The 144,179-nt window shown below is 40.1% G+C and overlaps 11 protein-coding genes and 1 non-coding gene across 13 annotated transcripts in view; 6 read left to right on the top strand and 6 right to left on the bottom strand.

The window, feature by feature from the left end:
• Positions 1 to 11,308, bottom strand: part of SORD (sorbitol dehydrogenase) — a 12,576-nt gene extending 1,268 nt beyond the window's left edge. Inside the window, exons 1-9 of the mRNA XM_053461836.1 lie at positions 11,226 to 11,308; positions 9,066 to 9,274; positions 7,314 to 7,347; positions 6,929 to 7,093; positions 6,007 to 6,166; positions 5,208 to 5,326; positions 5,036 to 5,101; positions 1,433 to 1,608; positions 997 to 1,118 (exon numbers count right to left, since the gene is read on the bottom strand). Coding sequence (XP_053317811.1) covers positions 997 to 1,118; positions 1,433 to 1,608; positions 5,036 to 5,101; positions 5,208 to 5,326; positions 6,007 to 6,166; positions 6,929 to 7,093; positions 7,314 to 7,347; positions 9,066 to 9,140 — 917 coding nt within the window. The 5' untranslated portion in view covers positions 9,141 to 9,274; positions 11,226 to 11,308. The remainder of the gene's footprint in view (positions 1 to 996; positions 1,119 to 1,432; positions 1,609 to 5,035; positions 5,102 to 5,207; positions 5,327 to 6,006; positions 6,167 to 6,928; positions 7,094 to 7,313; positions 7,348 to 9,065; positions 9,275 to 11,225) is intronic.
• Positions 11,309 to 40,580: 29,272 nt separating this feature from the next.
• LOC128491426 (olfactory receptor 1019-like) lies at positions 40,581 to 43,049 on the top strand. The gene is made up of 2 exons (XM_053463750.1): positions 40,581 to 40,623; positions 41,864 to 43,049. The coding sequence occupies exons 1-2, from the start codon at positions 40,581 to 40,583 to the stop codon at positions 42,826 to 42,828; spliced, it is 1,008 nt and encodes a 335-aa protein (XP_053319725.1). The 3' UTR covers positions 42,829 to 43,049.
• Positions 43,050 to 51,894: 8,845 nt separating this feature from the next.
• On the top strand, positions 51,895 to 53,757 carry LOC128491425 (olfactory receptor 1019-like). The gene has a single exon (XM_053463749.1). The coding sequence runs from the start codon at positions 51,895 to 51,897 to the stop codon at positions 52,843 to 52,845; it is 951 nt and encodes a 316-aa protein (XP_053319724.1). The 3' UTR covers positions 52,846 to 53,757.
• Positions 53,758 to 59,677: 5,920 nt separating this feature from the next.
• On the top strand, positions 59,678 to 60,634 carry LOC128491424 (olfactory receptor 5I1-like). The gene has a single exon (XM_053463748.1). The coding sequence runs from the start codon at positions 59,678 to 59,680 to the stop codon at positions 60,632 to 60,634; it is 957 nt and encodes a 318-aa protein (XP_053319723.1).
• Positions 60,635 to 64,969: 4,335 nt separating this feature from the next.
• LOC128491423 (olfactory receptor 1086-like) lies at positions 64,970 to 69,606 on the bottom strand. Its single transcript, XM_053463746.1, has 3 exons — positions 69,570 to 69,606; positions 68,477 to 69,425; positions 64,970 to 65,012 (listed from the first exon to the last, which is right to left on the bottom strand). Exons 1-3 carry the CDS (start codon positions 69,604 to 69,606, stop codon positions 64,970 to 64,972), a joined length of 1,029 nt encoding a protein of 342 aa, XP_053319721.1.
• A 6,986-nt stretch (positions 69,607 to 76,592) lies between these two features.
• Positions 76,593 to 77,234, bottom strand: LOC128491422 (olfactory receptor 1019-like). Its single transcript, XM_053463745.1, has one exon. It carries the CDS (start codon positions 77,232 to 77,234, stop codon positions 76,593 to 76,595), a length of 642 nt encoding a protein of 213 aa, XP_053319720.1.
• A 5,993-nt stretch (positions 77,235 to 83,227) lies between these two features.
• Positions 83,228 to 83,301, top strand: TRNAI-AAU (transfer RNA isoleucine (anticodon AAU)). The gene has a single exon. It is a non-coding gene; the product is annotated as a tRNA-Ile (tRNA).
• A 4,257-nt stretch (positions 83,302 to 87,558) lies between these two features.
• LOC128492258 (neuronal acetylcholine receptor subunit alpha-5-like) lies at positions 87,559 to 101,542 on the top strand. Of its 2 annotated transcripts, XM_053464751.1 has the most exons (7): positions 87,559 to 87,931; positions 93,864 to 94,021; positions 94,202 to 94,246; positions 94,573 to 94,682; positions 98,615 to 98,654; positions 98,748 to 99,446; positions 100,746 to 101,542. In XM_053464751.1, the coding sequence occupies exons 1-7, from the start codon at positions 87,865 to 87,867 to the stop codon at positions 100,917 to 100,919; spliced, it is 1,293 nt and encodes a 430-aa protein (XP_053320726.1). In that variant the 5' UTR covers positions 87,559 to 87,864; the 3' UTR covers positions 100,920 to 101,542. The 2 variants fall into 2 exon arrangements, with proteins under 2 accessions (XP_053320726.1, XP_053320725.1); XM_053464750.1 differs by having other exon boundaries at positions 98,615 to 99,446.
• Positions 101,543 to 104,143: 2,601 nt separating this feature from the next.
• Positions 104,144 to 106,627, top strand: LOC128492267 (olfactory receptor 1019-like). The gene is made up of 2 exons (XM_053464762.1): positions 104,144 to 104,463; positions 105,642 to 106,627. The coding sequence occupies exon 2, from the start codon at positions 105,661 to 105,663 to the stop codon at positions 106,591 to 106,593; it is 933 nt and encodes a 310-aa protein (XP_053320737.1). The 5' UTR covers positions 104,144 to 104,463; positions 105,642 to 105,660; the 3' UTR covers positions 106,594 to 106,627.
• A 10,794-nt stretch (positions 106,628 to 117,421) lies between these two features.
• On the bottom strand, positions 117,422 to 118,374 carry LOC128491421 (olfactory receptor 5F1-like). Its single transcript, XM_053463744.1, has one exon. It carries the CDS (start codon positions 118,355 to 118,357, stop codon positions 117,422 to 117,424), a length of 936 nt encoding a protein of 311 aa, XP_053319719.1. The 5' UTR covers positions 118,358 to 118,374.
• Positions 118,375 to 130,200: 11,826 nt separating this feature from the next.
• LOC128491420 (olfactory receptor 5F1-like) lies at positions 130,201 to 131,133 on the bottom strand. The gene has a single exon (XM_053463743.1). It carries the CDS (start codon positions 131,131 to 131,133, stop codon positions 130,201 to 130,203), a length of 933 nt encoding a protein of 310 aa, XP_053319718.1.
• A 7,943-nt stretch (positions 131,134 to 139,076) lies between these two features.
• Positions 139,077 to 140,009, bottom strand: LOC128491419 (olfactory receptor 5F1-like). Its single transcript, XM_053463742.1, has one exon. It carries the CDS (start codon positions 140,007 to 140,009, stop codon positions 139,077 to 139,079), a length of 933 nt encoding a protein of 310 aa, XP_053319717.1.
• Between the last annotated feature and the right edge of the window lie 4,170 nt (positions 140,010 to 144,179).

The following is a 144,179-nucleotide window of genomic DNA, read 5'->3' as shown; positions in this document are numbered from 1 at the left end:
CATGGCTTCTCCATTGTGGCTTAATTTTTTTTTATAAGTCATGACACAGTGTAATATGTCATGTGTTGTTGTTCATCTGAGGTTGTATTTACCTTATTTTTAGACCTCCTAAGGAACAGATGATTGTTATGTCCTGATATGTAAAACCATAGATTTCAAAAAGGGTGATTTGTTTTTCACATAATTGTACATTTCTCAAATGTGTACTTTCTTCACAGAAGACAGAACTAAAATATTGTTTCCTGTCTGTATTATAGCAACGTTCTACTAACTGGCCTCTCCTTTTTCTACACTTTTTTCATCACTCCAATCCATTCTGAAAACTTCTACCAAACTAATCACAAAGCTAAAAACAAAGCTGACACCTACTTACCACACCTAATATCTTTGCTTTAATCTCCAAATAATCTCCTAGCCTAGCCCTTTTCACTGTGTTCATGACTTGCTACTCTCCTTAAATGTTGTCACTTTTTCACACTTGCTTTTCCAGGATTTCAGCCACATTGTACCTATTCTTTAAAATGTTCTACCTAGTTCAGTTCAATTCTCCCCTACCTATACTAATTTGAAATGCTCATGAAAACCCCACCTGTTCAGATATTATACAATCAACCCTCAATACATACAACCTACACTCAGGAAGAAACCATCTGTTTTCCTCATGCCACTGACAATCGCCATAATGATATCATTCTTACTCTGGCAGTCCTTACCTTCTGCTTTACCCCCCCAACCTCCTAATAGATTGTAACCTCTCAAGGGCAGGGCCCTCTTCTCCTTCTGAACCAGTAAGCCAATGCAAGCTTTTGTATTTTGCCGTTTTGCAAAATGGAGTATGTTATAGCAGCAAAAAGGGAACCACCATGTTAATGTCCATGCATTTAAAATGACTTTCGACAACCACATAGTTGGTCCACAAACATATTTTGTTTATTTGAAACTTAAAACATCATTATTTTGTCACATTATGAACCAAATGTCATTGGAAGTACTCACGTATTGCAGTATCTAAAAATGCCTCTGATATCCACTTCCCGCACGGCTGCATTTACAATAGGAATATTGACCATTGCAGGTCCAAGTCCAACCAGTATTAAAGTGCCACCGGAACGTGTTGCCTGCAAGTCATGGGTGCAAGGATGGTGGTTAGAACAGTATTTGGAGATAAGAGCTACAGGGGGTGCAGTGTTGTTAAGGGCTCATAAATTATATTCTAGAGCGTCTGGGGAGGCAACACATGAAGAGCAAATGGATATGACAATTAGTCTGGCATGGGCATTCAGAATGAATTGGAGCAGTGAAAGATGGGAGAAGGGGAGGCATTACACTCTTCCATCCTTAACTGATAGGCTGGTCTGCTAAGCATGTTGTTTTTATATTCTAACCAGATACAAAACTTGTAGTAGTATGTAGTATGAGAGTGTATACTTACATAAATTCCCGTTTGGATACATGACTCAGCACCTGTGCATTCAATTGTAATCTCAGGCATGCAACCTAACAAGCCTTCAACTTTCTGTGCAATCTGCTCTGGGTTCTCACTGGTCACTTGTAGAATAAAGTCAGCCCCTACTTCTTTAGCCTTCTCAAGTCGAACAGAAGACAAGTCTGCAGAGCAGAAACAAAATAAAATAAAAAGGGACATATATGGACTGTGTGGTTATATATAATCAAAGTGAGCAGGAAGATAAATAATATATCATGTTCTTAATACTAGTGGCAATGAAAAAAATATGGTTAACCTCAAAATACAACACACGAGCTAAGAGCAAACTACCTGGTGTCATTTAGTAAGTCTGTAGCATCAGCCGTGAATGTAACAGAATTGTGAAATATGAAATGGGTGTAAGTTGGTAAGTTGCAGTCACTCCTTCTAACTGACTTCACTATGCGTTCAGAAGGGCTAAGGTCAGTAAGCCAACCATACAATATCTGCATTGTCCTCCTCCTGCCCTTGCCCTCCCTCTGATGCCACATCCTCCTACGCACTGAACTCTTTTTCCTTCTTCTACATGAAAAACAATTCTCTCTTATTACTAAAAATAAGGCTCATGCTTTTCTTCTTTCCCTTTGTCCAACCACATGTCCCCATAATCCGATCCCTTCTTACCTTACACATTCTCTCTCATCTACTCTTGTCCCTACACTAGCTCATATCTTCATCCCCTCCCTCTTTACCTGATCTGTCCTATCCTCCTTAAGCATACTACCATCACTCTTATCATGAAAAAGCTGCCTGGACCAGACTGATCTGTCCAACTACAGCCTCATCTCTATACTTCCTCTCGCCTCCAAGCGTCTTGAAAGAATTGTTTACATCCAACTAAGTTTCTTAACCCTTACTTGACCCCATTCCATCAGGATTCCGGTCTTAACATTCTACTTAGACCGCCCTTACTAAGATTACCTTCTAATTGCTAAACTCAACGGCCACTACTTCATGCTAATCCTACTGGACCTTTTGGCTGCTTCTGACACTGTGGACCACCCTCTTCTCCTTCAAACTATTGGTCTCTGTGACCTTTCTGATCCCAACTTCAGAGTCTCCCTCTCCAGTAACACTTCCCTATCCCCTCTTAGTCAGGGTAGCCCAATGTATGTCATCCCTAGGGTATAAAATACTTATTGATAGATGGACAGATATCTAACTCGGACAGGTAATGAGTCACGCACTCTCTCAACATAACAAATGATTAAGCAGGATAGTCTTTCCTAGGAAACCACGTACTTAATAGTCAGACAGCAAATATTTGAATTGTGAGATCCTAAAATCTAAATCAGAAAACATTACCGCACACCTATCGTCACTAAAGGCATAGCTTACAGAAAACCTCACTGGCCAGGTCCGAATATGATTTTTGGACAACAGATAGCAAAAATGCAAATTCCATGTTTCTATAGAGTGATTTTATATTAATACTTGTACAGGTACTTCCTGAGTTTGTTGCAGCAGCAGGGACATCTTTCCGTTACACGGGAGATCAGGCTGTCTTTTGACAGGCCGGACTCCCCTCCGTCAGCAGAAGCCATTGCGGGTAAGCCGTTACTTAAAGAATGCTGATCGTGCAATCAGCCATTCCCTTCCGCAAGAAGTCATTGAGGATATCACCATTACTTATTGTAATCATTTATTTATTGAAAAACCACTAAAAATAATAAAATTAATTAAAAAATATATATATATACCGTATTGGCTCAGATATAGGCCGCACCCGAATATAGGCCGCACCCTAAAAGTTTGGTGCTTTTTTAAAGAAAAAGTTTTGTAATAGATATGCTGCCACTCTGTCCCTCCCACCCCTGAGATATGCTGCCACTCTGTCCCCCCCCCTCGAGATATGCTGCCACTCTGTCCTCTATAATATATATATTCTACTCATAACATTGAATATATACATACCGTATTTGCTCGATTATAAGACGAGGTTTTTTCAGAGCAAATGCTCTAAAAAATACCCCTCGTCTTATAATCAGGGACGTCTTATAATCAGACCTCAAATAGGTCTGACTATGAGACGACTAAGATCCAGATCCCCCGCAGCTGCAGGGGACCTGGATCCTCCTGTCTCCCCCCTCCCCGTCCCACTTACCGGTGCTTCTGAGTCCCCGGTGTGTAGCCGTCTAGGCTGTCAGAGATCAGAGTTCCCCGCACCGGTACCGGTGCCACACCGGCGCCGGTTCCCGGGAACTCTGATCTCTGACAGCCTGGGAAGGTCTGTGCGATGGACGCAGACAACCCCCGCTACTAGCCACACCTCCTTCCGGCTGCAGCGCAATGGCATGTACACGTGATTACAACAATTACCCCATGTAAATATACTGGTACGGTTAAGGCAGATCGAAGATATTTTAGACCTGTTAAATGCATTAAAGTTCATAGACGCAATGTCAAATCTTTAAGAACATTTCGGCAGTGCAAGAAATACACAAGGCCATTAGCAACATCCCACTCCCTCTGTCATCTTTGACCCAGAAAAAACTATTTTTTATCCCATTGTTTATTTGAATAGTTGGGTTTATGAGTTATATACTAACGGAAGCAACTTCCATAAACGAAATAGGGGAATTTTTTTATTCCTTAAGATGTATGCAAAATGTTTACACAAAGTGTACTTACAAGTCTATAAAAGCAATACAGTGCAAATAACACTACGTACATTATATTTCCTCATTCCAACACAAAAAATGAATTTTATTTTGACAGGGTGACGGCAAACAGGTGTTCCTCTCTCCCAGGGGCAACTAAGCCTAGGTTCAACCCTTACACCAAATGGTCAGACACATTAACACCATACACTTATACATACACACAGGCCCACTGACCATTTGCTCATTTTCATTCTCTTTCACCCCTCCTCCTTTTCCCACCTCTCTCCCCCTCTCGCCTGGGTGCCATGCACCTGTCTTTGCACTCCCTGTGTACAAAATAAAAAGTGTTGTGCGTTTAAGTGCATATGATAGCTGGAGTGTCCCAAATTACTTAATAGAATTCTCAGTACATATTTTAGGCAATTGCAAAAGGGAGTGAAAACATGGTTTTCCCTGTAGTACATGGAAATTTAAACATAGCACTACCTACTAGAGGACTGCATTGGGATGCGGGTCCCGTGGACGTTTTTTTTGGGTGTTGCGCGCAGCCAGACAATGTACCTGCGGGTCCCGATAATCCCGCGCACTCCCGCAAGGCTGCCTTCCCTCACAGCGTCTGGACTCTTGTTCCGCCCAGGAACCCAGCGGAGCCACGTGAATTTACGTGAATTGCTGGGTTCCTGCGCAGAAAATCTGCAATTGAGGTAAGGGGGTGGGCGAGATTAACCACATATGTGGTGGAAGTGGGCGGGATTGACTACATATGTGGAAGGAGCGGGCGGTAACGGTCACAAAATCAGTGGGGGCGAGATTAATAAAAACAGTCCCGCGCAGGGATCTACTACCTACTACTACTAAGGTACTGAAATGTACGCGTTTTTTTGTGGTTATATTTATGTTCTCAATTACACACAAACAACGTTAACCTTAGCTTTTCAGTTCTTACCACTTATTACTACTTGTGAAGCCCCCATCATCTTTGCTACAAGAAGAGAAACCAACCCAATAGGTCCTGGAATAAACAAGAAATGTGCAAATTAAAAATATACATATCTAAAACAACATTTACTGCGGTATCTTTTTGAGACATAGGAGTTAAAAATGTGATCTGACCATACCTGCCCCACAGATAAACACTCTGCTTCCAAGGGTCACCCCCGCTCTTCTGCAGGCATGGATTCCAACCGAAAGAGGTTCAATAAGAGCCCCTTCCTCAAATGTTACATTATCTGGAAGCCTACAGTGACAGATAACCACAGACTTTTTTATTAAGCAATAACACTTAACAGCATGACAAAACATGTAAATCAATAGGCAAAATATCCCCCCACAACACATTGCCAGTGGATTTAAATTTATTTAAGCAAATCTAAATATCATCTACAGAATGTATGCCGTTTGGTTCAGCAGAAGCAGGCAAGTGAAGAGGAAATGAGACAGAAGTCTTATGTTATTACTCTCATAAAACAGGAATGTATGCTTCATTTTGCAAAATGAACAACATGCATTAAAATAAATAAAAATAAAACTGACTGGATTGTCCCTTTAAGTTCAATGTATACGTAAACCATAAACCTTTATAACAATATATATAAAGATAAAAGACATCAAGAAAAATGGTCTGGAAGAACATGGCAGGGTTAAATGGCTCTGAAGGTTATTTCCTTCTGTGAAGTTGAAGCTATGTTTGGGACAACATTCTTCAGTTTATTTTATTGGATGATGCACTTGATAACATAAAAGCAAATTATATGCAAAAATGATATTCTCTCTTCATTTCATGAGGAGAGAGAGAGAGCTTTTATGAGTAAGAATTCCTTTGAAAAAAAAAATTGTCATCTCCATCTCTAGCTGTTGTCCAAAATGTGTTCTAAAATGTGGAATTGTCACACTAACTTAAATCTTCAAATAACTTACTTGTAGCAGAAATTTGAATTGTGTGTGTAATATCTGCATAGATTTCCATCATCTGGTGGTGTGGCACAAAAAAATATGGTAGGAGACAAATTATACCGACCGGTTTTACAGAACTCATCAGTTTCTCTAGGGACTCCAGGCTCAATGGCTACTCTATCACCTGGAAGGAAGGATATGATAATTTAAGTAATTCTCACAATAATATATATATATAGTTTATAAGACTGGTGGCAGAAATAACAGCTGGCTATGCAAAATTATGTACCTTTACAGCAAGAAGAGGCTCTGGAATTGCCATATTAATTAAGTGAACAAATTATATTAGTAAAGGTGGTCAAGTCAATTAATACATGTCCACAAAATACCCTTTTATCAAAAATATCATAATTATTAAATAGCCAAAGAAAAAATAGGAGCACTCATAGGACTTCATATCAAAGTGCAAAAATATTTATTAGTTTAGGTCATAGTATCGGGGCAAGTAAACTTATGGATAAGAGTGTGCCTTCCATTCTTGGGACATTAAAATATTAAATATATACCATATTAAAATAACAGAGATTTTAGTAATGTGATAACTGGAGTGTGTAGTCAAAGTTGATGCTGTTTATTGGCTCAACATAGAGAAAAAAGTCACATAAGCTTTCAGAGACTCACATGTCTCTTCTTCAGATGGAAACGAGTAAAATATTTGAATGGAGTTTATTTTATTAAGCCAATCTACAAAAAGTTGAGACAAGACCTATGAGGTTCCTAAGGCTTGTGTGACTTTACATCTTTTTTTCTATGTTGACCAAATAAAATGGTATTAATTTTGATCAAAGAATCAATTTTCTTTTGGACCAATAAGGTTATATCAATTCTTCTTATTAACATCATAAGTACAGCCTGTCTGCTAACACAGTGTAGTGTATGTGTTTACCTGGTTTCAGGTGAGTTACTGAGGCACCAATTTTGACAACTGTTCCAGAAGCTTCATGGCCTAGAACCATTGGTTTTTTCACAATAAAATCCCCAATGCGGCCATGTTGCCAGTAATGAACATCAGACCCACATATTCCAACGGAATGCATTTTCAACAACACCTCTGTAACAAAATAAAAGCGAATAATTAAAATTGTTTTTCACAAACTTCACCCACTTTTCATCAGATACCGAAACTCTGCATATTTATGACCCACCACTGTCATAACAAATTTCCACTTTATTGGATAACGTGCTAGTAAACTTACTTGCTCCTTTGATAAACCAACACTCATTACAAACTGACAGGCCACTGGAAGATCATAAACAAGTTTGAAACTCACCATTTGGACCTGGCTCAGGTATTGGGCGGTTTTCCTGAAAGAAAAACACAGACTTGCACTACCAAACAAGCAAATAAACCTTTTGCACATAAATATTCTCAGACCATATAGGAAGGGCTTGTAGCACAGAAGCTTATTCTAGCATGTTACCAAAAGAAACAAATAATGTATTTTTTATATACAGTACATGAAACATTCAAAGAAAGAGTAGGGTAATGCAGGGTTGTAACTGAAAATAACAAGAAACACCTGAAATGAGTTACACTCCACCACCTCGAATTACTACAAAGGAGATTAAAGTATTTTATCTGCTGCATCACACGCAATGCCAAACAGGGTGCAAGAGAATACACATAGGTTTTTAGCCCAACTCAAAAGCTAAACTCTCCAAGGCCCTTTGCAAACTTGAAGGTTACGCAAGCTCACCCCAAAACAAAGGGCTCAGCCAATAGTGTATTCATCTAAGGCTCTAACTGGCACGTTTGCCAAGTTTGATCTTAGTTATAGCTAATCCACCTCTTTGATCCGTACATTTGCTCTAAATTAATAAACCTGTTTAATATGGCATATTTCATTCAAATATTTGCATTCACTGAAAAGCAGAGCGTTAAAAAGATCAGTGATCTTAGATGTTGCTAGACAGGATAACATAGATGTCCATAAAACACTCATATTTAGGCTTTAATTATATACTTTCCAGAAAAAAAGCACATGTTCAAGCAATGAGAATACTGAGTGGAGAGTAAAGAGACAGTTTAGTGTCCCATACAGACCCACCAAGTACGTTAATATGCATTGTTCAACATGTAGGGAAAATAAAACAACGTATTTACCATTAAAAAACTGCAGCATACCTTCCCCTCTGTGGTCCCATGTTTGAAGTAGTCAATAGGTGGCAGGAAAGAGCTCCAATTGAAATTAATTTCAGTTCTGTGCATTAACAGGGGAGTCTCAGAGATGCAAGGCAGCATTGGAGGTGCTGGTGCTGGTGGTGACTATATCGTGCAAGTACTTTGGGTAGCAAATAAGTTCACCCAAACACATAACTGGGGGTTAAGGAAAGAGGCAAACACATTGGGGGGATTCCACTCTCCCTGCATTTGCAAGGCGGAAGACACAGAAATTTAAAGAGGACAGCTATAATATGCATGAATGTGAATATGATGACTTTAGTGTCCCTTTAAGGACTTTTATATGGGGCTTAGCCAGTCTGGGAAACCTGCTAACATTGGAACATTCACTATTATGAAATATATCTATCGGGATCAACACAGGATCTTTTAATTACATTTTTCAGATGCTTTCAGAAAACAGGTATAATCTGAGTCAATTTGTAGTTCGTTGGTCAACATTTGCGCAAACCTGGCTAGTCAATGATTACACGAGAAACATTAATCACACTGGATCCAAGTCTATGTTTTTACAGATTTTGTGTCTATGTACTGGCAACAGAAGACTAAAAAATTCAACAACTAAACTCTTATTTAACAATTACAATATATAGAAATAATATGGCAACAAGAAATAAGTAAATATATGCGGACGTTCAAATCATTGGATTAAGAGACAATATTATACAATCTCAAAATGAGCATTTTGCAGTAAAAAAATATCAGTTAGACATAAAACTAGATTTATAGTTTTATACATTTATTGATTGTAATGGTTTATATATTGCACCAAAAATATGTAAGACAGATTGTTATAATAATTATGCAAGATGTTTAACCAAATTGAGATTAACTGTTTTACCAGACGTAGATCTCCAATCCCATGGACGACCACTGACAAATTCTCCACATCTTTCCCCGGATTTGTTGCTGCCATTGTTGTCTCTGCTCTCTCACTGAATGTCTCTTCACTGGACGGTTGTGTACTTTTTAATTCTACTTCGGACTTTCAGGTTAAAGTTTCATCAGTCTTCTGTTTGCTTGATTTAATTTGACCTTCTGACCCTGGGACTGTAAGAGACAGGGTACTAACTAATATTTGGCATGCTTCTTTTGCTGACACATACAAAACCTCCTCATTAAATTAGCTACATATTAATATTTTCTACAATTACAGGCTAAGATTGTTTTACCAGCAGTTTATTAATTTTCTGATAAATAATAAACAATGTCTGACAGTACTATCTTTAACCTCAATGTAATCAGGTATGGCATATTTTGTTTCCTCTCCCTAGTTTAACAGTTCTCAAAAACATTTAAACCCCTCTGCATGTTTTTGACATACTTTTCTTTTCATAGCTACCATTAAGTATTGACACTTCCCATCAAAAAATTGTTGGTACTTTAAAGGTGGTATCTTGGAAAAGGTACAAAATATAGAGGCCTATCTAGTCTTCCCTGCTTTACAAACTGTTGTACAAGCTAAAACCGTGTTGCTTGCCCTTGTATTTTCTTCAAGGCTTTATAAGTACCTTCTGCAAGAATTCAAACAGTATTTTTCCCGTGGCCACATTATGCTCTGAGCAGATTTATTCTTACCCCATGCATGGTAAATTTCCTCATAGAACTAACTTCCACTATAAGGCTATTCCACTCATCTGCCAAAATGTCAAATACATTTTTTGGGAAAACAGATGTATATTTTACAGACTTATCCATCCTTAATCCACACAGACACATTTTTAGTGATATTTAGCAGCAAAAAAAAAAAAAGAGAAAAATTCAAAGTTTTAACACAATATTAAAAATATTTTTGTATATTTTAACCATGGCACAGTGTCCTATAATGTACATTCCCTTCGAATTTCAGTAGGAGATAGAATGATGCATGTCTATTCCTTCTTTTGTAGAATTATATTGTACTTCTGCTTATAGAGCATGTTAGGAAGTTTATTATAATACCAGATATATCAGATGACAACACTCATCTCTCACTCATCATACCTAACCCTTTTTTCATGACTCAAGATGAGTCTTGACGGTAATTCTGTGTTGATTACATATGCATACAATTGCATTTATTGTTCCAACTCAAATGTTTAACTAATTACTTATTGCATACATCATCACCCACTATTATTTATTTTATGTATCAATAAAAGTTATGTTTTGTCTACCTTTTTGCATAGAAACATGATGATCATCTAGTGTGTTTACCCCTCTTTTTCCTTGCCCTGCCAGTTTATTTCCACTTAATTCGTGCATTCTTATGCTTTTTTCATTCCTGTCTAGCAGTGATATGTGGGTACTACCCTTCAAGGTGGTTCCTCTAAGATTGCAGCACTTTTACTCCCTTGATTTTCAGCTGCCACAGTTCCTCTCTTTAATGATACAAGCTGAGCATTATGGGTGTTGTGGTATCACAGCTGCAGTGTTACCTAAATTCTGGATCAAGCACACTGACGTTCCACCAGGTTTAAAACCTAGCACTAGGACACATACAGAGCCGTACCTCGGATGACTGGAAGGATAGGTCATTGCCACACAAATTACACATTTATACAGTGACGGAGAATCATATTTTTCAACACTGACCATGATTTTACATATATAATGCAACATAACATATAGTTACAATGCTGGTTTCATAGAGTAATATATCTCAAGTGATGTGCCTTCAGGAAACTGGCTCTCAGATATAACATTATTGAACATTATTGAATTTAATGGGGCCCAGATACAATCACAGTGTCTAAATCAAAAAAAATATTTTGAATAATGATAGGCATTTGTAAATCTACATTATGTGTTTTTGAAAATATTAATGAAAAACCTGGCAAGGCAACTATTACTGGGATACCAGTAATACTGGTTATGTGAATGCTAAATATACTGCATAACCAGGGCTGCAAGATCAATGCATATCTCCAAAGCCCTCTTTGCATTATCCATCAACCCGTGAAGTCTAGGGGGTTCTATATTTTTATCTTCATGCTTTGCAATAACAGGATTATTCACTTACTGCGTTTCCCACCTTCACCTATCTTCTTTCCCAACACTGTCTGCAATAATACCAAACCGGCACCGGATTTTTTTGTTTCAACAAACTTTATTGAAAACTTTCAAACGAGCAAAAGCAGCAACCAGTCAGGCAGGGCGATCAAATGTGCAGGTAAAATTACAATATAAACGTTTTGGAGACACTTTTAGTTATAAAGCCCAGAAGTGCATACATCTGGTGAAATTTTCTTGATTTCATTTATTATGGATTAATGTTCTGCATGTTGTGCTGGATAAAGCTAGTGTTCCTAGATAGGGTGACCCAGGGGCGTACCTAGAGTATTTGACACCCGGGGCAACACACACACACACACATTAATGTTGGCAAGAATATTTATTTCACAAATTTGTAAACTGTATGTCAACTGGAAAAAAACAGAAATCTGGAAAAATAAATTAACTTATAAATAAAGTTTAAATAAATAACATTTACTGAACAGATATGGTACAGCATAACTCTCATCACTGTACACTGAGCTAGACACTGACATGGTAGGCCTCTGTCCCTAAAACAGCCTGCCTGTGCCACAGCTGCCGCTTTAGCAGGCTGCCTGTGCCACCTCCGCCCCTGAAACAGCCTGCCTGTCCCATTTCTGTCCCTAGACACTCATCCATTCATTCATTCATCCATTCATTCATCCATTCATCCCCCCCCTTTAGATACGCTACTGTGTGATTCATACTTGCAATAAGGGGAATATGTATGTATCCTAGGAAAATGGCTGAATGTGGTCACTCAATACCATATTTGGGTGTCACATTGGCACCGTCGCACATACCTTCCCCTCCCAACCAGAAACCCTCACCTTACTCTCTCTGGACCCTCCGGTGTCCAGGACAGCAGACTTCAGGGACTCCAACAGGAGTCCCCCACACGCAGCTCCAGCCGCGCGTCCCATCTGCATTTCTCCAGCGCAACGGAGCGTGCATAGCTTGTTCACTGCACACTATCGTTTATGGCTTCTTGTCCTTACAAGATCTTAAAGGGCCATACTTAAAACCTTCATTTCTCCTCCCTACCCTGCTATTGGCTCACCAATTACTGGAGGGATATTTAAAACCTCAGTACTCGTTGTACCTTGCCTGTAATAGTGCCTTTAAGCTGTGGCTAGCGTTCCTGTGTTACCTACCTGTATTTCCTGGTTCCTGACTTGTGCCTGATCTTGCCTGATTTGCCTGTATGACTATTCTCCTGCCTGCTCTGGTGTATTTCTGTCTCCAATGGTTCCCTCACTATATCCTGCTGTGACGCTGGCAACTTGTGGGCTCCGGCTATCCCTACCCGTGCAGGACGCGGCCAGGACTGCCCACCAGCATCAGCGGGACTGCCCATCAACGGGAACACCCACCGGCATCAGTGGGCAGTCCTGGCCGCATCCTACATGGGTAGGGGTAGCCGGAGTCCACAAGTTTCCAAGTAGGGTATTGAATTATTATTATTATTAATATAAACATTATATTGTGTGGCGCCATGCATACTTTGTTAACCCTGTTACTTTGTGTTTACTTCCTTTTATAATTGCAGGCAATCAAATAGTTAGAGGTGGTTCCACAATTAACATATATTCACCTTATTGCATAGTTACTAACATTTGAAAAAAAATTCCAGGGACACTTTACAGCATAGCCTGAAAATTTACCACACTCACTTGCCCCAAAGCTCCGCCCACTCTGACAACCCACATAATTAGTATAATTTAGCTCTGCCTAGTTATTATTGTACAAATTATATCACCAACACTATCATACATCCTTAGTATGCAGTAGATATATTTGCAGCACAGCATCTAAATCAGGCATATGTATTTTATCACCTTTACAGTGCATAACCACATAGTAAGCCTGACATTTGTTATACAACATAAATCCCATTGCTATATAGTGATCGAGACATTAATGATTGTACTGCATAACTCCTAACATTATATAGCAAGCCAGACACTGACACTGTTACAGCATAAGCCCCATCATTACCAATATAAGCAAGTCACTGAGGGTCGTACAGCATAACCCCTGAAGATAGTACAGTATAACCCCTGTCAGTATATACTGAGCTTGACAGTGGTACACAACAACTCACATCATTACATAGTGAGCCAGACACAGACGATGGTACAGCATGACTCCTATTTATTAATATATATCCAAATACAAATGGTGAAACAGCATAACTCCTATCATTATATAGCAAGCCAGACAGACAGTGGTAAAGCGTAACTATCATCACTATATTCTGAGCCTAGCCATGATCGTGGTATATCACAAATCCCATCACTTTATGCTAAGCCAGGCATTGATGGCGGTACACCATAACTCCCATCATTATATACTGAGCCAGACGGCTCAGACATTATATAGCAAGCCAGATACAAATGGTTGTACAGCATAACTCCCATCTCCCATCATTATCTTAGTTTGCATTTTGTTTCTATTTCACTCACTCTTATTCAAATTATCTCAAATTCTCACTTCCTCTCTCACTTACACTCTCTTACATGCACACTCTTATTCATGCTCTTTCACACTCTCACTCTTATTCATGCTCTCTCACACCTCACACTCTCAATCATGCTGTCTCACACTCTCTTACTTTCTTTCTCTCATGGGCTCTCACACTGTCACTCATTCTTATTCATGCTCTCTCATACTCATTGTCACTCACACTCTCACTCACATGCACTCACTCTCATGCTGTCTCACACTCTTATTAATTCTCTCTCATACTCTCACACTATCACACTGTCTCACTCACAAACTCTCACTCATGCTCTCACACTCTCTCACTCCTGCTCTCGTTCACTCTCGTTCAGTCTCTCGCATCCTCTCTCTCATTGTCTCCCTGCCTTCTCTGCTGACCCCTTCCAGGTCCTTGTCTTCTTGTCTTTTTTGATTAGGTGACTAAAGTAATTGATCAAGGTGATGCAGTAGACATTGCGTATCTGGATTTCAGTAAGGCCTTTGACACTGTGCCACATAGAAGACTTATAAATAAACTGCAATCTCTGAGTTTAGATCCCAATTTTGTTGAATGGATTAGGGAGTGGCTGAGTGACAGAGCAAGGTCTTGTGACCAGTGGGGTATCTATACTTGGGATCTATACTTGGACCCATTCTCTTTAATATTTTTATTAGTGATATTGCAGAGCGTCTTGATGGAAAGGTATGTGTTTTGTGATCTGTACAACAGCATAAGCATTTCCCTCTTTCTACTGCTAATCCCTCTCCTTATACAACCCAGTCTATCTACCTTTAAATCCCCTGAAATAATTACCCCTAAACTCCATTTCTTCACACGTTGAGGTTAGGACAGTATCAAATATTCTATGCTCCGCCCTTGGGCTTTTATGCCCTAGATGCATTACTGTGCATTTATCCACATTAAATGCCAGTTGCCACAGATCTGACCATTTTTCCAGTTTACCCAAATCATTTGCCATTTGGCTTATCCCTCCAGGCACATCAATCTTTTTGACTTTTTGTATCAGCAAAAAGACACTACTGTTACAAGTTCATAAATCTTATTCCCTAAACTGCAAGCATTTGTAGACATGAACTTTAGCTTGTCATTTAACACACGTGCTGCAAGTGCTTTCTGTCCCCCAGATCCACCCGCCTGGTTACTAACTAAAACACTTTTTCTTTCTATACTGTCTAGCCAGATATTTACCCCCATTCCTAGTTTAAAATCTCCTCCAACCATATAGCCATTCTCTCCCCAAGCATATTGGACCCTCTTACATTCAGGTGCAATCTATCACGACTATACAGATCATACACCAAAGTAAAATCAGCCCAGTTCTCAAATAACCCAAAGCCCTCTTTCTTTCACCAACACTTAAGCCATGCATTTAGCCTAATCTCCCACTATCTTTCTTTTTGGTTATTATGCTTGATATAATATTTCATTTTCATATACTCTGAAAACATTGTACCTTCAAGATAATCATTTGCATTCTGAAAATATTTTAATGTTTCTAATTTCCTTGTTCCTTCTCAACTACAATGATTATTTTATTACAAATAATAGATGAGCAATAAATGTTGCAAAATAACATTGTTGGCTTCTTGACGACTGAGTGTGTATCGGCGCAATCGCCGGTACGCCATTAAGTAAATGAATGCCTGATCGCACAACGCTTTCTTTAGACTTCACTTCTGACACCCACGGTTACTGGGGGACAGCAGAGACTCAATAAGATGTATGTAGCCCTGCTTGCTGAGGCATCCACCTCAGACATCTTCCTCCGCCGTTGTGCTCCCAGACAGCATAGGGTCACAGGCGTGCTTCCGACCACTAATGCCTTGCCATTGGGAAGCAGAGCACTGTCAGGTTCTGTACAGTTCCTCTTAAAGGGACACACACCATATTCCCCTCCAAGCCTTGTTTCCACTCTAGATACATGGATCTTGAATTGGAGGGGCATTTAAACGCTATGTATGTATCTTTCTCTAGCCCTTGACTTCAGCTTCCACCCGACAGCTACTAGTTTTACCCATCTGCCTGCCCGCTGGGTTACCAGACCTCATTACTTCTTTCATAAATACTAGGAGAACCACACTATTTAATTAATTTCTTTTTGAAAAAATACTTATACTCAGTGCTGTAAGGAATCCAACTTCCTTTTATCCTCAAAAGAAAAACAAAGGACAGGATATCATAATATAACACTGTAAAAAAATGGATGTTTTTCCCAGCTCCCTGAAGAGAGGTCAGTCTGTCCACCATTAATTACACAGGGAGACTCACTTCTAGGATTCAACGTACAACATGGAAATTAGAATATAACTACATTTAATATAATCAATAGCCTACCTAGCGGGGGCAGTCCGCCCCGGGTGCAGCTCATCAGGGGGGTGCCACGGGCTCGGGTGACCACATGTCCCGGATTGCCCGGATCCCTGGCAGTCTCGTCACTTTTGTTTTTTTTACGCGGAGGAGAGAGAGGGGCGCCTATCAACCGCTCGACGCCCCTCAGTCTCCTTCGCGAGGCCTCCAACTCTGTTGCGGTGCCGGCATGTCATGCTGAGCCCCGGGATATGACGTCATATTCCGGCGCTCAGCAGTGAAGCAGCACAGCGGCAGAGCAGGAAGCAGTGGCAGAGTAGGAAGATGGAGGCGTCGCGCTCCCACCGCAGGACTTCTGGATGGTAGATAATGAGAAACGAGGGAGAGGGGGGGTAGATAGTGAGAAATGAGGGATGTTACATAGTTACATAGTTATATAGGCTGAAAAAAGACATGTGTCAATCAAGTTCAGCCTTTTACTATATCTGTTAATTTGTTGCTCTATCCAATTTTGCACTAACCAGGGAAAAAATTCCTTCTTGACCTCAAAATGGCAGTCAGACTTCTCCTTGGGTCAATAAGCTGTTTCCCCATAATTAAAGATTATATCCTCGAATATTATGTTTTTCCAAGTATCCATCCAGTTGCTGTTTAAACGTCTGTACAGACTCAGATAAAACTACCTCTGCAGGCAGAGAATTCCACATCCTTATTGTCCTTACTGTAAAAAACCCTTTCCTCTGCTTTAGACTAAATCTCCTTTCTTCCAGTCTAAACGCATGACCACGTGTCCTATGCATAGTCCTGTTTATGAACAGATTTCCACACAATGGTTTGTATTGGCTTCGAATATATTTATATAATGCTATCATATCCCCTCTGAGGTGCCGTTTTTCTAAACTAAACAGATTTAAATTTGTTAACCTTTCTTCATAACTATAGTGCTCCATTCCTTTTATTAATTTTGTAGCCTGCCTCTGCACCCTTTCGAGTGTTATGATATCCTTCTTTAGAATAGGTGCCCAAAATTGCACAGCATACAGAGGCAAAATTATATTTTTATCCCGCGAATTGATGACCCTTTTTATACACGACAATACCTTACTGGCCATAGCAACTGCTGACTGACATTGCACATTGTTGCCTAGTTTGTTGTCTATAACAACTCCCAAATCCTTCTCATTTGTCGTGACCCCTAATTCACTACTGTTTAGGGTGTAGGTTGCTTGTGTATTCCCTACCCCGAATTGCATAACTTTACATTTATCTACATCTGCCATTTGTGTGCCCAGTCCCCCAGTCTATCTAGATCCCTCTGCAGCACTGTACTATCCTGCTCACACTGTATTACTTTACCTAGTTTAGTGTCATCCGCAAATACAGAAACATGACTTTCAACCCATATTGCCAGGTCATTTATAAATATGTTGAATAAAATTGGTCCTAGCACAGAACCCTGAGGGACACCACTTACCACTTTTGACCAGCTTGAAACTCTCTGTTCTCTATCTCTAAGCCAATGTTCTACCCACGAACAAGAATTTGCATCTAGACCAATTTCCTTCAGAATACTAACCTATTGCGTGTAGGGCTGCAACTAACGATTATTTTAATAATCGATTAGTTGGCCGATTATTTTTTCGATTAATCGATTAATCGGATAAAAAAAATGAATGTAAATTTTTCATTTATTTAAAATAATTTACTAAACAAATGATGTTAAATACAAACAGCAGAATAAAAAAACTTTGATAATACATTTCTTGTCTTTATTTCCCAACCAGCCCCCCAATATATGCACATTTGAGCCCAGGCTTGCTACGCTGCCTCCCAGACATGCCATGCTGCCCCCCCACATATGCCACGCTGCCTACCACAGCACTCCACGCTGCCTCCCACATATACCACACCACGCTGCCTCCCACATCTGCCACGCCACGCTGCCTCCCACATCTGCCACGCCACGCTGCCTCCCACATATGCCACTCCACGCTGCCTCCCACATATGCCACTCCACGCTGCCTCCCACATATGCCACTCCACGCTGCCTCCCACATATGCCACTCCACGCTGCCTCCCACATCTGCCACGCCACGCTGCCTCCCACATCTGCCACTCCACTCTACCCCCCACATGCCACTGTGCCTGATACGCCTTATACCCCCTGAAACACCACTCCATCCTCCCCAGACATGCCACCCTGTCCTCCCCACATATGCCACGCCATGGTGCCTCCCACATCTGCCACTCCACAATGCCTCCCACATCTGCCACTCCACGCTGCCTCCCACATCTGCCACTGTGCCTGATACTCCTTATATCCCCTGATACCCCACTCCATCCTCCCCAGACATGCCACCCTGCCTCCCAGACATGCCACTTCTCTACCCCCAGATATGCCACTCTACCCCCAGATATGCCTTATACACCCTGATACACCACTCCGTCCTCCCCAGACATGCCACACTGCCCTCCCCACATATGCCTTATATACTGTATATGCCTTAAACCCCAGATATGTCACTTCACTGCCCCCAGGATTTAGATTCCCCTAAATTAACCCTAAACTCCCCATTAACCATAACTGCCCCTAAATTAACCCTTAACACCCCCTTAACCACAGCATCCCCTAAATTAACCCTAAAGACCCCATCAACCACAGCATCCCCTAAATTAACCCTAAACACACCATTAACCACAACTGCCTCAAATTAACCCCAAACACCCCATTAACCACAGCTGCTCCTAAATTAACCCTAAACACCCTATTAACATAACTGCCCCTAAATTAACCCTAAACACCCAATTAACCATAACTGCCCCTAAATTAACCCTAAACACCCCACTAACCATAACTGCCCCTAAATTAACCCCCACCTCCCCTAACTTTCAGTAGCCCAAATATATATATATATATATATATATATATATATATATATATATACATATACTTACAGTTAGATGAGTGTCACAGCCATGTGGTTCTGGCCTGGAAAAGGAAGGGGCGGGGCCAGTTGTCACAGTGATTACAGGGAGGGGGAGTAAGTAGGAGCTGCTGCTGTGAGACGGTGAGTCAGACTAAACGGATTATATAATGAGGGGGATTTTTCAGAGCGTTTGCTCTGAAAAAACCCTCATTTTATAATCGATAATAATCGATTCAACTAATCGATAATGAAATTCGTTGCCAACGAATTTCATTATCGATTATTATCGATTTTACCGATTAGTTGTTGCAGCCCTAATTGCGTGGAACCGTGTCAAACGCCTTGGCAAAATCCAAGTAGATTACATCCATTGCAACACCCTGATCTACACTTCTACTTACTTCCTAGTAGAATGCAAGTAAATTAGTTTGACAGGACCTATGTTTCATAAAACCATGCTGATTTTTGCTAATAATACTGTTCTTCCAAATTAATTCTTGAATATTATCCCTAAACAGTCCTTCAAATACTTTGCCAACCACAGAAGTTAAGCTCACAGGTCTATAATTTCCAGGCACAGAGATTGAACCCTTTTTGAATATAGGGACCACATCTACCTTCCTCCAATCCTCTGGTACAATTCCTGAAAGAAAAGAATCCCGAAAGATTAGAAACAGAGGTTCACTTATTTCCTGACTCAGCTCCTTAAGTACTCGTGGGTGAATACCGTCAGGCCTCGGGGCTTTGTTAACATTAACTTTCTTTAGTTGCTGCAGCACCTTGTCCTGAGCCATCCAATCACAGTTTGACTGCAATCCATTGCCATAGGTTCCTCCTTAATAAATACTGAAGAAAAATAGTTATTTAAAGTTTGTGCTTTTTCCTGGTCCTCCTTAACCAACACTCCCATCTATGTTTTTAATGAACCTACGTTTTCATTTTTTGTTTTTTTAGAATTTGTGTACTTAAAGAATTTTTTGGGGTTAGTTTTGCTCTCTTTGGCAATCACTCTCATTTTCTAGTTTAGCCCATCTAATCAGCTTTTTGCATGCTTTATTGGCTTCCTTATATCTTATATAGGATGTCTCTGATTCGTCTGATTTAAATGCTGTAAAAGCCATTTTCTTATTTTTAATTTTCTGCTTAACGTCCCCACTAAGCCACATTGGTTTCAATTTGTTTCTTTTATATTTATTTCCTAGTGGTACATACTGAGAAGTGTACCCTGCTAATATTTGTTTGAAAATACTCAATTTTTCCTCAGTGGTTTTATCCCTGAAGATTTTATGCCAGTCAATAATTTGTAAAGCTGCCCTTATCTTATTGAAATTGGTCTTCTTAAAATTATACGTTTTAGTATTCCCCATGGGCAATTTCTTTTTTGAGTTTATTTCAAAAGAGACCATATTGTTATTATCTCCAATAATTAATGTGTTACCCAGATGTGCAGCTTTTTCAATTTGCTCTAACAGCTGCTCTAGTTCCCCCATTTTGTTATTTAGGCTATTTGCATTAGCAAGCATACATTTAATATTATCCTGAGTCTCTTGAATGTTATGAGAATTTTTGTTAATACATACCTCCTCTGTTCTGATCTTGCCCCTCCCCATCTTTACCCCCATTGTTCTGCTCGGAAGCCCCTCTCCTTCCTGTGCTAGCTCCATTTTCAAGATCTCTACCAGATAGGGTAGATAGTGAGAAACGAGGGAGAGGCGGGTAGATAGTGAGAAACGAGGGAGAGGGGGTAGATAGTGAAAAGGGAGGCAGAGGGGGGTAGATAGTGAGAAACAAGGGATAGAGGTGGTAGTTAGTGAGAAGGGAGGGGGTAGATAGTTAGAGGGGGTAGATAGAGGTGGGTAGATAATGTGAAGGGAGGGAGGGGGGTAGATAGTTAAAGGGGAGGGAGAGGGGGTAGATAGAGGGGAGGGAGAGGGAAAAGATAGTGAGAAGCAAGGGAGAGGAGGGTAGATAGTGATAAGCAAGGGAGAGGGGGTAGATAGTGAGAAGCAAGGGAGGGGGTAGATAGTGAGAAGCGAGGGAGAGTGGGATAGATAGTGAGAAGTGAGGGAGGGGGTAGATAGTGAGAAGGGGTAGAAAAGGGGGAAAGGTGGATAGTGAGAAAGAGGGTAGTAAGTATATTGGAATAAATAACGGATGTGTGAATTAGTGTGTGACTGTTAAAGTGTTTGTGTGTATGATAGATGTATAATTGATGTGTGGAAAGGCAAAGATGGCACAAGCAGGATGTTTATGGGACAGAGATGGCACAGGCTGGGCTGTTTGGGGACAAAATTGACTCATGCTGGGCTGTTTGGGGACAAAGATGGTAAATCCTATGTGTGTAATCTGGGTGCTGGTCAGGTTCTATGTGGGCAGTGTGGACGCCAGGGCTGGCTTTGGGTTGTGCAACCTATCATATATGCCTGTAGTTTTATCTCTTGCTATGTTTCTATACATTATTATTGCACACCTGCAAATACGGGAGTGTATGTCTGATTCTATGCCTCCAGTGCTGAACAATAATAATAACAATATTAATATATATATATATGATTGCTGTTAGCAATCACACTCCTATCATGCCAAGTCAGCTAGTACATGCTGGACTCTGGGGATGCCTGGGCATGATAGGAGTGTGATTGCTTTTAACAATCATATATATATATATATATATATATATGATTATATATATATATATATATATATATATATATATGATTATATATATATATATATATATATATGATTATATATATATATATATATATATATATGATTATATATATATATATATATATGATTATATATATATATATATATATATATATATATATATATATATGATTATATATATATATATATATGGTGGGGGTCATATTCAGTTTCGGACAGTTAAATGCTGCATTTTCGGTTTCAGTCCAGAATTTTCATTTCGGTGCATCCCTCAGCCAGACAATGAAGTTGTAGGCCTACACCACATCAATGTTTGGCTTAGTATATAGTGATAGGAGTTATGTTGCACTATTGTCTGGCTCAATGTATAGTGATAGGGATTACGCTGTACCACCGTCAGTGTCTTCCTCAGTATATAGTGTTAAGTGTTATGCTGTACCACCGTCATTGTCTGCTTCAGTATATAGTGATAGGTGTTATGCTGTACCCCGTCAATGTTTTCCTCAGTATATAGTGATTTGTGTTATGCTGTACCACCATCATTGTCTGCCTCAGTATATAGTGATAGGTGTTATGCTGTCGCTCGCGGTGTCTGATCGCCGCTGCCTGTCCACGGTGGCTGTCACTTTCCTCTCCTGCCTGTGTGCGCTGCCGCGTTGCTCGAGGCGGCAGCACAGGCAGAGAGGGCTTTTGTGGTTAGCCGCCGCGGGCATGTCGGCGGCGATCGTGTGTCCGATCGCCGCTGCATGTCCACGGTGGCTGTCTTCTTTCCTCTCCTGCCTGTGTGGCGCCTCCACGTCATTCGCGGAGGTACCACAGGCAGGAGGGTTTGTTTTTGCTAGTTGCCATCGCGACGACGCATCTCTTGCGTCGGTCGCGATGACGTCATCGTACCTTCTTTCCCGCCATTGGTCCTATTTAAACTTCCTGCTCCTGTGTTTCCTTGCCCGTTCAACGAGTCCATGTTAATGTTCTCTGGGTGCTCTTGTTTATTGATTGATCTCCACGTGTACCAGTCCTCGGCTTTGTTATTTGATCTTGATCCTGTGCTGCCCGTCCCGACCTCGGCTTTGTTATTTGACCTTGATCCTGTGCTGCCTGCCCCGACCTCGGCTATTGTATTGACCACGCTCCTGTGCTGCCTGTCTCGATCCCGGCTTGTTTTTCGGAGATATTTCTGCATCGTGGGTCCACCACCTGTGGTGCCTGATCCGGCGTAACACATTGAACGGGCCATACCATGGACCCCGCGGAAATGGCTAACGTCCTCTCCCGCCAGGACCTGCAGGAACAGCTGCTTACGTCTCACTCCACTCAACTTCAGTCCTTATCCAGCAGAACGGACACTATGACTGACTTGCTTCGGTCTCTGGCTGTTGCTCCCCCTGCCAGACCGTCTTTTGTACCTAGGGATCCCAGCCCAGAGGACGGAGGCGCTACCGCTCGCTTGCCTCTCCCGGACAAATATGCTGGGGATCCCAAAGAATGCAGGGGATTTCTGAATCAATGTTTGCTGCATTTCCGTAACCATCCACGGGCGTTTTGTAACTCTTCCAAACGGGTGTCCTTCATCATTTCGTTGTTGAAGGGTGAGGCACTGCTGTGGGCCTCTCCCCTTATCGAGCAAGGATCCGACCTGATGGAAGACTGTCCAGCTTTCATGGAGGCCTTACGGTCGGTCTTCGATATGCCAGGCCGCAAAGAAACAGCGGAAAACTCCTTGTTGGAGTTACAACAGGGACATAAGACTCTAGCCCAATATACTGTGGAATTCCGTACTCTGGCATGTGAACTCCAGTGGGATCAGGGTGCCCTCCGAGCCGCTTATCGGAAGGGTCTCAATGAGAAGATCAAGGACGTGCTGTTGTTCCACGATCCTCCATCTGACCTAGAGGACTTTATCACCCTATGTTTGCGCGTGGACAAGCGCATTCAGGAGAGAAACGCAGAGAAAGACAAAGGCAGGCGACAGCGACCGCTTCCCTCCCATAGCGGCCCTCATTTTCCACCTACAGCACCCAGCCAATCCTCCGAAGAACCCATGGAGATTGGCACTATTCGTCACCTCACTGAAGCAGAGAAAACTCGAAGGAGGACTCAAGGTCTCTGTTTCTACTGCGGACAAGCAGATCACCTCCTACGTAAATGTCCGTTACGTCCGGGAAACGACAAAGCTTAGGGACCAAAGGAGGAGGACCCCTAAGCATTAAGAACAAGTCTCCTCCCCAACGCATGTTGATACCCGTCTCGCTTAGGTGGCTAGACCACTCTGTGGTCACCCACGCTTTCATAGACTCCGGGGCGGCTGGAGTATTTCTGGACGAACAATGGGCCGTACAACATGGGCTACCACTACGTTCCAAACAGACTCCTTCTGTGGTGGCTGCTGTTGACGGTAGCCTCTTAGGTCGGGGAGTGGTCACCCGAGAGACCAGTCCACTCTCTATGTTCATTGGGGCAACCCACAGAGAAACCATCACGTTCGAACTGATACAATCACCTCATGCCCCCTTGATACTGGGGTTCACCTGGCTACGACTACATAACCCACGCATTGACTGGGACAAAGGCGAAATACTTGCATGGAGTCCTTCTTGTCACCGCCTTTGTTCGTTACCCTGCACAAGGGTGAATCTCGTCCTGGAAATCAAGCCTACAGACCCCAAGCTTCTAGTGCCGAAACATTATTGGGACTTTTTGGATGTATTTTCCAAGAGACAGGCAGAACGCCTACCCCCTCATAGACCCTATGACTGTGCCATAGACTTGTTGCCGGGTACCACGCCACCTCGTGGGCGCACATATCCTCTGTCTGAGCCAGAGAATGAGACTCTGGAATTATACATTAAAGAGAGCCTGGAGAAGGGCTTCATCCGACCCTCCTCCTCACCTGCAGGGGCTGGATTCTTTTTCGTCTCCAAAAAGGAGGGCTCCCTTCGACCATGCATAGACTATAGGGGACTAAATCGTATCACCGTGAAAAACCGGTATCCTCTTCCGTTAATCACGGAGATCTATGACAGACTGAAGGGGGCTACGGTTTTCACCAAGCTCGACCTAAGAGGGGCATACAACCTAGTACGCATTAAGGAAAATGATGAATGGAAGACCGCCTTTAATACAAGATTTGGTCATTATGAGTACCGGGTGATGCCCTTCGGCTTATGTAATGCTCCTGCCGTGTTTCAAGCCTTCATCAATGATGTGTTCCGAAAAGTGCGACTTCGAAAAGAACAGCCTCCCGTTCCTCGGGTACATCATCTCCGCTAACGGCCTCGAAATGGACCCCAGCAAGTTGAAGGCTATCCTCGATTGGCCTATCCCCCATACTGTAAAGGCCGTACAACGCTTTTTGGGATTCGCCAATTATTATCGGCGCTTCATACGCAATTACGCTTCCATCGCAGCGCCTATCATCGCCTTTACTAAAAAAGGGGCTAATCCCAAGTACTGGTCTGTGGAGGCTGTAAAAGCCTTCGAACGCCTAAAACATGCCTTTTGTTCAGCCCCCGTTCTGCAACGACCAGATCCTGCTTTGCAATACCTGCTTGAAGTAGACGCTTCAGAGACCGGTGCGGGGGCTGTACTTTCTCAACGGAATCCGACAACCTCCAAGTACCATGCCTGTGCGTTCTTTTCCAAGGGCTTCTCATCCGCCGAACGTAACTATGACGTGGGAAACAGAGAACTCCTCGCAGTCAAACTGGCCTTCGAGGAGTGGCGTCACCTACTCGAAGGTACCAAACTGCCTGTTGTGGTCATGACTGACCACAAGAATCTACAATATATAGAATCTGCTCGACGTCTGAACCCTCGACAGGCCAGATAGGCCTTGTTCTTCACCCGTTTTAATTACGTCATGACCTATCAGCCCGGAAGTAAAAACATCAAAGCAGATGCTCTCTCCCGTCAATTCGACAGTCATCGGGACTTCACCCAAGATGAACCCATCATTCCTCAAGCACGCATCGTCTCTTCCTTGTCGTCTTCCGTGATGCACCGGATTCGTATGCAACAGGCGCACATCACAGCGTCCCAACGACCTCCTTCTGGACGACTCTATGTCCCCCAGCAGTTTCGTGCTGCTGTTCTCCACTGGGGTCATAACCCACCACTAGCCGGTCATCCTGGAGCCCGCAAGACCGAGTACCACATCCGGAAAACCTTCTGGTGGCCGTCCTTAACACGTGACGTCAGCGCCTTCATCGCCACCTGTCCTCAATGTTCTCGCCACAAATCCTTGCACACCCGGCCTTCTGGTTTATTATTGCCTCTTCCAGTCCCTAGAACTCCATGGACTCACATCGCTATGGACTTCATTGTCGACCTTCCTGTCTCTCAAGGGTTCACTACCATCCTCGTGGTGGTGGACAGGTTCACTAAACAGGCTCACTTCATTGCCCTACGCAAGCTACCCACGGCGTCCCAGTTGGCAGATGTGTTCATCAGAGACGTGGTTCGTCTGCATGGTCTGCCACTTCACGTGGTGTCGGATAGGGATCCCCAGTTTATATCCAGGTACTGGAGAACCCTTTGCTGCAGGTTGGGTATCCGGACACATCTGTCCTCGGCTTATCACCCGCAATCTCACGGCCAGACAGAGCGCACTAACCAGACCTTGAAACAATTCCTGCGCTTACACGTCAATGAACGCCACGACAACTGGTCTTCCCTGTTACCCTTGGCCGAACTGTCCTACAACAACGCTGTCCATGAATCCTTGCGTTGCTCGCCGTTTTTTGCTGCGTTGGGATACCATCCCTTTGTCCTGCCACTTCCTGCCGCCTCTCGCAGTGCCACCATCCCTGCCGTCGAGGAACGGGTCGCTGACATGCGTGCCCATTGGAAAGCTCTCGGTGACCAGCTGGTCAAGGCCCAAGCTCGCAGCAAGGCTGCTGCTGACAAGCATCGTGCTGTACCTCCCCGCTACAGGGTTGGTGACTATGTATGGCTATCCGCACGGCATATCGCGCTTCGTCAACCCAGTAAGACACTGGGTCCCCGATTTCTCGGTCCCTTCCGCATCGTCCGTCGTATCAACGAGGTTGCCGTGTCCCTTGCTCTGCCTCCTTCCATGCGTATTCCCAACTCGTTTCACGTATCTCTCCTTAAACCCTGCATACGTAACCGCTATTCTGTGGCCCTTCGTCCTCCTGCCCCTGTCCTTGTCCGCGGCCACGAGGAGCACGTCGTCCGTCGCGTGCTCGACTCCCGTTGGCACCGCGGCTCCTTACAGTATCTTATCGACTGGCGTGGGTACGGTCCGGAGGAGCAGACCTGGATTCCTGCCCGTGCTGTGCACGCGCCTCTCTGTGTCTCCCGTTACCATGCCCGCTTCCCTCTCCGTCCCGGTCCTTCGCGCCCGGAGCGCGCTCCTGGGAGGGGGGGTTGTGTCATACCTACCTGTCCGGCTGGGGTCCCTCGGCGTTCCTCGCGCACGTCCTCCTCGTGTGTTGCCGTGCGTGCGGCGCGCACACGAGGGGGCGTGCGTGTTGAACAGACACGCCTCCCTGCCACAGACAGTCCTGATCGGGCTGCCGCTGCCTGTCAGCTGCGATCTAAAAGACGATCTGCCGCTGCAGGCTCGCGGTACCCGACCAGTGCCTCTTCTGCCTGTGTGTCGGCAGCGATCGAGTGTCCGATCGCCGCTGCCTGTCCATGGTGGCTGTCACTTTCCTCTCCTGCCTGTGTGCGCTGCCGCGTTGCTCGCGGCAGCAGCACAGGCAGAGAGGGCTTTTGTGGTTAGCCGCCGCGGGCATGTCGGCGGCGATCGTGTGTCCGATCGCCGCTGCATGTCCACGGTGGCTGTCTTCTTTCCTCTCCTGCCTGTGTGGCGCCTCCACGTCATTCGCGGAGGTACCACAGGCAGGAGGGTTTGTTTTTGCTAGTTGCCATCGCGACGACACATCTCTTGCGTCGGTCGCGATGATGTCATCGTACCTTCTTTCCCGCCATTGGTCCTATTTAAACTTCCTGCTCCTGTGTTTCCTTGCCCGTTCAACGAGTCCATGTTAATGTTCTCTGGGTGCTCTTGTTTATTGATTGATCTCCACGTGTACCAGTCCTCGGCTTTGTTATTTGATCTTGATCCTGTGCTGCCCGTCCCGACCTCGGCTTTGTTATTTGACCTTGATCCTGTGCTGCCTGCCCCGACCTCGGCTATTGTATTGACCACGCTCCTGTGCTGCCTGTCTCGATCCCGGCTTGTTTTTCGGAGATATTTCTGCATCGTGGGTCCACCACCTGTGGTGCCTGATCCGGCGTAACAGTACCCCCGTGTAAATATGAAATTTAAATGAACACCATTTTGTATTAAATATACATGTTGTTGTAGACACTTTTGCCTGCGTACACAAGTCTTGTTAATGATTTCTTTCTCATCCTTAAGTAACGAGATAACATATGTTTAGCTGTCTGTATGCTAGGAAGATATTTACTCTTGTGTAAATAAGAACTTTTTACCTTAGTCTATGTTTGATGTGGATTAGTAGTACCAACTATATGCTGAGTGTTACATTTTTATTTGTGAATGGTTTTGTAGCAGTCTCCCTGAAATAGTATTTAAACCCGCTTGCAACAATGGATAAATTGAGAAGTGACTGAGAACGAACACCTTGTGTGTGTCTGAATTATGTACTTCTCCCAGATATCTGCGCTTGCCACTCTGAAGGTTCTGCAGATTTACTCAAGAGCTCCCAGGAGGCTTTCGGCTCAAGAGAGGTGTCCCCCATAAGAGGAGGGGCGAAACATTTTCACCCCGCCAATGTCTTCCTCAGTATATAGTGATAGGTGTTATGCTGTACCAACATCATTGTCTGCCTCAGTATATAGTGATAGCTGTTATGCTGTACCGCTGTCAATGTCTGCCTCAGTATATAGTGATAGGTTTTATGCTGTACAACCATCAATGTCTGCCTCAGTATATAGTGATAGGTGTTATGCTGTACCACCGTCAATGTCTGCCTCAGTATATAATGATAACAGCAATGATGTACCACCTTCAATGTCTGCGCCAGTATATAACGATAGAAGCTATGTAGTTTTAAAGTGGGGGGGTGCCACATACAGGATCTGCCCAAGGTGCCAAATACTCTAGGTATGCCCCTGAATATAATAAAACATAAAAATATCTGCTTATATCAAACTATACTGTAAGGATCCTTCAAAACAGCAGGTAAAATCACCAGCTCCCAGAGACAAGAAAGCCACAGTATCAAATACACAGCAATTGCATGTTTCCTGTATGGGCGCTCTAAAGCGCGATGTTCTCACAAGCACAGCTCATGTCACTTGCCCACAGTTTACATAGTTTATATCTTCCAGGCCACTTGTGTGTACCCAATTAGATCATAGTTGTTGTAATCACTCGATCACTATGTCCTGAGTATCTCTTTCATAGCAGTGATGAAAAGTAAAGTGCATATTACAGTTACTTTTGCAGTGGTAAATATAAATATCAAGCACATATAAAGTTTCTATATACTGTATCACTGTAAACCTTGTTATTGGGTTGTGTCAAGAAGTAGTATCTTCGTGAAGCGGGGCGGTATTATTACTCCGAACATTCCACATTCTCACCACATCCCACTAAAAACCCTATGAGTGTTGTATATAATCTATTTCTATCCATCTGAAACTCATGTAAGTACCAATAAATCAGTAAAACCTGTATAAGTAGACCCTAAAAAACCTATAAACTCAGATTCTGCAGTGCTGCTGAAATGACCAATATATACATACACCAAAGTAAGGAGTGTAAGCACACCTAGAAAATACTATTAAAAGGCACTGAAGCATGAATATTGGGGATTTTGTCACATTATATAGCCATAGCCACTACATCAAAGTGGCCCACTTTTACATTGCTGTACAATGCTTACCGTGGTGCATAATCCTTGATATTGTGGAGGCATAAGCAATATATGGCTGTATAACATGGCAGAATTCCCAATATTTATGCTTTAGATAGGTGCTTTTAAATTGTATTTGCTGACATCTTGCTTTGTTTGAAGTTAAGTTGAACATGATCATCAACTCATATGAACTCTAATCAGATTTTTCCTTGTCAAGTTGTGGCCAGTGGGTTTTGTTACTTGACTCAACCTTCAGCCACTCATCTAACAACTCCACGTCTAGATAATAACCACAGACAGAGACAGCCCAAGCACTGACATGCAGTTTGTAACTATAGTACCATAAGATTTATCTGTCGTACTTTGTAATCTGTAATTTTATATTATTTTCTTATTAGCATAAAGTATTAACATATATATATATATATATATATATTTAAATGCATAAGATTAAGTATAACAATGTGTAGTGCTTACTGATGAAAAACAAAAATTGAAGATAGTAGACTGTACGGTCTCCACTCTAGCAAGCAGGAGTTACTGGAAACCAGAAAGTCTAATTCCTTTTCAGATAATGTTTCAAATAAAGGTTAACTGTTGGAATGGTAATATTCAAAATTTACCAAGATTGACATCTAGCGGCCAAGAATGGCACTGCTAAAAATATCCCAGATGGTTTGCTGGAGCAGTCCACAAGGCAAGCCAGGAACCTGCTTTCCTCACAGAAATCTTGTAGTGCTACCACCACTGCTACCCCTTAAAATTAAGTCCCATCACCTTTACCCCACCACAACGTATATTGTGTGTTTTCATAAAGTTATAATGCACCCAACTCACTTAATGTAATTATTAGACTTGTGCATTCGTCTTCGTGCGAACATGAAAACGAACACGAAGAGTGCGTTTTTAGGTTCGCCCCGAAGAAGCGAAGAACGGCATTAGTCTTCGTCTTCGTCTACTAATCTCCCTGGTCCCTTCCCCATCTAGCCAACCTTACCTCCCTAGCATCCCAGAGGTTGATGGAAGCGGAAATCCGTAGGTCTGCCGCCAGGGGTTAAGGGGCCGTGCAAACTACACTATTGGTCGCCCGCAGGGTCCTCCCCTGGAATCAACGAATTGGTTGATGCCAGCGGAAGACCCTGGAGGCGACCAGTAGGCTCACTCACACAGCCTTTAACTCCTGATGGCTTACCTATGGATTTCTGCTCCCGTTAACCCCTGCGATGCTGCAGAGATAACGGGAGTGGAAATTGGTAGGTTCGCCGTCGGGGGGGGTTAAAAAAAACGAACACGAAGAACGCACACGAATATTCTCCCAAACAGAAGACAGGAACAGGCGAATATTCGCGGAATACGAAGATTTCCCCCACACGAAGACGAACACGAAGAGTTGGCCGCCGCCTAAGTCTTGTAATTATCACATTTTTAAGAAATCAGAAGTTTCTCGGAGCACCTAAATACCTTGACATTCTTATGCAGGTGGTCCAAGCTTTGCACTATCCACCTACCATTCAATGAAGAAAATACAGTGGTAGGCTGGTAGCAGGAACAGGTAAAATGTATGGGGGACAAGGCAGGATATCAGAGGCCAAATATGCAGCAGTACCCAAACAACTGAGCACCTTGAGAAAGACACCAGTTGCTTAAATAGAGCCAAGCCTTAAGAGCCTCTTTTTTATACTTTTAGAAAGTGGAAGCCGTGTCTCCTGCAGGCCGCGTACCCTCCTAAGGCACGGCCTCACAATTTTTGCCGTGCTCATGTTTAGTTGTAATTTTATTACAACTAAAGGCAGAGTGGCATATAGGGGGTTAAAAGGAATATCAGGGTGGCAGAGTGGCATATAGGGGTTAAAAAGAATATCAGGGAGGCAGTGTGGCACATAGGGGGGGGTAAAAGGAATATCAGGGAGGCAGAATATAAGATGGTGGTTATTTTTCAGAGCTTTTGCTCTGAAAAAAACCTAATCTTATAATCAAGCAAATACGATAGTTTTGAAAACTTGACACCCCAGGGTATTTCCACACACGAATTCTACCTCCAGTCTTTGTCAAAGTTTGTGGTTATCATTTTTGTGTGCTTTTTTTAACACGGGTATTTTAGGTATGAATTTATAGCTTCTGCTATGTGACACTGTCAAACAACACCCCAATATGTGTTCAGCAACATCCTCTTAATACACCCATGCATGGGTTTGTCTGACAGGACAGGATTCACAATTCCGGTTGTGTTCTGCCTCAGAAGGTCTAGAGCACCTTGGTTTCAGGCTGAACCTACAGAGCCACCAAACTGCTGGTATAACAACTGTTTAGATGGATGCACCTGGTTGTGTCCATGGGCTTCCTGCTAACTCTACACATGATAATCAGGTAATCAAACAGTCTCCAAAGGCTAGACAGCATCCTGTGCCAATTCTTGTGCTTATGAATTAGTTTATTCACTAATAGTTTATTAGTTGATTCACACACACAAGATTTATGTTACTCACAATGATATTATTACTGATTAATACTGGGACTTATTTTTAAAGAACAATTTTTGTGCAAAAACTTGTCCAAGTGGTTATATTACCATAGCAACCAATTAAATGGTTCTACTGATTGCTTGCCATGGTGAAAAGACCAATTTGCACCAGATGCTCTTTTCAAATAATCCCCATTGTGCTTCAAAATATTGGAATCAAATACTGGCTATTTAATGGCAAAGGTGTGGTAAATAAACCCTTAAAGCAAATCACTGCATGTATTTTATTATGCAGATTGATCATAGCATGCTTTAGGCGGGACAGTCCTGATTTTGGGTCTCTGTCCCGCCTATCCCTTCCTCTGTCCCTCTTTGCAGAGGTGAGGCCATGTTATAAAATCCCCTCTGATTTTGTCAAACTCCTGTCATCTGACAGCCCTTGTCACAGTCTGTGTCTATAGATAGCATCCAAAAAGAAAAGTCAGGCTGTAGCAGATAGCAGTTTTTGCAATTAGGCACTCCTGTGTCTGCCTGCCCATACAGGGTTCTGAGCAAGTACCTGTCCTTACACAGAGACTCCTTTCTGACCCAGCACCTGTAGTTGTGACAAACAGGGGCTGTAACTCATGCTGCAGCCTTCTAAAGTTTTTTTTCTATCACTACCCTGCTGTTTAACCCCTTAAGGACAATGGGTTATCCTTAAACCCATAAATGAAAATGCATTGTGAGCCCGTACATGTACATGGTTTTGTCCTGAATGAGTTAATTTTTACCTGAAGGCAGCTGGGAGTACAGCCACCACTGAGCTTCTGAGCAAGTAGCCCTTCTGATTTATTTGTGTAAACAATGTCCAGTTCTTCCACAATCTTCTGTATCTGCAACAATACAATGTTTTTTTACTTTAGACAAGCACGTGTTAAACATCACCTAAAAAGTGAGCATAGAGTAAGTAAGAGTAAGTATAGCGTTTTTAGTCAAGGGGGGGTTATTTTATTGGGCCAATCTACACAAAGTATTTTAACCCCTTAACGACAATCCCCGTACATGTACGGGGTTGCCGTGCAACGGGTTAACGACAATGCCCGTACATGTACGGGCTGCCGTTAAATAGCTGCATCGCCGCGATCGCGGCGTTTTCGCCGCGATCGGCGGCTTTGCAGCATCCACGGAAGCCTCACAAGTGAGGCTGACCGTGGATCCGGGGAGGGCAGCCCTCGGCAGCCCTCGCCCGGCTAAAACAGCTTAGGAAGCGATCTGAATCGCTTCCTAAGCATAAATGGTGTTACTGACATGCCTCGATATCGAGGCATGTCAGTAACTCTACCCCCCTACCCCGATCACCTTGTGATTGCTCCGAAGAGCAACCACAAGTGCCATCCTGTAAATGACGTTGCCGTCATTCACAGGATGGCATCAACAATAAATATGAGTTCATAGAGGGTCTATCCAGACCCTCTTGTGAACTCTCGAGCTCCTCCTGCAGGTTGAATGCAGGTACTGCATCCAACCATGCAAGGTCAATGGAGCCCAGCTCACTAATGAGTGATTAGTAAAAAAAAATTAAAAAAAAATTTAAAATAAAAAAATGTTTAAAAAAAATAAAAATAATATGGTAACATATAAAAATCCCCACTGTCACCAAAAAAAAAAAAAAAAAATTAATAAGCAAGTCCTAAAATTCTTTATCTTTACAAAAATTCCAGCATGGAAAGAGTTAAAATATTGGCATTACAAATGCCCATAGGGTGTCTCGTATTAAAAAATGCATGAGTGGATGGGATAAATTGAATTGGCCGGGTTCAAAGGTGTCCCAAATATGGGACATGGGGGCAGTAGGATCAGATGTCTAAATGGCCAAAAAATACACACCTCACAAAGGCGGCCTTTTACCTCCCAAATAACCCAACAAACCCATGCATGTGGGGTATCACTGCGCTCAGGAGATGTTACTGAACACATATTGGGGTGTTTGACAGGGACATATACCAGGAGCGATAAATTTATACCTGAAGTACAACGTGTGTGAAAAAAAATACAAAAAAATGTACTACCATAAAGTTTCACAAAGGCTGGTGGTAAAATTAGTGCATGGAAAGGGTTAAATTACCAGCATGTGAAATACCTTGGAGTGTCTAGTTTTTAAAAATATATGACTTGATGGGGTAAATTGCATTGGCCGGCTTCAAAGATACCCGAAATGGCACATGGGGGGAAGAATTACCAGATTTGGAAAAAAAGGTTTTGAAATAGCAAAACGCTACCTGTACTTATTGCCCCATAACGTGCAGAAAAAAGCAAAAAAACATAAAAACATTGGGTATTTCTAAACTCAGGACAAATAGTAGAATCTATTTAGCAGGTTTTTTCATTCATTTTTGCAGATGAGTAAAAGTTTTTTGTTTAAAAAGTGAGAAAAAGTAATTTTTTAACAAAAAATCCCCATATTTTATCATTTTTTTATAGTAAATTAGATGATATGATAAAATTAATGGTATCTAAAGAAAGCCCTGTTTGTCCTGAAAAAAACAATATATAATATGTGTGGGAGCACGAAATGAGAAAGAAGAAAATCACAGCTAAACAGCAACACCAAAAAATGTTAAAATAGCCATTGTCCCACAATATACTACGAGTAAAAACCCCTATTGTCCTTAAGGGGTTAAAAGAAACTATTAAGTCATAAAGGCAGAGTCTCCATACACACCCTCTCCCGATTGGAGGACAGGGGGCTGTTCCCAGTTGTTCCATCCTTTTGTGGAAGTACTCCTAAAGGCCAGAAAGAGGTGCAGATACACTTCTAGTTCTCTCAACGTTTTTAGTCAAGGGGGTTCTTTTATTGAGCCAATCTACACAAAGTTGAGACTGGACCACTGAAGTTCCACAAGGTTATGTAACTTACATATTTTTCTTTGTTAACCCTATAATAGATATCACTAAAGACTTTATACTAAAGACTCACTCAATCATCCTTTGGACCAATATGGTTATATCAATTTCCCCTACATTATATAAAAATATATGACATTTTAATTAACATTTAATTTTGGATGCACGGTGTGTGTTGTTGCATGGTTATCTTTTTTACACTTTGTTTTATTGTTCAGTGCTAATCATTTGACTGAACTGAACATAGTGAAAACTGTACTCCACAGCAGCTAATGTACCAAACATTAGCTAACCTTCTGTTGTTTGTACATCATAAAATCCTAGCATTTAAGTTGTGTTAAGGTTAATAACTAATATCATTTTGTTATATGTGATTCCATTGGGAGGGGTTTTCCCAGTCTGGGAAATTAACTCCAAGAGGTTTTAATTATTGGCGTCAAAATATAAGAAATGCTTTTGAGGTGAAAATGTTTACATAAAACAAATAAGACTCTCCAGTGAGTAAGTAAAGGCCTAAGGTGTGTCTTTAATGATTAATAACTGTAATTAGTAACATTCAATTTTTCTTGTTAGCTTAGTATCGGTTCAGGATTTTATGAATGTTGCCAAAAATGACCACCATATTTCAATTAATAGTTGACAACAGCATCAGGCTAGGTTTCCATTTGTTTTTTTTTTTGCTAAAAACGCCCATAAAAACGCCAATAGCGCCACCTGCCGTTTTTTTGTGGAAAAACGCAGCAGCCAGATGTTAGCTGTTCTTCAATAGGAAATCGCAAAATGCCATTTCCACTTGGCGTTTTTCTGTCAGGCGTTTTTTCAGTCCTCTTTGGCGTTTTTCTGCTTTTTTGGGCTCTGTGGCAGTTTTTCAAAATCGCAGCATGTTGACACTCTGGCGTCTTTTGCAAGGAAATCTTGGCGTTTTTCTCCAATAGAAGTCTATGGGAGAGAAAAAACGCCATGAAGAAGCCATGTGGGTTTTTTGCTTTGGCGTTTTTTATGGCGTTTTTTTCCACAGTTACAATGCAGAGGATGGACCCAGTATCTGTGTGTCCTATGAGAAATAGGCTGAAAACAAACAGTTTCACACAAAACAAAGTCCTGGACTGGTTCATATTGAATTTTACACCATTTGGAACAAACATGCCATTACAAACAAACATACCCGACGCATCAACTGGATCCTGCGTGCCAAAAGCAACAGCAAACAATTTGCACCATCATTTGGGGCCAATCTTCCCAGAGGAGCAGACATTCGAAATAAAGCATGCCTTACAAACCACAGAAAAGAGACAAAAGGGTCTACCAAGTAAATGACATCAGGAGAGGGCAGATACTTGCCATTTATCCTAATCCCTTTTAGCTGGGTGAAACTTCTAACTTGTAAAGGCTGGAAAAACTGCCTAAGGTCAAAAAAAGCAATTTCCACAGAAAGGCTAAAACGCCAGAAAAAACTCCAGAAAAAACGCCAAAACGCAGGTAAATGCATTGGCAGTTTTTTTGGCGTTTTTCATCAAGAAAAAAACGCAGGACAAAAACCCAAGTGGAAACCTAGCCTCATAGTGCCAGGGGTGTACCTAGAGTATTTGGCACCTGGGCCGGATCCTGTCTGTGGCACTCCTCCACACAAAAAAATTAATGATTGCAAGAATATTTATTTCAAAAATTTGTATGTCACCTGAAAAATAAAAAAAACTAGAAATCTGAAAAAATAAATGTATTTAGAAATAACATTTACTGAACAGATATGGTACAGCATAACTCCCATCATTATACACTGAGCCAGACATTGACATAGTAGGTCTCTACCCCTACAACAGCCTGCCTGTGCCACCAGTTCCCCTTTAGCAGGCTGCCTGTGCCACCTCTGCCCTTTTAGCAGCCTGCCTCCAGCACCTCTGCACCAAAACCAGCCTGCCCGTTCCAACTCTGCCCCTGAAACAGCCTGCTTGTGTCAACTCTGCCTGGAAACATCCTGCCTGTGCCAACTCTGCTCAGAAACAGCCGACCTGTACCACCTCTAACCTCTTTGGCAACCTGCCTGTGCCACCTCTGCCCCTTTAGCAGCTCGCCTGTGTCACCTCTGCCCTGTAACACTCATTCATTCACCCATTCATTAACTCTCCCACACTCATGGGAGGGCTGGCAGCCTTAGGCCTGTAGGGCAAGTCTAGTCAAGTGGCCCGTTACACCACCGAATCAGCCCACCATCCATGCCCATCTTTTCCTGATTTTCTAACATATGTTGATGTAATGTGATGGGATTGGGAGTTCAGTACGCTAACAAAAAGTCATCATACATGGGCCTGAACCCACAATTTAGTGCCATTAATCATTTTGAATAAAAAATGCAGATTGAAAGAGAGTAAATAACAGAAAACCTTTACTTTTCCCTCTAACTGATTTCTGGGACTAGAAAGTTTTGTCCTCTGAGGTGACTACAAATTGAAGAGAATTAAGTAAAAATGAAATAGTTCAATTTATCCCTACAGAAAGTAAAATTCCAGGAAACAGATGGGCAAACATACACACCAGAACAGGCTGTGCCACACCAACACGCAAACACATACACCAGGACAGGCTCTGCCACACACCGGTACCCAAACACACACACCAGGACAGGTTCTGCCACACGGACACCCAAACACACACACATTAGAGCATGCTGTGCCACACCAACACCCAAACACACACACCAGGACGGGGCTCTGCCACACCGACCCACACACACCAGAACAGGCTCTGCGACACCGACACACAAACCCACACACACACCAGGACAGACTCTGCCACACCGACACCCAAACACACACACCCCAGGATAGGCTCTGCCACACCGACACACAAAGCCACACGCATACCAGGACAGGATCTGCCACACTAACACCCAAACACACACACACCAGGACAGCCTCTGCCACACCAACACCCAAACACACACACCCCAGGACAGGCTCTGCCACACCGACACCCTAACACACACACCAGGACAGGCTCTGCCACACCGACACCCAAACACACACATACCAGGACAGGCTCTGCCACACCGACAAACATACCCACACACCAGGACAGGCTCTGCCACACCGACAAACATACCCACACACCAGGACAGGCTCTGCCACACAACACCCAAACACACATCCAAAATATAAATAAATATTAGCCCCTGCTGCCAAAACATATATAAATATTTGCCCCTGCTGCCAATATATAGAAATATTACACCCTGCTTCCGATATATATTAATATTAGCCCCTGCTGCGGATATATATTAATAGCCCCTGCTGCGGATATATACCGTTTTGGCCCGAATATAGGCCGCACTTTTTTCACTTTAAGTCTTTAAAGCCGGGCAGGCAGCACGATACAGATCCTCCGCAGTGGTGCAGGAGACCCGTATCCTACTCTCCGATGCGCTCAGACAGCCTCCCCTGCCGGCACTTTCCACAGGGGGAGTGCCGGCATGGGAGATTGTCTAAGCGCATCGCGCAGACGTTCACCGGCTGCAGCGATGCGCGCGTAAACAACCTCCGCTGCCGGCACGTCTGCACGATGTGCTTTAACAATTTCCCTTGCCAGGAATTCCCATGAGGGGAGTCCCGGCAAGGGAGATTGTTAAAGCACATCGTGCAGACATGCCGGCAGCGGAGGTTGTTTACGCGCATCGCCGCAGCCGGTGAACGTCCGCACGATGCATTTTACCTCTGACCCCAAGACTTACCAGAGCAGACTCCCGGGTGTCTTGCGGAGCCGGCGGAGGTCATCTACGCAATACGCGTATACAACTTCTGGTGCCGGCACTTCCGCTGAGTGCTGGCACCGGGAGTTGTATACGTGTGGGGGACGCAGGAATCCAACGGAGTCATGTGACGTACGTACGTCACATGACCCTGCTGTGCGTCTGCTTCCCCTGTGCAGATCCGCGGAAGTCTGCGAGCGGCGCGTACATCATCAGTTCAGGTAAGGGGGTGAGGGAGGCTGTATGGAGGATGTGAGATTGAATGAAAGAGTGAATTAATGAGTATCTGTGAAGGAGTGAGTGAATTAATGTTCGTGAATGAGTATATGTAAATGAGTATCTGAATGAGTGAATGATTATCTGTGAATTAGTGAATAAATATTTGTGAACGAGTGAATGAATATGTGTGTGTGATAGCATGGATGGGTAAGGGGGGGCAAAGATGCCACAGGCAGGCTGTTTGGGTGGCAAAGAGGCCACAGGCAGACTGTTTTGGTGGCAAAGTTGCCACAGGCAAGCTGTTTTGGGGGCAAAGATGCTACAGGCAGGCTGAGTGAAACCATCCGTGGAAACCCTCCGGATGCGGGTGTCAGTTTGGCAAAGCCTGTCCTGGTGTTTGTGATTGGGTGTCAGTGTGGCAGAGCCTGTCCTGTTGTGTGTGTGTTTGGGTGTCGGTGTGGCAGGGCCTGTCCTGGTGTGTGTGTGTTTGGGTGTCGGTGTGACAGAGCCTGTCCTGGTGTGCGTGGGTGGCAGTGTAGCAGAGCCTGTCCTGGTGTGTGTTTGTGTATGGGTGTTTGGGTGTCGGTGTGACAGAGCCTGTCCTGGTATGTGTGTGTTTGGGTGTCGGTGTGCCTGTCCAGAGCCTGTCCTGGTGTGTGTGTCTGGGTGTCAGTGTGGCAGAGCATGTCCTGATGTGTGTGTCTGGGTGTCAGTGTGGCAGAGCCTGTCCTAGTGTGTGTGTGTTCGGGTGTCAGTGTGGCAGAGCCTGTCTTGGGGTGTGTGTTTGGGTGTTGGTGTGGCAGAGCCTGTCCTGGTGTGTGTACGAACACAGAAAAGAACCCCAGCACTCCAATCAGCTTCCAATCCTTAGGTTACTTTATTCAAAGAAAGCAAAACAAAAAAGCAACGTTTCAGCCAAACAGGGCCTTTGTCAAGCTCAAAAGGCCCTGTATGGCCGAAACATTGCTATTTTTGTTATGCTTTCTGTTTTTGTTTTGCCCTATTTTCCTGCTAGCACCCAGCTTCCTGGGAGTTGAGTGCTGAACCATTTCTTCTTTTTTAACTGTCCTGGTGTGTGTGTTTGGATGTCGGTGTGGCAGAGCCTGTCCTGGTGTGTGTTTGGATGTCGGTGTGGCAGAGCCTGTCCTGGTGTGTGTTTGGGTGTCGGTGTGGCAGAGGCTGTCCTGGTGTGTGTGTGTTTGGTTATCTGTTTCCTTAATTTACAGTAGGAACTATTTCATTTTTACTTATCCAGAGATAAAACGCCCTCCTGAATTTGTAGTGACTTCAGGGGACAAAACATTCAAGGCCCTGAAATCATTTAGTGGAAAAGATAAGGTACTGTGTTATTTACTCTATAATATTTATTTCAAGGATTAGTCGCACTAAATTGTGGCTTCAGGCTTCCCATGTTGAATGACCAAGTATTATGTATATGTATGTACATATATGTTTTTTCATAAAAATGGGCTGCTCAGTCTGAAATGCCCCGGCCTATTTTTTGTCCCAGTCCGGGCCTGATGGGTTGTATCACTGTACTTAGGAGATGTTACCGCACACATATTGGAGTGTGGTTTGGCAGTGACATATGCCAAAGTGCTGTAAATAGAATTACAATATGTGTGGAAAAAACACAAAAAATTACTATAACAAACTTTGCAAAGGCTGGTGGTAGAATTAGTGCATAAAAAGAGTTAAAATATCATCATTTGAAATACCTTGGGGTGTCTAGTTTTCAAAAATATATGGTTTGATTGATTTGGTTCAAAGATGTCTCAAATAGGACGGTCAGACAGCACCTTAATTGATACTCGTGTGTGGAAATACAAACTGCACTGATTTCCTCACATTGCTGAGCACCTCATGCTTAGATAGGACATGGGCTCAGACTTACCCGACTTACCCATGCATGGGTTGCATCACTGTAACACTGAGTTGTGTTACTGCACACATATTGGAGTGTTGTTTGTCAGTGACATATATCAGAGGGCTGTGAAATATACTACCACAACTTCTACCACAAACTTTGATAAAGGCTGGTGGTAGAATTAGTGGGTGGAAAGGGTTAAAATGCTAGCATTTGAAATACCCTGGGGTCTGTAGTTTTCAAAAATATATGATATGATAAAGTGAATGAAAGTGAGAAAAAGTGATTTTTTTTCAATTTGTCACCATATTTTATTATTTTTTTTATAGGAAATTAGATAATATTATCAAAATAGTATCTAAAGAAAGCCCTTCTTGTTCTGAAAAAAAAAATATGTAATTTGTGTGGAGCGCCACAAAAATGTTAAAACAGCCTCGATCATGAAGGGTACAAAAAGAAAAAAAAATCCTGGTCCTTAAGGGCTTAAGGAATAGTGGACATGGGATAAATTATTACCAATTGGAAATATATTATTATTCTGTAGAGAACAATTACAGAAATCCCAGATCTCTCCTTCAACAAGCATCAGACTATTTATACGTTGGGAAAAATAGTATCAATACAGTTGCATAGCATTTGTAGTGAACTCTATTACTGGTACGTACATTTTTTAGCTCACCTTTGAAAAACAATACTATTAGTGTGTAAGTTAGGTATATAAGGTAAGATCGCCATAATATTAAGTTAAATCTAGAGGTATTATTTATGCAATTATCAAGGTAAAATCAGATCAGAATGTTAGTAATGAATACTATGTTTAAATATTATTAATACTGTTCATACTGTTTATACTGCATTTATACATATATATAATTTACATGTAGGCTCAATAAGTACATTTGCTGTAATTTTGGGCTCTAAAATTAGATTTGGATATTGAACGGATCGCACTTATCAAAAAAAGCTAAAAATAATTTAAGCAACTAAAAAAGTAGAAAGAAAGTTTGCCTTTGTTTCCACACAGTTATCCAATATAATAGAACCTATCAGGGTTTCAAGAAAAGATAGGAGCTGTAGCACCTAGTTGCAATACATTTTGTAGACAATGTTCACTAGTGATTAAAACAATGCAATTCTAGGTTTATCTCTAAGCATTTGTTTCAATGTTCCTTATTTTTTGCTCTAGATGCCAAAATCAGAATCTGGAAAGGCATGAACATAACCAAAGTAAATGAATTTATATTAATGGGTTTATCTGAAAGACAAGATCTCCAGATTTTCTTATTCATGCTTTTTTTAATGATATATCTGATAACCATTTTAGGAAATGTAGGTATAATTATTATTGTATACCATAACAGCCAACTCCACACACCTATGTACTTTTTCATCAGTAGTCTTTCCTTTTTAGATCTCTGCTATTCTTCAGATATTGCTCCCAAAATGATTGTAGATCTTCTGTCTGCGAAGAGAAATATCTCTTACATTGGCTGTGCTTTACAGCTCTTTTTCTTCACTGGCCTTGGGTGCACAGAAAGCTTTCTTTTTGCAGTAATGGCCTATGACCGATATGTTGCAATCTGCAACCCACTGAACTACAGCTTGGCGATGCAGCCAAAGACTTGCTTGGGACTGGTGTCAGGAGCTTATACAGCAGGTTTCCTGCATTCAGTTATAGAGACTTGTTGCACATTTAGTCTTTCCTTTTGTGCTTCAAATATCCTCAATCATTTTGCTTGTGACTTTCCTCCATTATTTAGTATCTCTTGCACAGATACTGCAGTTAATGAATTAATTCTGTTTGTGTTTGCGTCATCCGTAACCATGTCCTCTATTTTAGTAATCTTTGTGTCATATCTCTCAATCTTCTTGGCCATTTTAAAGATAAAAGCCGTGACGGGAAGGAAAAAAGCATTTTCAACATGTTCATCCCACATCACTGCCATAACACTGTTTTACAGCACTGTCATATATGTGTATTTAAAGCCTACGTCCAAAACCTCTGTGCACAAGGCAAGTGTTGCAACTGTTTTTTACACAGTTGTAATACCTATGCTAAATCCAATGATTTATAGTTTAAGGAATAAAGATATTAAAGTTTCTTTAAAATCAATGTTGCAAAATACCATCTTTATCAAAAGATTAAAATAATTGAAAAATAACATACAGTTGTATATTGTATAAACATATATTTATTGTGGTAGATGGTGACGATGCCTTCACAACCTTTGTAGATGACTTGTATGCTACAGTAAGCACGGCGTCCCAGGCAATATTCTCTTGCGTATATCCCACCCCCTATACTTTTACATAGAAAGCAATATTGTTCAAGGTCTAGCAGGATTGAGCAGTGAAGAATCTGTACAGAGGACAGGACATAGCAATTATTTACGCAGTGTATCACGTCCATGCACAGGGAAAAAAAGCTAAAATAGTAAAGTGGCAATCTCCACTGCACCTCGAATATATAAGAAAAAGGACTCACTGTATAAAAGAGTTATGTCTGGCCAGGCTATGCACCAAATGCAGGACGCGTTTCGTTGTATAACTTCTTCAGCTGTAGGAACGGCGCCTTTCCTGCATCTGAAGAAGTTATACAACGAAACGTGATTGCCGCTTTACTATTTTAGCTTTTTTGTACCTTTTTACATTTATGTGTTGATTTTTTGTACTCTTGTGTTTTATTTTTTATATATTCATAATAAAATAATGATTTAAATATTTACATGTTTTAGCACTGTCTTTCTTTAGCTTAACTTTTGTCATTATAGGCTTCCCCCAAAACAGTTTTTTGCCCTTCAAGACTAGCTGCTTTAATATTCTCCAAAATTGATAACTGGATGCTGCTTCCCTCCATCAACCTTTTATCCTCTTAATATATTAAGATTTTCTAAGATGGTTTTTTTGGATTAATTTTTTCCATAATAGATAGAGATATAGAGAGTCACAATAGCGCTGTATCTTGTAGTTATCTTCATATATATATATTAGATATATATATATACATTAGATATGTGTTAGACATGCATTTTTAACTACATAATCTTTCCAAAAATCAATTATTACATCTATAATAAACACAGATGCTTTTACAGTCACTCACTAATCCATTAATTCTCTCACTCTTTCACACAATTTAGTTACACATTTATTAATGCATTCTCACAAATGTATTAATTCTTTCACTCATTCACACAATTCTTCCACACTAATTCGTTCATTCTCTCACTCTCATTCTGACTCTGACTTTATTTCATTCTATTTCATATACACAGTCTATATATATTGTTCCCTTTGTGAGTTCAGCCCAGCATTGGATGGACACACATACACACTGTTACTTACCAAGCATGAAGCCCTCTATACGCTGCTGTGCTTCTACCGCTGGGTCACGTACCATCACATTATGTGACCCCGGTGAGCCTTATCTCTGCGATTGATGTGGATGCTTAAAGAGGCACCTAGGTGCGGTGCACCTAGAGCCTCGGTACACTGCGGTATCACTCTCATTCAGGGGCCCTGAAAGCACCCTGATGTGTCCTGACAGTAAGTACTTTTTTTAAAATAAAAAAAAAAACACTAAAAACAATGGCAAGAAAGTTTTAGTCTTTAGGGTAACGATGCAATTCTCTTTTCCTATTGAGAACATGTATCAATCTTGACTTCAATCCCCACAGTAAATAATGTGTCAAATCACGTGTTTATTTCACTTACAAGGGTAAGTAGTGTGCGCATACTGACTTAACTTAAACCAATGCTGCAACTATATTAATCAGTATTAAGACTGGTATTGTTTTTGGTAAAATACATTAATTAGTAAGAGTAAGGTTTCCATGGCAACACATTTTATTTTGATATGTTTAAATCTGTAAGACCCAAAGTGCTAGGTGTCTAGCAGAGGCTTGGTATATTTGTATTAAAGTGATTTAAACCTTTATACTGGTTTTTTTTCATTCTGGGTCTCTCTGTTCATATTTCATTATGAAATTTCACGATTCCAGTACTCCTCCCTAGTTTTGATAAAGTGTCTGGTTTTCCGCATTCTCAAGTTACAGCCTTGTTTCTGAGGCGTTATTTGGTGTTTTCATATGTGATATTTTCCTCCTTGCATTGCAGATATCCTGCATGGAATTCTCAAGAAACATCAACAAATCCAGGGTGAATGAATTCATACTGACGGCTTCTCTATGAGATAAAATCTACAGATTTTGTTATTCCTAATATTTGTATTTAATTATCTCTTTACCATTTTTGGTATGTAGGAATAATTGTTCTTGTCATCCATAATACTCAACTTCACAATATTATGTAGCTTGTCTTTTTAGATCTTTGCTATTCTTCTGATATTGTCCCTAAAATAATAGTAATTCTTCTTTCTGACAAAAAGACTGTCTCCTATATTTGCTGTGCTGTCCAGCTCTTCTTTGCTGTTTAGCAGTAATGGCCTATAATCGATATGTTGCAACCTGCAGGCCATTAATCTGTCACTTGGTGATCCAGCCAAAGACTTGCTTGGCACTGGTGTGTATAGTTTATACAGCTGGTTTCCTGGATTCTGTAATTGAGACATGTTGCACATTTACTTTATCATTCTGCACTTCAAATACCCTGCACCACTTTGCTTGTGACTTCCCACCATTATTAAGTATTGCTTGCACTGACACTGTCTATCAATGAAATTCTTCTGTTTGTTTTCTCTTCATCTTTTACACTGCCTTGTATCTTGGTTTTCCTTTTGTCATGTATGTGCCCATATTTTTGGCCATTATAAACATAGAAGTGAGGATCTCAGTCTCTATGTAAGTCTACTTTATGTAACAGTTCTCTATGTATATTATAGCCCAAATGTTGCACAATGAATGGAACTGTGGATGCAGTGGTTTACACTATGGTAATACCTGCGTTAAATCCATTTTGTTATGCTTTGAGAAACAAAAATATTAAAATAAAAAAATGTTAAAATGGTAACTTTTAAAATAATACTGGTAAATACACTATATGCACAAAAGTATTGGAACACCTGACATTACACCAACAGGGACTTTTATGACATTGCATTCTAAATACATAGACATTAATGTGTTGAATGGGCTTGCGTGCCCAGTCAAAGGTTGGACAGGAGCTCATACTCTGCTGGTGAGAAGACTGCATCCCCAGATGACAATGAAGTGCCTTGAAGTTCAAAGACTCTTAGAAACTCTGGTTCAGCTAAGTGCATACTTTTTTCCACATCTGTGTTGTGTGGTATATGTAATATGTAATTATACATTATATTTTTACCAGTTGTCCTGAACTGAACAGGACAGTCTTGATCAGGAATTATGTGCCACTTGCCAATATTACAACAGACTGGCACGTCATTGGCTGCACAAGACAATAACTTTTTTACAGTGAAACAAGATATGCAGTGGCCTTAATGTGATGCCAACGTTTAAAATAAACTCAGTGTGACATCATAAAGGGATGTAGATTAATCTGTAACAAACTGTTTTTAGTTTATTCTATTTTAATTTGTGTTATTAGGTGCAAGAAAACAGGGATCCTTTTAGTATAGGTGTGCCAGGGTCCCAAGATTTAATTTGGCTTTGCTCCCACCATTTTTCTTATTACCAGTATCAGACTCAAAATAATTTTTACATATTGTGCTGTTTTCTTTTTTAAAACAGTTCTAGTTGTTTTATAGTATAATGTTGGCAGGCAGCTGCATATTAGCCATCTGTATGTGTTTATTGAAACCAAATGTGATAAAACAAGGCTTCTGTCAATGCTAACCTACATTTCTGTGTACACCACTGTATTTTATTCTTAAGGAGGAAAATATTTTTTTTTCCATGGGAGTTCTTGTACTTACAGAGCAAATACTTCTGCCTTTTAAATTTTCTGACATGATGTACAGTTCTGGGAGATCAACACCTGGCACATTCATATATTAAACATGCTTGTGTCCTTTTTCTCAATAATGTAAGCACATCGGCTAGACTGCATTTTTATTTATGCTAAACCACTACCTTTTGCACAAGATACTAATGAAGACTTTCCAACAATTCCAATATTTCGGATGATTTATTACATTGTTGATTTTGTGGGAATCTACCTAATAAAGCCCTGTTATTATTATTCTTCATTGTATTTATAACCAGGAATTATATTTAGACTACTAGAAATTGTGAATTATTGCCAGTACAAACTAGGTTGGCAATAATTATAATTAGAATTTTTTTTATGCCAGTGGGGCTATTTAGTTGTTATGGCTACTAGTCCCTCAGCTGGCCTATGGTGCTTATTAAAACACTGAGAATGTTCACCATGTGAAGACTATTCTGGTTGCTTGTGGAAGATGTGCACTGACTTTTACATTGCAAATTTAACTGTGAGTATAGATATCCTTTAAAAAATAATTGTGTGACTCAAAAATAAAGATAAAAAAATTGCAATAGTCAAATCTATCATTTTTAATGTTCACCACTAAGTTTTAACAAATGTAATTAGAATCTTTTGACCTGTAGCTGTGTCATTTTATAAGCTATTAGAGCACAAGTTAATTAATAATCTCTTTCAAAAAGGAGTAGGGTAGGTTCATATGCAAGCGTGTTGTCCGTCTTCTGTCCCATCTAATGCAACTGCAAGAACATCTTCTTCAGTCTTTAAGTAAACTTTTTTGACACAAAAGTGACCGATAGGTACTACTTGCTCTATTTAATGACCAAAACAATGAGACATATATTTCTTTTGAAATGTTGACTTAATAATGGAAAGTAGTATCTAAGGGGAGCCAACATTGTTGTATAGCAAGTTCATAAAAGATATGAAACTGTTAGATCTTTCAGCATGCCAAGTAAACTGTATGATATATTGGTTTGCTTGTACTAACAAGGCCTGGTTCCTCAGTCTGGATTTACACAAATAGAGTAAACCGGATCCAACTTGCCATGCTTTCTTTTGCAGTCCCTTTATTTTTTCGTGTTGCACAGTTGGTGAACTTCAGTCAATTACATTAATTTACTCCAAAAATCTGGGCACATATACATGTAAGTAAATGTTCTGTATTTATCATTTATATTTGCATTAGGCTACTAGTTCAGACAACTGAAATGTATTAACAAACATTAACCCCTAAATATTATGATAACTTACTTATATATACTAACATTTTTTTATTTGTTTGTTCGTCGAGTTCTTTTATTTTGTTTGTGTTGCACTCTTACTCAGTCATAATATTACCTTATTTAGTCGATTATAAAACAACCTTCATTATAAGTTGACGCCCCAAACTTTGGATCTTAATGATAGGAAAAAAGAAAAGGCCCGAATATACAAGAAGAAAAAAATAAATCAAATTAATCAATCACTATTTTTTGCTTTCGTTGCTCTCACACTCTCATTTATTCTCTCACACTCTCATTCATGGTCTCTTACACTCTCTCAAAGCACCCTTACCTTATCTGCCAACCTCTGATCGGAGGAACGCAGAGTGGCTGACCCTGAGGCTCCACCCTTTTGCAGAAGATACAAGAATAATGCAGACAGACATTTCGGAAGAAAGGGAAGGGTGCAAAGAGGTTCCATTTTTCCATTTGAATAAGGAACGTGAACCTCAAGCTTTTGGTTGTAAAACTTCCTCTAAACACCAACAAGCTATAATAACACAACAGAGAAGGCACACCTTACTTTTCTAGGGGGCACAAATTTAATAGCAACAGAATTTCATTGGGATACTTGTGAGAGTAAGCAAAAAAAATAATCTACCACTTCTGAGCACATAGATGTCAGATATATGTGGTATGTCAGCATTACACAAAAGTCTACAATTCATGAGAATGCAAAGAGGATTCTATTTTTTTGTTGTTGAACCAGGAAGGCACACATCAAAATGACCTCAACAAAATATATATTCCCCAAATCAGAAATCCAGAGGACCTCAAAGATACCCTACTTAAATTTCTAATTGGATGGCCACAACTATAACTCCAAAAGGAACAAAGGAGATTGTGATGGTTTTTGGGAAGCTCCTCCCCTGGATTTGAGGCATTTTCTTTATATATATATATTGATCCTACTCTCTGGCAGCTGGTGGACGTCTGCGCGATGTGCGTAGACAACCTCTGCTACTGGCACTTCCGCCGGGGCGTCTATGGTGGAGCACCGGCTTGACATAACCTTCCGCCACTCTATCATAGAAGCCTCGGCGGAAGTGCCGACAATGGAGGTTGTCTAAATGCATCGCCACAGCCGGTGACAAACCGGCCCCGCTAGACACCAGGGAGTCTGGGGGTGCATTGGTAAGTCTGGGGGGGTGGCATATCTAGGGAGCAGAGTGGCATATCAGGGGTGGCAGAGTGGTATTTCTGGGGGGCATACAGCATATCTGGGGGGCAGATTGGCATTTCTAGAGGGCATAAAGCATATCTGGGGCAGAGTGGCATATCTGGGGGCATAAATCATATCTGGGGGCAGAGTGGCATATCTATAAGTGCATTATGGATTAAGGGGGACCTAAAAATGGCTATTGGTTTTCCAAATTTCTGTTTATATATAACATCTGCTGACTAACTGCATAATAGATACCAAAAATGTTAAAATACATGTATTCCTGTGTATTAGGTGAAATACTGTTTTACCATTCCACTAATCTGTATTTTTTCGTTAAAAATAAATTTTTCTTTAAAATAGCACCAAACTTTTAGGGTGCAGCCTGTAATCGGATGTGGCCTATATTCGAGCCAATACGTTATATATATACCTGCAAAAGAGGAATCTGTATTTATTAGAAAAAGACCTAGAGTGCTGGTAACTATCCATAGACTGTGTATATTACTTTGCCTTGTTACCTAGCACCAGGCTACTACAGAATTGGTTTGGAGTGCAATAGCATATTATTGTTTTTTTATATATATATTTTTTTTTTTTTCCAGATCACTTGTAAGTGACAAGTTTAGGCAACTGAGACCGATATATACCGTATTTGCTCAATTATAAGACGACCCTGATTATAAGACGACCCCCCAAAATCTGAATATTAACTTAGGAAAAAAAGAAAAAGCCTGAATATAAGACGACCCCAAAGGAAAAAAGTTTTACCAGTAAATGTTAGTTCATGTAAACTATGTGAACAATTGTTTGTTAATAAAAGCTATGATTGAGAAAAATATTTTGTTTTTATTTCCTTTTTTTTTTTAACCTATCCCCCCAGTAATGCACATCTACCCCCAGGCTTGCCACTCTGCCCCAGAAATGCCTTATACCCCATATATGCCACTGTGCCCCATGATATGCCTTTTAACCCTCTAAATGCCACTGTGCCCCATGATACGCCTTTTAACCCTCTATATGCCACTGTGCCCCATGATATGCCTTTTGACCCCCTATGTGCCACTCTGCCTCCAGAAATGCCTTATACCCCTATATGCCACTGGCATTTAGGGGGTTAAAAGGCATATTATGGGGCAGAGTGGCATATAGGGAGGTAAAAGGCATTTCAGGAGGCAGAGTGGCATTAAAGGGGTTAAAAGGCATTTCACAGAGCACTCTGCCTCCAGAAATGCCTTACACCCCCCATTTAACACTCCCCCTCCCTCCTCCAAACTTACCGGTGCTTCTGAGTTGGGGGGGCGCATAACACAGGAGGATCCAGGTCCCCTGCATCTCAGCCCCCGGTGCTTAGTCCGGGCAGCATGTAGAGCTCCACGCGAATCGCGTAGAGCTCTACACGCTGCCCGGACTAAGCACCGGGGACTCAGAAGCACCGGTAAGTTGGAGGAGGGGGGGCATAACACACCAGGATGCAGGTCCCCTGCATCCTGCTGTGTTATGCCCCCCCCCTCCAACCTACCGGTGCCTCTGAGTCCCCAGTGCTTAGTCCGGGCAGCGTGTAGAGCTCTACGCGATTGTATCGTGTAGAGCTCTACGCGCAGCCCAGACTAAGCACCGGGGACTCAGAAGCACCGGTAAATTGGGGGGGGGTTAACACAGGAGGATCCAGGTCCCCTGCATCGCTGCGGGGGATCTGGATCTTAATCTCATAATCAGACCTATTTGAGGTCTGATTATAAGACGACCCTGATTATAAGACGAGGGGTATTTTTCAGAGCATTTGCTCTGGAAAAAACCTCGTCTTATAATCGAGCAAATACGGTAATCAGTGACTTAAAGTGTCACTAATAAGAGTAATTAAGTAGTAATAAATATGTACCAAAAAATGTTTTATTATTTTGTGGGGTTATTTCTTTTTTCATTTTTTACATTGGATAATCAATCCCTCTGATCATCATTAGCCCACTCCTGACTGCTGCAGAGTGTAACTTACAGCAATTGACCTGGATGCATCCTCAACAGGGCCGGCCCAAGACTTAATGCCGCCTGGGGCGAAGTTTAAAATGCCGCCCCCCCGCGGACGCCGGGGGGGCGGCATTTTAAACCTTGCCGACGCCATTATCTACCCTAACCCCCCCCCCCGGTACTTACCTTTAAACAGTCCTGCGGCGAGTCTCCTTGCTCTGCCACGGTGCCGGCTTGTAATGCTGAGCGCCGTAAATTGACGTCACTTCCGGCGCTCAGCATTACAAGCCGGCACCGTGACAGAGCACGGAGACTCGCCGCAGAGGAGAGAGAGAGGGGCGCCGAGCGGGTAAGCGAAAACCACTCGGCGCCCCTCTCTCTCCTCCGCTTAAAAAAAAAGCGCTTGGGGCGGCAAAGTGCCACCCCTTCAAAAGTGCCGCCTGGGGCAATTGCCCCAGTCGGCTCCATTGTAGGGCCGGCCCTGATCCTCAAGCACCATGCTTTTTTAAGACATGCATCTATGTCATATTGTCATAAATGGGTTAAATATTTTCTGAAAAATCATTCAATATTCCATGCCCAGCCCAATGTTTCAACTCTAAGGATTGCCCCATCACAAGTACCACAATTCATGTGAACCCTTACAAGTCTTTACCTTGGAACGCCTACATCATGATCTAACACCATCTTTTTGGTGCCGAGGTGTACATTTTATCCTGTTCCTTCATATGCTAAAAAACTGAAAGTGTTACAATAATACACTCATTCCCATAAAGCAGTAAAAGAAGAGGAGGAATTTCTCAAATTAACAAACTGCAAAATAAGGGTTTTTTTTGCTTTGACTGAGAAATGTATTATAAATGGCAGTGTTGTACGCAGTAATAATGCAATGTTCAAATCAGTTATATTGACCGTTGTTGTTATGCGTTACAGGATTCACACATGGAATTACCCAAAGTCTTCAACAGTTCATGGGTGAATGAATTCATATTAATGGAGTTTTCTTCAAGATATGATATACAGATAGGTTTATTCATGGTGTTTTTCTTAATTTATTTAATTACTTTCTTGGGTAATGCTAGTATAGTTTTTCTTGTGTATCACAATGTTCAGCTCCACACTCCAATGTATTTCTTCATCAGTACGTTGTCCCTTTTAGATCTATGCTACTCCACAGATATTGCACCTAAAATGATAATAGATGTTTTATCTGAGAAAAAGACTATCTCCTATATTGGCTGTGCAGTCCAACTCTTCTTCTTCTGTGCCTTTGGTAGCACGGAGTGTTGTCTCTTAGCAGTAATGGCCTATGATCGATATGTTGCAATCTGCAGGCCATTAAACTACAGCTTGGTGATGCAGACAAAGACTTGCTTGACACTGGTGTCTGGGGCTTGTACAGCTGGCTTCTTGCATTCTGTAATTGAGACATGTTGCACATTCAGTCTCTCATTCTGCACTTCAAATATCCTCAATCATTTTGCTTGTGATTTTCCACCATTATTAGGTATTTCATGCACAGACACTACTATCAATGAACTTATTCTGTTTATTTGTACCTCTTCTATCATAGTTCCTTCTTTTCTGGTCATCATTGTATCGTATGTCTCCATTTTTTTTGCTATTTTAAGGAAACAATTTGCAGATGGAATGAAGAAAGCTTTCTCAACATGCATCTCCCATATAACTTCAGTAACATTATTTTTTGCGACAGGACTATATGTGTATTTGAGTCCGAAATCCAAATATTCCACAAGAAATGGGATTGTGGCTACATTTGTTTATGCTGTAATGATTCCCATGTCAAATCCAATAATTTATAGTTTCAGAAATAAAGACATAAAAACTGCCTTGCAAACAACATTTCAAAGCAGGTTCCCATACAAGAAATAGAAAAAAAAACAGTTCACTTCTTCTACATTCCACCAAAGATTCTTTATCTTGTAGACCACATCATGGTATGTGACAGAAAAAAACATAATATTTGGTATAATTAATTATTAACTATAATCTGTGGAGTCAAAAGCAAACTATCACAGTAAGTGCTAGTGCAGTTTCAATTTTACAGAGCAGGGAATGCTAATATTTGCATATCTGTTGCTTCTACCAAAATCGTGCAGAATTTAATGCAGGAGATACATCTATCACAGGGGCAGATTCAGCGTCTGATTTTGGGAGGAGCACTTACAATAACACACACTAACACAACCAGACACTAACACACACACTAACACCACCAGATGGAATAACTCACATGCAGACACTGACACAAAAACAACCAGACACTCAACAATAACACGCATGCACACAGACATACACTCTATCATTCGCACACATTCTAAAGTCTGAATATGTGTGTCCAGCTGCCACGTTACTACCGCAAGGTCACGCAATTATGTGACCCTGCTGAACCCTGCCTCCTCCTTGAAATTAGGGGTTTAAAGAGCTAAATTTGGAATAGTAATCCTATTATATTATATAATTGTTTTATAATCTACATTCTCCTATTGCAGTTTATGGGAGGATTGGTATTCAATTATTTGTATTTGTGTAGTGTATACAGTATATCACTGCACCTCCTTGATGCTGTAATTTTATCTATATGTTTTAAAATAATCATATATCAATGCAGAGGCATTGCTAAGATCTGGGGCTACAGCCATTGTCAAAACCTAACTCAATAAATTGTAATGATGAGTATATGGCTGTAAGTGCACATTGATAAAGGGGTGTGTGTACCTCCAAGTGTTTGTGCTTTCAACTTGTCAGTCATCACACTTATTAAACAAGTGGATTCACTTGCAACATCCCAGTGCTGTCTTTTCTTTTCTTGGATTAATTATGCACTCATTGGAGTAGGAGTACTTTGAGGCATAGCTGCACGGTATTTTTTATTTGTTTACTAAGGTATCTTGTGTAAATATCCAATTTTGGTCGTTTTTTAATATATACACAATTAGAGATAGAAAGAAAGCTTTATACACCATTTGCTCATGAAAAATTAAGCAAGAACCAATCTCATTCATTTCCACTATTTCCAAGTTCTACAGAACATTTCACTGAAGGTCAACAGGCTGTGAATGAGATAGAGTTAAGTGCTGTTGCGGTGTTGCTTTACAAACAATTTAAAAATGACCAGCATATTTGCATAAATGTTCCTATTTAAGAAATTAGTAAAAATGTCCACATAAGCAATTATAAAATCAGTAACTTTGAAGACACAATGTGTTTTAATTTGGTCATAATGACAAATTCTGGCCTAGCCCTGCTAGGCCTAGGGCATCAAAGCCAGCCCCCCTGCTCCAAAACCAGGACCCACGGTGTGCTGCTCCTCAAAGGTCCAAAACTCTGATACAATGGAACTTTGACCTACACTATTTACTAGACTTGTGCATTCGTATTCGGGCAAACATGAAAATGACTCGAAGGGTGCGTTTTCGTTGTTCAGTCTGAATACCGAACATACGAACATACGAACATGGCAGTGGCAAAACTTATACGAAGACACACAACACGAAGAATCTTTGTGTTCGTTTTCATCTTTGTTTACTAATCTCCCTGGTCCCTTCCACATCTAGCCTACCTTATCTAGGCAGCATTGCAGGGGTAAACAGGAGCGGAAATCCGTAGGTTTGCCGTCAGGAGTTAAAGGGCCATGCAAGCGACCAATTGGTTGATGCCAGAGGAGGCTCCTGCACGTGACCAATAGACTCACTCGCACGGCTCTTTAACGTCTGTTGGCGGAACTTGGTCATTCGTACGGACCAGTGGTCTCTCCCGGCCAAGTTGCAGCACCAGGATTTTAAAAGTCTGTACAAGCGACTCTATTGGTCGCCAGCAGGGGGCTCGTCTGCCATCAACCAATGAAGTACAGATGCACTTCATTGGTTGATGGCAGAGGAGGCCCCTGCCAGCGACTAATAGAGTTGCTTGTATGGACATTTAAAATCCTGGCGCCAAAGCTGCTGCGTAGTGCATACCGCGTTAACCCTGTATTAACCCCTTCTACAAAAAAAACAGGGAAAAAAACAAACACGAAGAACGTACACGAATATTCGCCTGAACCGAACACAGGAACGGGCGAATATTCGTGGAATACAAAGATTTTTTCCCCCACGAAGATGAACACGAAGAGTTGGCCAGCGCCCAAGTCTACTATTTACTCTATGGAGGCTGTGGAGACCAAGCACAGCCTCCACAGACTGCCCTAAAAAGTGATGTATGCTTTCAAGACACAAAGCGTTGGGATATGACATCACAGGACTGGGGAATGGGTGGCTGTGGGTTTCTATGTCTGAGTTAAATTTGAGGGTCAGTTACAATGCAGCAAATTGTCATAGTATGATATATGTGTAATAAAGTGCTGTGTCCTTTTAATATTCCAAAATGGTGTATCTGTCATTATTTAGGGTATGCATCAAGAGCCAGTAGACAGTTGACAGGTCATGTTTATTTTCCAGATATTATAAAGAGTCATTTTTATCAATACTACAGAGAATTATTAATGTTTGCCATGATAGCTATGATAATTCCCTCAGCTGGTTTAAAGCACTTAAAAGCACATACATTGCTTAGCAATTGCTAATGGACACATCTTGATGCTACATTTTAACTGTAAGTACTATTTGTGTTTATAATATTTCCCTTTTTAATAGACTTTAGTCACTCAGACATGAAATGGCCTAAAATGGCCTTAAAGTTTGCCGTGCTTATTGTTATAAATACTAATTTATTTAAGCAGAATATCTAGTTGTATTTATTTATGTTTAGGAAATATTTGGGTAATACATATAAAAAACGGGAAACAGAGCTTAAGCCCACGTCCACTTAGCTAAGTTTGTCAAATGCGTACATTTCCATAATATAAAAGAAAGGTAAAATTTAATTAGTTTGCAGCTTTCAAAGTTCACACAATATGATATATATATATATATATATATATATATATATATTATTTTTTTATGTTATTATTTGGGGTGCTGAAGGTATGATTTAAAAGCAGGTTTGGAGAATTTGAAAAAAAAAATCTTTGCCAAAAAAGTAAGGTCCAAGGTCTAGATAGTTTCATGTTTTCATCCAAATCCGGTACTGCATGTAGTTTCCATATAATTTTATTCACAGAGAGATCAGAAGAAACCAGACAGCAGTTGGAGAAGGGAAGTTAGCATTGGGGGGGGCAGATACAAGGCAGGGGGAGAGGACAAGGGCACAGACAGGGCAAGGAAGGCAGAGAAGGCTGTGGTGAATGGGTAGAGAGAGGACCAGAAGAATAAGGTCGTGGACACAGAGAGATCTATGGGGAGAGCCTTTTTTTTGGGAAACACATTTTGTTTCCAAATAAAAATTAGCTGTCAGAATTTTTTCAAAACAGGAAACAAACTTCATTGTGCGAAGACAAATGAGCCAGAAACAAAACAAAAATTGGCCCAAAATTAGTTTGGGCCTCGTGCACAAGTGTAGTATACATGAAATCATCATTTAAAAAATGCATTTTGTGTTTACTCTGGTTATCTTCGTCTGTTATTAAAATTAGTTTGATGTGAAACATTTACATGCATTGACTGACATGCAAAAATAAAATAAATTAGGAAGGGGTAAACACTTTTTCACAGCACTGTAGATTGGCATGTGCCAGAGGCTTCTCCGGGTAGGCTACCTGGGTTTAAGCCTCGAGTCAAAAGACTTTAGCTGGGTGTCTCCAATGTTGCACCTTTTATTTTTCCCCTCACACATACAGAGCTTTACCTTCTTCCAGGACAGTGCTTCCTAGGGCAGCTTCTGCATCCATACCTCTGTACTCACAGATTCTATATGCTGTGAAGGACTCTGTTGGTGAAGAAGGCAGACATCTCCCAGAAAGCACTCCCTGTTTACCTCATCGTGAAAAGCTACTCTTCAAGGCTCTTCAAGTCCTCGAACGTGGTAAGTTCTGTTTGGCGCTGGCAAGCTGTTTGGAGGACAAGTGGCACTGGTAAGCTGGTTGGGGCACAAGGATGGCACTGGTTAGCTTGTTTGAGGCAAAAATGGCACAGGCATGCTGTTAGGTTCCCAGGATGGCTTGTTTACGCCATATACAAAGTTTATGCACTTACTGCTCATTGACATTATATACAAAAATGATCTACTCATTTAATTTATGCATTTATTTATTTACTGCTTATTGGCATGATATACAAATTTAATTTATGCATTTACTGCAATTTGGCATCATATACATGATTTAGATGTTTATATTGGTATAAAACCTTGCATAGAAAGTTACTCCTCATTGCTATCATATACCGTATTGGCTCGAATATAGGCCGCACTTTTTTCCCCCACTTTAAGACTTTAAAGTGGGGGTGCGGCCTATATTCGGGGTCTAGTGCCCGACGCCCGGGACATGCAGTCATGCACGGGAGGTTGCCTAAGCGCATCGTCTGGACAGTCACCGGCTGCAGCGATGCGGGTAAACAGCCTATCCGCATCGCCGCAGCCGGTGACCGTCCACACGATGCGTTTTACCTCTGCCCCCAAGACTTACCGGAGCAGACTCCCGGGTGTCTTGCGGGGCGCCGGCGGGGGACATCTACGCAATACGCGTATACAACTTCCGGTTGTATACGCGTATTGCGTAGATGCCCCCCGCCGGCCCCGCAAGACACCCGGGAGTCTGCTCCGGTAAGTCGGGGGGGGGGGAGGAGGACAGTGGCAGCATATCGGGGGGGGCAGTGGCAGCATATCTCGGGGGGAGGAGGGGCAGTGGCAGTATATCTCGGGGAGGGAGGACAGTGGCAGTATATCTCGGGGAGGGAGGACAGTGGCAGCATATCTCGGGGGGGGGAGACAGAGTGGCAGAATGTTTTTTTTTTTTTTTTGGTGCTTTTTAAAGAAAAAAACTTTTTCTTTAAAAAAGCACCAAACTTTTAGGGTGCGGCCTATATACGGGGGCGGCCTATATCCGAGCCAATACGGTAAATCCTTTCTATGTATTTATTGCTCATTGCTCATTTTATATACCTATTGCTCACTGGCATCATCATATAAATCATTTACAGTGCCCTCCGCTAATATTGGCACCCTTGATAAATATGAGCAAAGATGGCTGTAAATATTGGTCTTTAATGTTTAACTTTTCGATCTTTTCTTTCAAAAATACTCTGTTCTCTGGATATCAAACAATTGCAAACACAACACAGATTTATAAGAATTAAACTGTTAAAAATATATGTGGCACAAATATTGGCACTCTTTCAGTCAATACTTTGTCCTACCTCCCTTTGCCAAGATTACAGCTCTGAGTCTACTCCTATAATGTTTGATGAAGTTGAAGAATACTTGACAAGGGATCTGAGACCATTCCTCCTTACAGGATCTCTCCAGATCCTTCAAATTTAGAGGTGGACTCTCGTTTTCCAGTTTACTCCACATGTTTTCTTTGGGGTTCAAGTGAGGGGACTGGGGTAGCCATGGTAGAACCTTGATTTTATGTGTTGATTTTGATGCATGTTTGAAATCATTGTCCCGCTGGAAGATTCAACCACAGCCCATTTTAAGATTTCTGACAAAGAGAGCCAGGTGTTCATTTAATATCTGTTGATATTTTATAGTCAATAATGCCATGAAGGGAAAAGAAAAAATGTTGGTGCGCTAAGCTAGTCTCAGGCTCAAATAATACAAATGTATAATATGAGGCCATATGAGGCTATATGCCATGAATACTTAAAAAAATGTCCCGGTCCTCTGGCTGAAAAACAGCTCAAAAACATTAAAGAGCCACCACCATTTTTAACCGTGGCAATGAGGTACTTTTCCAAATGGCTACCTCTGTGTGCTCCAAACCCACCTCTGGTGCTTATTGCTCAAAAGCTCTATTTTGGTTTCATCTGAGCATAAAATCCGACCGCTTTTGAAGTTTCGGTAGTCTCTAGCAAACTGAATACTCGTATAAGAGTAGAGGCTTTTTTTCTTGAAACTCCTCCAAACAACTTGTAGTGATGTAGGTGACGTCTAATTATAGTTTTGGAGACTTTCTGACCCAAGACGCAAAAAAATTCTGCAATTCTTCAGTTGTGATCCTTGGAGATTTTTTGGCCACTCGATCCATCCTCTTCACAGTGTGTTGAGACAATATAGACATATGTCCTCTTCCAGGTTGATTTATAACATTTTTGAAACAGTTTACTGAAATGACTTAATTATTGTCCTGATAATGGAAATTGGCATTTTCAATTCTCCTGCTATTTTCTTATTGCCACTTCCCATTTTGTGAAGCCCGACAATCTTTTGCTGCACTTTTGCTGCACATTACAGCAATATTCTTTGGTCTTACCCATTGTAATGAACTACTAAGGGAATTTGGTCTATGTGTTACTCTACATTTTTGTGTAGTTTTTAAAGAAAAGATCAAAAGGTTAAACAATAGAAACACAGCCTTATTTGGTCATATTGTTAATATTAGTGGGGGCACTGTAAATGTATGTATTGCTTATATTATACAGTATATACCTATTGCTCATTGGTATCATATATATCATTTATATGCCCACCCAAGCATGTGAGCTTCTTTACTCCACTTCTATAAATCTGCCATGGGCTCTAAACCCCAGATGTTTGTTTTTAATACAACAATAAGAATGCCACTCAGTTGAAATGCCTTTGAGACTGAAAACATTGTTTTCTGTATACATCTGTGATTAAGCTAAACTATAGGCATTTGTTTTGCAGGCATTATTCATTATTGTTAATGGAATTGTCCAACTCGATCAACAGTTCTAGGGTAACGGAGTTTATTCTAATAGACTTCTGTACAAAACCCGAAGATAAAATAGTTTTTTTCCTGCTATTTTCACTAATGTATATGATGACGGTTTTTGGAAATGGGGGAATAATTTTTCTCGTTTATCATAATACTCAACTGCACACGCCCATGTACTGTTTTATTACTAGTCTTTCTTTTTTAGATCTCTGCTATTCTTCAGATATTGTCCCTAAAATGCTAGTAAATTTCCTTTCTGAGAAGAAGTCAATCTCTTATATTGGCTGTGCAGTCCAACTCTTTGTCTTCTGTTTTTTGGGTAGCGCTGAATGTTTCCTCTTTGCAGTAATGGCTTATGATCGATATGTTGCAATCTGCAAACCATTAAACTATGTCTTGGTGATGCAGACACAGACTTGTGTGTCTCTAATATCTGTAGCTTATGCAGCTGGTTTCCTGCATTCAGTTATTGAGATATGTTGCACATTTAGTCTCTCTTTTTGTTCTTCCAATACCCTTCATCATTTTGCTTGTGACTTTCCTCCATTATTAGATGTTTCTTGTACAGATACTTCTCTTAATGAGTGGATTTTGTTTATTCTTTCTTCAGCTATTATAATATCTTCCATCTTCATCATCCTTATGTCTTATGTCACCATCTTCACTGTCATACTGAAGATGAAATCTAATAAGGGGAGAAAAAAAGCATTTTCAACATGTGTATCACATATAATGTCGGTGACTTTACTTTTTGGGACACTCACATATGCATATTTGAGTCCCAAATCCAAATCTTCCAACGGCAACGGAGCTGTGGCTACAGTGTTCTATGCGGTGGTGATGCCCTTACTAAATCCAATGATTTATAGTTTTAGAAATAAGGATATTATAAGTGTATTGAAATCAACACTTCATGTTAGGGACACTTTTGGCTTGAGTGGTTAGTGAAGTTAAGACCAGACTGGATTTTAGTAGCTGGCTCTGGCATCAAAAGAAGTCGCAAATGTACTAATGTTTTGTTTTTGAGGGCATTCAAGTGCCAGACACCATCATTTTGCTTTTATTATAATTACATTTTTAAAAATATATATATATTTATATATATGTATACAGTATGTATATGTAACAAGTTACAGGAAATAATATGATGCAGCAAAAAATAGGAAGGTAAAAGCGCTAAGAGCAATAAAAACAGCAATAAAATAAATAGTCCTATAAATAGCAGCAGCCCACTCGCCAAGGTTTCCTCTTCTTGGCTTGGTAAATAACTTGGAGGTCACAGGAGATAGTGGTTGCGCATAGAGGAGAAGAAAGTCACAATAATATAATATGTGGCTGGCACCGTGTGGTAAGGAGTTAAGGAATGGATACTCACATTTTTTGGGGACTTAAGCAATTAGTCCCACAAAACTTGCATGGGCGATACAATCCTCGCCTGGGGATATCTTTAGCAGCAGTCCTGTGTAGTTCTTTTTTTTGGTTCTCAGGATAAGGTGCACATAAAAAGTTAAACAGAAATAGGCATAGTGCTGAAAATAAATAAGTTTTTTTAAAAACCATTCTTTTCTGCTCCTGGTATCCTTTTATTGTTTTAAACACGCAAGTTTATATCCTTGGGGGGGGATCATTCCACCTACGCCAGAAGGTGTGAGCAATCCATTTATTGCTCACCATATTGTGAGTATATAGTGAACTGTTTTTATTTGTTTTATTCATTTTATTATACAGAAAGCACTATGCCTATTTCTGTTTAACTTTTTATGTGCACCTTATCCTGAGAACCAAAAAAAAGAACTACACAGGACTGCTGCTAAAGATATCCCCAGGCGAGGATTGTATCGCCCATGCAAGTTTTGTGGGACTAATTGCTTAAGTCCCCAAAAAATGGGGAGTATCCATTCCTTAACTCCTTACCACACGGTGCCAGCCACATATTATATTATTGTGACTTTCTTCTCCTCTATGCGCAACCACTATCTTTTGTGACCTCCAGGAAATAATATGAATTGAAGTTCAATTTCAATTTTCCCTAACCTGAAACTCATAAAATGTAACCCTTTTCAACATTAATGTTTAATGGAAAAAAACATAAGGAAAGCACGCATGCCCAGCCATGCTTCTTCCACACCCCTTATCCTGTTCCAATTGGGATGGGGTTAACATAGATTTTTGTCACCTGCTCCCTTCATTCCTTGTCTATTGAGGTGAGGAGGGATAAAATATTTACATTTAAAAAAAAACAGCTCTCTTTTTTGTGAGGTATAAAACAATTTTACTGCTTTTGCATTTTTTCTTGGAAGCATACACAGTTTTGTGAATAGACCCCATTGGCAGAATAAGAGTAGATGTTTAGAGCTATGTTTCACGAATAACCCTTTGAGATTATCATTTTATATGCAATATCCATATCTAGGAACATGCCAGGAGGCTTACTCTTGAGGCTTTGTCTCAATTACTAATTACTGCAACAAGAAAAGGGCAGGGCCAGATCAAGAGAGATGGTGTCAATGTCAAGTAAGCAAAGATAGGATAAAGTCAGTAGCAAAATTAGTTAGGGTATAGGTGTAGATATTGCGCCACCCTTTTAATTTCCATGCAACAGAAAATGTGTTATTGTCAGGAACCACTTTTTCACTGCCTGAACCATCGCTTTTTCATACCTGTTGTATAGAACTCTGCTACCACTAGTGGCCACCGTCCGCCCTCTGGAGCACTCAGAACTCAATTACTAGGATCAGGTGTGCCTTGTTACCTGGGTTGAGCCCTAGTCCATACATTCAGCTGGGCCTTGTTATCTGGATTACCTTGCCTTTATGAACCTGCCCTGCCCCTCAGTCAGGGCCTTTGTATTTAAGTCTATGGACCTTCCTGCTGTGGCTCTGCACCTGTACTGTTCCTGGTTCCCTGCTTTGTGTCCCCTCCAAGTGGACTCCCTGCTTTGTGTCCCCTCCAAGTGGACTCCCTGCTTTGTGTCCCCTCCAAGTGGACTCCCTGCTTTGTGTCCCCTCCAAGTGGACTCCCTGCTTTGTGTCCCTCCAAGTGGACTCCCTGCTTTGTGTCCTTCCAAGCGGGCTGTGTGCCTTTTGTGCCCTTTCAAGCGGGCTCTCTGTCTGTTGTGCCCTTCCAAGCGGGCTCCCTGCCAAAAGACTTATTACCGGTATTTTATTTTGCCATACGTTTCTTGCTTAGACTGTATTACCCTTATTTGCTGGTCCTGTTATATACATAAAATACACTGCATTACCTGGATTTCTGCTTGTGTTGTCTTTGTTTGCATAATCCTGCACTGGGGGTTACAGACTGAACCCCAAGTATCCCCTGCGCATGGGCTCCTACCCGACCTGATCACCCGAGTCCTGACAGTTATTTACACCCCAGTGAACTTGTTACATAGCCCCAGCCTCTGGCTCTGAGCTGGTGGAGTAACTTAACCATGAAATAAATACCACTGCTAATGGAAGGTCTTTTCATATTGAAATGTGAGACAAGCAGATACATTTAAATAATAAATTCATACCAGCTGTATGGAAAAAAAAATCCATAATTCTCAGAGAAACATGTTGATGTGAATTGTAGCCCTTAGTAGAGGAAGTAATTAGTAGACTTGGGCGCCGGCCAACTCTTCGTGTTCGTGGGGGAAAAAATCTTCCTATTCCACGAATTTTAGCCCGTTCCTGTGTTTGGTTCTGGCGAATATTCATTTGCATTCTTCGTGTTTTGTTTTTTTTCTTCATTTTGTGCCATGTTTTGTAGAAGGGGTTAATACGGGATTAACGCGGTACGCACTACGCAGCAGCTTTGGCGCCAGGATTTTAAAGGTTCATACAAGCAACTCTATTGGTGGCTGGCAGGGGCCTCCTCTACCATCAACCAATGAAGTGCACCTGCACTGCATTGGTTGATGGCAGATGAGCCCTCTGCTGGCGACCAATAGAGTCGCTGGTACAGACTTTAAAAATCCTGATGCCGCAACTTGGCCGGGGGAGACCACTGGTCTCCTCACTCCAATAGTTACAGGTCCATACGAATGACCAGTAGAGTCGCTTGTACAGACCTTTAACTCTTGGAGCGGGGAGACCATGGTCTCTCCAGGCCAAGTTCCGCCTTCAGAAGTTAAAGGGCCATGCGAGCGACTCTATTGGTCGCCTGCAGAGGCCTCCTCTCGCATCAACCAACAGAGTCACTTACTCGGTCCTTTAACTCCTGACGGGGAACATGGCCTGTCTCCGCGCTCCAAGAGTTAAAGGTCCTTAACTCCTCACGGCGTACCTATGGATTTCCACTCCCATTATCTACGCAGCATTGCAGGGGTTAACGGGAGCGTAAATCTGTAGGTTCACCATCAGGAGTTAAAGGGCAATAAGAATGACAGATACATAGTGGTAAACAGAAAAAAACATGGGCAGCCCATTTTATAGAGTGGATACAACTAATACACCTGAAGATGTAGAACTTTACTAGGGTAGTGAAGAAAGGTATATCACTGTTCGTATATTTATTTCCATTCATCTGACTATACATATCAGCATTATTAATCATTAATCTTTCTATTTTTAACTGTCAATGCTCATGATTATATTGATTATCCTCCATTTAATCTATATTGCATGGTGAATAGATGATTCCTTAGAATTTCTATTTTGATTGGTTAATGCTTTGATTTATACAAATTTGATTTCATTAAAATTTGTATTGCATTTGTTTAATCCTTTAATTATTCAACTTATTATTGTTCATTTAGAATAATTTTATAGTTTGTGGTTTTGCTTATTAAGAATTTTGTCGCTGTTCTCTTGCTGTCCTGTGTGTTTATATTCTTTTTTTTTTTTTATAAAAGTTTATCTAGAAGTGAACTGTTATTGTTGTACAAGGCTATACCTTCAAATTAATACATGTAAAATCATTTGGTTCATAATTTAAAGATAACATGTCACATAACCGTTGACAACATTTTATCTTTGTACACCTGTAGACATTTAACGATACATAGTTTAAGACTGTGAGGAAACAATTGGTGACAGACTTTGTAAAAGTTATTGTACAATTTATAATGTAAAAAGTGTTACCATCGGAAGCTCTTTAAGGTTTTAAAGAGCAGTCCAGAACCAAAATGTGAGGCAAATTTGCCATTCACAATGGAACCAACAAACCCTGTTTGTTGTGCGTTTTGGCCTGCTGTTCCAGTGGCTTCTGTTAGAACTAAAGAATACATTTTTGTGTCCACATTTATGAGAGAGATTATTCTATAGTTTAGGATTTTAGTCTTATCGTTATCTGGCTTCAGGATTGGATGTATGTTCGCCGATAACATTTCTTTTTACATATAGTTTTCACTTATCTCCATAAATAGATCAAGCACATGAATTTCAATTCAAAGGTCTTGAAAAATAGATTTATGAACCCATCAGTGTCAGGAACCATATTTTTCTTTAAATTGTTTTTTTGTAATATGTTTGTCGGAGTATTTAGTGGGGCCTGTTTTTATTGGTTAGGAATAGATCAATATGTGACTAGGCTGCTTAAACAGTTGTTGGCCTTGCTCCTACAATGTTATTGTGTTTGTATTTTCCTTATAGGTCAGTCGTATATGTTACATAGGCTGAAAAAAAGACATGCGTCCATCAAGTTCAGCCTTTCCTATATCTGTTAATTTGTTGCTGTTGATCCAAAAGAAGGCAAAAAAATAAAAAAAATACCCCAGTTTCGTTCTTTCCAATTTTGCACTAACCAGGGAAAAAAATTCCTTCTTGACCCCAAAATGGCAGTCAGATTTCTCCTTGGATGAATAAGCTGTTTCCCCATAATTAAAGATTATATCCCCGAATATTATGTTTTTCCAGGTATCCATCCAGTTGCTGTTTAAACGTCTGTACAGACTCTGATAAAACTACCTCTGCAGGCAGAGAATTCCACATCCTTATTGTCCTTACTGTAAAAAAAACCCTTTCCTCTGCTTTAGTCTAAATCTCCTTTCTTCCAGTCTAAACGCATGACCACATGTCCTATGCATAGTCCTGTTTATGAACAGATTTCCACACAATGGTTTGTATTGGCCCCGAATATATTTATTTTATTTTATGTGGATGCTTGAGCATGCATGTGTACTTCTGTGTGTGTTATGTCCCGTTTAAGGGGAGGTGTGGCGTGAGAGACCAAATGCAGGAATACAAGGTAGAATACAGTACTCACTGATCACAAATAGTTCCAATGGGATAAACAGAGACAGACCGAAGTTACATAGGCAGGAGACATGCAGAGGTTAAACAGCTGCAATCTGAGGTCACTGAGGCTGGCAGAAAACAGTAGGTTAATCGGTATGATCCGAGGTCACAAAGGCAGGAAGCAGGCAAACTGTTTAACAGGTACAATCCGAGGTCACAAAGGTGGGCAGCAGGCTCTGTCTTGCTGCTCTGCCGCGGGCGTGCTGCTTCACTGCTGAGTGCCGGATATGATGTCATATTCCGGCGATCAGCATGAAATGCCGGCACTGCAACCAAGACAGAGGCCTCTCAGAGTAGAGTGAGTATACTCTGTGTGGAGTGGAAATTCTCGCTGGAAGGGTATTCCCATATATATTATTTTATTTGTGTTTCACATATAATGTTTTTCACTTATTAATTGGGTGCGCAGACACTTGTGAGTTATTTTAGACAAAGACACATGTTCACTCACTAAAATAAACAAACATATCCAGGCACTCATGCTAACATATCCAAAGACACATGTTCACATACACTAACACCTAAACACACCCACTTTAACTAACATACCCAGGCACACACACTAACATACCCAAAGGCACATGTTCACACCCTAAAATACTAAAACACACACTAACATACCCAGTCACACATTCACTAACATACTCACAGACAGATGTTAACATACTAACATTCACAGACACTTTCACTAACAAACCCATATACACATGCTAACATACCCAGGTACCCATTCTAACATAAAACGTACCCAGACACATACACTAACATACCCAGGCAGACACTAATATACATACTCAAACAGACAGTATCATAAATACCCAGACACACACTAACATACAGACACACACACTAAATTCCCTGGCAGACACAAGTTAACATACTCAGGCAGACACACATGCACACCCAGGCAGACGCTAGCATACATACCTAGACCCACACTAACATACATACCCAGACCCACACTAACACACAGACACACACATACAGACACACACTTAAATACCCAGACACACACATACATACACAGACACACATACATACCCAGACAGACACATTAAAATGTCCAGGCAGACACACACTAACATACCCAGGAAGACACTAAATTACATACCATAGATACACATTAGTAGACAGGTTCACACACCCACTAAAATAACCAGCCAGGCACACTCTTATTTACCCAGACAGATACACACTAACATACCCAGACACATACATACCCAGGCAGGCATACACTAACATACTCAGATAGACACTATAAAATACATAGCCAGAAACACACTAACATACAGACACACACATGAAAATTCCCAGTCGGACGCACACTAATATACACAGACACACACACACAAATTAACATACCCAGACAGGCACTAACATACTGTACATACCCAGGCAGGCACACACTAACATACACAGACAGATGCTAACATACATGCAGCTCACTTACCCAGTGAAGCCTGAGCCTCCTTTGATGCAGCTGCCCCTGCTGGGTCATTCAAAACAAAGTTGCGTGACTCCCCTCCTGAACGTTAGGGAGATAAACAGGTAAGTCCATACATCAGGACTTACCTCTTTATCTTACCTACTCCAGCAGCATACCTACATTATGTGAAGTAATTATTTCATGATGCTTTCTAGTACATTTATACCACCTGCTTATTATGCCCAAGATTTCACATTACAAGTATAAAGTACATTTTAACAATTATAAAGAGAGCCCCTAAGACTTTCACTAGTATCTAATGTATACATTAATGCTATAGCAAGCCAAGATAAAAATATCTAGAAAAAAAGATGTGGATTTTTTTCTGTTCCAGCTTGCTCTAACTACTAAAGGAAGTTATTGACCTGCACATCTAAGCTGCTGTAAGATATGGGGCATTCATATGCAGCTACTAGCAAAGGAGTAAATCACTTCCTGAATCTGGTACATGTAGTTTTATCTAAGGTATATTTTTTTATCTACTTCTGTGAGAAAGCACATTTACTTCATTAATATAACTTTACTAAGAGATAATGTGAATTTTCCATGGTTGTATTGAGTATGCAAATATATAAAACAGAAAAAGACACTCAGTCTTTACAGAGTGTGTTATTTTACGTTAACGAATGAAGAAAATGCTGTTGAGAGAGATAACAAGCGAATGCCATGTCATGAATCGAATACAAAAAGTTCTCATTGTAAGAATGATACAGTGAAGACAGACAGAGTGCTTTATACTTAAGAGCTAAAGTGATTTACTAACACGAGGAAACATAAGTATGATATAAGATATTGTATGTTTGGTTTCCATTTTAATACCAATGTTAAATCATAATTGTATATTGTAATGCTAACTGTTTAATCAAACTGAATCCAAAAGTGGGATCACACAAGTTGCCTTTCTTAACTCTGGTCTGTGACCTGATCTCTATAAAGTAACAGACTCTAATGTAGATACCTGGAAAACAAACTGACAGCTATTACCATTGTGCAAAAACAGTCTTTGAGATTTTTTAAATAATGGTGATGTGATGACGGGTTAATTAAAGTCTCTTTACAATCATTAATTTCTGGTTTACTCGCTTGAGAGCTTGTTTCATTTCATGGTTTCGTAGACTGTATATAAGAGGGTTCAGCATGGGAATAACCAGCGTATAAACTATAGAGATAATCCTGTCTTGGTCTAAAGAATAATTTGAGCTGGGTCTCATATACATGAAGAGAACTGTGCTGTAAAAAAGAATGACACAAATAAAATGAGAGCCACATGTTGAGAAAGCTTTGCGTCGTCCCTGAAACAATCTAGTTTTTAGCACGGCATATAAAATGGAAGCATATGATATAACAATAACAATAATGGAACTTACAGTAACAGAAGAGGCGAATAAAGATAAAACCAATTCATTTATTTTAATATCAGAGCAGGATAATTTTAGCAGTGGTGGGATATCACAAAAGAAATGTCTAATTTGATGAGAGCCACAGAATGATAACCGAAAAGTGGTGCATGTCTGAATTAAAGAGTGAGCAAAGCCACCTACATATGCTCCAGTCAACAGCTGAATGCACATCTTCTTTGTCATTTTCATTAAATAAAGCAGAGGATTGCATATGGCAACATAACGATCAAAGGCCATAGCTGCCAGAAGAAAACTTTCTGTACTGCCCAAAGCAATGAAAAAATACATTTGAAAGGCACATCCCAAGTAAGATATGTTTTTCTCTTGGTATAGTAAATCAACTAACATTTTAGGAGTGATTCCTGAAGAATACCAAAAGTCAATAAAGGAAAGATTAGCCAGAAAGAAATACATTGGGTTGTGAAGTTGAGAATCTGTCCATATGAGCAGCATAATCCCCAGGTTTCCAGAAACAGTGATAATGTACATTGACAAAAATAGTGGGAACAGAATGACATGAATATTCAATTGGTCACTAAATCCTAAGAAGTTAAAGGTATCCACAGATGAAGTGTTATGTCCTGTAGATACAAATCCACATAGAAAATTAAAGCAATGATAGAGATTTACTAAAAAGCCAACTTATTGCGTCAAAATGCTAGTGAAAAAGCTAATGTTACTTGCCAAACTGTGGGGCTGAACATAGGAGACCTAGGAGGTAATATTTTAAGCAGTTTCTAATAAAATACCTGGTTAATATATAATACACCTACCTTGGTTGCTTTGCCTAACATAGGTTAGCTGTGGCATTTTCTGGTGGTGTTAATATACAGAATTGTTCATGTGTCCCCACATAGAATGTTACATATGTGTATATGAACATTGAGCAGTGTGTAGATATCTTTGGCTATGAAAGTGTCTGTGAAATTAGAGGAAAATATAATGAGCATAGGTATTGATTAGGTAAAAGAACATGGTATTCTTTAGTGTCCGGTGGATGTTGTGACAGACTGGAGAAGTCTGTCTGAGGAACAGGTCTATCCATAGCCCAAGAACACATTCTGAAAAGAGTCAGCTGTAGAGAATACAGATTTTGCACAGTTTGAACCCTCCTTTGATGATTACAGAGCCACATAACTCTTGCCTCTCATGCAGGGGTTTTGCTACAACATGTGTACTTACTCAATCTATCATTGTGTAGTACAGAATCATAATTCTCAGGGAACGAAGTAGCAGAGGCGACAACAAATTAGAGAGTGCAGAGATCACAACAAATGATTTTCTACTGGCCTTAACAAGAAACAGTAGTTTGATCTTTGATCATTGCCGTTATGTAAAAGTGAAGAACAGTTATGGTTGCATGAATGTAGAAATGAACACAGAATTGTGTGGTATTGGGTATTTTAACATTTGAAAGCTTTGTGTGATGTTTTATCATTAGATATTGTGTGTGAGACTATAACACTGTACTGACTGTGAAGGTAGAGATTTTGAAACTACATGTTATGAGAAAATGTAAGCCTTTTGAAAGAAAAAATGAAAATAGATTTAAACTCCCTCTGTACTTGTACATAGGTATTTCAAACTAGGTGTATATCCATATAAATTAGAAATATGCTTTTTTCCAGTATATCCACATATGTAGTATATACATATACCTTAGCTATAGATACGTGAATACGTATATGTATGCAGGAAAAACTGTCATTTGAACAAGCACAAGATGTTTCGGGGGAAAGTAAGTGGTACAGTTTTCTGGGTTTATCAGAGATTTTTGGGAGTAAGGTAAAAAAGCTCCATGCATCTTTATATTTGTGTATGAATGCAGATGTGTTCTCAAATCCTGCCAGTGTTTACATTTTTTGTTACTCCGCTAGCCGAAGATGCACCACTGATTTTCTGTATATCTGGAGGCAGATGTTTTGGTTCACCCTATTTTAGCTGTTTATTAACTTTGGTTTTTTTTCAGCACACAAAACAAATTGCAATTAGTATAGAAACATGGAAACATAGAATTTGATGGCAGAAAAGAGTTATTCGGCCCATCTAGTCTGCCAATTTTCCATGATGTAAAGATGCAGATATTAATCAGTCTATGATCTTGATAAATTCAGGATAGCGTTACACTAATCCCATGCATGTTTAAATCCACTTACTTTTTATACATATCTCCATCTTCATAGATTTGCTGTTTTATTTCAATAATATTTCTTTTTTTTCCTTTTGCTGTTGTTTCTTCAGGATCATATATTTTGTAAAAGTAACAATTATGAGACTCTTGATATCAAGTCCTTTTTCTGCATGACTTATTATGCACTTGCTGTTGTAGAGGTATAATGCATTTTCAGTCTCCTCATATGTGATTTTATATAATTTATCTGTTCTCAGGGGGATTTAGGATAACTAAATGTATTTCATCAGAGTTAATTTAACAATACACAAATGGCTGCATCCACATCATACATAACAACAATTTCTTACAGCCTATTTTGGATATAAAGTCAAATTTGAATACATTTACATCAATTAAACATTAATCAACATTAAAATTAATGTCTCTTTTGTTTTAATTGAACCGTAAAGTAAGATTCATTACACTAAATTCATTCATCACACTAAATGACCAAACGTATGTGATCACCTGACCATCACAACTATATGAGCTTGGTAATTCCAAAACCATGAGAATTAATATGGATTTGGAACCCTCCTTTATGACTCTAACAGCCTCTGCTACTCAGGGAGGCTTTCCACAAGATCTTGGACTGTGTCTGTTTAAATTTGTGCCCGTACAGACAAAATAACTTTTGTGAGGTTAGGCACTGATGTTGGATATGAGGGTCTGGCATACAATTGACATTCCAATTCATCCCAAAGCTGTTCCATTGTACAGTGCTAAGGAATATGATGGTGCTATATAGAACAATAAATAACAATAATAATAGGGTTAATGTCAGGGCTATGTGCAGGCCACTCCACACCAAACGTATTAAACCATGTCTTTACGGACCTTGCTTTGTGCACAGGGGCACAGTCATGCGGGAACAGGAAATGGTCTTCCTCAAACTGGTGCCACAAAGTTGAAAGCATACACATATCTATAATGTGTTTGTATGCTGTAGAATAAACATTACCCTTCACTGTTTAAGGGGCCTTAGTTCCTAAGGTGCTTAGCCTAAACCCTGAAAAACAATTGGTTGATGCCAGCGGAGGCCCCTGCAGGCGACCAATAGAGTCGCTTGCACGACCCTTTAACTCCTGACGGGGAACTTGGCCTGTCTCCCCGCTCCAAGAGTTATTATTATTAAACTTTATTTATAAAGTGCCGACAGATTCTGCAGCGCTGTACAAGATGAAAATTTTACAGATAACGACAAGTACAATACAGCGATTGACCTACAGATACAAGAGGAATGAAGGGTCCTGCAGGTCATTGTTGGATCTTAGAGGGCAGGCTGGAGTATATTTGCTGATGAGGGAGGACAGGTAGAGGGGAGTGGTGTTAGTGAGAGCTTTGTATGATAAAGTTAGTATTTTGAATTTAATTCTGCTATGGATGGGGAGCCAGTGGAGGGACTCGCAGAGAGGTGCGGCAGATGCAGAGAGTCGGGTGAGATAGATTAGTCTGGCAGAGGCATTGAGGACAGACTGGAGGGGAGATAGTCGGGAGAGAGGGAGACCGGTAAGTAGGTTGTTGCAGTAGTCTAGACAGGAGATTATGAGGGAGTGGTTTAGTTGACTGCGATGCTGGCAGTCAGGAATGGACAAATTTTGGAAATGTTGAGTAGTTAGTTGTGGCAGGATTTAGAAAGTGATTTGATGTGAGGGATACACAAGATAGGTTTGAGTCTAGGGTCACTCCGAGGCAGCGGACTTGTGGTGAAGGAGAGATTGTGGTACCGTCGACAGTGATAGAAAGGCAAAGTCTTAGACATATTTATTTTGAGGTGGTGAGAGGCCTTTAACTCCTGACGGCGAACCTACGGATTATCGCAGGGGTAAACGGGAGCGGAAATCCGTCCTATAAGTCCTATATTCCTCCAACGCTGCCATCTCTTTCCCCCTTGCCTTATATTGCTCCATGCCCACCATCTCTTTCCCCTTTATGTCTTAAATTCCTCTGTGCTTGCCATCTCTTTCTCCTTTATGTTTTGTATTCCTCCATACATGCCTTCTCTTTCTGTAAGACATAATAATAGTGTTTAATAATGCCTCTGCTACAATCTTAATTTTAAATATGTGTACTTGGTCAGATCACACATTTTAGGATGTTCTATTCTTGCTTAATATTTTATACAAAAGATGTGAGATTCCACACATCCATGCTAACACACACTTTCATCTACAAATTATGCTCACATACATATTCATGTTTACACGTTCCCCGTTCCGTCAGACTTTCTGCCTCATACGCGACTTTCAAAACCTCTCTGAAAACTAGACTTGTGCATTCGTCTTCGGGCGAACATGAAAACGAACACGAAGTAAGTTACTCTTACACGGGTGAGTTACGGCGCCAGGAGTTTAACAGTCTGTACGAGTGACCCTATTGGTCGCCAGCAGGGGGCTCGTCTGCCATCGACCAATGGCAGACGAGCCCCCTGCTGACGACCAATAGAGTTGCTCATACGTACATTTAAACTCCTGGCGCCAGAGCTGCGTTAACCCCGTATTAACCCTTTAACTGGGAAAACGAAGAAAAACCGAACATGAAGAATGTCCACGAATACTCACCCGAAGAGAAGACAGGAACAGGCGAATATTCGCGGAATACGAAGATTTTTTTTTCCCCCCGAAGACGAGCACGAAGACTAACACGAAGAGCCCCCTGGTGCCCAAGTCTCTATTGTATGTGTTAATGTATGTGTTTATAAATTGTTCTAATGAGTGTAACAGCGCTGCGGAATCGGACGGCGCTTTATATATAAATGTAATGTAACACACACTTATATATACATTCTGATTCTAAAGTAGATATATTCATATTTAGCCGCTCCCTCTCGCAATCTCTCTTGTCTCACCTGAACACTGTGAGCAGCCTAGCGTTACGTGACCCCGCTGTGTTTCTGCCTCCCTGAAATTGAGAAAGGGACTGTTCTTTTTGAAGAATTATGAACTGGCCCATTCATTATGAACTGGCCCCAGGTCAGCCCAACCCCTGACACCAACCCTCAATTGTATGTGTCACTCCTGCTGTAATACCACATTGTTTTTGTGTGCTTGGTACGACATACTTTGTTTGATAATGCGCTTCTTTATAATATGTTACAGACTATGATTTAACTGTTTGTTGGTGCTGTAACACAAAAGAGTACTTACAAATGTATAAGTGTTTATGATGTTGATTGTACACACAATATGCCTTTATATACATGGTGAAGCTGAAATCAGACCCATTGCCACAGATGTATAAAATAAAGCACCTAGCCATGCAGTGTGCATTTGCAAACATTTGTGCTTTGAAGAGCCCAGTGAATTGATAAGGTGCCACCTTTGCAATAGGTCAGTTCATGAGATTTCATCCCTGATATAAATTCCATGGTCAACTATTAGTAGTTTTATTGGACAGTGGAAGTGTTTTGGAACAGCAGCAACTCAGCCACAAAGCAAAACACCATGTAATGTCAGAGAGCACAGTCACCAAGTGCTGAGGCGCATGGTGCGTAAACGTCCCCAACGCTCTGCTGATTCCATAGCTGAAGAGTTATGAACGTTCATTGGCATTAATATCAGCATAAAAACTGTGTGACTGGAGCTTCATGGAATGGGTTTTCAAAGCCAAGCCACTGAATGCATGCCTCACATCACCAAGTACAATGCCAAGCATCAGATTGAGTGATGTTAAGCACGCCACCACTAAATTCTGGAACAATGGAAACATGTTCTGTGGAATGACAAATCAGGCTTTTTGTTTGGCAGTCTGATAGGCGAGTCTGAGTTTGGCAGATGCTAAGGGAACATGCCTGACCTAAGTTACCTGCATTGTGCAAACTGTAAAGTTTTCCCAAATTGTAATTACAGTGCTTTGATCTTACCGATAATATGTTTATTAGTTCTGTCCATATTTTTTTTGATCACTGGAAAATACCGTATTGGCTTGAATATAGGCCGCACTTTTTCCTTTTTTTTTAAAGACTTAAAGTGGGGGTGCGGCCTATATTCGGGGTCTAGCGCCCGACGCCCAGGACATGCAGTTCCGGGCGCCGGGCAGGTACCAGGTTTAGGATACAGATCCCCCGCAGCGGTGCAGGGGACCTGCATCCTACTCTCTGATACGCTCAGACAGCCTCCCCTGCCAGCACTTCCCACGGGGGGGCCGGCACGGGAGGTTGTCTAAGCGCATCGTGCAGACGTTACCGGCAGCAGCGATGCGCGTAAACAGCCCCCGCTGCCGGCACGTCTGCACGATGTGCTTTAACAATCTCCCTTGCCGGGAATTCCCACGGGGGGGAGTTCCGTCAAGGGAGATTGTTAAAGCACACCGTGCAGATGTTCCGGCAGCGGAGGCTGTTTACGCGCATCGCCACAGCCGGTGAACGTCCGCATGATGCGTTTTACCTCTGCCCCCAAGACTTACCAGAGCAGACTCCCGGGTGTCTTGCGGGGCCGGCGGGGGACATCTACGCAATACGGGTATACAACTTCCGGTGCCGGCACATGCCCTGAGTGCCGGCACCGGAAGTTGTATACGGGTATTGCGTAGATGTCCCCCGCCGGCCCCGCAAGACACCCGGGAGTCTGCTCTGGTAAGTTGGAGGGGGGGCAGAGTGGCAGCATATCTCGGGGGGGACAGTGGCAGCATATCTCGGGGGGGAGGACAGTGGCAGCATATCTCGGGGGGGAGGACAGAGTGGCAGCATATCTCGGGGGGGGACAGAGTGGCAGCATGTCTATTAAAAAAACTTTTTCTTTAAAAAAGCACCCAACTTTTAGGGTGCGGCCTATATATGGGGGCGGCCTATATCCGAGCCAATACGGTATGTTTCAGTAAGTTATATGTATCACCTTTATTTAATATTTTAATTGAGTTCACCAAGTTTTCAACACTCAAGTAATTAAATATTTTTTGTTTGGTAATTGGAAAGCATTACTTATTTGTGGGAAGGTTAGCAAACTCTTACTTACATATACTGTAAGTCACTAATATAGAGTATTTTCTGGGATTCCCACTCACGTTAGAGATACATTTTCTATATTATTTTCAATCATAGTAAGGGAATGGAAATCCATAAAATTATTATTTTTTTGTTCAGTTTTTGAATCACTTCTCATATTCTTATTTGTTGTGAAAAACTTCTGACTCCAATGTAAACCACCCTTCTTGTATTGCTTCTTCTGTTTGAATCATGGCAATATGGAAACCCTACTAGCTTCAAGGTGCTTTTAATATACTCAACCCTATAGTTCACATATCCTCAGGATCTTTAAAAACGTGTTTGCCCTCAGCATTTCTGTTAGGGAACTTCCTTCATCTACTACCTGGTTAAAGGTAATTGTTAAATTCTCAAATATGCATGCTTTCATAAACTTGTAGAAAATATTACCAAAGCCGTCAGGCCCTGGAGTTTTACTTTTAGCTAATTTATCAATCATTTTACTCAATTCTATTTTGGTAATTTTACTATTCAGAGACATTCTTTGCAAACTTATTGGTGCAGTATTATATTTTTTGAGATGACTCTGCATTCCAAAATCTGATGAAAATCTAGTACTTAAAACAACATGGAATCTAAATCCTACAATTATTATTAGCAATAATGCTCAAAAGGACTACGAATTGCCGTGTCACATATTGCTTACTTGTTGTACGATATTGTTCCAAACATTAGTTTCTTTAAAGCTCCTTTCACCTCAGAATTTCGCAAGCTATAAATCATTGGATTAGCAGCAGGAATCACAGTAGTATACACTATGGAAATCAGCCATTCCTGACCCTTTGAGTAATTGGATGTGGGTCGCATATACGTGAATACCACAGTACCATAAAAGAGAGTAACACAGGTAAAATGGGATCCACAAGTTGAAAAAGCTTTGTATCGTCCTTTAGAGCTACGAATTCTCAAAACTGATAATAGAATTAGGCTGTAGGAAGCAAAAATGACAGCCAGTGATCCTGCTTCTACAAACCCTCCAAATATATAAACAAGGATCTCAGTTAAAGTAGTGTTAGAGCAAGCCAGTTTTAGAAGAGGTGGAATATCGCAAAAGTAGTGGTTGATATTCCTGGAAGCACAAAAACATAGTTGACTGATTGAAGAAATAACAGCTGATGACTGTATAAGACTCATCACGTAGCAAGAGAAAACAAGCCAAAAACACATCTGTTTATTCATGAAAAGTGAGTAACGGAGTGGAAAATGGATTGCTACATAGCGGTCATAAGCCATTGCAGCCAATAAATATACTCCTGAAGTCCCAAAGATAGCGAAGAAAAACATTTGTGTTATGCATTCTCCGAAAGGAATTGTTTTGGCAGTACGAAGTAAAGTGGCTAGGGTTTTAGGAACTGTGGTGGTAGAACTGCACACATCAAGCAATGAAAGATTACTGAGAAAAAAATACATTGGAGTGTGAAGATGAAAATCTATACAGATTAATGTAAAAAGGGTTATATTTGCTAGTACTGTATGTAGGTAGATGCTCAGGAAAAATACAAAGAGAGGCCAATAATCCTTCCACTCTGTAAATCCAACAAGGTGGAATTCATTTTCTGCACTGGTGTTGCCAACTTCCATGTATGGGAAGGATGTTCCAGGAAAAATGCTGTTTTATACTAATACAATAAAATCACAATGAATTTTAAATCATAATAAATTATAAATTGCTGCATTACATAGTATTAGTAGAAGACATGTATACTGTAAATAAGTGTTCAAAGTTACTCCAAATGAAATGCTATGTTATAAAAAGCAATAATATTAAGCATACTTTTTTCAGTTGTGTATGTCAGTATGTACATGGTTTTTATAAAGTTGCATGAAACATTTTTTAGTCTCAATGTGCCGGTTTGATTCTTGTAACTTTTCTGTTATTGTGTGCTACGCATATAGGGTGGCTATGTATTTTAGTGGTATAAATAAATGTACATACATACATGAAGTTTGCTATGCTTGCATTCAGCCCTTATGCACCTATGTAAAATACTTGCCCTGGTGCAAACCACTTGGTCAAATAAGATAATTCCTCAAGAAATATAGGCACTCACATGTCTTGTAAATTCAAGATTATTTTAATAAAAGGTTCGCTTACCAGGTCGTCACCCTACCAATCTTTGGAAAGAGTATAAAATGCAAGTCTCTGTAGTATACCATTTCTTGTATCAATCACAATTTAAGGTTTACATGACCTGTTCTTTCCTCCACCACTATCAACTTTCCAAGTATTGGATGAGAGCATTCAAAGGGACACAAACAGATTTTTCTCTATTTAGGAGGTAATGTTCTTGTCATTTGGTTAGGATATTGACAGATGCTGGTTTCTTGAGGAAGGTTATCTTGATAAAAGTTACAAACTGGGACTGAAACATTGACTTTCTGTATGTGAACGTTTTATCAAAGTAAGTTTTTGGATTTACATGACCATGAGTTCCCATGAGTTAAGGGTATATATATATAATGGTATGATGAGGTAGGACCCCAGATGGCGGAGTGGGCCAGGCCAAACTGGAACCAGAAAGTCTGAGAACCAACCGGGTCAGACAGGTAATCAGGATAAGCCAAATCAGAATCCAGAGACAAAGTCAACAAGCCGAATCAATACCAGACGAGCAGGAATCAGGAGCCGAATCAGGAGACAGGAACGAGGTCAACAAGCCAAGTCAAACCGGAGCAGTCAGTAACAATCTAACGCGCAAGCAAATAGCAGAAATACACCAACCAAGGGTGACCCAGAAGAGGAAGTCCAGGTTTAAATAGGGACAGGTGGAGGTGTGTCCTGCATTAAGGAGGTCACCCGAGGTTATAAGAACACGTTACATCTGTAACGTGTAATATTATGTTTTGATGCTACCTGTTTGCCGCGTGGTCGGCCACGCGGTGAATAAGCCGACCGGGTAGCGGTGGTACTCGCTGCCCGGGAAGCCGGCCGAGGAGGAAGCGTCGCGGGACCGGCCACGGCGCCAAGTCCTTACAATATATATATATATATATATATATATATATATATATATATATATTGTAACAGAAAGGCTGGTACAGCAGTGGATGGGCAGTATACACGGCCTATTTTGGCTAATTTTGTTTGCCCTTACACATCAAATTGAAGTGCCAGGGAAAGATAAGCACAATAAGTTACTAAAATATAAGTATGAGACTTAGAAATTGTGTAATGGGCCCCTGGGGTGGAGTATCTAGAAGAGCAGGGTGGGCTGGTGTTCCAACAGGTTTTAAAATCCATACCAGGATTTTCAGGTGACTAACTACAGCTCACTTGATCTAATTAGGAGAGTTTTAAAAGACCAGCTTGGTGCAGTTCACTTTCCTTCTTATTCCAGCCAAGAAAGCTGCAGGCCAAAAACCTTGCTGGATCTATTTTTTTTGGTTGGAGTGTTTTGTTGGGAGGTGGGGAAGCCTACCCCCACCCAGCGAGACAAAAACCCTGTGTTTAGTTAGCACTCGGAGGAGCAAGGATTTATTTTGTTTAAATTGTATTTTGGTTTTGCTGCTGATTTGAAGAAAATAAATATTTAAATTTTAGCTGGATCTGGAATTGGCTTTTATATTACCCTAGAAGACAAGTGGTTCTGAACGATCTCTAACTCTTTAAAGGACGTTCAGTCACACTATATATATATATATATAGAGAGAGAGAGTGTATACCGTATATACATACATGTTTTGTTTTGTATTTTAAGACTGCAACAGACCTCTTAACCTGATTTTTAATTTGTCTCTATTTATATTGTATTCTATTTAGTTGCAGCATGTTATGTGCTGCACCTACTAGATGTATGTTACAGTTATAATATTAAACAATGAAGCCATTTTAACACACAAACACCCATTTACCCCAAAGTAAAAAATAAATAAATCAGTAGACACATGGATTATGCAAATAAATGTTTCTGTGATTCCATCTCAGGCAGCCTATAAAAGTGATATGTAGGCCGAATAAAAACAACTCAGATATTGGGCTGGATTCAATGCCAGAGATAAAACCATCATAAATAACTGAAATGTATTTCACAGTTACAATAGAAAAAATAAGACATATTGGCACAGATGTCTTAACCAAGTATTACTGTTCTTATCAGTTTTTTCACTGCAGGCCATACAAAGATTCTTACTCAATTACCTGAGTTGTCTGGCATTTTATGCAGCCAATAGTGAGACTTCCATTTTAAGCACAATTCAATTTAGGAGACATTTACTTACATAAAACTTTTTAATAGCAAGAAAACAAGCACTTTAACAATTTACAACAAACACAGATGAGTATTATTGCAATTTAATAAAAGAAAGCCTTTGTACCTGGATATTGCTAGTGTCGCCTCCTCAAAATACTGTAGGTGATTGAGGCAGCATCTTTTAAATATGTTGCATGCCCCTAGAGAAGCAGCATTGTGTATGCAAAGATATGATTAAGGGAATTGCATAACATTGAATGATTTATCAGCCTGTCACTGATCTAAATTAAAAATGTAGCATGGTACATTAATTAACATGGAATTCAAGATGATATATAGTCATTTTGATCCACGTGAGATCCACTCTTCTCCTTAAAATAATTCACTCTATTATTTCTAGTTCTGAGGCCCCAGACAAACTATACTTTCTGAGCTCGCTGACTCACGACTAGGTGCCTTGGGCCGAGTAAAGGGCAGAGGTTAGAGTGTAGATTATGTCAGAAACTGTAAAACCATCCACCAAAGCAGGGCTGGTGCAAGGATTTTTTGCCACCCTAGGCAAAAAATGATTTTGCTGCTCCATTAGCTCCGCCCCTTGTATACCACCCCTTGAGATGGAGTCATGTGAGCGCATCATGCACATAACTATACACCATGCGTTGACTGTACCTACATAGCAGGCATAGATCACAGGTCACCCATATTTGCTCCCATCTCACTTTCTCTCCTTTTTCTCCCTCTCTCCTCTTTCTCTTTATTTCCCCCATCTCTTTGATGCACTCACGTAACTACAGGGCCCTGTAGAGCTACTAGGCCCGCACCTCTAGGGGGCCCTGCGCGACCACTGTGGCCCCTTGTTACTGTCTTCTCGTACCTTTTCGAAATAGTTTAGAAAGGCTATTCTTCTTTTATTGAGGGCTGTTTGAAGGGAGACCCATCATCATCACCACTGCCGTGTTCTGGTCCTTGTCTACTACCACGATGTTTGGTTTATTGTTCAGTACCTGCTTGTACGGTGGCCCGACGGCTGCGTAACGCAAGCCCACAGCTTACCACTGTGGAGCTTGCACACTGTTTCCCCTGAGCAGGTAAAGAGTTTCATCACACAGTGTGCGGGCGCCCCAGCAGTAAGCCACAGGCCCGTGTTAGGCTTCTGTCGGGCCGCATAGATGCCTGGTTGTCTCAGTGATGCTCGGTCGGCCCCCGGACCAGTGAAATCTGCAAGAGAGGTAAGAGGTTGCGAGAGACTGAATGAGTGAGTGAATGAATGACCGGTAGTGTGGATGAGTGTTAGAAGTGGCACAGGCAGACTGCTAAAGGGGCAGAGTTTGCACAGGTAGGCTGTTTTGGGGGCAGAGGCATCTTGTGTTAATGTCTGGCTTAGTGTATAGTTATAGGGGCTATGCTGCGCTAGCGTTAATGTCTAGCTCAGTGTATAGTGATGGGAGTTAAGATGTACCAACATCAATGCCTGGCTCATGCTGTACCATATGCTTGGCTCATGCTGTACCATATCGGTTCTGTAAATGTTATTTAAACTTAATTTTTTTATAAGTTAATAATTTATTTTTCAGATTCCTAGTTTTTTTCCAGTTCACATACAGTTTACAAATATATGAAGTAAATATTGCCAACATATGTTTTTTGTGAGTGCCACCTTACCATGTCCTCTTTCGGCCAGCTCGCTATGCTGGCAGGGTTTCTGATGACTGGTAGGGTGTATATGTTGATACACTGCCCTTACACACACCTGGCCATTAACACGTGTATACACATTCACTGCCCTTACACTCCCCTGCCTTTACACATAAACACACACACACGCACGCTGCCCATACACACACACATGCACGCTGCCCATAAACGCACGCACGCTGCCCATACACACACACCAGCTTACAAACACACACATAAATACATAGCCCTGTCCTGTGGTGGGAGCGCAAGGTCTGTCACTCCAGGCCTCTGCTTTAGTGCTCCCTCATCACTCACCAGGCTATTGATGCAGAGCGCAGGGGTGACGTCATATCCCGGCGCTCTGCATCATTTGCCGGCGCATGGTGATTAGGGAGAATGGTAGCCGGGGTCTGAAGTGACAGACCTCGCACTCCCTAATGTTCGTTGGATTGTGATTTTCAGGGCCGGCCGAAGACTTAATGCCGCCTGGGGCGAAGTTTAAAACGCCGCCCCCCGCCAACGCCGGCGCCATAATCTACGATCCCCCCCCGGTACTTACCTTTAAACAGTCCTGCGGCGAGTCTCCCTGCTCTGCCACGGTGCCGGCTTGTAATGCTGAGCGCCGGAAATTGACGTCACTTCCGGCGCTCTGCATTACAAGCCGGCACCGGGACCGAACAGGGAGACTCGCCGCAGAGGAGAGAGAGAGAGAGAGGGGCGCCGAGCGGGTAAGTGAAAACCACTCGGTGCCCCTCTCTCTCTCTCCTCCGCTTCAAAAAAAAAAAAAAAAAAAAAAAGCGCTTGGGGCGGCAAAGTGCCGCCCCTTCTAAAGTGCCGCCTGGGGCAATTGCCCCAGTCTGCCCCATTATAGGGCCGGCCGTGGTGATATCCCCAAACAGCCCTGCTCATCAGACACCTCCTCCCGAGACCAGCGCTGATGGTGCCTGGGTGCGCATTGCCCACGGGGGCACCTGATGAGCAGGGGTGGTTGGGGAGAGCACAATCGTGCTGCTGCCTCAGCAGTCCCCTGAAGACCGGCCCAGGGGAGGCAGCCTTTCCGCTCGCCCCCTTCCCTATAGAATTGTTACTGTTTTTTTAGGGCTTAGTGGTGAATCACATTGCTGGCAGCAATGTGATTCACTATGGAGCCCTGTTAAGCTGGTTAGGGAGATCTGTGACCTCCCCAACCAGTCTTGGAGGCTGAAGCTGCTGGTCGGGCAGCTGTGACTCAAGGCGAGTGCCTCACTCTCCTCACCCTTCCTACGGCCCTGCATCATCCTTGTTGAAAATCTTCAGGTCCGAGAAGTGGATACTGTCACAACTCCACTTAAAAGTAAAACGGACATTGCCTAGCAAGTCATTAATGTATGTGACCACCTGTTGTAGTTCCCTCAGCAATCTTGTATAAATGGCCGGTTAGCTCAGTTGGTTAGAGCGTGGTGCTAATAACGCCAAGGTCGCGGGTTCGATCCCCGTACGGGCCACTCCTTTTGTAAATATTTTTGAGTCTTACAGAAATTTAAATTTAATTTAATTAGAAATATTACAGTCACTTACATTTGCTAAACGCTATTATTGGAACATTCTAAATTAAAAAATTATGTAATATGTTGAATACGAACTGACAGTACAAATAAAGAAAAAACTGGCCCGTACGGGGATCGAACCCGCGACCTTGGCGTTATTAGCACCACGCTCTAACCAACTGAGCTAACCGGCCAATGGTTGCGCAGTACCAAATTCAATGTGTACATACGGCACACAGGTTTATTCTGTCGGTCATTAACGAGTTCTAACAACTGGGGCTCATAAAACTGTGGTTTTGCTTAATTGTATATTGTATAAAATATCGTGTTCCACGCAGCAAAGTTTTTCCTTCACTATACAAACAAAATATGGGTCGTATAAATATTTACCAAGGTGCATTAGTAACGCATTCACACAATGTAATTCAAGTCAATACGCATTCACACAATGTAAAACGATTTAATTAATTGAAAAAGAAAGCCTCCCCGTCGGGGAATCGAACCCCGGTCTCCCGCGTGACAGGCGGGGATACTTACCACTATACTAACGAGGATAAGCTATACAGAGCTTGCCACTGCACCGACCATAAATATATGTAAAATAGCTGGTGAGTAGCGTGTGACTGGAGCGCTCAATATTGTCTTGTCTCTGCTTACACTTTTATGATATCATTCCTTGCAGTAGCTTTACCAAGTTATAGGATAGAACTAAATATTCTATGCATTAGTCAGTCAGCCACCTTATTTAGACTTTAATTGGATTTTAACAAACTAGTTATATTTCAAATCTATGTATTCAGCTGTACGAGTCCATTTTGTTATTTCATTTTAATTTAACTGTTAGGGCAGAAGGTGTCTCTGTTGGTCTGGGATGATTCACAATTACAGTGTAAGAAATAACACAAATGCAAGTTTTGTTCAGCAATATCGTACCTTATTTAAAACCTGCGTGGAGTGTTTGTATTTTTTTATTATTTTATGCTGCTCATAACTTTACTTTTTATTTTTGTTTTTAATCATCAATATTTATTTTTATATTGTATATTTTAACATTTAGCTATTTAAACGGTGTTTTATACTCAATGTATTGCGCACTGGTAAAATATTATAAACAGCGCCACCTAGCACCGACATGTGTAAATGCTTAATATTAAAATGAATTTACCTCTTCCATAGTGGCTCACTGGAGGCATTAGGCATCGTTTTGCTCACCTCACTAATGGAAACAAATCTTTAAGAGGTTGTGAATCAAGATGAACTAGACTTATCAAATTGGGCAAAAACTTGCATATAGCACTTTGCTTTTTTCTCTCCAGAATACAAATACACAAATTGCTTGCAACAGTAATAAAACATGCCACAAAGGCACAATGTGAGCAACAAATTAAAAAGGATGAAAACAGCCTGCTGGTCAGTTGTATACTGTAAAGTAGGGCTCTCCAATTAATGAGGCAGCTGTGTGATAGGTGGGGTACTTATCCCCAGGCTCTAGTCAGAACCTTCAAGTATAAATTAAAAATATACCAGCACACCCTTAAAGCATATAAATGAAGATTTTAGGGTACTGCTGAAATAACTAATGTGTACAAACAACAAAGCAATCAATCAGAGCACATCTAGCAAATACTGTCTAAAAGCACATACCTTATGTCACACTACATGGCTATATATTGCTTAAGGTACCCCAATTTTGGTGAGTCCTATCTAATCCTAACATGACTGTATTATAGTTCATCGTGGCCCATTATAGACCCATTATAGACACACATATTTGTTTGGCTATTATAGAACATGTATTATAAAACATGCATATATTGAGTAGAAGGAGGGATTTGCTTAAAAATTAATTGGCTGTAGCCTCCCTTAAACATGTATTGTAAATGCCATATAGTGTGTCATTGTGATACTCATGCATGATAGTGGCATTCTCTTCCCTGATTATAGGAACAGGGAGATGACAACACAGCAAGCACCACCATTTTGGGGTCGCACGGGGTTACGTCCGCAGAGGTGTGGATGAAGCTACCAGATTGCAGATAAAAGATGAAGAGAAGGGAGAAGATGATGAAGACGAAGATGATGTGGAAGTGGTCGTGAGTGAAGGTAGGGAAACATTTAGAGAGCATGAGAGAGAGTGAACGAGAGTCTGTGAGGGAGTTAGAGTAAATGTGGGTACCAGGCAACAAATTTTGTTCCCAAATTTAAAATGCCGGACCAAATGGGCAGGGACTGAAATTCATTGTTGGAATTGTTTTTGGCCCATTGGCACATGTCTAATATAAATATATTATATATACACAAAGTATATATGCATAGTACTTACTGCATCTTCCACTTCCCTCCTTAATGTTCCTCATGACCTGCAGCTCCCTCACTGACACTGCTTGCTGATAAATGATGTCATTCCAGGGCATGCAGTGTCAGTGAGCGAGGATGATTGCCTCATGTTGCAGGACCCAGTCCTATCTCCACTTTGTGGGTCAGGTGAGAGGTATGGACCACTCAGAACAATAGAACCTTGGAGGAATTGCTCCATGTGATCCACCGTTAATCCATCCCTAGCTGTAGACCACTGACAAATGGTTATTTTGCACTCTATACATAGTCAGTTTAATCTTTCTTGCTGGAGGTACTCTTCAAACAACTCTCCCTTTAGTGAATACACTCCAATGTTGCTTCAACCAGATAGCCCTTTTGTTTATGACACCTGGGCGAAAACCTAGTACATAACAAAGCAAAACCCTAATTTTAAAGTATAAATATAACCTTTGGTAGTATATTATTACAATTATTAATACGAGACAAAGACAAAAAGTAGAAAACTATAGTACATGATGTGCACTATAGTGTGCTTGTCATTTCCAATGGAATAGCATGCACCAGGGCAAGGCTACACAAAGAGACCAATGTTAGAAGATTTATGACAGTCCTAGGCACTAAGTAATTGGCGCTCATTAGACATTTAGTGTTATGTTTGTCACAAATTCTCTTGCTACCTATTTCTGCACTCATCTCAGGGCTCTTATGTTGTAACTTGTCAACAAACATTTACTTTGATGAGTTCCTGTCTGTGTTATTTGTTGCGAAGCCTTTGGGTAAATGTCTACTTTGTCCAATGGATAAAAAGCAGCTGTTTGTATCTAGAATTTAATTTATACCCACACCTGGGGACTTCCCCTCGTGGGCCTGTCAGCTCTGGTTTTTGTTTTCTTCTAGCACTCCTAAAAAGGACACTGTACAGACCACACAATTACATTTCAAACCTTGTTCACAAGCCAAATTGATCACAGAGCCTGATTAGGTAGCTACGGTCTGTAGCTAATTGATGTGAAACTCTGGAGAAGCTCCTTGTCTGCATTACCTATGCTCAACCATTTTAAACTCAATGTGTTCCTCTATTCCATCTTCTACATCTTACCTACAAGTCTTATTTATTTTACATTACTTTATAAAGCGCCTGCAGATTTTATTCGACATTCTGAGCATATTCTGCGTACTGTGCATGTGCAAAGTGGTGTTTTTTTTTAGCATCCATGCATTGGGACACCATTCTACTGCCCACGCACCCTTGTTGGTACAATAGAAACAGAATTTGATGGCAGATAAGAACCATTTTGGCCCATCTGGTCTGCAGAGGCTCAGACCTTATTCAGTCATAGGTCTTGTCTTATATTCAAGATAGCTTCATGCCTATTCCACGCATGTTTAACCCCTTAATGACAAAGCCCGTACATGTATGGGCTCAAAATGCATTGTTTTCAATGAGTTTAGGGACTGCCCATTGTCTGTAAGGGGTTAAATTCCCTCACTGTATTAGCTTCTACCACTTCTACTGGAAGTCCGTTCCATTCATCCACCACCACGCAGTTCCGTATTCATTTCAACCTATAGTAATGGTATGAATACTGCAAACAATATTTACTCCCACATACTCTTTATCCAAAAAAACAAACAAACATTTTTTGCACCTTTACTTCGAAACATTTGAAACGCCTTATCTAATGGATGATTGTTAAAGCTTTACCTGCGGCTACCATACAGTGCGTTATAGGCAATGTAAGCTCCATCTATTTGCCTATATTTGCTTTTTTATGCATTTTGTGCCAGCCTTAATATGTATTACGTTCTTCCTTCGTTGCTTTCTGAAAGACGTAAAGCTTGTGAGAAAATTGAACCTACTCAGCTACCATAGCAGGAGCTAATAGCATCGAATCCCATCCCCCTTCACCCTTCTGCATTTATTGACATATAATGAATTTAGTAGAAGGCAGTCGCAGCTGGTTTCACTAGCTCATGCACGATTGGGGCATAATTTTTGTCTCCCCTTTACACTTGTCATACGTAAAAGCATTTCACAATGTGCATTTTCTGTCTCGGCAGCAGTGTGGATGCTGATTATAGAAGAGGGCTTATAACACAATGCTGGGTGTCTTAAGAAGCAATAAGAAACATAAAGAGTCAAAATCCACTTCTAGATAATCAGTTTTTTTTCTACGAAAGGATTTCTTTGGATGCTTCACAATGATTAGCAATGGGAAATGCCATGTTTGGCTGCTCTTCTATTTAAATCTTTTCCAAGAATGTCATGGTAAGTGAGCATATTTTCATTTGTTACGAGTACATCTGCTGAATGATACCGCATGACATCCTTATTTGTTAATTACAATATCTGTTTTTTCATATATAACCTAGATTACAGTATATAAGGAGGATAGAAGTAATACAGAAGCATATGACAGTTATCGGTTTATTGGGTCATACAATATTATTATAGTACATGATACATTTTTCCATTGTGCATTTTCCACTTGCTTTTGGTTTCCGCAAACTGGAAACACGCACATCCAGGATTTTGTAGCATGGTTTTTGCTGTGTTTTCCAAAACAAAGTGCTGATAGAGAACTTTATTGCTTTGTTTATTTTTTATGTTGGACTAAAACAAATGTAGATTAACCCTTTCAGGATCATGGCTGTTTTCTACTACATGAAAAGACTGAATATCTCCAACCGTCTTTCTCAGTTTATGTACCCACGCAAAATATAATATATACCGTATTTGCTCGATTATAAGACGACCCTGATTATAAGACGACCCCCCAAAATCTGAATATTAACTTAGGGAAAAAAAGAAAAAGCCTGAATATAAGACGACCCTAAAGGAAAAAAGTTTTACCAGTAAATGTTAATTCATGTAAACTATTTTTTTTAATAAAAGCTATGATTGAGAAAAATATTTTTTTTTTGTTTTTATTTCTTGTATTTTACAACCTGTCCCCCAGTTACGCACATCTGCCCCCAGGCTTGCCACACCAATATGGCACTGTGGCCCATGATATGCCTTTTAACCCTCTATATGCCACTGTGCCCCATGGTATGCCTTTTGACCCCCTATGTGCCACTCTGCCTCCAGAAATGCCTTATACCCCTATATCCCATTCTGGCATTTAGGGGGTTAAAATGCATATTATGGGGCAGAGTGGCATATAGGGAGGTATAAGGCATTATATAGAGCACTCTGCCTCCAGAAATGCCTTATACCCCTATATGCCACTCTGGCATTTAGGGGGTTAAAAGGCATATTATGGGGCAGAGTGGCATATAGGGAGGTATAAGGCATTTCAGGAGGCAGAGTGCACTATTAAATGCCCCCTTAACGCCACTCTGCCTCCTGAAATGCCTTATACCTCCCTATATGCCACTCTGCCCCATAATATGCCTTTTAACCCCCTAAGTGCCAGAGTGGCATATAGGGGTGTAAGGCATTCCAGAAATGCCCTACACACACACACACACACACACACACACACACACACACTTACTTACCGGTGCTTCCAATTTCCTGCTGTATTGCCGGGGCAGCGGGTTGACATCTCATTCCGCGGCAGCCGGAAGGAGGTGGAGTTGGCAGCGGGGGTTTGTATGCGTCCGTCGCAAATGCCTTCCCCGGCTGTCAGAGATCAGGAACTCTGGAACTCTGATCTCTGACAGTCGGAGAAGGTATTTGCGACGGACGCATACAAACCCCCGCTGCCAACTTCACCTCCGGAAGCACCGGTAAGTGTGGGGGGGGGGCGACGACAGGAGGATCCAGGTCCCCTGCAGCGGTGCGGGGGATCTGGATCTTAGTCTCCTAATCAGACCTCTATTTGAGGTCTGATTAGAAGACGACCCCGATTATAAGACGAGGGGTATTTTTCAGAGCATTTGCTCTGAAAAAAACCCCGTCTTATAATCGAGCAAATACGGTATTTCTATTATATATTCTATTTCTTTTTTTAGCACAAGTATCGCTTTTGAGAAAAACCTTACTTAGTATGATTTTTTTGTTTTTTTAAATGAAAACACTACTTCATAATTTGGAATGTAAATACATTGTACACACCAGTATTTGTTAACTTGTACTGATTTGGAAACCACCCTATATGCCTAGAATGTTTATCTATTTTGGCACTGATAGGGCAGATATTACAAGATGAGGAACTTTGTTCAATCTCCAGTGTTTGTCTTTTTTCTTTTTTTATTTGGTGTGTTGGAATTCTAACTTCCATAGTGGTCACAAATCTTTAAGGCACCCCATAAAAAGAAAACAACCCAACTCATGATGGAACACTGAGGGTGTGTTTTCGTTGTTCAGCCCGAATACCGAACATACGAATATGGCGGCGGCAAAACGTGTACAAAGACGAAGACACACAACACGAAGAATCTTCGTGTTCGTCTTCGTTTACTAATCTCCCTCGTCCCTTCCTCATCTAGCCTACTTTATGTACGCAGCATCGCAGGGGTTAGCAGGAATGGAAATCCATAGGTTTGCAGTCAGGAGTTAAAGACCTTTAACTCTTGGAACATGGAGACAGGCCAAGTTCCCCGTCAGGAGTTAAAGGGCCGTGATCTCCTCCTGCCATGCTGCTGCACCAGGATGTTCAAAGTTTGTACGAGCGACTATTGGTCGCCAGCAGTGGGCTCGTCTGCCATCAGCCACAGAAGTGCAGGTGCACTTCATTGGTTGATGGCAGAGGAGGCCCCTGCCAGCGACCAATAGAGTTGCTCGTACAGACCTTTTAAAATCCTGTCGCCAAATTTGCTGCGTAGTGCATACTGCGTTAACCCCGTATTTATCCCTTCTACAAAAAAACTAAGAAAAAAAGGACAATGTACACTAATATTTGCCCAAATCGGAGACAAGAACGGGCAAATATTCATGGAATAGGAAGATTTTTTTTCTCCACGAAGACGGACACGAAAGTATACAGCAATGCCCCACATGTGTAAGTTTAAGTATGGAGGATTATAGATGATGGGAAAGAGATCTTCTACAGTTCTTTTAGATATAGATCTGACATTAGGGGGGGTTACTTTGAAGGTAATTTATGTCCCCAGGGGAACCCTTGTTATGCCCCTGAAGACCTCACCAATAGGGTTACCCTGTACAACAGTTCCACTGTAGGGTTCTTCTGTATAACAATAAGGGGAATCCTCTGGTGAACGCTCTCTTAGTGCTGCATGTGTGTTAGTGTATAGTGGTAGCATTAGTGTGTGAATGTTACTGTATGGCTTTGGAAATATCATTACTACTATTATTGAATGTCCAAATCTCCAACCGTTTATCTGCTTGATGTACTACTGAGCGTGATTATTTTTTTTCTAAGTGGACTTTTAAGACCTCAATCTTACTAACTCGATAAAAACCTTCAGTTGATTGGGTGCTTAGTGTAGTTCTAATTACTAATTTGTTGTATATCATGAAACTTGAGGCTAAAATGTATAGCAAAGCCTAACATTGGTAAGTTAAAACCTTGCTGCAATATTTTTGGGTTTATTCTCTAAACCGGGAGTTTGCAAATCAGTTGAATGTGTATTATGGGGGACGTCCAGCTGCGTGAATGGGCTTGTACATTATGAATTATGATACTTCAACAAGTAGTATATTGCTGCCATATAAAAAAAGTGAGCTCTGTATTATTCTTCTGAGTAGGCAACAGATAATGGATAAATTCCGTAAGATTGATTCTTGTGTGGAGAAATCAGAAAGATGACCTTATTATCAGACAATTGCAATTTATTGTGTTATGTATTAATATTGATCTGTAAATCCAGTTTCTTTCTATTGATGTTTGTCAAATGATATAAGCTGTTAAAGTGAAAAGTACTTAGCTTAACAACGGATGTTAAAGTGAAAAGCACTTAACAACCGATTTACTTTTTTATATCTAAAGGAGGTTGTAAAATCACACCTTTTTGCAGCAAGATTGTAATCCTACACACTTTCTTTTCAACGGTAAATACATTAAGTAACCAATACAAGATCATTTGTCACATCAAGGCACAATATGGTGAATCTTAAGTGATATATGTGTGTATGTAATGTATAGCTCTTTTGAGTAGAAGATTAGGGTGCAGTTATAATAAATCTTGTGTGCCTATCTCTGACTTGGTAGAAATTGCTTGTTAAATTCACTCTTCTGCTTGGAGGAGACTTGTGCTGCCCAAGTTAGATGCAAGTCAAGCTATGTAGTTGTAATTCTGTCAGAACTGACCTTGGAAAGAACTGATTTGCCAAGGGAGCCTGTCTGGAATTTTAATTTAAGATGACCTAATTGAATCATAATTAATTTCTAGGGATAAACATCAGGATTATTACGACTCAGGTGGACTATTACTCTATCCAATCATATTGATTTTTTTTCTTTATAAATTAAAGTTTTATGAAGGCAATCTGTACTGCTGAAGCAACTTGGTTGATGTGCGTATATTGTACTGTTGTGTGTAGTTCTAAATACATTGCTGCCAGTAAGTGGGACAGGTCCTTTAGCATTTCCCAGCTGTGCTCAAGTAGGCATAGTATTAAATAATGTCTTGTTGCCAGCCACTCTTTAAGTGAACACCATAACGATATTGGGGGGGGGGGGGAACAATTGATGAACATATGATCTACAAAGCTACCACCAAGCAGATATGTAGGCTGATATGGCGTAAGTAACATTTGCAGCTAGTGCCTAATTTTTTGTACGTTTATATGGATGTTTTTTTTTCAGGTCCGTTCCAAAATGTCTCATCTCTAATATATTTATATTATATAATCTGATATATGTTAAACAAAAATATGTTAGCCCCTTTGACTGATCAAAAAATTTTGAGGCATGAGGAGAAGTGGATAATGATTTTTAAGAGTAGTATTATTAGGTCCAGTGTAGTCATTACAATGATTGGGGTAGCCGCTAATAAAATGTCAGCTCTGTTTGAGGAAACATATATTTACATATAAATTGCATTAACAGGCTTATGTCCTTCAGCTTCTGTTTAATAAAATCTTAAAACAAGTTGTATGCTAATTGAAATTCTATTATAATACAGTGTTAAAGTTTTAAAAAGATAAAGGCTTTATTTGTCTGCTATAGCTACAACTGCTTGACAACAATTACTACTACTTCTTGCTTTTGACAAGGGCACTGTAAGGGCTACTTATATATTGTTTGTGTTCTTGTATATAATGAAGTATTGATTTCTAGAAAGAAACACTTGACACAGCACATGTGGTATGACAAACTGAAATCTAGATATAAAGAAATTCAGGGGGCAAAGCACAATCAGAAAGAGGGGTGCTGTAACCTTGAGGGGTTGTCCTCTAAATAATCAATCCAATAATGCATGCATAAATATTTGTAATTGTTTGTTTACCATTGCCTTTACAATTAGAAAGCTGAAGTGTTCTTCCACCCACATTTGTGCTATCCAGTTTCATATTTTTGTTTAAATTGTATTAGAATTGAAGAATGCAAATGGATAAAACTGTTAATAATAACATGATTATAGTTTGATCCTATCATTTTGTTAGGATTCTTTCCCCTTATTGAAGCACAATTAGAAATTGTAAATCAATAGCAGGGTTGAACTTGATAGACCATTATAAACGGATCCTTATAATGGTAAAAGCTTGGAAGTAATCATCAAGGGAAAGAAGGTATCAACCTTTGTTTATATACATATATCCACTGTATACACATCCGGAAGACAGGATGGTCTATTGAAGCCTGAATACAAGTGAACACTGTAAGTGCATCATATAGACTTACAGCGACATCACTTGTTTTGAATATTACACAATTATATTTTTTCTTTTTTATTCTCTCATTCTTTTCAACCGGTATACACGAGCGCCCCCTAGCGTTTTTTGTTCTTATGTGAGGGCAATCCTGGACAATGATGAATATGTGGCATCAAATCTGAAAAAGTGTGTATCGCAAGTTAACAAGGACAGTCCTATTCACACTGGCCCTAAATATTTTTATGCCTGTAAAATCCCTCCTCATAGTAAGAACCAAATAATCTCACACAACTTGGAAATTACATATTGAAATAGCATTTAATACAGTACAGTAAACTAAGCAGAAATAGATTTCCCCAATTATACATTAGTGTAAGGTGTGTCATTTTATATTGATAAGTAAAATCAAAACTCCTATTTACTCATCACAAACAGATATTGATATTTGTTAACTGATGTTTTTTTTGTTTTTAAGGAATATCTGGACCATCGTTTATTGCAAAAAATGAAGATCGATTATTTAAATATTTATTTCAAGATCAAGACTACCAAAAGTGGGTTCGCCCTGTTGAACAGTTAAATGATACAGTGAAAGTGAAGTTTGGCCTCGCAATTACGCAACTTGTGGATGTAGTACGTAATTTTTTTTTAAAATTTGTTTGTCAATAACCTATATATAATATGTAAGGGATCAATTTAACATAACCTGATATCCCTTCTATCATACCTCTCATCAGCAAAGTAGCTTATTGAGCACACTGTTTTTATATTTGGAGGGATGGACTTTATTTAATTTTTTTTTTTTCCTTACAGGATGAGAAAAATCAACTAATGACTACAAATGTCTGGTTAAAGCAGGTAAGCAAAATATTCCTGAGTTTGTCTGAGCTATTTCTCTTAGAAATGATACACTGCAAACAGTAAACTGTAGATAATGTGAGTAATCAAAGGGTTTAATGTGAATCCCTTTAACAATGCGATTACTTTACACAAAAAATAGTACTAAAACTGAGCCCTTCTGTTTACCACTTGGCAGTATGATAAGGAATCAATGTGTTTAATAGGTGTAGAAGCACCCCAAAAATGTATTTTATATTGTGTTTTGGATTGTATCATTACAATACAATGTATAAATATTCTGTTCTACAACATTGTATACTTAATTAGCATTCTTTGTGTTCCAGGAATGGGTTGATGTCAAGTTAAGATGGGCCCCTAAAGAATTTGCTGGTATAACATCAATTCGTGTCCCATCTGACTCTATATGGATTCCTGATATTGTTCTTTATGACAAGTAAGCTTATATAGTCTTCACAATTCTTTGCTCCTAAAGAAATAAAGTTCAAATGTACTTTAAAGCACCTAAAATAGTTTTAACGTTATACCAACAACTTTTATTCAGTTGGTGACGGTAGAAACACAGTGCAATCGTTTTAAGGTGATGAATGCTGTGAATGTAATCGTGTTTTAGGTATTCAAGTTCTCAAAACAAAGACAGGACTATTGTTCTCTCAAGCATGACAAAGTTAGTCTAAAAAATTGAGAACGTACATTCATATCAAATGTATGTACCCATATTAACCATATAAACCATTGCATGTATTATTCATACTATAACTTATAACCCTGTGTGCCCTATTTGCTCAAAACAAGATAATTAGTTTCTGATGTGTCTCATCCGGGACTTGTACAGAGTACCTCATCAGAATTACTCATCAGGGCCTTTTCACAAAACAATAGAGCCAGGGGCGTACCTAGAGTATTTGGCACCCGGGGCGGATCCTGTAAGTGGCACCCCCCCCCAATGTAAAGACATCTACAAAATTATGTTGGCAAGAATATTTATTGCACCAATTTGTAAACTGTATGTCAACTGTAAACAACAAGAAATCTGAAACAAGAAATTAATAACTTATAAGTAAAATAAATATGTTTAAATAACATTTACTGAACATATAATAGTGCTTTCTTTAATAACCCTAACAAATGAGTGACAAACATTACAAATTAAGTACTGGCTAAGCAGCTAAAGACACTATAAACTAAAAAAAATTCTGATATTATAATCAGGAGTCACCATAACATTGTTCTCTTTTTATTTAAGCATTTGCATATATAGTGGTGTTGCCATGTCGACTCATGATTATATATACCATATGAACCAGACACTGACTGTGGTATAGCATGGCACATATCACTATATACTGAGCCAGGCAGTGACGGTGGTACAGCATAATGCCTATCACTCTATACTGAGACAGACATTGACGGTGGTGCAGCTTAAGTAATTTCATTATATATTGAGGCAAACATTACAGTGAAACAGCATAACTCCTATCACTATACACTGAGCCAGATACTACAGTGGAACAGCATAACACCTATCACTATAACTGAGCCAGATATTGATGGTGGTACAGCATAACCGCTATCTTTATATACTGAGCTAGACACTTATAGTAGTACAACATAACTATCATTATACACTGAGACAGACATTGACAGTTGTGCAGCACAACTGCTATCATTATATACTGAAACACGCGCTGACAGTAGTACAACATAACTGTTTCCATTATATACTGAGGCACGCGCTGACGGTGGTACAACATAACTGTTAATATATACTGAGGCCCACATTGCTGGTGATACAGGATAACACCTATCACTTTATACTGAGCACACATTGACGGTGGGGCAGCGTAATCCATATCACTATACATTGAGCCTGACATTTACAATAATGCAGCATAACCCATATCACTATATACAAAGCCATTGATGTGGTGTAGGCCTACCACTTCAGTGTCTGGCTTAGTATATAGTGGTAGGGGTTATGCTGCATTATTGTAAATGTCTAGATCGATGTATAGTGATAGGGATTATGTTGTACTGCCCTCAACTGCAGATCAGGGGAAGACTGTGAGAGTCAGTACAGCCTTCCCTTCTTCTGACTGCACCGTGACATTGGGAGGTCCTCTCCCCGTAATCATCCCCAAAGTCCATTTGTCCCCTACGTCACTAAACCACAACTCTCTTTTAATTACTCCCGTAGTTCAGGTATAGATCAAATAAACAACACATGGAAACAGCACGTGCAACTGAATAAGACATAAATATCCTGTATTTACAGGTATACATAAATAATGTATGGAAACATAGCATTGCAGGTATAAATCAACAGAACACACAAACCCAGCATTGCAGGTATAGATCAACTGGAAATCACTCAGCACTGAAGGTATAGATCAAATAAACAACACATGGAAACAGCACCCCAGGTATTGATCAACTGAATAAGACATACAAATCCTGTAATTGCTGGTAAACATAAATAATGTATAGAAACATAGCATAGCAGATATAGACCAACACATTAACACACAAACCCAGCTTTTCAGGTATTGATCAATTGGAATTCACATAAAAACTCAGCATTAAAGTTATAGATAAAACACCCTAAATTACAGGCATAGATCACAGATTGCACACCCCAAAGCCAGCGTCCACATTGCCCACATAGAACCTGACCAGCACCCTGCGGTGGGGGTGCAAGGCCTCTGTCTCCCAGCTCTGCCACTGTACGGAACAGTATAGAGTGATGGGAGTTATGATGTACTTTAGAGCATAATTATAATGAAAAAGACATTGGAAACGGTACAGCATAACACCCATCACTCTCACACATTTACCAATCAACACTTACCAATCCACAGATTCCACACATACCAATCCACAGATTCCACACATACCAATCCACAGATTCCACACATACCACACATACCAATCCACAGATTCCACACATACCAATCCACAGATTCCACACATACCAATCCACACATATACCAATCCACAGATTCCACACATACCATACCACAGATTCCACACATACCAATCCACAGATTCCACACATACTAATCCACACATATACCAATCCACAGATTCCACACATATACCAATCCACAGATTCCACACATATACCAATCCACACATTCCACACATACCAATCCACACATTCCACACATACCAATCCACTCTCACTGTCACTCAGTCTTAATGAATGATTTCCTACCTTCTTTTCTACTTCTTTTCTTCTTACAGCAGTCTTTTCTTTTTACAGCAGTCTTCCTCTTCGCTCCTCTTCTACTGTCTTCTTCCAGGTCAGAGGGCACTGTGGGCGCGGCTTCAGTGCCGCCGGGGTTTGTTGTCAGATCCCGGCGGCACTGAAGCCGCGCCCACAGTGCCCTCTGCACAGCAGCAGTTGCCGCGCGGATCGCAAGGGAGCAGAATCGGAGGTCTTTAACAGACCTCCGGCTCCCTTGAGTGATTTTAAGCCGGTTCAGGGGAACCGGCTTAAAATCACTCAAGGGAGCAGAATCGGAGGTCTGTTAAAGACCTCCGATACCGCTCTCTTGCGAGCCTGCTCCTCCAGCGGCGGACATTACTGTCCGTCTCTGGAGGGGTGCCGGGTGCCGGCAAGTTGGCACCCCCCTGATGAGCGGCACCCGGTGCGGACCGCCCCCCCCCCGCCCCCCGCTAGGTACGCTACTGAATAGAGCACACAGAGTTGAAAGCCTGGTTACAATCAGGGCCGGCCCTATAATGGGGCTGACTGGGGCAATTGCCCCAGGCGGCACTTTAGAAGGGGCGGCACTTTGCCGCCCCAAGTCCTTTTTTTTTTTTTTTTTTTGAAGCGGAGGAGAGAGAGAGGGGCGCCGAGTGGTTTTCGCTTACCCGCTCGGCGCCCCTCTCTCTCTCTCCCCTCTGCGGCGAGTCTCCCTGTTCGGTCCCGGTGCCGGCTTGTAATGCAGAGCGCCGGAAGTGACGTCAATTTCCGGCGCTCAGCAGTACAAGCCGGCACCGTGGCAGAGCAGGGAGACTCGCCGCAGGACTGTTTAAAGGTAAGTACCGGGGGGGGGGATCGTAGATTATGGCGTCGGCGAAGTTTAAAATGCCCCCCCCGGCGTCGGCAGGGGGGGGCGGCGTTTTAAACTTCGCCCCAGGCGGCGTTAAGTCTTCGGCCGGCCCTGGTTACAATGCTAATGGAATTGACCCTCTTATACCCACTAGGCAGCCTGACTATTCTGAGTTTACTATTAAGATTAATTAAGACTGTGGTTAAAAATAAATATGCAATTACGTGCCTAACTCCATTGCAGCAGGAAAATATTAATTTATGCAAACAGTCCAATGCTTACATTACATATAATCTTTTTGCATTTACAGTGCCGATGGCCGCTTTGAAGGCTCTGTTACGAAGGCTGTGGTGAGATACGACGGAACTATTAACTGGACTCCACCAGCAAATTACAAAAGTTCATGTACCATTGATGTAACTTTTTTTCCTTTTGATCTTCAGAATTGTTCCATGAAGTTTGGTTCTTGGACTTACGATGGATCCCAAGTTGATATTATTATTGAAGACTTTGATGTCGACAAGCGTGATTTCTTTGATAATGGAGAATGGGAAATAGTAACTGCTACTGGAAACAAAGGAAACCGATCAGATGGATGTTGCTGGTATCCATCTATTACCTACTCATTCATCATAAAGCGGTTGCCTCTTTTTTATACACTTTTTCTGATTATACCTTGCATAGGACTTTCGTTCTTAACAGTGCTTGTTTTTTACCTCCCTTCTAACGAAGGTGAAAAGATTTCTTTATGTACGTCTGTCCTTGTATCTTTAACAGTTTTTCTCCTTGTGATTGAAGAAATAATACCATCCTCATCCAAGGTCATTCCTTTGATTGGAGAATATTTGGTTTTTACCATGATTTTTGTTACTCTATCGATTGTTATAACAGTTTTTGCCATAAATATTCACAACCGTTCTTCTTCAACGCACAATGCTATGGCACCTTGGGTGCGCAAATTTTTTCTTCACAAACTTCCAAAATTGTTATGTATGAGAAGCCATGTTGATCGATATTTTACAAGAAACGAAGCAACTGGAATCACTAATGGACCTGAATCATCCAGAAATACCTTAGAGGCAGCTTTAGATTCAATACGCTATATAACAAGGCATGTAGTAAAGGAACATGAGGTTCGAGAGGTATGTGTATACTTTATGGTCTGTTAATTAAAACCGTATGCTATATTAGAGTGACATCACACCAATATGATGCACGTATACAACTATACTTTTGTCAATGATAAAATATGACTAATCATTGATTAAGTAGATTGTACCATGTCAGATGTGAATGGATTACATAACCTTGCTATTATACATGTGCATTCAGATTTGGTATTCGGTATGAATTTTAACTTTAATGCAATCTGCCAATTTTGTTAATTTGTACAATTGTTCGAAAATGTTAAGGTACCCCAATGAACCAAACAAAAACAAAGCAGAGGGCGCCGAATTTTCATTTTCCATTTTGTTGCTTTTTCACTCAGTCTTACACTCAATGTCTACCTACCTTCTCTTTCGATCTCTTGAGTGTCTGTCTCCTTTGCCGCAGCTCTGCTTCTCCTCTTGCCTCTTCTTGTACCAGCTATGTTAACCAGGCCGGGAATGCTTCGGCCAAAGGACAGAGCCTCCATGCACACCATCATCTCCACGTGGAGGCTTTGCCCTTTTGGGAAAACTCTTCCAGAAGTCTGGTTAACGGAGCTGATACTAGGCAGAAGTGGATGATGAAAGACAGAAGAACAAAAAGAGTCAAGAGAAGAAGCCGAGCTGTGCACAAGGAGGCAGCGATAGGATAGCTGTCAGCTGTCAAATTTGTTTCCTAATTGGGGGGGGGGGGCTTTAGAATTTGTAGATATCAGTTTGGCTGTCCAGATCCATTGCTTGTCATTTAACCTTATGCAATGGTGAGATTTTAGATTCTATTAATCCTTGAGCTTGGGGAGTGAATTGTTTTGTTTGTCTAGCACAGAGGGCGATAAAGCGTATATACTCATGCCCTGAGTAGTATAATTAGTCTTGTTTGGCATTGCATGGATTCTAGACCTGGAAGATTATAAATACTTGATTGATGTATTGAGATTTTGGGCAAATTGTCTGCAGAAGTGCAAAATCCGCAGTATTCCTTGGTGTGTTAGGTGATTGTGTGGACCCTGACTAGTAAAAAAAAAAAAAAAAAAAAAAAATGTAATCTGATCTCTTTTGTATGACTTTATGTAGACATACAATGTTATCTTTGACATCTGTTTGAGGTTTTGCTCTGTTAGCTTAAGTATTATGTTGTGGTTTGTAAAAGCACTTATATTTTCACAATACATGGTTACTCAAACACCTCCTCCACACTGAAACTGTAATTTTAGTTTTGATTGGTATAGGATTCATAATCATGCCCCCCTTAGAGACAAAATGCAATAAAGCTATTTTCTTTTTATTTCACAGGTTGTAGAAGACTGGAAATTTGTGGCTCGAGTACTAGATCGGATGTTTTTATGGACATTTCTTCTGGTTTCAGTAGTTGGTTCAGTTTTTCTTTTCATTCCTGTCATACACAAGTGGGCTAACATCATTGTGCCTATACATGTTGGAAATATGTATGGAGACAGAACTACATAAGAAGGAATATTTTATATATATATTATACAACCGAACATGAATGTAAAATGCATATAAATTATATCTGGTGCTTTATCTAATATTTTAAATCTGATGCTTTTACAGAAATATGATTTTTAATTAAACAGCTTAAATTATTATGCCCCAATGGTATGAAAATTAGTTTTTTTTTGTGTTTTGGGGTTTTTTTGTTGCTCAGTTCATTCTCTGAAGCTCTAAGTGTCCGTTTAGTCTTAAATTTAGGTTTGGCTGAATTTTGCTTAATTGCATTATTGAGGTGGAAAGCATGTAGCTTAAAATTATATGTATGAATACCATAAAATGAAAGAACCCATGTTTTCTCCATGTGTGTTTTGATCCATGTTTCTGTTTTTTTTGTTTTGTTTTTTTGCTATGAGCATGTTGGAAATCAGATATTTGTACTATGGACGCTAACCAGATTTCCAATTCAACGGTAGCAAGTTATGAGCTACAGGACACCATTAAAATCTTTTTTGTTTTCTACTTGATGCTGTTTTTGCATTGGGTAAAGTAGCCATGTTATCATCATGCTATAAAGCCTCTTATTTTATCACCTTTGCTAGGATTTCAATAAAAATTGAGAACAAACGTTCAGATACAGATGTAAAGACTAGTGGCTGTATATACACGCCTTCTCATTACAGGAGACAACCACCTCTGGTGAAAGGTTATTTATTGTGTAACTGAACTATCTAGGTTCCAGCTGTCTCTTCTGGTGATTGCCGCAGACTATGTGTAGGATTGATGGTGTGCGTAGTGTGACATAAATTCATTATCGCTATTTAGGCCTGAATTAAGAGTGTCAAACCTTCTCATGAGTTTGTATTCCCATATCTTCCGTTCTCTCAATGTCGGGAGGTTTCCCATTAATATAGTGACCCTTAGATCTTTGATACTGTGTCCATTTTGACATAAGTGGTCTTCGACAGATGTGTCGTCCCCCTTTCTATGCACATTATGTCTGCGAATGTATATGCCTTCTTAGTGTCTGGGTCTGTTTCATTTGCATATAATCTAGAATTGGGGAGACAAACACACATTGTAAGGTATAAAACACTGAATAATGGAGTTGCAGTTTTATTGTATTGAGTACAAGTTGTAGTAGCTTTTGTGGAACCATACGAGCTCGTCTTCAACAGCTCTCCAGATGAATTTATTCTATATAGTGAAAGTAGATTAGGGGTTTGGGATCAGAGGTAGCCAGGAATAGGTTGACATAGTGGTGCTATCCGTGTTACAGATTATGGCCACAGCTATGGTAAGTAAAAATCCTGTCCAAATTTGAAATAGGTGTGTGTGTGTGTGTGCATGAACTCCATGAGTGTGAAGATTCCTACACTTCGTATGTTGTCTTGTTCCTGGTGTTTCTGGCATGCTTCTAGTCCATAATTGTGGTGGATGTTTGTAGAGAGGGATTCCACATCTATAGTAGCTAGTATGGTATCTTCAGGGAGGGGGTGCTTTATTTAGGATTTTAGTGGTGTCCTGGATATAATAAGAGGTTTCAGGATGTTTTTCCACCCAGTTGGAGATTGTTCCTGTGATTGTACCAATTCCTGATATTATAGACCTTCCAGGGCTACCATCCTTGTGGATCTTGGGGAGCATATAGAAGGAGCCTATTTTCGATTCCTCCTGGGATTGGTTAACTGTGGCGTTAAACCAAATATAAAAATATATCACAGAAGTTCATCTAATTTAACAGATATTTAATAAGAGACACAGTAACATACAATAGATGAGTGACAGCTCAATAAACAATGCAACACTTTCCAAGGCTAACCTGCAACCATAAGGCTCAACATAACCCAGCACAACGCAGATTGCCCTATCCATGCAGGATGGTGGGTAGAGAGACTGAATTGATTTTGCATTCAAAAGGCATGTTGAATTGCTTGTGAGATCACTGGAGGTGTGCCCTCATTGACAAGACACGTGATACAGGAAGACTTTTTATGCCACCACATTAAGCATGAAGTGTTGCTAGAAGACATTTTTGTATGATTTTAGTAAGTTCTCTATTGTAGGGTTCGGTGAGGTCCTCCTTCAGATGTTTGTAGTGTCAGCTGTCTGTGTGAAATTCGTTGTCCAAAAATGAAAAAACAAATGTCTGAATTGTTTTTGATTCAGTAAGATTGAACAATGCTTTATGTAGGGTCAGTTTGGCCCTCTTTAGAGAATAAACACCTACTTCTATCATTTTAGGTCAGTCTCTACTTGGGCCTGGGCTTTCTACGCATACCTGCACCTTACAGTCTCGTGTATTTAAGAAGCAGTCTATTTTGTGCTGGCTGATTAGGTAATCTAACAGGGCAAGGTTAATACCCAGGTAACATGGCTCAGCTCTCCAGAATAATTAGTAACTGGTGCTCCTGAGAGGGAAGGGTGGCTGCTGGTAGGCATGACCGTAGGTATAGTTATTAGATAGTCCAGGTTGGCAGGGTGGAATCCGGACACATACACACATACACACATACCTTCCATGGCAACCACGAAAAGTTGTTTTGCAAGTCCCTTTTTGCCCCCCAGATGTTTTTATGCTCACATAGCCAGGCATATCCAGCAAGAAGCGGACTAAGAAGAGACTTTTTGGAGCAATGAACGAAGACAGAAGAACAAGAAGGTGCAAGATCAGAATCAGAGCTGCGAAGCACGGAAACAGGTACACAGAAGCGGTCAGCAGAGAAGGTAGGGAGACAGTCTCAGTGCGAATGAGAGAGTGAGAATGAAAGAACCAACTAAATATAAACAAAAATTTTAAGCTCTGCTTTTTTTCCCCTCTTTGTTTAGTTGGGGATCCCAACTCATTTTTGGGGATTGCCAAGATATGCAAATGTTATTAAAATTGCAATTTGTATGAATCTCAACACACATAATGTAATAGATACGTCTCCAAGGTAGGAATAAGGGGCTGTGGAGGGGTGACTTGGTGGCTGTGAAGTTTTTAGTTATTATTATCTTTATTAAAAAGTCATCATAAATTTAGTAGCATATTGGTCATGGTACATATGAAGCAGTGGGATTTTCAATTTTTTTTTTAAACAAAAAGCAACATGTAAACAAAGGGACATTAATTTGTATCTTTGGCAGGGTTTACTGACACTCATATCAGGGAGTAAAAAAGGGACACACTGAAATGGTGGAAACCAGTATGGTAAACCTAAAAAAAAATTATTATTTTTGTTATTATTATGTTGAATCATTAGAACTTCTAAATCAACTGTACTGCAAATAATTTTATCAAGATAAAATGCCAAGATTTCAACTTTCTGCTTTACAGTGGATAATAGGGTTGGATGTTGGCCTAAATATAATATATTGAATGTAAATGTACATATGTTATTGACCTAACTAAATGTATTTAATAATCTCTTTTATTTTTCTTTGCATGTTGCAATCTGTATGTTCACAATACTCTAGGGAGGAATTTCCCACGGTAGAATTTTCTTATAAAAACCCAGCACAATTTAACCTTGTACATCCAGTGTAATGGGACAGGTCTGTTTCTTTGCACATTGTTCAGGTAATATTTTGTAATTATATCTAAATTTCAAGTAATTACATTGCTTTATTATGTTTAAAATACTTTTTGTTAAAACAAGTGTATTCAATTATTAAATACTATTTTATTTTTTTAAATTATGTTTTTACAGATTAGTGATATTATAACAATCTGTATAGTAGATTATATTTCCAAATCACATCTCCACGATAAGGCCATTTAGAAGTTCTGTAGCTACAATTAGTTTTTTTCTTTCCAGCTGTAATAATGTTTCACCAATGTAAAATTTAAACATATGGTATATATACTTATTTAAATTGTACATTTGATTACAGCACATTAAAACAAAAAAAAGAATGCAAAGCAATCAACTACAGTTCTTGCAACAATGTGTTCACCGGGTAAAAAAAATGGGAAACTGGGTAAAAGAACAGTGTTACATTTAAACAATTTGGCATTAGCAGAGGCAGACTATTGGTGCTGAAGCCTTGATGTTTTTTTAAGAAAGCCTATAATAAAAAGAAGAGGTACACTAACATTGCGTAATATGTGTGTGGTGAGGTAGATAATGTTCATGGAGGGGTTGTATTTAAATTTACCCCTTATTATAACACATTGCTAGAAATCTAGAAAATAAGCAGCAAGGTCTTATATTAATCGGATAGAAAAATACATCAGTGTTTGTTTGTTTTTCAATCCAATGTAAACCAATCGTTCCTGGCAAATAGGATTAAATATCTGGGAAGAGATTGGATATTTAATTGTACTTGGGATGATATTTTGAATGCTTTATTAAAAAATCAATAGAATAGGCAGAACAGCACCCTTAAAGCAATATTAGTAGGATATTCCATTTAATTCAACAGCAGGCTCTTGGCATCTATAACTTTAGATATTAGGGGAAGCTTCCGGTGCAGCTTTTCCTAAACATAAGTAATTTTTTTTTAGCTTCATTATATGCATATTAAAGTATTTACAGAGTATCACAATATACATTCTCTGTCGAGTATCCTGGCTGATATTTTGCTGGCAAAATGGACAAATAGTTTTTATATTGATTTATTAAGGCATGCTTTTTTATGCCTTTACACCAGTCACTGTCACAGTCACGAGTTTACTAGATCCCAGTAATATGAACCTACTCCCATCCTTGTGGTCACACAAATAATACCAACCTTTCTACAATTTCCATTTTACAGATGATTGGATGACTACTCTATGGAGAGGACCAATGAAACATCAGTTACAGAATTCATTTTGTCAGGATTAATTGATAACCCCAATTTCAACATTCTTTTTTTTGTGGTCTTTCTATTAATGTATTCAGTAACCTTTTTCGGCAATACATGTATGATCCTTTTGATTTGTTGCTCCGCTGCTCTTGAAAACCCAATGTATTTTTTTCTTTGCCATCTGTCACTTTCAGATCTATGCTATTCTTCAGTTATTACCCCTAAAATTTTAATTAATATGCTGTCAGACAGGATGGTGATATCTTTTACAGGATGTGCTGCTCAATTATTCTTTTTTGCCTTATTTGTGGGTGCAGAATGTTTCATTGTCACAGTGATGGCCTATGATCGATATATGGCGATTTGTTACCCTTTACTTTATATAATCATTATGAACAAAAGTCTTAGAATAAAATTGGTTGTTTCAGCCTATGGTGGAGGATTGTTAACATCAATTATACATACCAGTTGTACATTCCGGTTGTCCTTTTGTGGTTCCAATATAGTGAACCATTTCTTTTGTGACATTCCTCCACTACTTAAACTCTCCTGCACTGATACTTTCATAAGTGAACTGATGATGTTTCTCTTATCCAGTGTTCTTGGAGCACTCTCTGCCGCCATTATCCTGGCTTCCTATGCAAACATTATTTCTGCCATGCTGAAAATGCATTCATCTGAAGGTAGAAAAAAAGCCTTTTCGACATGTTCTTCACATCTAATGGTAGTGGCGTTATTTTTTGGGACAGCCATATTTGTATATGCAAGACCAATATCCAGTTACTCAATCCAGAAGGACAAAGTAATTTCATCAATATACACTGTAGTAATTCCTATGCTGAACCCAATTATTTATAGTCTCCGAAATAAACAGGTCAAAGTTGCTTTCACAAATGTTATCAATAAAATACTTATGTAATACATTCAAAATAAACCTTTTCTAATAATTTCAATACCTTATGTTAATGTGTTGTGAAAAACAAAATATCAGATTCAGGACATCATTTATATTTCCAATGAAAGCTTACAATAGGTGTTTTCAGTACCCACATTAATTAAATGTCCATTTCTGAAATGTGGCACTGAGATGTTCTTAGCACCAGTTGTTCTGACAAACAATAATGGAATATGCAACATAAGGAAATGTAGTATTATTAGTAGCAGTAGTATTAATCTGCAAAGAGTATATAATTTACAGCAGGTGTTGCACATCACACTTTGTTTCAACATTAAGTATCCTCTGCATCATTTAAACATTTAAACTTCCATTGTGTTTCAATAGGAATAGGAAACCAATATATGGAAAATATTTGTTCATCTATATCTTCTGATTTCTCTTGCTGCCTACATTGTCTTAAACTTTCCAAAAACTCATGCAAGGTATTAAAGTTGACAGCTTTGTACTTGCAAAGTGCAAATGTCTGATTGTAGTGTCCATTCCGAGTGAAGGCTCAATCAGGCTGTTCAGGCAGTATCTAGTTTCTCCAGGTTTTCCTTCTTCCTGTGTTCCTGGCCCTTGCATTGTTTGGTTTTGAATCCTGTCCGAGTCGTGTGCCCTGCCTAAGGGCTTCCAAGCCGTGTGCCCTATAGATGGCGCCCAAGAGAAGGATTAAAGCTAAAGTGGAGCGCAGCCCAGAACTGGATACATCATCAGCCTGTCGGGGGCCATGCTCTGAATCCGAACCTGCCCCTGCATCGAGACTCCTACCTGATCTGACACACAGCGTACTTACACTGATTGATCTCTATTGTTCTTAAAGTTCCAAATTGTATACACAATTTATTTACTTATTAACTTATGCTGAGAAAGGGACATGTGTGATCGCAAAACCTTTGTCACATGGTTTTTGGGGTTAAAGTAAGTTCTGTAATTGCCCAGTCATTAGTTTTTTGTTTTATATAATATTTTAAAACATTTATAAAAATGTATTTTTTTTTCTTAGGATAACATTAATTAGTTCAGCCTAGATCATTATAATTGTCTTTCTGGAATTCTAATGTAGTGAGGCATTCTTATTTGTGGCATTCCTCCGCTTCTTAAACCCTCTGGCACCTCCATAAGTGTCATGGAACAAGTTTGTTTATTTTGTTATTTCCCTCTTTCCCTTTAAGTGGCTGGTTGCCCTGGCAACTTTCCAATTCTCATAGCTGAGATTGGGCTATTCCCCCTCCCCTGCAACTTTTCTGTACTTGGTTTGTTCTAGGTGTTTTTCCTGTTCCCCTGTATCTCTCCCCTGGACATTCTATCTCAGCAGCCTCTGTGAGTACAGGTTCTGATTATCTTCTCCCTTGCAAGGCAATCCGTTTTTACCTTCCCCTTGCAGAAGCACTTCCACCCATAACAAAGCACCTTCTTGTAGAGAAGCTCCAACACTTTACAACCAACAAGTGCCTTTATTTCTGTGACTTTCCTAATAAATCTAAGAAAATACAGAAGACTTTGTGTGCTTTCATAGGGGACGAGTTAAGCTATCTGACCTTATTCATTTCCTGGCATTTGACATTCATATCCAGGCATCTGACCCTGGGGTTCCAGAATAGTAAAAACGGATACCATGTGCTTTGGGAGCAGCACAGAAAGCTCCAGCTTTCCACAGCTTCAATATAAAGGCACCAGCGCTGCAACCCAGCTCAGTGTATTACTCACAGAATTGTCACTCTTGTGTCTTGCCTGGGTTAACCTTCTGCCCAGCTACTAAGTTAGGAACAACAGTTATACTTACCCCTGTGCATGTCCCCACGGTTAAGGCTACCAAGGGCCACGCCACTGGACATCAGCCAAGATAGGGATCAGAGCTACGGATACCTGTGAGTACAGCTACCTCTACGCTGACTGCTGCAGGACACCAAACGACTCCAACCACTGACACAGGTTACAGACCGCACGCCACATGAACTGGCTAAAGGCCTACACACACCTGCAGCATGGAAGAACTCAGACCCTCACCAGACACAACACATAAGAGTGACAGGTCAGACACTGAAACAGCGACACAACTGCAACAGATGCAGGAAGGCGCAAGGCCTAAGCGAACAGTTACACTGACACAAAAAGCCTGTGAAAAATATGAAGCTGACATTGAGATGCACCGTGCTAAGTTGGAAAAGGCATGGGAAGAAATCGAAATTGAAATGAGTAATGCCACAAATGTTGGCGAACAAGAAAAGGACATTAAGCGAGCCATAACTCAAATCAAGTCATGTCATAGACATTATGTAGCATTGTCACAAGCATATTTCACCTATCTGACAAGAACCAACACAATTAATAGCTTGAGAGAACGCGATCTGCAAAAAACAATCGATATGGAACGCGACGGCATTGTGCAGACCGCCATTATGGAGGCGCAAAGTGAAAGAAAGGAGCTCCTCCTGGAAACTGCATCGCAGCGCTCCAGCACATCCAGGCATTCTTCCAGGTCAAGCAAATCAGTGAAATCTAATGTGTCTAGTGCAAGCGCGAATGCCACCAAGGCACGAGCCGCCACAGAGGCCGCGCGTGCTAGGGCCGCTGCCATAGCACGTAGGAAGGCAGAGTTAGATGCAAACTTGGAAGCCCTAAGCAAGGAAGAGGATGCGGCCGCCGCCATAGCGCAAGCCGAAGTCTTTGAAGCAGCCGCACTACAGGACGGCGGGGAGCAGACCTATGACCAGACAGCTCCAGAAGATATAAATCAACGCACCGCAAACTATGTAAGGAGCCTCCTCAGCATCAATACCAGTACACCATCTCGGAACTGCCTGAGTGACATCTCAGACGTTGAAGACTCTCTAGGTCCACAAAGAATAGACGCTGTTCTTTCAAGGGTACGCACAACCCGGGATAGCCAGGTTCTCAGCGGTGATCCACACGTCAGTAGGCATATGGATATACTGCAACAGTCTCACAGCTTAGGTAGGCCCATGCATAGAGAAACAGCTCCTCACACTGATCAGCGATCATCAAACATCCAGGCCAAGGAAAGGGAGAACACAAGGCCCTTCCGTGAAACCACACCAGAACAAGACCGACATATCGATGTATCAGGCCTAACAGACATGGGCAAGTACATGATCCGGCGTGACATGGTGCAGACAGGTCTTACCAACTTCGACGACCGTCCGGAGAATTACAGGATATGGAAATCCACATTCAAAGACGCTATCAAGAGTCTGGGCTTCTCGGCAAGAGAAGAACTCAGTCTACTAACCAAATGGCTGGGGAAAGAATCTGCAGAACATGCAAAGAGGCTTAGATCAGCAAATGTTAACCACCCCGAAGTGGGTCTTGATTTAGTATGGGAAAGACTAGAAGAATGCTATGGTAGTCCTGAAGCGATCGAAGACGCACTCTTCAAGAGAGTAGACAATTTTCCCAGAATTACAACCAAAGACTACTCAAAGTTGCGAGAACTTGGGGACTTGCTGCAGGAGCTGGAATCTTCAAGGACAGACCAATCCCTAAAAGGGCTCAATGTCCTTGATTCTGCTCGTGGAGTGAAACCCATCTTGGAAAAGCTACCCTACAGCCTCCAAGAGAGATGGACTTTACAAGGCTCAAAATATAAGCGTGAGAAGCAAGTTGCCTACCCCCCTTTCTCATTCTTCTTGAGTTTCATTCGCGAAGCAGCCCGGTCAAAAAATGACCCCAGCTTCATGTTAGATACACATACTGCACCCTGTGCAAGGAACACGAGGAACGAAAGGCCAGCAGCCAGGTACAATAACACTAGAACACCCATCTCCGTCCACAGAACGGACGTGTCCTCTATGACTTGAATGAGTTTAGACCAGTCGGTCGATGGAAACAAGAAACCAAAAAACCCTAACAAAGAATGCCCCCTACATAGAAAGCCACATCCGCTTAGCAAGTGTATTGGGTTCAGAATGAAGCCCATAGAGGAGCGTAAGGCCCTACTCCGAGAATTGGGGATTTGTTTTAAATGCTGTGCTTCTACAAGTCACCTATTCAAAGAGTGTAAAGAAGCTATAAAGTGCACAGAGTGTGGCAGTGACAGACACGTAGCAGCTTTACATCCAGAGACATTTAAGACTAAAATAATCAAGGCCCCTAACCTTGTTACAAAGCAGGGCGGGGAGGAAGAAGATACAAGCACACCCCCCCTATCTGTAGCATCTAAATGCACCGAGGTCTGTGGGGAAGCCAGTGATGGCAGATCTTGTTCTAAGATATGTCTTGTAGCCGTGCACCCAGACGGACAACCTGAAAGAGCCATAAGGATGTATGCCATCATCGATGATCAAAGCAATCGATCGTTGGTCAGGTCAGAATTCTTTGACCTTTTCAACATACAAGATAACACCTCCCCTTATACGCTCCGGACGTGCGCAGGGCAGATAGAAACAACAGGGAGGAGAGTAAATGGCTACACCATATGTTCAGTGGACGGCAAAGTAAGGATGCCTCTCCCCACACTCATCGAGTGCAATCATATGGCGGAGGATAGAAGCGAAATCCCTACACCAGATGTGGCACGCCACCATCCCCATCTGCAGGCGATAGCTGATCGCATTCCACCATTAGATGGAAGTGCCCAGATCTTGCTGTTACTTGGCAGAGACATCATGAGAGCACATAAAATCCGTGAGCAACGAAATGGGGAGCATAATGCTCCGTGCGCACAAAGGCTCGATCTAGGATGGGTGATAGTGGGCGAAGTGTGTATTGACAAGATACGCAAACCAGATAATGTAAAAGCTCTACGAACAAACCTACTGGAGAACGGTCGTATATCTCTCTTTAAACCATGTCCATATCACTTCCATGTCAAAGAGAAGCTTGGAAACAAAGATAAACAAGGGTATACGATCAAAACACAAGGAGACATTCTTCAGTCAGAAAAATACACTGATGACCTAGGATGTACAGTGTTCCAGACGACAGGGAATGATGACAAGCAAGCACTATCAATAGAAGACAGAGAATTCCTGAAGATAATGGATAAGGAGTTCTTCAAAGACGAATCAAACAGTTGGGTGGCACCGTTACCGTTCCGTTCGCCCAGAAGACGCCTCCCAAACAACAGAGAGCATGTCATCTCTAGACTTAATTCGCTCCGCCGTAATCTACAAAGGAAATTGGAGACCAGGGATCATTTTGTGGCCTTCATGCAGAAGATATTCCTTAGTGGTCATGCAGAACCAGCACCTCCTCTGAATGAAGGCGAGGAATGCTGGTACCTTCCCTCATTCGGCGTCTACCATCCCCAGAAACCTGGTCAAATCCGAGTAGTGTTTGATTCCAGTGCTCAGTACCAGGGAGTCTCTCTAAACGATGTCCTACTCACTGGACCAGACTTGACAAACAGTCTTCTAGGAGTGCTGATCCGCTTCCGCAAGGAGCCAATTGCCATTACAGCAGACATCCAACAGATGTTCCACTGCTTTGTTGTAAGAGAAGACTCCAGAAATTACCTAAGGTTCCTGTGGTACCAGAACGACGACATAGATGACAAAGTCATAGAGTGTAGAATGAAAGTGCATGTCTTTGGCAACAGCCCATCGCTGGCAGTGGCTGCCTACGGGCTCAGAAGGACAGCCCAAGAAGGAGAGGAAGAGCATGGGAAAGACGCTAGAGATTTTGTTGAGAGAGACTTTTATGTGGATGATTTGTTGAAATCGGTTCCCACAGAAGAAGAAGCCATAGAACTGCTCAAACGGACTCAAAGGATGCTAGCAACTGCCAATTTAAGACTGCATAAAATAGCTTCCAACAGTGCCACGGTAATGAAGGCATTTCATATAGATGATCACGCAAGTGCCCTGAAGAATTTGGATCTGGGGACCGACACACCTCCCATACAGCGAAGTCTGGGGTTAAGCTGGAACCTCAAGGCAGACACTTTTACATTCCAGGTGTCCATCGAGGAAAAACCCTACACCCGACGTGGAGTCCTGTCTACTGTAAACAGTCTCTATGACCCGCTGGGATTCGTTGCCCCAGTCACAATACAGGTAAAGTCTCTCCTCAGAGAATTATCCTTTGAAAAACAGGACTGGGACACCCCACTACCTCCAGAAAGGCGTAAAGAGTGGGAGACATGGAAAGATTCCTTGAAGACCCTCGAGCAAATTCAGATCCCACGCCCTTACTCGCCGACATCCCTCACCACTGCATTCACCAAAGAGCTTTGTGTATTCTCAGATGCCTCAACAAAGGCAATAGCAGCGGTGGCTTACTTAAGAACCGCAGACGCAGATGGTAGACATCATACCAGTTTCATCCTTGGCAAGGCTAAGCTGGCACCCCAACCAGACCATACTATACCTAGATTAGAACTATGTGGCGCAGTATTAGCACTAGAGCTGGCAGAACTCATTGAAAATGAAATAGACTGTAAACCAGATGCTATCAGGTTCTATACGGACAGTAAGGTGGTGTTAGGTTATATATGCAATAAGAAAAGAAGGTTCTATGTATACGTGGCCAACCGAGTAGAAAGGATCAGGAAATCGACCCAACCAAGCCAATGGCACTACGTGCCCACAGATCCAGAATCACCAAGCATTCTGACTCCAGCAATGCTCCTTACGCAAAAGGTAGGAGACATTCCTACTCCAGTCAGAGACTTTAACTCAAAAGACATGTATAAACGTCAGTGGAGGCAGGTGCAGTGCCTCGCTAACACATTTTGGGACCGTTGGAGGCGTGAGTATCTTGTGACGCTTCAAGAACGCCACAAATGGCAAACTATCAAACAAGACATCCAAGAAGGAGACGTTGTCCTGTTAAAAGACAAACAGGTGGCACGAAACGAGTGGCCTATGGGTCTTATCGTTAAAACCATCCCAAGCACAGATGGAAGGATCCGCAAGGTTGAAGTAAGAGTTGCCAAACAAGGGACCGTGAAAACCTTCATAAGGCCTATTACAGAGACTATCCTTCTAGTGTCCAATCAGGCCCAGGTAAGAAAAGAAAAAAAAAAAAAAGAAAAACTGACCACCTATCCGACGGATTGCGAAGCGCACAGGTAGTCTGAACTGTGCACCCACCGGATATCCCTTGCCGAAGGAACCCTGGAGCCAGTGGCATTACATCACAGTGAGAATGTGGACTTGTGTATTGTTGTTGTATATTTACATATGTTCCACATAAGTTTATATATAGTGGTATCTCCAGATACCAGACGGGGAGTGTCATGGAACAAGTTTGTTTATTTTGTTATTTCCCTCTTTCCCTTTAAGTGGCTGGTTGCCCTGGCAACTTTCCAATTCTCATAGCTGAGATTGGGCTATTCCTCCTCCCCTGCAACTTTTCTGTACTTGGTTTGTTCTAGGTGTTTTTCCTGTTCCCCTGTATCTCTCCCCTGGACATTCTATCTCAGCAGCCTCTGTGAGTACAGGTTCTGATTATCTTCTCCCTTGCAAGGCAATCCGTTTTTACCTTCCCCTTGCAGAAGCACTTCCACCCATAACAAAGCACCTTCTTGTAGAGAAGCTCCAACACTTTACAACCAACAAGTGCCTTTATTTCTGTGACTTTCCTAATAAATCTAAGAAAATACAGAAGACTTTGTGTGCTTTCATAGGGGACGAGTTAAGCTATCTGACCTTATTCATTTCCTGGCATTTGACATTCATATCCAGGCATCTGACCCTGGGGTTCCAGAATAATAAGGGTCAGGCCCCATCCAGGCTGCAGTGCTGCATGCCTTTTGTTTCTCCTGTGCTCTGCTTAGCTTTCCATACTCTCAGCCTGCAGCATCCTGCACATGATTCTACTGCTATGTCTCATGCCTGCTCCAGAGTGCCTGCAGGGTATCTCCAAGTTCTGGTTAACAACAGCTGCTATGCCAGGGTACTGGTATGCGGCTGCACAACCCTAGATGCCCACCCGGGAGAGTGCAGTCACTCTGCATCAGGCCCTGTCCTACTCCGCTACTGCACAATAACTCCTGCACTCCATCTTTGGGCCCTCTGGGCCATTACAGTCATCTGTATGGACCCAGTTCCTGACAATAAGTGAACTGCTAATGTTTTTCTTTCGTAAAAAAAATCTCTGCTGCTATTACACTGGCTAACTATTTTCTCTGCCATGCAATCATCTGAAGGTACAAGTTCTTTAAACGTCTTCCTCACATCTAATGGCAGCTGTGTTATTTTGTAACCCAACTATATATAATCTCAAAATGAAACGGGTCAAAGTTGTGATAAAGTAATTCTAAAGTACATTTAGAAAATATTATTGTGATTTCAATGATGTAAATGTTCTTTCTTCAATATCTTTGTCAAAGAAGAGAGTATCTGTAAACAACCATCTGATATCTGAAAATGAAATATTAAATGTATTATATAATATTGTAATTATGTATCACTTAACATAATTAGTGTGTTATAGTGGCTTGCCTATATTTCAATATATTGATATCTATCAAAAAAACCTTTTATAGATCTAATTCCCAGAGCCAGATTATGATACCACTCAGCATTAAACTGTTTTCCCAGCACCAGTGGAAATACATTTGACCCAGTGCAGCTTTCTGCGGCCTTTGACAGGGACCCCATACGGCATTAGACACTAGCCACTAGGCACTCACACACACTTCAAAAACAAAGAATAACACAGGTTTAAAAGACAAATGTGTTAGATAATCCTTGCTGATGGAATCAAGGGCATTTGATTTACAGCATCTTTCTACTACTTAACATCTTAATTCCTATGGAAGCAGTGAGAGTGAACTTAGTGTTTCACACATGGCTTCTACAATATAGCTTTATTTTTGTTGAATAAATCATGACATGTAAAATGCCATGTGTTGTTGTTCATCTGAGGTTGTATTTGCCTAATTTTTTAGACCTGCTAAGGAACAGACGATTGTTGTTATGTCATGATATGTAAAACCATAGAAGGGGGTGTACTTTCTTTTTCACATGACTGTATGGACTGTATGATTTGATTAAATTGTACACTATGAAGACCACATAAGGATGATTTTTGTGTATATATGTGCATGTGTGTGTATATATATATATATATACATACGATGTCAAAAAAATAGATTATTGCAGAGTATGCGGTGATACCTTTTTTATTGGACTAAGCTTTCGAGAGTTATCCTCCCTTCATCAGGTCCGAAGCAATACTAATCAACATGATAGAGGTTACAACTTAAAACAAGTGATGGTATTAGAAAAGGGTAGGGGGGGTTGAGTGGGGTGTCCTAAATAATAGGTCTGGAGGTGAGAAATGCAGAGAGGTAGAGAGATGACCGAGGGACAGAACAAATAAACCTAGGGAAACCAATAACCACAGTAAAACATCAAAGATAATAACAGCAATTAGACACACACATTGGATGTTTAGATGAAGTTCATATGAAGTTCTGGTAGTGTGTAAGAAAATCAGAATCCACATTAAGTCCCTCTTTTATGGTGTTAAAATGTGTTGTCATTTTCATTTCAAATGTTTTTCTTTCCTGAGAGTCTCTGAAATTTCCTTTGAGTACTTTAATTTTTAGGTTTTGGATGGAGTGATTGTTCTGTGTGAAATGATGTCCTACCGGGGTGCAATATTTTTCTTCCTCATGGTTTTTGATGGAGCTTCGGTGCAGGTTCATTCTAAGGTGCAGCTTAAGCCCTGTTTCTCCAATGTAGCACCCTTTGTCCAATAAAAAAAGGTATCACCGCATACTCTGCAATAGTGGCAACTCTAGAAACAATATATAGGGGGGGGCACACAAGATACCACAGTCAAACTGGGGGGGCATTAATAATTTCCACCATTAAATCATACCACTGGAAAAAACATATATATATACTACCAAAAGTAATGCGCTATGGAATGATACTTTTGTTATTGGACTAACATAATACTTGATCATTCAACATGGGAAGCCTGAAGCCACAATTTAGTGCGACTAATCCTTGAAATAAATATTATAGAGTAAATAACACAATACCTTCACTTTTCCACTAAAAGATTTCAGGGCCTTGAACATTTTGTATAAATATATATAAATATATTTATATGAAATATATAATATTAGATCCTGATGAAAGTCTGAAAATATAAGACTGAAACGTTGACTTGTAACACAGAGCTATGAGAGATTTATTGAAATCAAGTCCCAGGAGTGCCGGCAACTATTTTTTCGTGAATTTATATGCATTACTGCTTCAGTTACCAGGCACCGGGCAGAGTAATTAAGGTTGGTGTGCAATTGTGTACTTTGGATTTTATATATATATATATATATATATATATACACACACACACACACACACATTTGTATTTTCAACATATCTGTTATCACTATGATTTGTGGTATTTATTATTTCTTTTATATTCATAGGTTAAAAGAAAAGCTTTGTCAGAATAACAAAGCCACCTAGGCAGGAGAAGGGAATATATGATGTCTACCACATTTTGTGCATGAAGCATACAAATGAAAACATGAAAAATACTGGTTACCCAACTCAGCTATGGATGACTTGCTCAAGTCAAGGAAGGCAAGTTGGTGAGATGACTTTACACAATTTAATGAAGACAACCTGCTCTGATTTAATTAGAGCTCACTTACGGTAGGATTGATACAGGTCATTTCACAAACAAATTAAATTGCATTCTAGACTATGGATAACTGCCCCCAATACAAGACTGAACATTTTGTAGGTTTTAAATAGAAAACATGAAAGCAATAAAAAATAAATAGCAATGTAAAGTGATAACAAAGGCAAGCCCACAATGTATATCTAAGCTGTAAAATTTAGACTTCATTTTAACAGTTCAAGTTTAGCTGTTGACTAGCTTATTGTATTCTGACTTTTTTCAGTGCCTCTTTTACATCTTTATTCCGCAGGCTATAGATGATAGGGTTCAGCATTGGTATAATTACTGTATAAAATATAGATACTACCCAGTCCTCGTTCATAGAGTATGAAGAAGTCGGTCTCAGGTATGTGAATAGAACAGGACAATAGAACAAAGCAACACAAGTAAAGTGAGAAGCACAGGTGGAGAGACACTTATACCCACATTTTACAGAATGGGTTTTAAATAAGGTAAATAGAATGCATGTATAAGATATAACTATACATAATAATGAGCCAACTTCAATGGAACCAGCCACGATAAACAAGAAGAGTTCATTTAGAAATGTGTCTTGGCATGATAATTTTAAGATGGGAATGAGATCACAATAGAAGTGGTTTACCTGTCTTGAACAAAAAAGTGGTACTCTGAAGGCACAATATGTATGTATTAGCGAGTTAATAAATCCTGCAGTGTACACAGTGCAAACGAATTTTAGGCATTTTTTATTGTTCATAATGAGAGAATAATTCAGTGGTTGGCGTATGGCTACGTATCTGTCATAAGCCATAACCGCAAGTAACATGGCTTCCGAACTAGCCAGCTCAATGAAGAAAAACATTTGTGTAGCACAACCAGTGATGGAGATGGTTTTACCCACATAGATAATATTAGCCAGACTATTGGGTGTAATAGTGGAGGAATATAGAATATCTACAAATGATAGGTTAACTAGAAAAAAGTACATTGGCGTTTGTAGACCAGGAGTCATTCTAATCAAGGTAATAATAATGGTATTACCCAGGAATGTTATAACATACACCATTAAATACAGCAGAAATAAAGGAATCTGAAGTTTTGTGTGAGTAGTGAGTCCAGAAAGAATAAATTCAGTGATACAGGTTTCGTTACTGCGGTCCAGTTTTTCAAACATTGTCCGTTTTAAAGAAAAAATACTGTACATAAAAAAGCATAAGGAGATTTATTATATATATATAATTTTAAAAGATAAAATGTCAATTTTTAAATTATTTACATTGGGTGTATTGCCACATGTTTGGATCTTAGTCATTAAAATGATCCATCTTGGTTTTCTGGGAGATTGCAACCTATAGTAGTCACTAGTAAGAGATTGGATAACGTTTGTTAGAAATAAAGCATGGTTGTTGACACAGATGCAGTTTTACTTATTAAAAAAGAAAACCCATGATTAAAAAATGAAAATGAAATTTGTATAATTTAGTTTAATGTATATGGGATATGTCACATAAAATATATATAAATATCTGGGGATTTCCTAAGCAAAGACATTAATTTGTGTAATTTTTTTTTTTTTATAGAGACACCTAAATGTTAAAAAAAAATCCACAAAAGATACCATAAAATTCTTAATTTTATGAAGCTCGTCTCTTCTAATTTGATTTGTAGAAATGTATATTTTATTAAGTTTTGAAATTACACATTTATAGCGTAGAATCATTTCATATTACAAATCCTGCCATAGACTATACATAAGGAGGCCAGTCATAAATATGCTGTCTTTCACCATTTATTCTAGAACTCTCCACAGTTTGATCCCTGCATTTATCTGCATTATGAACTTTAGAATTGGCTGTCATTTTTTTTACCTCACAAATAAAACATTTTAATAGTTTAAATATAATGTATGATCAATGGAACATACAGCTAGCACCACTCTTTATAAAAAATGCTTAGTGATTGTGGAGCATAAAAAGAAACAAAATGTAATTTAGTAAACCAATAATGTTGTAAGCCAATTAAGTATTTCTTAAATACAAGAAAAAATACACATTTTAAGACTATTTCAGAGAAGTTAGTTGAAACAACAGAAGTCGTTATAATTTATCATTTATTTATTAGGATGTCTGGTATCCCAGATAAACTGGTTTATGTGCATTTACCATGTCACCTTATTGTAAATAAGGAAACTGAATCAAAACATTTTTGTTAAAGAATCCTAGTTTTTACTTACTAACTTGTCTGATAATACGACATTTTTTTTAAAATTAATCTCATACTTAAGAAACTTAACATAGAAAAGTAATGTGTATGTAATAAAATCAACCAAAAATATTCTATTTCTAATATTTTAGCAGTTTATCTTATAATTAGATCAGTGTACCTGAACTTAACCACTCTGTTAAACACTCTGTTTGAAGTCTGTGTTGCTTGCAGCTATTGAGATGCAATAAGTGTCTGTAGTTTATATATATATATTATTTGTAAATTAATTTATATATTTCTACAATCCTTTGAGATTATGCTGTTTTGTCCATAAGGATTACAGCTACAGAATGGTTTGTTTTTTAATAATCTAATGATTCATTTGTGAGCATTAATCTGCCTTTAACATGCTCACCTATTCATAAGGTTATGAATCTAAGAGAAAACTAATTACATCTTTTATATATATATATATGGTACAAATGTTTATCGATACAACTACCATTCAATTGAGGATGAGGTTTGAGGATTGAGGATGAGGTTTGGGCCAAATTGACTATTTTTTTTACTGAACAAATCTACTTTTTAAAGAAGAGAGAATAAATTACTTAATATGTTTATATATCCTATAAAATGCAACAAAAAATAAGCCTTTCTAAATTATACTTCCCAGGATATGTAACCAGGGCCGTCCCTTGCATGGGTCCAGGTGGGTCCATGGGACCCAGACGGCACTTTGATCTCTTTTTGGGGCACCATACCCAGCATCTTTCCCAGTCAGATACCCCCTTCTTACTCCCCATCAGATACCTCTTTCCTCACTATCCCCTATCCCACTTTCTCCCCATCTCTTTTTTGCAAACAAGTACAAAACAAAACAATGCTCCCTAGCATGCAATCACTCCCTCCGAAATTCCGGAAAAAAAAACAGCCGAAAATAATCGTCCGCAGGGGCCAGGCAGCTTACCTGTGCATTGCTCTCACACTGTGCGAGCAGCGTCTCTTGTACCGGCCATGGGAAGCAAGAACCCAGCTAAGTCACGTGAATGTATGTCACGCCACATGATTCTGCTCAGTTCCTGCTTCCCCTGGGCAGGACAAGAGAAGTTGTTTGCACAGAGTGGGAGCAACACAGAGGGAACTAGCAGGGCCCCTGCGCAAGTCTGCGAGCAAGAGATATGCAGTTCAGGAAAGGGAGTGAGGGAGGTTGTACGAACGAGTATCACGTGATCAGTGGCGTCGCTACAGGGGGGCAAGGGGGGGCAATTGCCCCCCCTAGGTTAATCCTTGCCCCCCTGCCGAAATTGGAATAAAGTCGCAATGCGACTGTAAATCCCGTATTTTTTTTTTTTTTCTATTTTTTTAATGTGGAGGAGAGAGAGGGTGCGGCCCGCGTAAGATCGGCAGCCAGGGCAACCGATCTTACTTGGGCCGCACCTCGAGCCCTGCTACTTACCTGTGGGAGGGTCTTCTGTACTGCATAGAGGAAGCGGAAGCTAGCAGAGAACGCAGAGGGAGGCCGCGCCCCCTGCTGAAGTCTGTGAGCGGCATCGAGGAGCTGCAGTGCAGGTAAGGGGGTGGGGAGGGTGTTTGAATGAGTATGGGTGATTGAGGGAATGAATCTGTGAATGAATGAGTATATGAATGAATGTGTGTGTGTGTGATAGCATGGATGTGTAAGTGCTGGAACCTTGGCATGATGGAACTGTGATTGCTGTTAGCAATCACACTCCTATCATGCCAAGTCAGCCAGTACATGCTGAAACCTAGCTAGCTGCCCCCCTTGTGTATTGATGCTGCCAGCAGTATGGGGTCTGCACATCACTTACAGCCACCCTGTACCAGCATGTACTGGCTGACTTGGCATGATAGGAGTGTGATTGCTAACAGCAATCACAGTCCCATCATGCCTAGGTTCCAGCATTTACTGGTTGGATGTGTAAGTGCTGGAATCTAGGCATAATGGGACTTTGATTGCTGTTAGCAATCACACTCCTATCATGCCAAGTCAGCCAGTACATGCTGAAACCTAGCTAGCTGCCCCCTTGTGTATTGATGCTGCCAGCAGTATGGGGTCTACACATCACTTACAGACACCCTGTACCATCATGTACTGGCTGACCTGGCATGATAGGAGTGTGATTGCTAACAGCAATCACAGCAAGCACAGTCCCATCTTGCCTAGGTACCAGCATTTACTGGTTGCCTTGGTATGATAGGAGTGTGATTGCTGTGTGGGCAGTGTGGACGCAACCTGTGATCTATGCCTGTAACTTAGGGGGCTTTAAATATACCTTTTAATGACGTGTTTTTATGTGAATTCCAGTAGATCTATACCTGCAAAGCTGGGTTTTTGCGTTATTCTGTAGAGCCATATCTATATATTTCCATACATTATTTATGTATACCTGCAAATACAGTGTTTGTATGTCTTATTCAGTTGATTAATACCTGCAATGCTGTTTCCATGAATTTATTTGATCTATACCTGCAATGGTACTTTTCATATACTATTGTATACCTGCAAATACAGGATTTGCATGTCTGATTCTGTTTATTTGATATATACCTTCAGTGCTGAGATCACAAGTGAATATCAGTTGATCTATACATGTAAAGCTTGGTTTGTGTGTTAATGTGTTGATCTATACCTGCTATCGGCAACTGGGGCTAATATTAATATATATATGGGCAGCAGGGGCATCAATACACAAGGGGCAAAAACACTAAGGGGGGTATAAACGACAATGCAGTGTGAAAAATCCATCCTGATGTAGACGTCTGTGACGTAGATTGTGTCCTGCTGTTTGCGTGTTTTTGGTTATCAGTTTAGCAGAGCCTGTCCTCGTGTGTGTGTGTATAGGTGTTGGTGTGGCAGAGCCTGTCCTGGTGTGTGTTTGGGTGTTGGTGTGGCAGAGCCTGCCCTGGTGTGTGTGTTCAGTTGTCAGTGTGGCAGAGCCTGTCCTAGGGTGTGTGTTTGGGTGTCAGTGTGTCAGAGCCTGTCCTGGTGTGTGTGTGTGTTTGGATGTGGGTGTGGCAGAGCCTGTCCTGATGTGTGTGGGTGTCTGTGTGGCAGAGCCTGTCCTGGTGTGTGTGTGTGTGTGTTTGGTTGTCGGTGTGGCAGAGCCTGTCCTGATGTGTGTGTCTGGGTGTTGGTGTGACAGAGCCTGTGTTGGTGTGTGTGTTTGGTCATCTGTTTCCTGGCACTTAACTTACAGTAGGAATTATTTAATTTATATTTATCCAGAGATAAAATGCCCTCCTGAAGTTGTAGTGACTTCAGGGGACAAAACGTTCAGGGCCCTGAAATCATTTAGTGGAAAAGTTATTTATTTTGTTATAATATTTATTTCAAGGATTAGTCGCACTCAATTGTGGCTTCAGGCTTCCCATGTTGAATGATCAAGTATTATTTTAGCCCAATAACAAAAGTATAATTCCATAGCACAATACTTTTGGAAATTGCCCCCCCCCCAGTTTGACTGTGGAATCTTGTGTGCCCCCCCTATATATTGTTTCTAGAGTCGCCACTGCACGTGATTGAGGAAATGACTGAATTAATGCTTGTGAATGAGTAAATGAGTGTGTGTGATAGCATGGATGTGTAAGTGTGGGGGGGGGCATGGCATAGAGCGGCTGTAAGTGATGTGCAGACCCCATACTGCTGGCAGCATCAATACACAAGGGGGGCAGCTAGCCAGGTATTGGCTGCTTGTGCATGATAGGCGTGTGATTGCTGTTAGCAATCATATATATTTAATATAGCAATCACACTTCTATCATGCACAAGCAGCCAATACATGCCGAAACCTGGCTAGCTGCCCCCTTGTGTATTGATGCTATATGTGATTGGACAGAAAGATTCAATAACAATATTGATATATATATGATTGTTAACAGCAATCACACTCCTATCATGCCCAGGCAACCAGTACATGCTAAAACCTGGGCATGACAGGAGTGTGATTGCTGTTAGCACTAACTCCTATCATGCTAAGTCAGCCAATACATGCTGGAATCTGGGTATGCCTGGGCATCATAGGAGTGTGATTGCTGTTAACAATTATATATATATATATATATTTACAGTATATATATATATATATATATAGTTATTGATTTTTTTTGTTCAATGCTGGTATGTTACTTTTAATAAAAGTGTGCTTTTTTTTTTTTTTTTTTAAGGTAGGGGGCGTCAGTTTCGGCTTCGGCCAAGTGAATCCTACATTTTTGCATTTCAATTGGGGGGGGCACAGAATGATGCGAGAGGCAAGTGCCTCTCTTCCTCTTGCACTGGGTTCATTATCGGCCCCCATGCATGATTTCCTGGGGGGATCCGCCCCCCCAGGTTCCTATACCCATTTTGTCAGGTGCTTTGTGAACCACACTGTTAATCCAGCCAGACCAGCCAAATCACTGTGATGGTAAGAGCCATATTTGAAGTCCTTACAGTACCACTCATATTCATCATGTAGCATTATTTTACATATAAAGGACCATTACACCAACAGGGACTTTTATGACATCACATTCTAAAGACAGACATTTATATATAGTTGGTCCCCCCTTTGCAGGTATAACAGCTTCCACAAAAGGTTTTCCACAAAATGTTGGAGTGTTTCTGTGGGAATGTTTGCACATTCATCCAGTAAAGTATTTGTGAAGTCAGGCGAGAACCCAAAAGAACCCAAAGGTGTTCGATGGGGTTGAGGTCAGGGCTCTGTGCAGGCCAATCAAGTTCTTCCATACCAAACTCATCCAACCATGTCTTTATGGACCTTCCTTTGTGCACTGGGGCACAGTCATGCTAGAATAGATAAAGGCCTTCCCCAAACTGTTCCCACACAGTTGGAAGCATAGCATTGTCCAAAATGTCTTGGTATGTCCCTTTCATATGCATATATGTATATATTAACATATGTAGTGTCGGAAATTGGTTATATTTGGGAAAAGGGGATTCCAGGTGCCGACACACCTTTGTCTAGGGGTAAATACCTTAAATCCACGTAGCTCGAATAATCACAAAAAATGCTTCTTTGATAAGAAAATGGAGGGTTTAATACTGTGATGAAGCCTATGAAGGCTAACACACACAGGGTTACATTGGTAATAAAGATGTATGGTAACAAGGATGCAACAGAGATGTAAGTAACTGCAACAAGAATGTAAAGATTGTAACAAGGTAACAAGTTCTTATAAGGACAATGACATCATGTTTACAATGTAATATCAAAAGCCTAAACAAAACCAAACACACTAAACAAAAGCTTCAGGGTTTTTTTACAGATCTTATCACACATTATTTACAAACAGACAATGCAATATATGATTTACAGTTGCCCTTTGATGTGGGCTTCAGGGGGATACATTTGCACTTAAATATGTCTCCATCTGTCATCTCTATGAGCATGTGAATTCAACTGGCCAAATGTTGTTTAGTTAGGTCACTTTAACTCCTTTTACACCTATAATGCCTGTAATACACATTTTAAATATAAATATATTATAATGCTCCCTAAGGTGTCTGACATAGTATGTATGCTACCTCCACATGTAGCTCTGCTGGGCTACTCAAAAAAAACACTGAAAGTAATAAACCCTAACAGTAAAGAAACTGGTCTTTTATACAAGAGAGCAGGTAGTTATGCAATCTTTTGGATGTTAGAGTGTGAGCTTTATTGGTGAGCTAAATTACATGAGATTGTGAGCTTTATTAGCAAAATGAATTATATTACAGTGTGAGCCTTATTGGAGAACTGAATTACGTTACAGTGCAAGCTTTCTTGGTGAAATGAATTTCATTGCAGTGTGGGTCTTGGTGAAATGAATTACATTACAGTGCAAGCTTTATTGACAAACTGAATTACATTAGGAGCGTGCTTTTTTGGAAAACTGTGGGCTGATGTGCATACCTGAGAACTTCGGGGCTCCAGCTATCCACCCTTGGGTGGTCCCGCTGATGTCGATGGGCGGTCCAGCTGATGTCAGAAGCATTCGGACCGCTGATGTCGGGGGCAGTCCTGCTGATGTCAGTCGGTGTTCTTGTTGACATTGTGGAAACACCCCCATTTGAAGGGAAAATGGGTGGGGAGTGGGGTGAGACCCGGAGGATTCAAGACGTTCCCAGGTATGGTGATGTGGGAGTGGTTTTGGTTTGTGAGGGCAGCATTTACTCTTAATGAGTGAAACATCTATACTTGAAATTGATTTATTTGTGTATCTGTCCTTCTTATGAGATAATCATAATATAATACCCATTTTTGTTTATATCCATCAACTACCTGCAACAACTGCTGCTAAGAAGGGGGAGACTCCTGCCTCCAACGAGCAGCCACTAAGAAGGGCTCCTTCCACCTCCCAGCAGCCACTTAAAAAAGTAATCATGAAATTGAGAAAGAGAAGCAAAATCCACATTTATATGTGTTTTTTGTTTTCCTAGAGGTTTTTTTACTTCAACCAAGGGATCATAATTTTTATCTGTAGAATATCTCATTAACAGATGAGATTAGATTGGATATGATCTTTAAAGTCAATACAAATGTATTTTTATTCTTGTAAACTAGCTTTTAGATATACATTGTAGCCAACTTGATGATGGTTACTACTTTGTTCAATATATCGATTTATATCTATAGGTTTGAAGAAAGTTTTACAGGCTATGTTCTTGCCCTTATCATTATACAGAGTCAAATAAAAAACAGTATCTTCACCATAAAAAGGCACAAAATCTTAATTAAAATCATTGTTATAAATATACTCTAATGTAATGAAAAGTGTAACAATTTATCACTGGAACTCTGCCCTCTAATTAGAATATCCTCTATATATCTCTGTCACAGGACAAGGTTCACCTTCCAGCCATGCTACCCCCACACATACAGTGATTCCCAAAAATGCATAGCTGGGGCGAACCTGGTTCATGTGTCAGTACCAATCTGTTGTAAATAAAATTGTGCTGAAGAATAAAAAATACACTCTGTGACAAAAAATTCTTGAAATGGAAATATACTTGTGGATCTTCCACATCTACAGCCTGATATAATATTTGATAACAGTATACAGGGATGACACTATAGAACGGCAACAAGGGTATCGCAGGGCCCCTTGTCCACCGATACCCTTGTTGCCGTTCTATAGAATGTGCCTTGTGTATTTAATATAAGAATGAGCTAATTGTGCATATTTTTGTAAATGAAAATATATAAAGGCAGATAAACTGGCAGTGACTGAATCAATTCCACTTGCAATGGGTCTTCCCGGTGGTTTTGTTTTATGTTTGTGGATTCTAAGGGGGAAATAGTAAAAATTGCAATTTTCAATTATAGAATGTATAAAAATTATAGTTTGATTTAGCAATAACTTCTTTTTCTAAACATGAATAATAAAGACCTAAATCTCCCAGTAGGATTTCTTTTCATTTTTGTTTGTTTAGCTGTGACCTAAAATTCTAGCAGCTTATTCTAAATAATATGAACAGCTCATTATAACAATACCCCTCCACCGCCTGTATCAGCCTTCTTTACAATTATGTCCTCTCTATCCTGTGAGGTTTTTAAAGCTTGTGCCTCTTCCATATTAAGATTGTTTATTTTTATTCAGTTTATCTATATCCTTAAATGATATTGAAAATGTTGAAAAACATCAATATTCCGTCCCTTTTCAAACATTGGAAAAAAACTAGGTCTATATTCTTATTTTCTGTTAGATTCTCACTAGCCTTATTCAGAAAATATATTTTTTTCAAGGTTATTTGACAAACAAACTTCTACACATCCAGATATAAGTCAAATGGATTTAAACCTTTACACGGAACAAACACTTGGTTGTGGTCAGCAATATGTAAATATTAGATGTGCTGATGTGGAAATTTGTTAAATTAAACTGGAACCTCACAGTCTAATATTTTTCTCTGCTTTTTAGTATTCTAGGATTAACAGAATACAATTTTTAAATATAGACAGGGACCCAAATTTACCCCCTTGATGACAATTGATTTGCCAGACATGTCACGGAAAAACATCACATTGACAACAATTGACGTAGCATGTCAAAGTGTAGAAAGTGATCTATGGTCGATCTCTTCTCCTAAACGGTGTTGCTGTAATGCCTGGAAAATACTGGCGTTTTAAATGCCCATGACGTGTGTAGTTTAAAAAAATGTATGATTTCATTGAGTAAATCGACCTGTTACAAAGACGAACCAAAAAGCACATGGTCACAGACTGATCAGGTGTCGAAATTAAAAAATATGACCTTAACCCCCCCCCCCAACAAAGCCATGTGTGAGTGGTATCACTGTACTCAGGAGATATTGTAAATTTATACCTGAAATAAAATGTGTGTAAAAAAACACACAAAGTTATTACCACAAGGTTTGGCAAAGGCTGGCAGTTTAATTAGTGCGTGGAAAGAGTTAAAATACTAGCATTTGAAATATCTTGTGGTTTCTAGGTTTAATGAGGGTAAATTTAACTGACCGGCTTCAAAGATGTTTCAAAATGGTTTTGAAAAAGCAATATGCTACTTGTACTTATTGCCATATAACTTGCAAAAAAACATAACATTGGGTATTTATAAGCTTAGGACAAAAATAAGAATTTATTTAGCAGTTTTTATTATTATTATAAATTAAGTGATACGATGGTATTTAAAGAAAGCCTACTTTTTCATTCACATATTTCTACCATTTATTTTCAAGAGTCTAACCAAGTACCCACTTTGAAGTTAATTCATTGTGTCTGTGAAAAGCCTATCAAATATAGAACACTAGAAACTGAATGTTATTATTCACAAATATTCTTTAATATTCTTAAAACTGAGTCAATGGCTCATATGGGCCTGACAAAAAGGAAATATCATCCATATATCAGCACCAACGCAGGTATTTTTTGTAATTTACATCCATAAATGAATGTACCTTTAATATTGGCTGTTAAAGGATTTGCTATATACCTCTGTTTCAATGTTTATGTTATTACTGTTCTAACCTAATATAGAGGTTACAAACTTTTGTAAATTAGTCTTATTGTTGTCTTCTGTGTGATATATGTGTCCTAACACACTATACTGTAAAACCCTGGATTATTAGTGAGGGCACTGCCAGACTAATGTATAATAACCCTAAACTCTCACCTAGGTAGAGGCCAGGATCTCCTGTAGGCGCCAGCCAGGATGTACACACCATTTCGGGATTTCAGGCCCAATGAAAAAAGGTATTACACAGAAAAAAATGTTTCATGACTCCGACCATAAAATATTTGGGAATGGTTTTAAAAGAAAACCTTAGCTGTAATGAAAGAAGAAAGTTCTTGCATTATCAAGCGTAAAGCAGCATGGGTTCTTAAAGCATTAAAAATCACTGAAAATGCAACAAATGTCTGTTGATTACAAACAGGGTTGTGAATGCCCAAGGTCAACAGATGACAGACAGCTTAACATAATTTCTGTATCTGAACCTATTTGTATCTGTCTCTATATATTATACAACTAGGTCACAATTATAGACAAACACAAACAATCATAATCTTTCATGCTTTATTTAACACAACCATTAAGAATTCAACTTAAATTTAATAACTGTTCGAACCTCCTTTGGCAGCAATAACCGCAAACGTTGAGGAATTTTTGACCATTCTTCCTCACACAACTGCTTAAGCTCTTGGAGTCATCTTCACTGGACGCCCACTTTTAGGGAGAGTAATCACAGTACTAAATTGTCTCCATTTAAAAATAATTTGTCTAACGCTGGACTGATGAATATAGAAGCTCTTTGAGATTACTTTGTAACCTTTTCCAGCTTTATGCAAATCAAACATTCTTGATTGTAGGTCTTCTGTGATTTCTTTTTTGTGAGATATGGTTCACATCAGCAGGTTCTGTTTCAGAATAGCAAACTCAAAATGTTTCAGTGTTTTTTATGTCAAAGTAGTTCTAAAATACACCTCAAATCTTGTTTCATTTATTGGACTACTGGTTTGCTGACTTCAAGTGAAGTGATTAGCCTAGTGGTTCACATCCCTTTCCCAATCCACTGTGAATGTTTTAATGATGTATTCAATATGAACAAGAACAATGAAGAACATTGTATATTATTAGTTAAAACAGATTGCGTTAGTTATATAGATGTTGGTAGTTCCAAAGGGTTTGCTTACTCTTTCTTGTCATATGCATATTACATTTCTTGCTGTGCTAACATAATTGCACAATATATTCACTTTGAGGGAGAAAAGCAGTATTTTTAGGATAAGGATAAACTGCTCTGATGTAATTAGTGTGTTTTAAGACATGACAGGGAAATACACTAGAATTATCAAACTTGAGATGAGAATAAAAAAATACTTACTAGCCTACCGAGAGCCTACACTCCAAAGTGGCAAGTGTCACTCAAAATCCGCAGACTACAAAGCCAGTCAATATCAGACTAGCGTTTGTGAGTGTACAGAGAGCCTACATAAAGAGAAAATAGAAAATAATTGCAGTAAACAACAATGTAAACTTATAAGAAAACCCTATCCAGAATTCCATATAAGTTTTTGAATTTAAGGGGATACTCCTGCCATCGGATACACTTTGATGATAGGCATGAGTGTGCCCTCTACATTTTCATTTGTGTACCCTTGCAAATTCAAAAGGGGACCATGGTGGAGGTTCAGCTCTAAAGGGAAGTGGCTTATTTTTCATAGTGGATGTTTAAAGAATGCATATGAACATATTTACAAAGCACTATAATATGTATTCTTTATTGGGGCAATTTGAGGCATTGTCCCTTTAACATCAATTTAACAATTTAAAGTTTAATTGCTGACTAGCTTATTACATCCTGGCTTTTTTCAGAGCATCTTTTACATCTTTATTTCGCAAGCTGTAGATGATAGGGTTCAGCATTGGTATAATTACTGTATAAAATATAGATACTACCCAGTCCTCGTTCATAGAGTATGAAGAAGTTGGTCTCAGGTATGTGAATAGAACAGGGAAATAAAATACAGCAACACAAGTAAAGTGAGAAGCACAGGTGGAGAGACACTTATGCCTACGTTTTACAGAACTGATTTTAAATAAGTTAAATAGAATCCATGTATAAGATATAACTATACATAATAATGAGCCAACTTCTATAGAACCAGCCACTATAAACAACAAGACTTCACTGAGAAACGTGTCTTGGCATGATAATTTCAAGATGGGAATGATATCACAATAGAAGTGGTTTACCTGTCTTGAACAAAAAAGTGGTACTCTGAAGGCACAATATGTATGTATTAGCGAGTTAATAAATCCTGCAGTGTACACAGTGCAAACAAATTTAAGGCATTGTAGATTGTTCATTATTAGTGAATAATTCAGTGGCTTAAATATAGCTACAAACCTGTCATATGCCATAACAGCAAGTAGCATGCCTTCCGAACTAGCCAGCGCAATGAAGAAAAACATTTGTGTAGCACAACCAGTGATGGAGATTGTTTTATCCACAGAGATAATGTTAGCCAGACTATTGGGTGTAATTGTTGATGAATACAAAATATCTACAAATGATAGATTAATAAGGAAAAAGTACATTGGCGTTTGCAGACCTGGTGTCATTCTAATCAAGGCAATGATCGTGGTGTTACCCAGGAATGTTATAACATACACCAATAAATACAGCAGAAAGAAAGGAATCTGAAGTTTTGCATGAGTAGTGAGTCCAGAAAGAATAAATTCAGTGATATAGGTTTTGTTACTGCGGTCCAGGTTTTCAAACATTGCTTACAGAAAAACAGAATATAGAGAGTTTTAATAGAACTTTAAAGAAGTTGTGAATGTATATAAAAGGTCTGGCAATTTTTTACCTTAAAAAGTACAATGTTTTGGATGTCCTCATTTATTTAGATATGCTTTGTTGAAATAATCAATCTTGGTTTTCTAGCACAACTCTACCTATAATAACTAGTGAGACATCAGTCAGTAATTGATATTTGTATTTTAACCTGTACTACATCCACAAATACTACATACACAAATATGTATGAAACCTATCCTTATTAGCAACTCTGAATGCTAAGCAAGAACCTAGATAAAAAAGAGAGTCTATGGTTTGCTATGCAGTAAGGGAGGTTAACATAAAGAATGTTATCTGGCTTTTTCTGGCTTATCAAAATTTATGCTTACATACTTAGTCTCACACTTTTCTATAACACCACAGAATGAAATATACCTATATATTGCACACTACAAACCTATTTATCACAATAATGAAATGAAACAGTGTGACCCTAATACTTCACCTCTAATTGGAAACAGTATTCCATCCAGATTAAGCAGCAACCTTACCATAGCTCAAATTGATAGTTGCAAACAGCATTGTCGTACAATGTTTTGTTTAAAGAAATGTTACCGGTTACACTCAGAGTAAACATTATCAGAGGCAATTAAATATTTAAAAACATTTAAGTGCATTATTTTAATATATATTTTTCAAAGCTTACAACTGTTCTGCAAAAATAAGCAAAAAGAATATTATTTTATAAAAAAGTATTGTATAAAAGTACAATATTATGACAATTTTTATATCTTTATCTCAGAATAATTACATCTAACATAAATTATTAATGTAATGAACTAAAGTAATCTAAATAGTAACTGTTTTCCCCCATCATTAGATCAGTGTACTTGAAGTAATGCAAAAATAAATCAAAAGAAATCCAAGATTCTGCAAGTCTCTGATTGTCTTGGCTGTAGCTTCTATATATATATATGTTTTTTTTTAAATGAAATTGTTTGTTTTCACAATCCCCTGAGATTACATTAGTATTATTCATCTAGATAATGTCTAAAAAGGATTTTTAAATAGCCTTTTGTGATTAATTTGTGAGCATTAATTACTACAAATTATTTTTATACAAATGTACAGAAATGTATAAAAATACAACTAGCATTCCATTGTTAAACAGGAGCCTTATAGTCTCATGCTTCTATTGGAGTCATAGTCTGTTCTAGACTTGTGCATTTGGATTTGTACAAATGGCAAATTTAACAAGATGTGCCAATTTTATCAATTCATATAAATCTCAGAAAATTAGGCCAGACCCAGATCTTTACAGTCACCAGAAGCTACATCAGTTTACCCTAAGATAAACCTATGTGAACTTCCGCCAAAATGACAGAGCTTCTGGTGACTTCCTCTTCCCCAATTAGAGAATTGGGGAAACAATGTCTCTGAAAGCTCCTCCATTTTGCGCTACAATAGCCTTATGTGAACCTCCACCAAAATGACAGAGCCGCCATTTTATGTTACGTAACTTTGTGTGAACTTCTGCCCAAATGGTGGAGCTTCTGGTTATGTCCTCAAACGCGTATGAAGGGGCATGGTATAGAACATCACTGGAAGCTCCACCATTTTCACAGACGTTTGCCAGGAGGTTTTGTCTGCAGAGATGGGGAATAGAGAAAAGATAAGATAGAAGATAGGAAAAGGAGAAGAAGATGCAGGACAAAAGCAGAAGCGGTGCTGCAAGACACTGAAGTGGAATTGCTCGGCAGAAAAGGTAGGGAGAGAGCATGAAGAGCATGAGAGAGAGTGAACGAAAATGAGAGTGTGATAGAGTGAGAGTAAATGTGGGTGCTGGACATGAATTTTAAATGACCCCCAATTTTTGTGTGCAAGGAACAGACAGGACATGGAATTTGTTGTCCGAAAATGAATGGGCCAAAAACTAATGCAAATGTCTAGTAAGATGAGACATATGTGGACAGGCAATACACAATTGCCACTAAACCAATATGTTATGTTACATACTACTTGTTATGTCCTGTCTACCAATTGTTCAGCGCTACGGAATTTGATGGCACTATATAAAACAATAAATAATAATAATAATAATAATTTTTTTCTGCTTTTTAGTATTCTAGGATTAACAGAATACGATTTTTAAATATAGACAGGGACTCAAATTTACCCCCTTGATGACAATTGATTTGCCAGACACGTCACGGAAAAACATCACATTGACAACAATTGACGTAGCGTGTCAAAGTGTAGAAAGTGATGTACGGTCGATCTCTTCTCCCAAAGGGTGTTGCTGTAATGCCTCAATGAAAATACTGGCGTTTTAAATGCCCATGACGTGTGTAGTTTTAAAAAATTTAAGATTTGATTGAATAAATCGACCTGTTAAAAAGATGAACCAAAAAGCACATGGGCACAGACTGATCAGATGTCGAAATTAAAAAATGTGGCCTTTACCCCCCTCCCCAACAACCCAACAAAGCCATGCGTGAGTGGTATCACTGTACTCAGGAGATGCTGTAAATTTATACCTGAAATAAAATGTGTGTAAAAAAACACACAAAGTTATTACCACAAGGTTTGACAAAGGCTGGCAGTAGAATTAGTGCATGGAAAGAGTTAAAATACTAGCATTTGAAATACCTTTTGGTGTCTAGGTTTCAAACATTTATGGTTTGATGAGGGCAGTGGCGACTCTAGAAACAATATATAGGGGGGGGCACACAAGATACCACAGTCAAACTGGGGGGGGGGCATTCATAATTTCCAAAAGTAATGTGCTATGGAATTATACTTTTGTTATTGGGCTAAAATAATACTTGATAATTCAACATGGGAAGCCTGAAGCCACAATTGAGTGCGACTAATCCTTGAAATAAATATTATAACACAATAAATAACTTTTCCACTAAATGATTTCAGGGCCTTGAACGTTTTGTCCCCTGAAGTCACTACAACTTCAGGAGGGCATTTTATCTCTGGATAAATATAAATTAAATAATTCCTACTGTAAGTTAAGTGCCAGGAAACAGATGACCAAACACACACACCAACACAGGCTCTGTCACACCAACACCCAGACACACACATCAGGACAGGCTCTGCCACACCGACAACCAAACACACACACACCAGGACAGGCTCTGCCACACAGACACCCACACACATCAGGACAGGCTCTGCCACACCCACATCCAAACACACACACACCAGGACAGGCTCTGACACACTGACACCCAAACACACACCCTAGGACAGGCTCTGCCACACTGACAACTGAACACACACACCAGGACAGGCTCTGCCACACCAACACCCAAACACACACCAGGACAGGCTCTGCCACACCAACACCTATACACACACACCCGAGGACAGGCTCTGCTACACTGATAACCAAAAACACACAAACAGCAGGACACAATCTACGTCACAGACGTCTACATCAGGATGGATTTTTCACACTGCATTGTCGTTTATACCCCCCTTAGTGTTTTTGCCCCTTGTGTATTGATGTCCCTGCTGCCCATATATATATTAATATTAGCCCCAGTTGCCGACAGCAGGTATAGATCAACACATTAACACACAAACCAAGCTTTACATGTATAGATCAACTGATATTCACTTGTGATCTCAGCACTGAAGGTATATATCAAATAAAGAGAATCAGACATACAAATCCTGTATTTGCAGGTATACAAAAGTATATGAAACGTAGCATTGCAGGTATAGATCAAATAAATACATGGAAACAGCATTGCAGGTATTAATCAACTGAATAAGACATACAAACACTGTATTTGCAGGTATACATAAATAATGTATGGAAATATATAGATATTGCTCTACAGAATAACGCAAAAACCCAGCTTTACAGGTATAGATCAACTGGAATTCACATAAAAACACGTCATTAAAAGGTATATTTAAAACCCCCTAAATTACAGGCATAGATCACAGGTTGCGTCCACACTGCCCACACAGCAATCACACTCCTATCATACCAAGGCAACCAGTAAATGCTGGTACCTAGGCAAGATGGGACTGTGCTTGCTGTGATTGCTGTTAGCAATCACACTCCTATCATGCCAGGTCAGCCAGTACATGATGGTACAGGGTGGCTGTAAGTGATGTGTAGACCCCATACTGCTGGCAGCATCAATACACAAGCTGGCAGCTAGCTAGGTTTCAGCATGTACTGGCTGACTTGGCATGATAGGAGTGTGATTGCTAACAGCAATCAAAGTCCCATTATGCCTAGGTTCCAGCACTTACACATCCAACCAGTAAATGCTGGAACCTAGGCATGATGGGACTGTGATTGCTGTTAGCAATCACACTCCTATCATACCAAGTCAGCCACTACATGCTGGTACAGGGTGGCTGTAAGTGATCTGCAGACCCCATACTGCTGGCAGCATCAATACACAAGGGGGCAGCTAGCTAGGTTTCAGCTTGTACTGGCTGACTTGGCATGATAGGAGTGTGATTGCTAACAGCAATCAAAGTCCCATCATGCCTAGGTTCCAGCACTTACACATCCAACCAGTAAATGCTGGAACCTAGGCATGATGGGACTGTGATTGCTGTTAGCAATCACACTCCTATCATGCCAAGTCAGCCACTACAGGCTGGTACAGGGTGGCTGTATGTGATGTGCAGACCCCATACTGCTGGCAGCATCAATACACAAGGGGGGCAGCTAGCTAGGTTACAGCATGTACTGGCTGACTTGGCATGATAGGAGTGTGATTGCTAACAGCAATCAAAGTCCCATCATGCCTAGGTTCCAGCACTTACACATCCAACCAGTAAATGCTGGAACCTAGGCATGATGGGACTGTGATTGCTGTTAGCAATCACACTCCTATCATGCCAAGTCAGCCAGTACATGCTGGTACAGGGTGGATGTCAGTGATGTGCAGACCCCATACTGCTGGCAGCATCAATACACAAGGGGGGCAGCTAGCTAGGTTACAGCATGTACTGGCTGACTTGGCATGATAGGAGTGTGATTGCTAACAGCAATCACAGTTCCATCATGCCAAGGTTCCAGCACTTACACATCCATGCTATCACACACACACACACATTCATTCATATACTCATTCATTCACAGATTCATTCCCTCAATCACCCATACTCATTCAAACACCCTCCCCACCCCCTTACCTGCACTGCAGCTCCTTGATGCCGCTCACAGACTTCAGCAGGGGGCGCGGGCTTCCCTCTGCGTTCTCTGCTAGGTTCCGCTTCCTCTATGCAGTACAGAAGACCCTCCCACAGGTAAGTAGCAGGGCTCGAGGTGCGGCCCAAGTCAGATCGGTTGCCCTGGCTGCCGATCTTACGCGGGCCGCACCCTCTCTCTCCTCCACATTAAAAAAATAAAAAAAAGACGGGATTTAAAGTCGCATTGCGACTTTATTCCAATTTCGGCAGGGGGGCAACAGGGGGGGCAAGGATTAACCTAGGGGGGGCAATTGCCCCCCCTTGCCCCCCTGTAGTGACGCCACTGGATGAGGGTAAATTTAACTGACCGGCTTCAAAGAGGTTTCAAAATGGTTTTGAAAAAGCAATATGCTACTTGTACTTATTGCCATATAACTTGCCAAAAAACATAACGTTGGGTATTTATAAGCTTAGGACAAAAATTCGAATTTATTTAGCAGTTTTGTATTATTATTATAAATTAAGTGATACTATCAAAATAATGGTATTTAAAGAAAGCCTACTTTTTCATTCACATATTTCTACCATTTCTTTTCAACAGTCTAACCAAGTACCCACTATGAAGTTAATTTATTGTGTTTGTGAAAAGCCTATCAAATATAGAACACTAGAAAGAAACTGAATGTTATTAGTCACAATTATTCTTTAATATTCTTAAAACTGAGTCAAGGGCTCCTATGGGCCTGACAAAAAGGAAATATCAATATATCAGCACCAACGCAGGCATTTTTTATAATTTACATCCATAAATTAATGTACCTTTAATATTGGCTATTAAAGGATTTGCTATATACCTCTGTTTCAATGTTTGTTATTACTGTTCTAACCTAATATAGAGGTTACACTCCTTTTTCAAGAAACTTTTAAAATTTTACTGTCTTATTGTTGTGTTCTGTGTGATATATGTGTCCTAGCACACTATACTGTAATACCCTGGATTATTACTAAGTGAGGGCACTGCCAGACTAATGTATAATAACCCTTAACTCTCACCTAGGTGGAGGCCAGGATCTCCTGTAGGTGCCAGCCAGGATGTACACACCCTTTTGGGATTTCAGGCCCAATGATAAAGGTATTACACAGAAAAATATGACTCCGACCATAAAATATTTGGGAATGGTTTTAAAAGAAAACCTTAGCTGTAATGAAAGAAGAAAGTTCTTGCATTATCAAGCGTAAAGCAGCATGGGTTCTTAAAGCATTAAAAATCACTGAAAATGCAACAAATGTCTGTTGATTACAAACAGGGTTGTGAATGCCCAAGGTCAACAGATGACAGACAGCTTAACATAATTTCTGTATCTGAACCTATTTGTATCTGTCTCTATATATTATACAACTTGGTCACAATTATTGACAAACACAAACAATCATAATCTGTCATGCTTTATTTAACACAACCATTAAGAATTCAACTTAAATTTAATAACTGTTCGAACCTCCTTTGGCAGCAATAACCGCAAACGTTGAGGAATTTTTGACCATTCTTCCTCACACAACTGCTTGAGCTCTTGGAGTCATCTTCACTGGACGCCCACTTTTAGGGAGAGTAATCACAGTACTAAATTGTCTCCATTTAAAAATAATTTGTCTAACGCTGGACTGATGAATATAGAAGCTCTTTGAGATTACTTTGTAACCTTTTCCAGCTTTATGCAAATCAAACATTCTTGATTGTAGGTCTTCTGTGATTTCTTTTTTGTGAGATATGGTTCACATCAGCAGGTTCTGTTTCAGAATAGCAAACTCAAAATGTTTCAGTGTTTTTTATGTCAAAGTAGTTCTAAAATACACCTCAAATCTTGTTTCATTTATTGGACTACTGGTTTGCTGACTTCAAGTGAAGTGATTAGCCTAGTGGTTCACATCCCTTTCCCAATCCACTGTGAATGTTTTAATGATGTATTCAATATGAACAAGAACAATGAAGAACATTGTATATTATTAGTTAAAACAGATTGCGTTAGTTCCAAAGGGTTTGCTTACTCTTTCTTGCCTACATATGCTTATTACATTTCTTGCTGTGCTAACATAATTGCACAATATATTCACTTTGAGGGAGAAAAGCAGTATTTTTAGGATAAGGATAGTCTGCTCTGATGTAATTAGTGTGTTTTTAAGACATGACAGGGAAATACACTAGAATTATCAAACTTGAGATGAGAATAAAAAAATACTTACTAGCCTACCGAGAGCCTACACTCCAAAGTGGCAAGTGTCACTCAAAATCCGCAGACTACAAAGCCAGTCAATATCAGACTAGCGTTTGTGAGTGTACAGAGAGCCTACATAAAGAGAAAATAGAAAATAATTGCAGTAAACAACAATGTAAACTTATAAGAAAACCCTATCCAGAATTCCATATAAGTTTTTGAATTTAAGGGGATACTCCTGCCATCAGATACACTTTGATGATATGCATGTGAGGCATGTGATAGGCATGAGTGTGCCCTTTAAATTTTCATTTGTGTACCCTTGCAAATTCAAAAGGGGACCATGGTGGAGGTTCAGCTCTGGAGTTGCGGCTTCTCCTAAAGGGAAGTGGCTTATTTTTCATAGTGGATGTTTGAAGAATGCATATGAACATATTAACAAAGCACTATAATATGTATTCTTTATTGGGGCCATATGAGGCATTGTCCCTTTAACATCAATTTAACAATTTAAAGTTTAATTGCTGACTAGCTTATTACATCCTGGCTTTTTTCAGAGCATCTTTTACATCTTTATTTCGCAAGCTGTAGATGATAGGGTTCAGCATTGGTATAATTACTGTATAAAATATAGATACTACCCAGTCCTCGTTCATAGAGTATGAAGAAGTTGGTCTCAGGTATGTGAATAGAACAGGGAAATAAAATACAGCAACACAAGTAAAGTGAGAAGCACAGGTGGAGAGACACTTATGCCTATGTTTTACAGAACTGATTTTAAATAAGTTAAATAGAATCCATGTATAAGATATAACTATACATAATAATGAGCCAACTTCTATAGAACCAGCCACTATAAACAACAAGACTTCACTGAGAAACGTGTCTTGGCGTGATAATTTCAAGATGGGAATGATATCACAATAGAAGTGATTTACCTGTCTTGAACAAAAAAGTGGTACTCTGAAGGCACAATATGTATGTATTAGCGAGTTAATAAATCCTGCAGTGTACACAGTGCAAACAAATTTAAGGCATTGTAGATTGTTCATTATTAGTGAATAATTCAGTGGCTTACATATGGCTACAAACCTGTCATATGCCATAACAGCAAGTAGCATGCCTTCCGAACTAGCCAGCGCAATGAAGAAAAACATTTGTGTAGCACAACCAGTGATGGAGATTGTTTTATCCACAGAGAAAATGTTAGCCAGACTATTGGGTGTAATTGTTGATGAATACAAAATATCTACAAATGATAGATTAATAAGGAAAAAGTACATTGGCGTTTGCAGACCTGGTGTCATTCTAATCAAGGCAATGATCGTGGTGTTACCCAGGAATGTTATAACATACACCAATAAATACAGCAGAAAGAAAGGAATCTGAAGTTTTGCATGAGTAGTGAGTCCAGAAAGAATAAATTCAGTGATATAGGTTTTGTTACTGCGGTCCAGGTTTTCAAACATTGCTTACAGAAAAACAGAATATAGAGAGTTTTAATAGAACTTTAAAGAAGTTGTGAATGTATATAAAAGGTCTGGCAATTTTTTACCTTAAAAAGTACAATGTTTTGGATGTCCTCATTTATTTAGAAATGCTTTGTTGAAATAATCAATCTTGGTTTTCTAGCACAACTCTACCTATAATAACTAGTGAGACATCAGTCAGAAATTGATATTTGTATTTTAAAACCTGTACTACATACACAAATACTACATACACAAATATGTATGAAACTTATCCTTATTAGCAACTCTGAATGCTAAGCAAGAACCTAGATAAAAAAGAGAGTCTATGGTTTGCTATGCAGTAAGGGAGGTTTAACATAAAGAATGTTATCTAGCTTTTTCTGGCTTATCAAAATTTATGCTTACATACTTAGTCTCACACTTTTCTATAACACCACAGAATGAAATATACCTATATATTGCACACTACAAACATATTTACCACAATAATGAAATGAAACAGTGTGACCCTAATACTTCACCTCTAATTGGGAACAGTATTCCATCCAGATTAAGCAGCAACCTTACCATAGCTCAAATTGATAGTTGCAAACAGCATTGTCGTACAATGTTTTGTTTAAAGAAATGTTACCGGTTATCAGAGGCAATTAAATATTTAAAAACATTTAAGTGCATTATTTTAATATATATTTTTCAAAGCTTAGAACTGTTCTGCAAAAATAAGCAAAAAGAATATTATTTTCTAAAAAAGTATTGTATAAAAGTACAATATTATAACAATTTTTATATCTTTATCTCAGAATAATTACATCTAACATAAATTAATAATGTAATGAACTAAAGTAATCTAAAGAGCAACTGTTCTCCCCCATCATTAGATCAGTGTACGTGAAGTAATGCAAAAATAAATCAAGAGAAATCCATGTTGCTCGCAGATTCTGGAAGTCTCTGATTGTCTTGCCTGTAGCTTATATATATATATGTTTTTTTTAAAATGAAATTGTTTGTTTTCACAATCCCCTGAGATTACATTAGTATTATTCATCTAGATAATGTCTAAAAAGGATTTTTAAATAACCTTTTGTGATTAATTTGTGAGCATTAATTACTACAAATTATTTTCATACAAATGTACAGAAATGTATAAAAATACAACTAGCATTCCATTGTTAAACAGGAGCCTTATAGTCTCATGCTTCTATTGGAGTCATAGTCTGTTCTAGACTTGTGCATTTGGATTTGTACAAATGGCAAATTTAACAAGATGTGCCAATTTTATCAATTCATATAAATCTCAGAAAATTAGGCCAGACCCAGATCTTTACAGTCAGCAGAAGCTACACCATTTTACCCTAAGATAAACCTATGTGAACTTCCGCCAAAATGACAGAGCTTCTGGTGACTTCCTCTTCCCCAATTAGAGAATTGGGGAAACAATGTCTCTGAAAGCTCCTCCATTTTGCGCTACAATAGCCTTATGTGAACCTCCACCAAAATGACAGAGCCGCCATTTTATGTTACGTAACTTTGTGTGAACTTCTGCCCAAATGGTGGAGCTTCTGGTGATGTCCTCAAACGCGTATGAAGGGGCATGGTATAGAACATCACTGGAAGCTCCACCATTTTCATAGATGTTTGCCAGGAGGTTTTGTCTGCAGAGATGGGGAATAGAGAAAAGATAAGATAGAAGATAGGAAAAGGAGAAGAAGATGCAGGACAAAAGCAGAAGCGGTGCTGCAAGACACTGAAGTGGAATTGCTCGGCAGAAAAGGTAGGGAGGGAGCATGAAGAGCATGAGAGAGAGTGAACGAAAATGAGAGTGTGATAGAGTGAGAGTAAATGTGGGTGCTGGACATGAATTTTAAATGACCCCCAATTTTTGTGTGCAAGGAACAGACAGGACATGGAATTTGTTGTCCGAAAATGAATGGGCCAAAAACTAATGCAAATGTCTAGTAAGATGAGACATATGTGGACAGGCAATACACAATTGCCACTAAACCAATATGTTATGTTACATACTACTTGTTATGTCCTGTCTACCCATTGTTCAGCGCTATGGAATTTGATGGCACTATATAAAACAATAAATAATAATAATAATAATGTGGCAATTTGTTAAGTTAAACTGGAACTTCACAGTCTAATATTTTTTTCTGCTTTTTAGTATTCTAGGATTAACAGAATACGATTTTTAAATATAGACAGGGGCCCAAATTTACCCCCTTGATGACAATTGATTTGCCAGACACGTCACGGAAAAACATCACATTGACAACAATTGACGTAGCATGTCAAAGTGTAGAAAATGAGCTACGGTCGATCTCTTCGCCCAAAGGGTGTTGCTGTAATGCCTTAATGAAAATACTGGCGTTTTAAATGCCCATGACGTGTGTAGTTTTAAAAAATGTAAGATTTGATTGAATAAATCGACCTGTTAAAAAGATGAACCAAAAAGCACATGGGCACAAACTGATCAGATGTCGAAATTAAAAAATGTGGCCTTTACCCCCCTCCCCAACAACCCAACAAAGCCATGCGTGAGTGGTATCACTGTACTCAGGTGATGCTGTAAATTTATACCTGAAATAAAATGTGTGTAAAAAAAACACACAAAGTTATTACCACAAGGTTTGACAAAGGCTGGCAGTAGAATTAGTGCATGAAAAGAGTTAAAATACTAGCATTTGAAATACCTTGTGGTGTCTAGGTTTCAAACATTTATGGTTTAATGAGGGTAAATTTAAATGACCGGCTTCAAAGATGTTTCAAAATGGTTTTGAAAAAGCAATATGCTACTTGTACTTATTGCCATGTAACTTGCCAAAAAACATAACGTTGGGTATTTATAAGCTTAGGACAAAAATTAGAATTTATTTAGCAGTTTTGTATTATTATTATAAATTAAGTGATACGATCAAAATAATGGTATTTAAAGAAAGCCTACTTTTTCATTCACATATTTCTACCATTTATTTTCAACAGTCTAACCAAGTACCCACTATGAAGTTAATTTATTGTGTTTGTGAAAAGCCTATCAAATATAGAACACTAGAAAGAAACTGAATGTTATTAGTCACAATTATTCTTTAATATTCTTAAAACTGAGTCAAGGGCTCCTATGGGCCTGACAAAAAGGAAATATCAATATATCACCACCAACGCAGGCCAGTGGCGTCTCCAGCTTTCATATTTTGGGAGGGCACATGGGGGGCCAGGGACCAAAGTAGGGGGGCCAATTATAAAACGGTATATATATATATGCGTGTGACGTGCATTTTTAACTACATCATATGTACTTATCTCTTTGAAGTGATTGAAATATGATTTCAAAATAACAGCTGAACTGGCAGTTATTTTTCATTCTTTAATATTAGCCCCTGCTGCCAATATATATATAAATATTAGACCCTGCTGCCGATATATAGAAATATTACACCCTGCTTCCAATATATATTAATATTAGCCCCTGCTGCAGATATATACTTATATTATACCCTGCTGCCGATATATATTAATATTAGACCCTGCTGCCAATATATATAAATATTTGCCCCTGCTGCCAATATATATATAAATATTTGCCCCTGTTGCCAATATATTTTATAGTGAAAAAATTGGACCCTACCCAAGCATTTCCTTGGGCCCCGCTCAATGCTCCCTTGCATGCAATCACTCCCTCCGCTACCATACTAAAAAAATATATTTGCCACACTGACTGCAGATCAGGGGAAGACAGTGAGAGTCAGTCCTTCTGACTGCACCGTGACATTGAGAGGTCCTCTCCCCTGTAATCATCCCTTTGTCCCCTCATTCACTAAACCATAACGCCCTTTTACTTACACCCTGTAGTTCAGGTATAGATCAAATAAAGAACACATGGAAACAGCACATGCAACTGAATAAGACAAAAAAAAACCTTGTATTTGCAGGTATACATAAATAATGTATGGAAACATAGCATTGCAAGTATAAACCAACAGAACACACAAACCCAGCATTGCAGGTATAGATGAACTGGAAATCACATATAAACTCAGCACTGAAGGTAAAGATCAAATAAACAACACATGGAAACAGCACTCCAGGTATTGATCAATTGAATAAGACATACAAATCCTATATTTGCAGGTAAACATAAATAATGTATGAAAACATAGCAGATAC

The sequence above is a fragment of the Spea bombifrons genome, chromosome 4 (assembly GCF_027358695.1).
Source record: "Spea bombifrons isolate aSpeBom1 chromosome 4, aSpeBom1.2.pri, whole genome shotgun sequence".
Lineage (NCBI taxonomy): Eukaryota > Metazoa > Chordata > Amphibia > Anura > Pelobatidae > Spea > Spea bombifrons.
The sequence above is the reverse complement of the archived record's forward strand: the minus strand, read 5'-3'. Positions and strand labels throughout refer to the sequence as shown.

Bases quoted from the DNA above. Each gene is read 5' to 3' on its own strand.
- LOC128491426 (XM_053463750.1), top strand. From the start codon at position 40,581: ATGTCTCAAATAGGACGGTCAGACAGCACCTTAATTGATACTC. The intron at 40,624-41,863 runs GTGTGTGGAAAT...TTTTTGCTCTAG, and splicing joins CAGCACCTTAATTGATACTC to ATGCCAAAATCAGAATCTGG.
- LOC128491425 (XM_053463749.1), top strand. From the start codon at position 51,895: ATGGAATTACCCAAAGTCTTCAACAGTTCATGGGTGAATGAATTCATA.
- LOC128491424 (XM_053463748.1), top strand. From the start codon at position 59,678: ATGGAATTGTCCAACTCGATCAACAGTTCTAGGGTAACGGAGTTTATT.
- LOC128491423 (XM_053463746.1), bottom strand. From the start codon at position 69,606: ATGCCACAGCTAACCTATGTTAGGCAAAGCAACCAAG. The intron at 69,426-69,569 runs GTAGGTGTATTA...TTGGCTTTTTAG, and splicing joins TGTTAGGCAAAGCAACCAAG to TAAATCTCTATCATTGCTTT. The intron at 65,013-68,476 runs AGTAAACCAGAA...AGTGAAAACTAT, and splicing joins ATGAAACAAGCTCTCAAGCG to ATGTAAAAAGAAATGTTATC.
- LOC128491422 (XM_053463745.1), bottom strand. From the start codon at position 77,234: ATGTTTTTCTTCGCTATCTTTGGGACTTCAGGAGTATATTTATTGGCT.
- LOC128492258 (XM_053464750.1), top strand. From the start codon at position 87,865: ATGATTAGCAATGGGAAATGCCATGTTTGGCTGCTCTTCTATTTAAAT. The intron at 87,932-93,863 runs GTAAGTGAGCAT...TTTGTTTTTAAG, and splicing joins TCTTTTCCAAGAATGTCATG to GAATATCTGGACCATCGTTT. The intron at 94,022-94,201 runs GTACGTAATTTT...TTTTCCTTACAG, and splicing joins TTACGCAACTTGTGGATGTA to GATGAGAAAAATCAACTAAT.
- LOC128492267 (XM_053464762.1), top strand. From the start codon at position 105,661: ATGGAGAGGACCAATGAAACATCAGTTACAGAATTCATTTTGTCAGGA.
- LOC128491421 (XM_053463744.1), bottom strand. From the start codon at position 118,357: ATGTTTGAAAAACTGGACCGCAGTAACGAAACCTGTATCACTGAATTT.
- LOC128491420 (XM_053463743.1), bottom strand. From the start codon at position 131,133: ATGTTTGAAAACCTGGACCGCAGTAACAAAACCTATATCACTGAATTT.
- LOC128491419 (XM_053463742.1), bottom strand. From the start codon at position 140,009: ATGTTTGAAAACCTGGACCGCAGTAACAAAACCTATATCACTGAATTT.